The sequence below is a fragment of the Bufo bufo genome, chromosome 3, assembly GCF_905171765.1.
Source record: "Bufo bufo chromosome 3, aBufBuf1.1, whole genome shotgun sequence".
NCBI classification, from domain to species: domain Eukaryota; kingdom Metazoa; phylum Chordata; class Amphibia; order Anura; family Bufonidae; genus Bufo; species Bufo bufo.
The window spans coordinates 568,105,677-568,247,130 of NC_053391.1; the positions used below are offsets into that span (position 1 = coordinate 568,105,677).

The 141,454-nt window shown below is 45.5% G+C and overlaps 2 protein-coding genes across 51 annotated transcripts; both read right to left on the minus strand.

The window, feature by feature from the left end:
* Positions 1 to 27,357: 27,357 nt before the first annotated feature.
* NACA (nascent polypeptide associated complex subunit alpha) lies at positions 27,358 to 64,330 on the minus strand. Of its 50 annotated transcripts, XM_040425629.1 has the most exons (38): positions 64,240 to 64,330; positions 61,286 to 61,357; positions 60,390 to 60,536; positions 57,463 to 57,516; positions 56,276 to 56,317; positions 55,078 to 55,140; positions 53,431 to 53,496; positions 53,231 to 53,296; positions 53,028 to 53,084; positions 52,358 to 52,420; positions 51,814 to 51,879; positions 51,405 to 51,470; positions 50,996 to 51,058; positions 50,112 to 50,177; positions 49,735 to 49,800; positions 49,373 to 49,438; positions 49,055 to 49,120; positions 48,175 to 48,240; positions 46,973 to 47,038; positions 46,582 to 46,647; positions 46,184 to 46,249; positions 45,146 to 45,199; positions 44,920 to 44,976; positions 44,069 to 44,134; positions 42,952 to 43,017; positions 38,399 to 38,458; positions 37,073 to 37,138; positions 36,764 to 36,829; positions 36,320 to 36,385; positions 35,907 to 35,972; positions 35,391 to 35,447; positions 31,801 to 32,136; positions 30,008 to 30,087; positions 29,826 to 29,903; positions 29,088 to 29,234; positions 28,614 to 28,742; positions 28,344 to 28,466; positions 27,358 to 27,486 (listed from the first exon to the last, which is right to left on the minus strand). In XM_040425629.1, exons 2-38 carry the CDS (start codon positions 61,353 to 61,355, stop codon positions 27,472 to 27,474), a joined length of 2,883 nt encoding a protein of 960 aa, XP_040281563.1. In that variant the 5' UTR covers positions 61,356 to 61,357; positions 64,240 to 64,330; the 3' UTR covers positions 27,358 to 27,471. The 50 variants fall into 50 exon arrangements, with proteins under 50 accessions (XP_040281563.1, XP_040281565.1, XP_040281564.1 ...); XM_040425631.1 differs by lacking the exons at positions 51,814 to 51,879; positions 52,358 to 52,420 and having other exon boundaries at positions 53,028 to 53,081; XM_040425630.1 differs by lacking the exons at positions 51,814 to 51,879; positions 52,358 to 52,420.
* Positions 64,331 to 78,069: 13,739 nt separating this feature from the next.
* PRIM1 (DNA primase subunit 1) lies at positions 78,070 to 118,149 on the minus strand. The gene is made up of 13 exons (XM_040425681.1): positions 117,979 to 118,149; positions 114,520 to 114,677; positions 109,250 to 109,356; positions 99,142 to 99,215; positions 98,714 to 98,850; positions 97,029 to 97,087; positions 96,365 to 96,474; positions 92,083 to 92,171; positions 88,109 to 88,238; positions 87,091 to 87,160; positions 86,328 to 86,422; positions 79,271 to 79,369; positions 78,070 to 78,631 (listed from the first exon to the last, which is right to left on the minus strand). The coding sequence occupies exons 1-13, from the start codon at positions 118,085 to 118,087 to the stop codon at positions 78,612 to 78,614; spliced, it is 1,257 nt and encodes a 418-aa protein (XP_040281615.1). The 5' UTR covers positions 118,088 to 118,149; the 3' UTR covers positions 78,070 to 78,611.
* Between the last annotated feature and the right edge of the window lie 23,305 nt (positions 118,150 to 141,454).

Genomic DNA, 141,454 nt, shown 5'->3' on the forward strand with positions numbered 1-141,454 from the left:
GCCCGGAGATCACGGGCATCCAGTATGGTTTTACGGCCTTGACCCTTACGAACAGAGATTGTTCCAGATTCTCTGAATCTTCGGATGATGTTATGCACAGTTGATGATGATAGATGCAAAGTCTTTGCAATTTTTCGCTGGGTAACACCTTTCTGATATTGCTCCACTATCTTTCTGCGCAACATTGTGGGAATTGGTGATCCTCTACCCATCTTGGCTTCTGAGAGACACTGCCACTCTGAGAAGCTCTTTTTATACCCAATCATGTTGCCAATTGACCTAATTAGTGTTAATTGGTCTTCCAGCTCTTCATATGCTCAAATTTACTTTTTCCAGCCTCTTATTGCTACTTGTCCCAACTTTTTGGGGATTTGTTGACACCGTGAAAATTGGAATCAACGTATTTTTCCTTTAAAATGATACATTTACTCTGATTAAACGTTTGATCTGTCATCTACGTTCTATTACAAATAAAATATTGACATTTGCCATCTCCACATCATTGCATTCAGTTTTTATTCACAATTTGTTTAGTGTCCCAACTTTTTTGGAATCCGGTTTGTAAAAACGGTGCCAAATCACCCTTTTTTTGGCAAAATTTCCATTTGAATCCTTTTTTTCCAGTAATAAAGCAAGGGTTAACAGCCAAACAAAACTAAATATTTATTGCCCTGATTCTGTAGTTTGCAGAAACACCCCATATCTGGTCGTAAATGGCTATATAGCCACACGGCAGGGCATAGAACGAAGGGAACGCCATATGGTTTCTGGAAGGCAGATTTTGATGGACTGGTTTATTTACACCATGTCCCATTAGATGCCCCCCTGATGTAGCCTAGACTAGAAACTCCAAAAAAGTGACCCCATCTAAGAAACTACACCCCTCAAGGTATTCAAAAGTTACTTTACAAACTTTGTTAACCCTTTAGGTGTTCCACAAAACTTAATAGCGAATGTAGAAACAATTTTAGAATTGACATTTTTTGTTACCGTACCTCAAAAAAGTGTAATATAGAGCAACCAAAATTCATATTTATACTAAAATAGTCCCAAAACAACAACCACCTTATCCCGTAGTTTCGTAGATGGGTTCACTTTTATGGAGTTTCTACTCTAGGGGTGCATCAGGGGGGCTTGAAAGGGTACATGGTGTAAATAAACCAGTACAGCAAAATCTGCCTTCCAAAAACCATATGGTGTTCCCCTTCTTCTATGTCCTGCCGTTTAGCCAAATAGTAGTTTACAACCACATATGGGGTGTTTCTGCAAACTACAGAATCAGGGCAACCCATATTGAGTTTTGTTTTGCTGTTAACCCATTTTTTCAAGTAATAAAGTAAGGGTTAAAATGTAAAATGTTCCAAAAAATAGAAATTCTAAAATTGTTTCTCCATCTGCCATTAACTCTTGTGGAACCCTTAAAGGGTTAACAAAATTTGTAAACCCAGTTTTGAATACCTTGAGGGGTGTACTTTCTTAGATGGAGTCACTTTTTTGGAATTTCTATTCTAGGGGTGCAACAGGGGACTTGAAATGGGACATGGTATAAACAAAACCAGTCCTGCAAAATCTGCCTTTCAAAACCCATATGGCGTTCCCCTCCTTCTATGTCCTCCCGTTTGGCCAAACCGTAGTTTAAGACCACATATGGGGTGTTTCTGCAAACTACAGAATCAGGGCAACCCATATTGAGTTTTGTTTGGCTGTTAACCCTTACTTTATTTCTGGGAAAAATGGATTAAAATGGAAAATTTTCCCAAAAAATCGAAATTCTAAAATTGTTTCTCCATCTGCCATTAATTCTTGTGGAACATCTAAAGGGTTAACAAAGTTTGTAAACCCAGTTTTGAATACCTTGAGGGGTGTACTTTCTTAGATGGAGTCACCTTTTTGGAATTTCTATTCTAGGGGTTGAATCGGGGGGCTTGAAATGGGACATGGTATAAACAAAACCAGTCCTGCAAAATCTGCCTCGCAAAAACCATATGGCATTCCCCTCCTTCTATGTCCTCCTGTTTGGCCAAACAGTAGTTTAGGACCACATATGGGCTGTTTCTGCAAACTACAGAATCAGGGCAACCCATATTGAGCTTTGTTTGGCAGTTAACCCTTGCTTTGTTCCTGGAAAAAATGGATTATATTGGAAAATTTTCAAAAAAATCAAAATTCTTAAATTTTATGTCCATTTGCCATGAAGTCTTGTGGAAGACCTAAAGGGTTAACACAGTTTGTAAAATCAGTTTTGAATACCTTGAGGGGTGTAGTTTCTAAAATGGGGTCATTTTTGGGTGGTCTCTATTACGTAAGCCTCATAAAGTGACTTCAGACCTGGACTGGTCCGTAAAAAGTGTGATTTGGAAAATTTCACAAAAAATTCAAAATTTGCTTCTAAACTTCTAACCTATGTAACATCCCCAAAAAATAAAATGGCATTCCCAAAATGATACAAACATGAAGTAGACATATGGGGAATGTAAAGTCATCACAATTTTTGGGGGTATTACTATGTACTACAGAAGTAGAGAAACTGAAACTTTGAAATTTGCTAATTTTTCAAAATTTTTGGTAAATTTGGTGTTTTTTTATGCAAAAAAATTAACTTTTTGACCCAATTTTAGCAGTGTCATGAAGTACAATATGTGATGAAAAAACAATCTCAGAACGGCCTGGGTAAGTCAAAGCGTTTTAAAGTTATCAGCACTTAAAGTGACACTGGTTAGATTTGCAAAAAATGGCCAAGTCCTTAAGGTGAAATAGGGCTGAGTCCTTAACCCCTTAGGGACGCATGACGTACCGGTACGGCATGTTTCCCGAGTCCTTAAGGACCCATCACGTACCGGTACGTCATGAGTTTAAAATGAGATTGCGGCGCTGCGGGTGTTAATCCGAACAGGATGCCGGGTGAAATCATTCAGCCGGCATCCTGTCACAACGCTGTCATGTGACCCCCCCGTATCGGCCATCGCAGCAAACCGCAGGTTAATTCAGACCTGCGGTTTGCTGCGCTTTTTGCCGATTCTGATCCCCGCGGTCCCTGACCGCAGGGATCAAACTTTAAAATGCCCCATATAAAGTTTTTTAACCCCCCTGCACCCCTGAATGATATTATGGTGGGGGTGTTGCAGGAGGTGCGAAGCCTCCTCTTGAATAATCGTTGGTGTCCAGTGGTATACCAGAGTATGTGATGCGATGTCAGCCGTTTAACCCTTTCCATACCGCGGTCCGTATGGACCGCTGTATGGAAAAAGTTAACAGTAAGATGGGGCTCACTCCCTCTCCCATCGGGGGGCTGCTGTGCCTTTGCAGCCCCCCGACAGGATGGGGTGACAGAGGGAGGGAGCCCCCCTCTTTACCCTTCCCCATCTGCGCAGTTGTGGCCACAACTGAGCAGACGGGGAAGGTTCCCATGGCAATAGGACGCCTTCTCAGGCATCCTGCTATCCATGGTGCTGAACAGATCTGTGCTAAAGGCATAGATCTGTTCAGACAAAGTGTAAGTAAAATACAGTACAATACCCTATATAGTGTACTGTACTGTATTATACAGACATCATACCCACTGGATCTTCAAGAACCAAGTGGGTCTGGGTCAAAAAAAAGTTTAAAAAAAAGTTTAAAAAATTTAAATAAAAAAACAAAACATTTATCACTGAATAAAAATAACTAAAATAAAATACACAACACATATTAGGTATCGCCGCGTCCGTAACGACCTGATCTATAAAATGATCATGTTACTTTCCCCGCACGGTCAACGCCATAAAAATAAAAAAATAAAAACTATGAGGAAATTGAAATTTTGCCCACCTTACTCCCAAAAAAGGTAATAAAAGTGATCAAAAAAGTCGCATGTACGCCAAAATAGTACCAATCAAACCGTCATCTCATCCCGCAAAAATCATACCCTACCCAAGATAATCGCCCAAAAACTGAAAAAACTATGGCTCTTAGACTATGGAAACACTAAAACATGATTTTTTTTGTTTCAAAAATGAAATCATTGTGTAAAACTTACATAAATAAAAAAAAAGTATACATATTAGGTATCTCCGCGTCCGTATCGAACGGCTCTATAAAAATATTACATGAACTAACCCCTCAGGTGAACACCGTAAAAAATTAAAAATAAAAACGGTGTAAAAAAAGGCATTTTTTGTCATCTTACGTCACAAAAAGTGTAATAGCAAGCGATCAAAAAGTCATATGCACCCCAAAATAGTGCCAATCAAACCGTCATCTCATCCCACAAAAAAAGAGACCCTACCTAAGATAATCGCCCAAAAACTGAAAAAACTATGGCTCTCAGACTATGGAGACACTAAAACATGATTTTTTTTGTTTCAAAAATGAAATCATTGTGTAAAACTTACATAAATAAAAAAAAATGGTATACATATTAGGTATCGCCGCGTCCGTGACAACCTGCTCTATAAAAATACCACATGATCTAACCTGTCAGATGAATGTTGTAAATAACAAAAAAAAAAACGGTGCCAAAAAAGCTATTTCTTGTTACCTTGCCTCACAAAAAGTGTAATATAGAGCAACCAAAAATCATATGTACCCTAAACTAGTACTAACAAAACTTCCACCCTATCCTGTAGTTTCTAAAATGGGGTCACTTTTTTGGAGTTTCTACTCTAGGGGTGCATCAGGGGGGCTTCAAATGAGACATGGTGTCCAAAAAAACAGTCTAGCAAAATCTGCCTTCCAAAAACCGTATGGCATTCCTTTCCTTCTGCGCCCTGCCGTGTGCCCGTACAGCAATTTACGACCACATATGGGGTGTTTCTGTAAACTACAGAATCAGGACCATACATAATGAGTTTTGTTTGGCTGTTAACCCTTGCTTTGTAACTGGAAAAAAAATATTAAAATGGAAAACTCTTGTGCAACACCTAAAGGGTTGTTAAAGTTTGTAAAATCAGTTTTGAATACCTTGAGGGGTTTAGTTTCTATAATGGGGTCATTTTTGGGTGGTTTCTATTATGTAAGCCTCACAAAGTGACTTCAGAACTGAACTGGTCCGTAAAAAGTGGGTTTTTAAAAAATTCTGAAAAATTTCAAAATTTTCTTCTAAACTTCTAAGTCTTGTAACATCCCCCAAAAATAAAATATCATTCCCAAATTGATCCAAACATGAAGTAGACATATGGGGAATGTAAAGTAATAACTATTTTTGGAGGTATTACTATGTATTATAAAAGTAGAGAAATTGAAACTTGGAAATGTGCAATTTTTTTTACAAATATTTGGTAAATTTGGTATTTTTTTTAAAAATAAAAATGAATCTTTTTGACTTTATTTTACCAGTGTCATGAAGTACAATATGTGACGAAAAAACAGTCTCAGAATGGCCTAGATAAGTTAAAGCGTTTTAAAGATATCCGCACTTAAAGTGACACTGGTCAGATTTGCAAAAAATGGCCAAGTCCTTAAGGTGAAATAGGGCTGAGTCCTTAAGGGGTTAAGATCAGCTTAACACTAGACAGTCTGAGTGCAAATACAATAAGGTGTGTGTGTGCATCAGGTTGCAGTCTGTGTCAGTGATCATCTGTTGCCGTGATGGCCAGTATCACAAGAAGCAAAGCGAAGGAGATGTCCGAGGCTATGAGCGGTGGTGGGGAGGACGCAGTCCAGATAATGGGCCAAGAGGAGGTGGAAGGCAACTTTTTTCAAGGCAAGGGGGAGCACAGCCAAAGCTCCTCAAGGAGTCAGTTGCCGGCGGTGGGCCGCCCTCCACCTGCCCATTCCCCGAGCCAGGCAGGCTCATCTGCTCTCCCAAAAGCTGCAGTGGACTGTCTCCAGGCTGGAGACAAGACTGCCTCTGCCTATGAGACCCTCATGGCAGCTGCAGAACGTCGTAAACAAGCAGCAGTGTCGCAAGCACCAACTGCAAATCCTACAGCTCCAACTGCAGCAGCCCTCTTCAGATGTGAGTCTCCAGAGATCCGGATTCCAAAACTGCGGGCTGAGGACTTCCCCCTTCTGGACAAAGATGGGGACCTGGACACCTTTTTGTTGGCATTTGAGATGGTCTGCCATCAGTACCAGCTGCTGGAGGATTAGTGGGTCAGATTCCTAACGCCACGTCTCAGGGGAAAAGCCCTTGAAATCTTTGGGTACCTGCTTAGCGAGACCATCCTGAGCTATGAGGACATCAAGCAGGCTCTGGTCCGGCAGTACAACTTAACCCCTGAGACGTACCGGAAAATACTCCGGAGTTTGCAGCGGGGTTCTACCCAGAGCTGGGCCGATCAAATGCGGGTCTTGCTGACAGCGGTCGACCAATGGACCGCGGGATTGGATCTCACCACCGTCCAGCAGCTGAAGGAGCTCATCGCCACAGAGCTGTTTTTGTGGAATTGCCCGGAGGACCTCCAGCAGTACCTCCGTGACTGGAAGCCAAAGGGGGCCTCCGCAACAGCAGCCCTGGCCGATGAATACACCAACAGGACTTCAGAGGCACAGAAACCTGTCGGTTGGAGAAGGAGTAAGAAGCACCCCTGCTTCACTTTCCACGTCGTTGGGGGAACCCTGACTTTGCCACCTGTGTAAGCAGCCAGGACACTTCAAGGCTATGTGTCCCCAGCGCCCGAGGGACTCGTCCCACTCATCGAACCGGAAACCCTTCACTGTGTTGTGTGGGGGTGGTGGGAGGTCCCTTGACAATTTTCAACCGGTCACCGTAGACATGGGAATTAGAGACACCGGCGCTGAGATGACTCTGGTACGGCCTGAACTGGTGGCCCCACAAGATTTATTACCCGGGAGATCCCTTACTGTCTCCGGGATAGGAGTAGAACGGCGCTGCCCGGCGCCGGTCAAGGAGTAAGGGAGGTGGGGGTATCCTCAAATATCCCTGCCAGTGTTTTGCTGGGGGCGGCTTGTGTCTAAGTACGTGGCCGCTGACACCTCGAGGTCCGATCCCCCACAATGTGATACCATGTCCACCCCTGTTTATACTGTTAATGTACATAACATGCCTGTTGATAGGTATGTGGGGGTGGGGCATGTAATGTGTGCCTCTCCCCTCAGTGGGGAAGGGGTCATTAACGCTAGCTGTGCTGAGGCCCCAAGGTGTGGCCAGCAAGCATGCTGCTTGGACTCAGACCTCCAGAGGGCAGTCTGAGACCAAGGATGGTTGTGCCAGGAAACGGTCCTGCAGAGCTCACCGGAGATGTGGCCTAGGGACCGACAATTTGTGGTACCCTATCCGTTCAGGACAGAGTTTTTGTGGGTTGCGCATGAAATTCCGATGGCAGATACCCAGGAGCCGCTAAGACAGAGGCCTGGACGGGAGACGTAGCCACCCCTGGGGTGTCAGTCATCGAGTGTGTCATGCGCTTCCAGGAAAGGGTGCAGGCCTTGTTGCGGTTGGTGCACGACAGTAGGGGGTACGCCCAGAGGGCTTGTGAGAGGACCCAACCAGGTGGGTCAGCAAGCGTGGATACTGGTTCCCGTACCTCAGGACAAGCTTCAGGCAGCCTGGGAAGGCCCGTATCTCGCGCACCAGTGGCTCAATGCCAGGATGTACCTGGTGACCCTGGACCACGCCCGGGGAAGGCAGAAGGCCTTCACCGTGAACCTGATGCAGGCGCATCATGAGCGGGAGGCAGGTGCCCTCCCGGAATGCCGCCCCTTCTGGGAAATGTTCACCAAAAAGCCCGGAAGGACGGAATCCAACGAGATGCCGTTGGGTATGGAGTTTGCCCCTGCCACTTCTAAGCGGAGTCAAGCTGCTTAAGAGACTCGAAGGGTACACGGCCGCGTACCTGGAGGTCATTGCCGTCTTCGGTCCTACATGGGAGGATTCCCGAGAGCATCTGGCGCAGATGCTCAGGCAGGTCTGCCAGGCAGCCTTGACCTTTACGCCAGGAAATTGCCAGCTGGACATAAGCCAGGGGCCCCGGGCAGCCCGGGAAGCTTTGGAATTGGAGCCCGGGAGAGTGGATGCCAGCAAATCCTGGCTCACCCCCTGGGACAAGAACCAGGTGATGTCCTTCCTGGGCACCGCCAGGTACTATAGGGGGTTCGCGCCCAACTATGGTAGCCTGGCGAGGACCCTGACGGACCGCACCAGGAAGAAGCTGCCTTCCGCAGGCTGCGAGATGGCCTTCCAGGCGCTGAAGGATGCCCTTTCCAGCTTCCCGGTACCCCAGGCAGCCGACTGCACGCGGCAGTTTATAGTACCGACTGACGCCAGTAATTGTGACCTCGGTGTCATGCTCAGTCAGGGTGACTATTGGTCAGGAACGAATGGGAGGTGGGTATGCGGGAGCCTTGCGCTCCAGCCGTACCACTTTACCATTCGCCACCAGAGATGGTGCGGATAGGCGCACGGGGGAACACAGGAATGTACTGCCCCTAGCGCCCTCTAAAAGGGGGAGGTGTGAGGAATATGGATTATTATTTCATTCCTTCCATATGCTCCAGGAGTGGGCAGAGGAAACCAAACTCCACAGGGAGGCCCTGCTTCAAAGCGCAGCCAGATAGCAGAGGTCCTGGCCAAGCAGGCCACTTGCGTACAATTTCTCACCTCCAGCCAGCCAGGAACCCAGCTAATGGAACAGGAAAAACCTCTCTGCAGGGAGTCTAAGCCCTTCACAACTTCAATCGAAGCTATCAGACATATTGGAACCAGTGATTCATAAGGAATTATGAATCGCCCTTTCATCATATACATAAGTCAGTTAGAGATTTGCGATCCTGTGGCCAAGACGGTCAGGCTCCTGCTCTTGGTTTGGCAATAGGATGCCAGTGAGGGGAGATATACATATCTCCCCACAGAAGCAAAATATTTGCGATCCTGTGGCCAAGACGGTCAGGCTCCTGCTCTTGGTTTGGCAATAGGATGCCAGGGAGGGGAGATATACATATCTCCCCACAGAAGCAAAATAACGGTACCAGGTTTGGACATCGTGCCATGTGTTTAGAGGGACCTGCAAACTGCTGACATCACTGCCCCCCATGTGACTACAGCTAAGAACTCATCACAACCCAAATGACTCCATCTGGTAAACTGACTTTTTACTCTCTTTAATCCTGTGTGTACCATACTACCTGTATTTGCAACCTTAGTCCACTGTATATATTCTTTGTGTGTATAGTGTTATTTCTAGTGAGCCCTTAAGGCGATTAAATATAAAATTTAATCTTGTGCTGTCTTGTATCTCGATCACGAATCCCCACGTCTGTGTTTCGGCCTAGTTATACGCCACTGCGGGTTGGTTTCTCACCCTGTAGAATGCTGTTAGCGGACCGGGCTTATATCAAACGAGAAACTGGTGGCAGTATACCCGGGCTGAGAAAGCGCTGTTTCACTGGGGCAGTGAAAAGGCTCCCTCAGCTTGTTGCCTCTCTGTGCCCGTGTGGACAGGAGGAGTCTCTGAACACTGTACCAAGATAACCTGACCTGCTCCTCAGGGACGGCGTAACGTCACACCTTGGTAACCAGTGACTATACTGTATCTCGCTGGCTCTACGTATTTGACGTCCGGCGGCAGCGAGGTGCGGTATTCGTCACAGGGCACTAGGGTTTCAACGATTATTCAACATTATCGATAATATTTGATATCGGGATACGTTGTCGACGATTCCCGGTATCGAACAATCGGCCGATTTGTTGCTATGCGGGCGGCAGCGTGTAAAACTTACTAGTACACTTCGTAGCAGGCAGGAGGCCGGGTAGGAGGCAGCGTAACTCACTACATCACGTGCCTGCTCCTCCTACTTTATGAATGCAGGCGCATGACGTAGTGAGTTACGCTGCTGCCGCCGCCCGTCCAAATGCCCGGCCTCCTGCGATAGTTTAATACTAGTAAGTTAGGGTCTGGAGTGATTTTGCACTATAAGTAGTTTAACATCCCCTACTTGATAGATATGATTAGGTGAGCGAGGCTGGTGTAATAGAATACAGTGACTGCACCGGGCCCCGCTGCTATTACAAAACCGAAATGCCAGCCCCCACCCCTGTATTGGGGGTCATTCACAATCACTACACAGGGACACTGTTATGGGGGGATCTGTGGATGACACATATGTATCATCCACAGATCCCCCCATAACAGTGCCAGCCATCCAAAGATCCCCCCCATAACAGTGCCAGCCATCCAAAGATATCCCCCATAACAGTGCCTGCCATCCACAGATGCCCCCATAACAGTGCCATGATTGCCATCCACAGATCCCCCACATACCAGTGCCATAACTCAGCCAGGTAATCAGGATAATAGTAGTAGGGATGAGTACGAGTCTTGGAGATTGAATGTGCAATAAATTATAAGCTGTACATCCACACCGTCTGAATGTCTCTTCTCTGCAACAGGTAACATAGCGTGTAATAAGAGAGCTAGCCTAAGCCCTGACCATGTGGACATGTTGTCTTTTTTACATTGTAATGCAAAATTTTTATAATTATGTAAGTCCTAAAATTGTTTTAATATGGCCTTTGAACATACTTTTTCAAGTAAAATCATATAGACCCCTTTTTTTGTCATTTTGGTGTTTTTTCCCGATTAATCGATTAAATTATCGACAACTAATCGATTATTCAAATAATCGTTAGCTGCAGCCCTACAGGGCACATAACGTTGCATTTAAGGACTCATGCACACGACTGTTGTCGGACAGTGCACGTATTGCAAACAGCAAGTACGCAATATACGGGCATCGGTCGTTTGTGCACCTCATCACTGATTCGGATCCGTTTACTTGAATGAGCCTGCAATCTGGAAGGTGCAGTGTGGAATGGAGGCACTGAACCCTATGGAAGCACTGTGGAGTGCTTCCTTGGGGTTTTCTGTCCATGCCTGTGAAAAAAATAATGCATGCATTACTATTTCGTGTTGCGGATGGTTGCATGCAGATCGTGGACGCCATTCAAGTGAATGGTCGGTGTCTGTGTATTGCGTATAAGCCTTAAAACAGGTGAATGACAGCCTTTACTACCATCTTAAAATCACTCCTACACTAACTCACCGGCTGCTGCTGTGTGGAGTGGGAGAAGGAATGCAGGGAGAGAGTGACGGGGGGGGGGGGGGGGGGGGGGGGTCACATTGAAGAGGGGCAAGCTCTGTGCTCACTGGAAAGGAGTTTGTTCAGCTGAATGCAGGGCAGGACTGCTGTGTATCCATCTACTCCCCGCAAGTTTCAGCTCAGAGGCGGGCAGCAAGTCACACAGGCTGCTACATTTCTTCTGCTTCCTCAGAGTCAGGCCAACGCTGGTGCCACTGGCGTGTGAGGTTATTGGTGGAGCCGCATTCCCTGCTGCTCCACCAATAAGCTTAAAACTTCGCATCTAGTTCATTGGTGAGGGAGGAGAACAGCGCTTCTCTCCTTCCTCTTCTTTGTGGATGTGCGTTTCACAGTACACACTTCAAGCTGCTGCTGGTTCCTTGTACTGTTCCCCTGAAACCCCCCCCCCCTTTCCCCTGCAACCTGGCAGAGCAGAAGGAGGGAATGTAAAAACAAAAAAATTACTGGCTCTCTGGCACCGCCCCTGTAGGCACTGGCCCTCCTGTGCCTAATTGAAGATATGGCCCTGATCCAACCCATATTCTCACTCCCAACCAGGAAGCTTATAGGACCTTGTTGGTACGCCACACCTCTAGTGGGCCATTCAGACAATATAGTCCAGCCCATCTTCTTACTCCCCACCAGGAACATTATAGGGCTTTGCTGGTGCGCTATACTTTCTGTACGCCATTAAACTTAAAATAGTTGTCAACCAGGTATAGCCACAAAATTAGTTCACCTTGCATGCATAGCCACCAACGTAGACTGCCACCTAGACATAGCGGCACCTCAGGCACAGCAGCTCACGTAGACACCCACTCAGCTACTGCACCTCAAGTGCAGTCATCCAAACACGGCCGCCAGCCATGCAGACACGGCTAACTAGGCTGCCAACCATCCAGACACGGCTGCACAAGCAGCCTGCCATCCAAACAGAGAGTACAAGTAGATAGTTAATCCAAACACAGCTGCACATGTAGTCAGCCATCCAGACACAACCACACTAGTAGACAACCACACAAGCCCCACGGCAGAAGCAGACAGCTACAAATGCATATAAACAGGTAGAGAGGATTGTCCGAAAATATTGGCATTTTTTATTGGGTCCTTTTCTATCAGGATTTCCACGAATAACGTATACCAAAGCCAACAATTTGGCTTCAAAAGTTGCCCCTACTACCAAACAACAACAGATTACAACGGGCTCCTTATGGATTAAACCAAAGGGGTTCTTTAGGTGTGGTAGATGCCTAAACTGCAAGAACACGTCCTTCCCTGAAAAAAACATGAAGGTAAAATCCACGCAGAATGACTTTGAGATTGAGATCAGGGAAACATTAACATGTGACTCCCAAAATGTCATTTACCTCCTTGAATGTCCATGCCGTAAACAGTATGTAGGTAGAACCAAAAGGCCTTTGAAAAAGAGAGTGATGGGACACATTTTGAAAATTAAAAAGGGAGATGAATTGCACTCACTTTCCAAACATTATAAAATATTTCATAATTGTGATCCATCCTCCCTTCGTTTTACAGCTATGGAAAAAGTACATCAACCAAAAAGAGGAGGAAATCAAATTATCCGCATATCCAGACAGGAATCCCGTAGGATATTTGAGTTTGACACGTTGGCTCCAAGGGGGCTAAATGCGGAGATGGAGTTGTTTGGTTTTTTGTGAGTCACACGGGGGGTTGTCTGGGGAGGACATGGGATACAAGTCAGGCTGTTGTTTCCAGCACTTGGATCCCCTCTCCCTGCCGGACCACCCCTCACACGTTCATCTCCATCTTGGTATTCATCTCACTAGTAACATTCCTATGTTTTTGAGGTCTCCAATATACATTTCTGAATGTTTTCTAATGTTGTTCAGGCCAGTTAGAGTGAAGATCTGTGCTCTAGCATGATGGCCCCAACAAACGCACCTGCACCGCAAAAAACGCACCTATACCGCAAGTGCGTTTTTTGACCACAAAGGAGCGCGCGTATACCGCACGGGCATCCTGGGATGCAGTTGTGTGGGTCACACAGGTGGTCTAGATCTGGGGCCAATTATGCTACCGTATGTTATGCTGTTATTTTATCCAGCAATTAGTGCGTGCATAATGCATATGTATTTACAAAAAATGGACATAATGTCAAATGCACCAATACCGCATGTGCAGTTGTGAAAGACAAAAATATTGTCCCAACAAATGTTCCACATCAGGATTTCCACTCCACTGAGTTCCCAGAATCCCCCACTAAAAGAATGGAGGGTATAAAAGGTGTATTTAATCTAGATGCTGTCATTACCGCTGAGGAAAGGGTGTGATCCCTGAAACGCGTCCAGTTTGAGACAGCAAAGTTCTTTGTTCAAGTTCCTGAGGTGCCGACACTCTAAGACAGCCCCTTGGACCCTTACTGTTTGGAGCTGTGGAATATTGCACGGTCTGGAGTTTAGGACCCAACATACCATCAGTCGATCTGTACCCCAACGAGCCGCGTGTATCACGTGGTGTGCCGCCGGGTCATGTGGGATGCTGCGTATCAGACCTAAAGACCACACGGGACGCCGAAGTGAGTCCGGGCGGCGAAGCAAGGACTTCTCTCCACCTCCACCCAGCATAAGAAGAGGGGTAACGTACTTTGCCCCACGGGGCTATATTCATCGATACACAATTACTATGTTTTGCATGGTAGTGCAGTCTAGCTCATAGACCAACATCATTCTAGATTCCCATAGGACATTACACTTGGACTTGGATTGCCCACCTAGGATCAAGTCCACATTTCACATCAGCGGCTATCATACCGCTTGTTTTGTGCCGTTCAGGCCTTTTATGTCCAAGTGGGCACATTTGCATTGTTATATTATATGTATGTATATTTTTATGCCAATTTTTATATTAAATGTGGTCATTGTCACCTGATATTGGTGGTCCCAGATAATTGAGTGCCCTCCTATTGTTTACATTTTAGACAGCTACAAATGCATACCTGTAGGAGCCATCATTCAAGCAGGTATAAACACAGAAGCAATCAGCTACACAGGTATAAGAGCACATGCAATTAGTCACCCTGGCATAGCCCCTCATAGGTAACGGCCACTAAGTCAGCCTAGCAGGCGTGGGCTCTCATGTAACCATCCAGAAGTGGGCTCTCAGGCAGCCAGACAGACGTGGGCTCAAAGGCTCTCAGCCAGACAGGTGTGGGCTCAAAGGCTCTCAGCCAGAGAGACGTGGGCTCAAAGGCTCTTAGCCAGACAGGCGTGGGCTCAAAGGGACTCAGCCAGACCGGCGTAGATGCAAAGACACTCAGCCAGACAGGCATAGACGAAAGGCGCATCCATGTGTTTGTCCCACAAGTTATAAAACATGTCCTATTCTTATCTGTTTTGCGAACAAGAATAGGCATTTCTATTGGAGCTGCAAAAAAGCTAGATTTTTGTACTTAACAGTAAAATCTTTTTCTCTTACGGTCATTGAGAGGGGGGGGGGGGTATAGCTGCTGCCACGGGTATAGCTGCTGCCACTAGAAGGCGGACACTAAGCACAAAACTGTGAGCTCCTCCTACCAGCTCTACTCTTCCTACAGGGACTAAACTAAAACAGGGCAAAAGCAGTTGGAGAAGCAGACAAAAACAAAGCAAAACCATGTGGAAATGTAGGCCACAATGAAGGCCAAGGAAACAAGAAAACTGGTCGGAGCTGCGTCCCCCAATGAATGGAAGATAAAAAGATTTACAAAAATCTAGTTGTTTTCTCATTTGTGTCATTGGGGGAAACAGACTTGACTATGGGATGTTCCAGAGCAGTCCCAAGGGTGGGTCAAAATACCAGGAAGAACGGTCTGCAGTACTTTGCGCTCAAGTGAGGCGTCTGAGGATGCAAAAGTGTGCACCCTTTAAAACCGGAAGAAGGTATGTAAAAATGACCAGGTAGCCGACTTACATCTGAAGGGCCGAAACCCCATGATGCACAACCCAGCAGGCCCCTATCCTTCCGCGTGGAATGAGCAGTACCATGGAAGGGCGGTTCCTGGTGTTTAGTACGGTACGCTTCCACAATAGCCAAACAAATCCATAGAGAAATGGAGGATTTGAATGCCACCCAGGATGACGAAAAGGGAATGTGACAGATAAATGCGAGTAGCCCGAACCAGATCCAGAGTGTGGAGAGAGCGCTCTCGGGAGTGGGAAGAAGAGGTGCAAAAGGAGGGCAACATTTCTGCACCTCTTCATTGAGATGGAACATGGATACCACCTTGGGAAGGAAAGCCCGAACAGGATGGAGGACCACCTTCACCTGATGGAGCACCAGGAAAGGAGAGTGTCAAGAGAGTGCCTCAAGTTGCGATACCCGCCGAATAGAGGCGATGAACACCAGAGAGGCCACCTTATAGAATAGAAAACAGAGAGAAATCTGCTGCAAAGGCTCAAACGGCGATAACTGGAGGGCGTCAAGGACAAGATTAAGATCCTGTGGGCACAGTGGCTGGCGGTAGGGAGGTACTGAATGAGAAACCCCTGCAAGAAGGTTTGAAGTGCTGAAATAAAATAGAAAGGACCAAAACTGCATGCTGCAGTTTTCTCTCTAGCAGAAAATCCTGAACACTTGCCGGAATGCCGGATCCGGCATTAATTTACATTGAAGTGTATTAGTGCCGGATCCGGCATTAAGTGTTCCGGCAAAACGGATCCGGCTTTCCGGTCTGCGCATGTGCAGACCTTTAAAAATGCAAAAAAATTAATACCGGATCCGTTTTTCCAGATGACACTGGAGAGATGGATCCGGTATTTCAATGCATTTGTCAGACGGATCCGCATCCGGATCCGTCTGACAAATGCTATCAGTTTGCGTCCGTATTGCCGGCGACGGAACTGCCTGCCTGAATCCTCTGCCGCAAGTGTGAAAGTACCCCAAGTCCCTTGTCGAAACCTTCTTGCAGAAAATCGAGAATATTCTGAATAGGAGAAGAGCCCTGTTGAAGAGAGTCATACCAAGAACAAAACTTTTTTTCAAGGCTTACCATATATGGCCGTAGTTACTTTTTTGTGACTTTGTTGCATGTTATAGACTACTTGGTCTGAAAACCCACTGGCTTTTAGCATTTGTTCCTCAGAAGCCATGCTGTTAATTTCAGTCTGTACACTTGAGGATGCCTTAGAGGGCCCTACATCAGCAGATCTTCTTCTGGAGGGAGAAAAAATGGCTCCTCCAGAGCTAGTTTTTTCAACCCTGGAAACCATGATTGTTTTAGCCAAAAAAGAACTATCAATATTAAGGTTACTGGTTCTGATTTGAGCTTCATTAAGACCAGAAAAGGTGGAAATGCAAAGGCCAGCTCCATATCCCAGTTCTGGGAGAGCACATCCACTGCTACTGGATTGTCCCGTGGATTTAGAGAAAAGACGCAGTTGTGCATTTTTTCTTGTGGCAAACAAGTCCATCTGGGGAGTTTCCCACTTCTTGCACAGAAGATGGAAGATGTCCTTCTTGAGACACCATTCCCCTGGACTGATAGAAAATTTTCCTTTTAAATGGAAGGCTGAAATTGCCTGCCAGGAACTGAAGAGGTAGAAATTTTGAACCCCCGTCTTAGTAGTGAGACAGTTGTCATATTGTCTGACAATACTCGAAGGTGCTGACCTTTCAAGATGTATTCTGCTTTCAGGAAGGTCTCTAGGACTGCCTTCAACTCCCTGTAGGTTGAAGACCGTAGAGATGGGTCCTGACCCTGGAAGTAAGTATTGTGAGCCTGTGTGCCCCAACCTGTCTTGCTGGCATCTGTTGATATCAAGATTTGTGGCTGCAAAGACCATGGGACTCCCTTTGACAAATTTATTGAGGCTGTCCACCATGCTAGACTGTGAATCACTCTGTCTGGTAGACGAATCTTCAGGTTCAAAGTTTTTGGATCTCTGTTCCACCTTGTCAGAATTGTCTTCTGAAGAAGCCTTGAATGAAATTGACACCACGGAACAGTTGGTATGCATGATGTCATCACAACCAGTATTCTCATGGCTTTTCTTAGTAGACTTTTTTCTTTTGCAGGATGGAGATCTCCTGGCGAATTGAAGCTCGTTTCTCTGGTAGAAAATATCTCTGGATGTTGGAATCTGTTGTTGTTTCTGGTAGTAAATCCGACTTCTCTATATTGATTATCCAACCTAATCGAAAAGAGGGAATTTGAGGTGAAGATGGAGCTGTTAAGAGGAAGTCATCTAGATATGGTATGATCAGAATTCCCTTTTCTCTCCGTAACCAGGAAACTACTTCTACTATTATTTTTCTGAATATTCTTGGTGCAGAAGGCAGGCCAAATGTTAGAAACTGAAACTGGTAGTGTAGAATTGAGGATCCTCTTTGAACTTCAAATCTTAGAAATTTTTGATCCTCTGGACATATTGGCACATGATAATACGCATTCTTCAAGTCCAGCGTACACATCACTGCCCCCGGACAGATGAGTTGAATTGTCCTTTTTACGAATTCCATCCTGAATTTTCGGTATTCCACCCACTGATTCAGGAATTTCAGATTTAGAATAGACCGAAATGTGCCATTGGGTTTCGTTACCAGGAATATGCTTGAATAGTGACCTGTAAAACATTCTTCTGGAGGTACTGGCCTGATGTAATGGCAGCTTGTTGAGATCATTCCTGATAGCTAAATTTTGTTCTGATTAGCTGAAACTAGTCAAGGTGAATATTTTTGAAGGAGTGGCTGAAAATTGCATCTTGTAACCTTTCTGTATTATCCTTAGGATCCAATCATTGTCTGTGATCTTTTCCCACTATGGGAAAAAGAATTTTTCATCCCACAGGAAGACCATCATTGTTTATTCTGGGATGAACTGCCATTATGGAGAAAGTCTCTGCCTCTTCCTCCTTCGGGGAAACTCCACCCCCTTGTCTTGCCTTTTCCTCTATATGTCTGTGACTAATAACGAGACCTTGGTTTCTGAAAGGACTGTGTCTTCTTGGATCTCTCTTCTGGCAACCCCTTCTTTTTATCCATAGGTTTTTCCAAGATGGTGTCGAGGACAGATCCAAATGCATAAGATCCAGAGAAGGTAATGGTACACAATTTGTTTTTAGAAGGGATAACACCAGACCAGGTTTTTAGCCATAAAGCCTGTCTAGTGGAGTTAGACAGAGCACGTCTTATTGCTGCAAATCTGTAGCCATTTTTAGAAGCGGGATGGACTCCAAAATTTCCTCTTTAGAGGTCTTCATTTTTAGATGCTACTCTAATTGGGATAACCATTAAAATAAAGATCTGGCCACCGACGTGGCTGTAATATTAGCATTGATAAGGGCTGAAGATGTTTCCCAAGATCTTTTTAAGAGGCTGTCCATCTTTCAGTCCATGACATTCTTGAGGTGTGAAGAGTCCTCGAACAGTAAAGTAGTCTTCTTTATTACTTTAGCAATAGGAATGTCAATTTTGGGGGTCTCGACCAATAGTTTAGTGTCCTCTGGATTAAACTCCAGACGACTCTTAAATTCTCGGGAGATGTGGAGTCTTGTTTCTGCATCTTCCCACTCTTCCATAATGAGACACCTAAGATTCACATTTACTGGAAAGAGACGTTTCCTTTTAGCCTTCAAACTGCCAAACATTTCATCCTGTATTGAGCGGGGTTGTGAAACCTCTTCTACTTCCATGGTTTGGTGAACCGCAGAAATAAGAGAGTCCAGGTCTTCCTCATCTAATTCCACCTCGGACCTTAGCTGATATGAAGTTTTCTAATCCGAGTCAGAATCCATATCTGCTCTTGGTCTTTTTTGCTGACCGTGATAGAGGGATGGATGAGAATTCACATATAGTGGGTAGCTTATGATAAAACGTAACATTTAATGTTTACATATAAAATAGGCCCAAAAAGTTTTGAAAAAAGTGTTGCATTGAATACAACTAAAAAGCTGCAGATGAATGTTTAATTGCAATACAGCTATAGGTGAGGAAGGGACCCGATGGAGGGACAGAAATATAGATAGAGTGAGAGGAAAAACAGACGGAAGGACACAGTGCTGGGTCTCAAGCCCTAGGTGTCCCTAAGTCTGTCTCTGTCCCCACTCTAACTTACAGACCCTAGAGTCTCCCTTCCTAGTTTTAGACTGCCCAGCTTCGCCTAGCAGGTGTGAACAGGTCCGATCACTCCTGACACTACTGGTAGTCCAAAAGACAACTAGCAAAAGTGTAGTATAATTTGGCTATACAGTGTTCCTGCCTGACTAGGTCAAGGCTTGATGATGCAACACTGATATAGCTCAATAAACAAAGGGACCTAGTTTTATCCCTTTTGATGGTAATAAAATATTTACCGACGCGTTTCTTTGGTTACTACCAATTCCTCAGGGAACTAAATTGTATTATACATGAATGACCACAGTATGACAGGTCAAAAAAAGAAGAAAATCCAGTGTCTTCAATCGACACATATAGATTGTCGTCCAGGATGAATTAATCAGCCCAGATCCACTTTCCTTATGACCACAAGATATCTAATTACATATTTAGTGTGTCAAGAAAGCACAGTGCAGTTAGAATCCGAGCCAGTATAGTCTAATCAGCCCGAATACACCTTAGTTCAATGCACAAATAAATCATCTGGTACACTCCCCAACATTGAATCAGACAATATGGTCAAGTTATGCCAATAAAATATTCCTGCTGTTCAGAGGTGTGCCCCAAGCGCTTGGCAGCGACAAGTCAGAGGCACTGAGTCACCAATAGTTTAACTTATCCTTTCCACGTTGGATGGTCATGGTAAACAGAAGAGATGCGGATATCCTCACCGGCGTTCCTCGGTGTGTTGCCCCTTTGGGCAGGGTAGCTTCATCAGCAATAGGGGGGACATCTTATAGAAGAGACTAAGGTGACCCTGACGACATTCCTTGTCTTCTGGAGGTAGAGAATGAACAGTGGACTTGGACACCCAACTGGTCTCCCCCTTCATGGGGTGAAAAAACAAGATCTCCAGCAGATCTGCATAGCAGTGATGTCTGCCTCCTTTGGACACTAAGCTAAAACGGTTTTAGTTTAGTCCCTGTAGGAAGGATATAGCTGGAGGGAGAAGTTCACACTTTTGTGCTTAGTGTACGCCTCCTAGTGGCAGCAGCTATACCCATGGCCAAGCCTGCATCCCCCAATGACACAGGTGAGAAATAGTAGTATGCACATGGCTGGTATCTGTATTTTGAGGATCTGCAGACCACAAATTACATACGGGCGTGTGCATGAGGCCCTATACTGAATCTGTGAAGGTTCTTATTCTTACAGGTCACTGTATATCAGCAGATCTAAGAGCAACTGGACTGTATTTTCTGTTGAAGTTATTTTGCTAGTTATCCAACTGGCTTAGAGTGAGAGAAATGTCTTTAAGAGAAAATACAAGTCCAGTTCCATTTTTTTCTACAATACTATATGATTAATCTACTCAGTTCATCCTGTTCTGTAACATATTGCTGCTCAGCACCATGTACAGTCGTGGCCAAAAGTTTTGAGAATTACATAAATATTGGAAATTGGAAAAGTTGCTGCTTAAGTTTTTATAATAGCAATTTGCATATACTCCAGAATGTTATGAAGAGTGATCAGATGAATTGCATAGTCCGTCTTTGCCATGAAAATTAACTTAATCCCAAAAAAACCTTTCCACTGCATTTCATTGCTGTCATTAAAGGACCTGCTGAGATCATTTCAGTAATCGTCTTCTTAACTCAGGTGAGAATGTTGACGAGCACAAGGCTGGAGATCATTATGTCAGGCTGATTGGGTTAAAATGGCAGACTTGACATGTTAAAAGGAGGGTGATGCTTGAAATCATTGTTCTTCCATTGTTAACCATGGTGACCTGCAAAGAAACGCGTGCAGCCATCATTGCGTTGCATAAAAATGGCTTCACAGGCAAGGATATTGTGGCTACTAAGGCTGCACCTCAATCAACAATATATAGGATCATCACGAACTCCAAGGAAAGAGGTTCAATTCTTGGTAAGAAGGCTTCAGGGCGTCCAAGAAAGTCCATCAAGCGCCAGGATCGTCTCCTAAAGAGGATTCAGCTGCGGGATCATAGTGCCACCAGTGAAGAGCTTGCTCAAGAATGGGAGCAGGCAGGTGTGAGCGCATCTGCACGCACAGTAAGGCGAAGACTTTTGGAAGATGGCCTGGTGTCAAGAAGGGCAGCAAAGAAGCCACTTCTCTCAAAAAAAAAAAACCATCAGGGACAGATTGATCTTCTGCAGAAAGTATGGTGAATGGACTGCTGAGGACTGGGGCAAAGTCATATTCTCCGATGAAGCGTCTTTCCGATTGTTTGGGGCATCTGTAAAAAGGCTTGTCCGGAGAAGAAAAGGTGAGCCCTACCATCAGTCCTGTGTCATGCCAACAGTAAAGCATCCTAAGACCATTCATGTGTGGGATTGCTTCTCATCCAAGGGAGTGGGCTCACTCACAATTTTGCCCAAAAACACAACCATGAATAAAGAATGGTACCAAAACACCCTCCAACACCAACTTCTTCCAACAATCCAACAACAGTTTGGTGAAGAACAATGCATTTTCCAGCACGATGGAGCACCGTGCCATAAGGCAAAAGTGATAACTAAGTGGCTCGGGGACCAAAACGTTGACATTTTGGGTCCATGGCCTGGAAACTCCCCAGATCTTAATCCCATTGAGAACTTGTGGTCAATCCTCAAGAGGCGGGTGGACAAACAAAAACCCACTAATTCTGACAAACTCCAAGAAGTGAATATGAAAGAATGGGTTGCTATCAGTCAGGAATTGGCCCAGAAGTTGATTGAGAGCATGCCCAGTCGAATTGCAGAGGTCCTGAAAAAGAAAGAACACTGCAAATACTGACTGTTTGCATAAATGTCATGTAATTGTCGATAAAAGCTTTTGAAACGTATGAAGTGCGTGTAATTATATTTCACTACATCACAGAAACAACTGAAACAAAGATCTAAAGGCAGTTTAGCAGCAAACTTTGTGAAAACTAATATTTGTGTCATTCTCAAAACTTTTGGCCACGACTGTAGTGTTACAGGTTCCCTTTCATAACTACTTCTGGGTGCGATGACAGAATTCCATCCCAGATCATAAATTCTATATAAACAGCTTTCACTGATATGCTATTTACTGTCCTGAGAAAGGATTCAGAGCAGTGCAGTATGATACTATGCAAAGGCATGACGGTATATGCAGGTTGCATTAGGAGAAGAGAAAAAGGAAGCAAGATAGCAGAAAACTCGCATCAAACACATGTGTTCCAGCCAATAACTGGCCTAAGCAGTTGTGTCCCCCACACGCAACACACTGGGGAACCCTCATTGCTATGGCGGCATGTGACCCTCATCAAACCAGATGCTGACAAGTGGGACCAACGCAGCAGTAGACCTAAGAAGCAGGAACCCTGCTGTGAGATGGTAAGTGCGAATCAGTGAAAGGCCCCAAAAGGTGGAACTTGCACTAAATGATCCCCCGTCCTGCTCCTGACACGTCAGGAAACAGCTGTAAATGCTGCTTAGCCAATCAATGGCTGCCTCATCTACTGATTGGCTGAAACAGCAATTTCCTGCTGTTTCAAGAATAGGAGGTGAAGGACATCAGGGACCCTGCCTCCTTTGAAAACAGTGACAGATGATTAGTGAGTTAACTTCTGTATAGCATGTGGACAACTTTTCTTCTTGCACTGAGATGCCCCTTTATGCCATTAAGGAAATTCTCTCCTAAAACATATGGAATAAAGTGACTACAGGTAGAACTACACATGCATTATTTCAAAACTGGTTCCTATTGCGTTGTTGTAAGATTTGTATAATCATGATTGCGTTGTTGTAAGATTTGTATAATCATGAAAGTTACCTTATAAGGTACCCTATTTTCTTGGACTAGAAGATGCAATTTTTAGCAAGAAAAAAAAAAAAACTTCTAGTCCAAAGTCAGTGTGACCTAGCAGCTCTGGCTTCCTTTATAAGCGTTCTGCAAGACCATTCAGTCCTGATCAAACGTTTAAGAAAAATGGCAAAAAAAAATCATATTTTACATTGTTGGATCTTAACAAGGTTCCAAGTAGAGCTTCAACATGCAACAAGAAGAAATAAGAGTGAGACAAAACATTTTTTGAGCATTCAATTAATTAAAAATAATGATTAAACTGAAACAGGCTGTTTTTCAGCTGATCCAAATTTTAGGACCACATGCCTTTAAAAGGCCAAATCTGTGCAAAGATGTGCATTCATTGTAATTTTCTGTCAGGTAGTCACACGTTGTAATGGCAAAGGCAAAAAAACTTCCTATTTGAACGTGGTCGGGTTGTTGAACTGCAATGGGTCCGTGGAAAAAAATCGGAAAATGCAGTTTTGCAGCCGCATCCGTGTTTCCTGTCGGTCAAAAAAAATAAGACCTGTCCTATTTTTTGGACGGAGAACGGTTCACGGACCCATTTAAGTCAATGGGTCCGTGAAAGAACACAGATGCACACAAGATTGGCATCCGCGTCCGTGATCCGTAGGTTACTTTCATACAGACGGATCCGAAGATCCGTCTGCATAAAAGCTTTTACTTCGTGAAAACTCATATCCGACAGTATATTCTAACACAGAGGCGTTCCCATAGTGATGGGGACACTTCTAGTTAGAATATACTACGAACTGTGTACATGACTGTCCCCCGCTGCCTGGCAGCACCCGATCTCTTACAGGGGGCTGTGATCCGCACAATTAACCCCTCAGGTGCTGCACCTGAGGGGTTAATTGTGCATATCATAGCCCCCTATAAGAGATCAGGGGCTGCCAGGCATCAGGGGGCAGACCCCCTCCCTCCCCAGTTTGAATATCATCGGTGGCCAGTGTGCTGCCAGGCATCACTGCCCCCTATTGTAATATCATTGGTGGCCAGTGTGCGGTCCCCCCCCCTCCCATTGTATTAATATCATTGGTGGCCAGTGTGCGGCCTCCCCCTATTGTAATATCATTGGTGGCCAGTGTGCGGACCCCCCCCTATTGTATTAATATCATTGGTGGCCAGTGTGCGGCCTCTTCCCCCCCCCCCCCGATCATTGGTGGCAGCGGAGATTCCGATCTGAGTCCCAGTTTAATCGCTCTGGGGCTCCGATCGGTAACCATGGCAACCAGGACGCTACTGCAGGCCTGGTTGCCATGGTTACTTAGCAATATTACAAGCATCATACTTACCTGCTGCGCTGTCTGTGTCCGGCCGGGAGCTCCTCCTACTGGTAAGTGACAGATCATTAAGCAATGCACCGCACAGACCTGTCACTTACCAGTAGGAGGAGCTCCCGGCCGGACACAGACAGCGCAGCAGGTAAGTATGATGCTTGTAATATTGCTAAGTAACCATGGCAACCAGGCCTGCAGTAGTGTCCTGGTTGCCATGGTTACCGATCGGAGCTCCAGAGCGATTAAACTGGGACTCCGATCGGAATCTCCGTTGCCACCAATGATCGGGCAGGGGGAGAGGGGAGGCCGCACACTGGCCACCAATGATATTACAATAGAGGGGGGCCGACGGAGGCCGCACACTGGCCACCAATGATATTACAATAGACGGGGGCCGCACACTGGCCACCAATGATATTAATACAATAGATGAAGGGAGGGGGGGTGCACACTGGCCACCAATGATATTCAAACTGGGGAGGGAGGGGGGTCTGCCCCCTGCTGCCTGGCAGCCCCTGATCTCTTACAGGGGGCTATGATACGCACAATTAACCCCTTCAGGTGCGGCACCTGAAGGGTTTTGCTGATCACAGCCCCCTGTAAAAGATCGGGTGCTGCCAGGCAGCAGTCATGTACACAGTTCGTAGTATATTCTAACTAGAAGCGTCCCCATCACTATGGGAACGCCTGTGTTAGAATATACTGTCGGATCTGAGTTTCACGATGTAACTCAAATCAGATGGTATATTCTAACAGAGGCGTTCCCATGGTGATGGGGACGCTTCAAATTAAAATATACCATCGGATTGGAGAAAACTCTGATCCTATGGTATATTAACTCCTGACTTTACATTGAAAGTCAATGGGGGACGGATCCGTTTGAAATGGCACCATATTGTGCCAACGTCAAACGGATCCGTCCCCATTGACTTGCATTGTAATTCAGGACGGATAAATTTGGCTCCGCACGGCCAGGCGGACACCAAAACGACTTTTTTTTCATGTCCGTGGATCCTCCAAAAATCAAGGAAGACCCACGGACGAAAAAACGGTCACGGATCACGGAAAAACGGAACCCGTTTTTGCGGACCACAAAAAAAAAACAACGGTCGTGTGCATGAGGCCTAAGACAGTCATCTGGAATTTCTTAAATGATCCTGAGGGTTGTGGAGCAAAAAAGTCAAGTGGAAGACCCAAAAAAATTTCATCAGCACTTAGCCGGAGAATCCAATTGGCTGTCCGTCAAGACACTGGACGATCCTCAACCCAAATTAAGGCCCTTACTGGTGCTGTCTGCAGCCCCATAACCATCAGACAGCATCTGAGACTGAAGGGCTTCAAAAACCAAAAACATCTTCAAAGACCTCGTCTCCTTGAACGCCACAGAACTGCTAGTTTGGACTTTGCAAGAGCAAACATGGGACATTCAAAAAGGTATAAGAAAGTTTTATTCTCTGATGAGAATTTTTTTTAACCTTGATGGTTTCCAATGTTACTGGCATGACAAGCAGATCCCACCTGAGATGTTTTCTACGCGCCACAGTGGAGGGGGTGCCATAATGGTCTGGGGTGCTTTTTCCTTCAGTGGAACAATGGAGCTTCAGGAAGTGCAGGGGCGTCAAACGTCCGCTGGCTATGTCCAGATGTTGCAAAGAGCATTCTTAATGACTGAGGGCCCTTGTCTGTGTGGTAACGAGTGGGTTTTTCAACAGGACAACGCTACAGTACACAATGCCCACAGGACAATGGACTTCTTCCAGGAGAATAACATCACTCTTTTGGCCCATCCTGCATGTTCCCCTGATCTAAATCCAATTGAGAACCTTTAGGGATGGATGGCAAGGGAAGTTTACAAAAAATGGACAACAGTTCCAGACAGTAGATGGCCTTCGTGAGGCCGTCTTCCCCACTTGCAGAAATGTTCCCACTCACCTCATGGAAACGCTTGCATCAAGTAGCCGAAACGAATTTTGGAAGTTATCAACAATAACGGCGGAGCTACTCATTACTGAGTTCATGTTTGGAAGTTGGATTTTTTTGGAGGTGTGGTCCTAAACTTTTGATCAGCTGAAAAACAGCCTGTTTCAGTTTATTCATTGCTTTCATTAAATTAAAATGCTCAAAAAATGTTTTGTCTCACTCCCATTTCTCCTTGTTGCATGTTGAAGCTCTACTTGGAACCTTGTTAAGATCCAGCCATGCTAAATAGGATTTTTTTTTGCAATTTTTCAAGTGGTCTTAAACTTTTGATCAGGACTGTATAACATTCTTCCAGATCATTGATTTCTGCTTCTCATGGCAGCCCCCCTACCTCTGCTATACTGACTGCACTGTGCACGGCCCCCTTTGCCTTTCCCGCGCTGCACTCAGCTATACCTGCCTTGTATTTAACTGCTGTGCCCTTTGTTCCAGCTGCCCTAACAGATATTAAAAAGATTTTCCCAAGACTTTTCTTTTACTTATCCTCTGTATTGGTCATCAGGATGTGATCGGTGGGGTTCCGACACTCAGGACCCACATCGAACAACTGTGAGAAGGCCCTGGTGCAGTGTCAGTTCACTAAGCACAGTTCCGTCCATTTGATAGCAGCTGTGCTTGGTATAACAGCTCAGCCCCATTCACTTATCAATGTGGCTGAGCTGTGTCTAGGCCATGTGACATCAATAAAATTCTGTGCGAGATGTCTGCGGTGTTGGTGACAGGATGATTCATAGTAAAAGGGAGCTACAAGGAAAGCATGTAAATCCACAGATCTCATAAAGAGACCCTCCTTCTGACTTGCTCACAGGTGTCAGAGTACAGCCCAGTCAAGACAAGGTCTCACAGTACAGCCCAGCAGCATTGTTTTCACTGTGCTATGAATAAGGAACTCTTCCAAAACACACAAGTAGATTTTGCGCTTCCCGATGAGCAGATGCACCATATTTATCTTATTGAATTAACGCTTGGATTTTATCTTATTTTCTGATACTTCTGGTGCTGGACTTAAATTTTTTTCACGTGCAACATTTCTTCTAACTGGATGTTTGCCCATGCAGTGTTCCTTAAAAGTTGGCAAGCAGAATCCATTTTCTACTTTCATGTTGCGTTGTCAAGTTGTCTGATAAAGATTTTGTACATATGTAAGAATTGAATAGAAAGGGGGGGGGGGAGAAAAACACTTTAAGTAGTAAGTCACCAACAATAAGCCACAACTTTATTAAATCAATAGAAATAGTATAAATCTCAATTTCAGCTGCACCGACCCACGAGCAAGACCAAATGTGTTCAGTCTGAGCGACGCTCACATCGTCAACTCCTACAGGGAGAGAAGGAAAAAAAATAAATGAACTCGAGTAGATGAAAAGGTTATGGACTCTTAACTAGGCAAATGGCATCAGCTGTTATATCTGAGCTGGTACACACCGAACAGCCACATACTATTGGCATTACAACCAAAAAGCCAATAGTAGATCAACTTTAGCAAGTCCTAGTTATCTGTGCACAACTAGACAAACCCTGCTCAAAAGCAAGCCAAGCCAGCAATAAAAGTCTCTATATACATTAGTGTATGGTCAGCCAAACCCACTGAAAATGGCGGGTTCAGATGAATTTAATGTGTATGGGGAGCTCTTGATTGATGCCAAGGGAGAGAATAGGGCAAAATTAATTTTTTCATCCAATTCTTTTATTCTCCCAGGAAATAGGACACCACCAGAAGTGCCTAGTAGTGGCTTTCACCTCATTGATGATACATACAGGCTTAGCCAAACCGAGCATGTATGCAAGTCAGGAGAGATGCCGGCGGCTGAGCCAACAGCTATTAAAGCAGCTTTACATACGATTGTGGATCTGTGGGCTGTCAAGACTTTTCTGTGCAAGGAAATGCACTCGTTTTTCCACCCTCCCTTCTAATGGCCATATGAGGGTTTGTTTTTTGTGGGGGAGGAAGCAATCCCGCCAAGGTTTTTTGGGTTTCATTTTACTGCTATCTAAAAATGACATGGCGACCCTATTCTGGTCAGTACGATTACTAGGATACCAAAGTTATATAGTTTTAATTGTGTTTTACTACTTGTCATCTGCTCCAGTAAGAGGTGTAACCACTATGAAGTAACAGCCAAGCAAACAGAATACCTACTGAAAACACGTCCATAGCTGTGTGCAGAGACTTACCATGATGGCGTTTACAATGTCGTTGCTGTTGTTCTTTAGAGCACGTACAGCCTTCGCCCTGGACACGTTTGCTTGTGACATTACAAGTTCAATGTCCTTCACTTCTACGCCAGTCTCATCAACCTGAGGAGATTTAAATTTTAGCATTTTACCCCATAGTTTGTCTTTTAGAGGATGAGATTACTTTCATAACCGTTTCCCACTTCACTTCTGACTTTGCTTTCTGTTCCTATGCATGCAATGCTTACTAAGAAACATCAATGCTCTTACCTCTTCCTCTTCGCTCTCCTCCTGTACTGTAGGAGTTTGTGTGTTTTCCTGTATGTTTGAGACGCCTTCTCCCTGTACCTTGAATTTTTCGGCAGCAGCCAGCTGGGCTTGTTGTGAGAGATCTTCAATCTATAATGTACAAAATATCTTTAGTATGTGTTGCTGGTTTAAAGTAAAGCTACTTTCACACCTGCAGCCGGGTTTTCGGGCCAGACAAAAACAGCTGCGTGCAGTGGTTTTTGTCCAGCTGATTCTTGGCATATTTGCTGGGTAGCAGTCAGAACTCTGCTGAATCCATTATAATCAATGGGGTCTGGCGGGAAAGCAGCAGTATTCAGCAATGCCGAACTAGAAAACTCAGCCAGGCTGTTCTCTACCAGATGAGCCTTTCCAGAGTTCCCTACAGCAAGTGTGAAACTAGACTACAAAAAAAAAAAGAAAAAGTCTTGAGCCTCACAGGCTGCTGGAACACACCTTTGCTTCTCCAAAGACTATGTAGGTGTCGGATGCTGGGCTCTTGTATACGTCTGGCTTGGTTATAACAAACAAAATGTTCTTGGATTTTCGGATTGTGACTCTTGTAACTCCGGTGACCTGGCGAAGCCCCAACTTTGACATAGCCTGGTTTAAAAAACAAAAAGATGATTTACATACACCAAATTTGTATAAAATATGAAAGCTTTTAAACATTCATATTCTATATTTTTAAAGTTACAACCAATAAGATGTTCTACTCAAAGCAATCTTTGCAGGAAATCTACCCACTTGTGTCATTGTGTACAGCAGCCATGATTAATTGTATTTGCGAAAATTATAGTCTTATGTATTGCCATAAATGGAAACCAATAACTGAAGCCACTTTTACAAGTCCTTTGAATGTAATAAATTAAAGAAATTACTGACTCCATTACCTATGTAATAAAGGGGTGCACCAGTTACTTTTTGTAGGATCATGGCAAGTGAAGTGGTTCTCTAAAGGCAACACTTTAAAGCTGGCTTCACACACAAGATTATTATATATTTTGTTTTTAAATCAAAAACACTGCAGCCAGTTTGTACATGACCTTAAAAAGCCTTGAACAAAATAAATTCAAATAAAATGCCTAAAAAATAAATAAAATAAAAAAGGCGTGTGGAAAAAGCTCCAAGATTTCATAAAGGTGGAACTGCACATAAAGCAGTAATCGCTTCGGATGATAAAGGATGCAATACCTTTCGTGCCTTCTTTTCGCTCCTGCTCTGTTTTGCTTTGCTGACAGGTTCCTCGTCTATTTCTGCCGCTGCTGCCAACTGAATCAGACATGGTGTTAGCACAAAGAAAACATTGTGCACAAGAAGCATTCACAGAGATATCAGGTAGATAGCAAAATAAATGTACAGCACTCTATGCTTACCTGGGCCTGCTGCGTAGATGTCTGTGTGTCCTGTTCCAGCTCTGGAGGAGAATCATCACTGTCGGAATCTGTCCCTGACCCTATAAAAAATAAATAAAAAAATATAAAACATTTAGGTTTATGGCAATACCAGGAATTGACTATGGAAGCCAGGTGTCTGTCCTGTAAAAACAAAACAAAAAAAAAAACCTGCATATCAAGGGAAAGGTCAGGTAAGTCAACATTTAGTATCAACAGTGTGAACTACATGCAGTTTTTATACAAACCAATACAGGGCACATTTGAACGGCATGGTTAAGAACACTCTCACACTCTACACCAGTGTTCCTCAACACCAGTCCCCAAGACCCACCTGCCGGTCAGGATTTGAGAATATCCCACAGAATGAATACCTGTGTTAAGTCCTGATGCACTGACACTAATTATATCACCTACTCAATAACTAAAAGGTGGATTTAGATGGGCAGATTATCGAGAACGGTTGTTCCAGACAATCTGACCCTCTAAATGTGCAGCATATCACCTGATGAACGAGCGTTTCACAGACACCTAAATAATCGTTTCTGGGCAGCAAATCGTGCTGTCTAAACAGCGATCTGCTGCTCAGAAACTATGCAGCTCTATGAGGATGAGCAATCGTCCTCATACTGTGGAGGTGATCAAAGCATGTAAATCCAGCGCTTCACCTCTACTGAACGAGCAGCCGACTGTCAGGAAGGAGCACTTCCTGACAATCTACTGCTCGTCTTCCCGTCTAAATCCACATTAAGAAAATCGTGAAAAAATGACCAGCAGGTGGGCCCTGAGGACTGTAGCTGGGGAACACTGCACTACACGACGAAAACACTCGACTTACTCAATACAATTTTGTAGGGTTCAGAGGCAATGTTGCCCTGTACCAATAATGTCTCTTTCCATCTACGGTCACCTCTTATAAAATTTGGACAGCAGAGGGGAAACACTGCTGCATCCACAAAGTTCACAATATGGCTAGCCTTGGACTACTTAGTAACTCAAACCTTTCATAAATACAGCTTAAAGGACATCTACACCATTGCAACCAGATTTATTAATACAGTAAAAAATTTAACACAAGACGATTTTTACTTAAATGTTTCTTACTGTATAGGGTGTACAGCCTAAACCCCTTTCACCATCACACTGGCTGCAGCATTCAAGTGGTCAGGTTTATGGAAACCAGCTTCGCTCGCTGTGCTACACTCTGTTTCCCTAACTAGCATAGAAGTGAATGAGAGTTAAAGAAACACACAACAAGCTTGGCTATTTCCATAAAAGCGGCAACCTCTCACAACCAATAGGATGGTGTGAGGTGGGAAGGAAGTCTGTGGAGATGAGAATAAACTGTTGACCAATACTGTGAATTAGGAACGAATAACACCCTACATCGATGGAACAGACTCAAGCACTCAAGATCTCCAATTTAATAGAGTTAGACGTCTAGGTTAGCATCTCAATCTTACAAAACAAGTTGTTTTCCTTCCAGTAAAGATAAGGCTTATGGAGAGCACAAGTTGAAGGTCACAATTCTACTGTCGCAAACCTAAAAATCTGCCCTCTGTTGCCATGAGAGTCGTATGGTCTATATGTAATCTACTACATCTAAATTTGACCACCACAAAGCATGTGGCGTACTAAAAGGAAAGAAAACTAACCACATGTCTACACACAATCACACCATCTTATCAGCGTTTTCAACTTAAGGTTAGTTGTGTTAAGGTCAAACTCTATGGTGAACGACATGCACTACAAAGTGACGTTAAACACAAAGATACCCTTGTCGTTCTTCAGAATGGGCTCCTTCACTGGAGCGGCTACAGGTGGTTTCGGGGGAACAAGGTCCACTGTGACCGGTTGAAGAAACACTGCTTCCTTATCAGGAACCTCTGGAGGGATCAGAGGTGGCATTTCTTCCTCTTCAACAGCAACAGGGGCAGGTGCAGTGGGTATGGCAGATGTTTTGGAGACGAGAGGCAGAGAAACAGAAGAAATAGGTATAGAAGGCACAGATGCCACGGAAGGCAAAGCAGGAGGAAGAGTTAGCTCTTTTGCAGGACTTGGAATATCTAGCTCTGGAGCAGAAACCATAGAAACTTTCTCAACTTTATTTGCTAGAAGAACAGGAGAAGAACAGAGATTAGGAGCAGCAGAGAATGAAGGGTCTGTAGAAAGCAAGTTGTTGCTGTTATCTGGGGTAGCAGAAGCAGACATAAGTAGGGACGTGGCACAAATCATTGTAAGCGGGTCAGGGTGGGCAGATTGAAACTCAACACTAGCAGGCATAGAGAGCAGAGCACCAACACGCTTCGGCTCACTGGAAGTACTGGCAAGAGATTTACCACTTTCAGGGTCATCCATGAGAGGAACATACAGACTTGGCTTGGCATCAACTCCATGTTCAAAGTGCTTCTGCACAGAGGAAGCAGAAAAGGATTCATCTGAATCCTTCTGCCTTTGAGGCAATGTCACTTTAGAGACTAAATTTATATCCATTTTTTGTTCCTCAGAAGATCCCAAAGTTTTATGACCAGATTCAATATGAGGCTTTATCATATCTAATGCATCACCAAAAGCCATTTCCGTGATCGATCTCTCAGTACTGTGCACCGACTGTGAACAAAGAAGCAAGTTCTCAGGCATGGCAGCCAGGGCCTCGGTCTCCCCAGCAGGTGCATCCTCATAGACTACTGCAATAATTACAGAAGTCACATCGCCCAACAGAGGGGCGTTTTCAAAAACTGCAGCATCATCTTTTGTTTGAAGAACCTTAAGTTGACATGACTGGCCACCGCTTTCAAAGGGAACAGCTTGGGATACATCATCTAATGGGTGAGAAACCAAGGCCTCCTCGGAGACGGCGGCAGGGGCCGGCGCCTCCTCGGAGACGGCGGCAGGGGCCGGCGCCTCCTCGGAGACGGCGGCAGGGGCCGGCGCCTCCTCGGAGACGGCGGCAGGGGCAGGCGCCTCCTCGGAGACGGCGGCAGGGGCAGGCGCCTCCTCGGAGACGGCGGCAGGCGCCTCCTCGGAGACGGCGGCAGGCGCCTCCTCGGAGACGGCGGCAGGCGCCTCCTCGGAGACGGCGGCAGGCGCCTCCTCGGAGACGGCGGCAGGCGCCTCCTCGGAGACGGCGGCAGGCGCCTCCTCGGAGACGGCGGCAGGCGCCTCCTCGGAGACGGCGGCAGGCGCCTCCTCGGAGACGGCGGCAGGGGCCGGCGCCTCCTCGGAGACGGCGGCAGGCGCCTCCTCGGAGACGGCGGCAGGCGCCGGCGCCTCCTCGGAGACTACCTCAGTATCTATATCCTCAGGAAAAGCATCAGTAGAAATTTCATAAGTACTCAGCAATAATTTTTCAGGTATGGCATCTACTGTTCCCTTTGGTGTCCAGTCATTTGGGGAAGCCAAGCCATGGGATCTCAAAACCTGAAGTGAACTCCCTCCACTCATACTAACAAGTGGAGCATCCACTACATCTGCAGCATAAATCTTATCAGGTACTACATAGCTCAAGTCAGGAGCAAGCACTGTGGGGGAACGTTCCACATCAGGCTGGCTTATAGCTCTATCAACTACAGCATCAGCTTTTAAAACTAGCGAATGAGAAAAGCAAGCTAAAGAGTGAACAGATCATATCCACAAGTGGGGAGAAATGGGAAAGGAAACATTATATACACGTGCAAATATGGCAAGACAAGATCAACATTACAAATGTATTACACAATCTCTACACCTAGAGTGCAAGTTGTTCATAAAGAGCCAGCAGTTTAATGGCAGCATATTAGAAATGCAAACATACAGCTGTGTAAATACTAATTACTCATAATGCTCACCTACATATTGAACTTCTACAGATTAGGCCTCATCTGCAGTCCAATATGGGACCTGCAGACAGCTTCACTACTACTTCACAACAACAAAAAAATGCATGTATTTACATGTGGTACTGCCAAAGCTCATGGTACCAACTGCTCCATTAAGAATGCACTAATTTATTTGCTTATCAGTGATAAGCGCTGGTTGATGGGGGAGAATTTAAAATCTTGGGACCACCCCTTAAAAGGAATTTCATTTTTTGTGTTGCCCCAATGCCAACTAAATAAATATTAGCAAGTAGTATGGTGAATGATGACAGGTGAATGGAAGTACCTGACTGCAGGATCAGACTACACAGAACGTGCTTGTAGTCTGTAACCATGGAGACAGTTTACTGAACACACAGAGTACTAAAGAAATAATTAAGTTGCACGGCTAAACATTTAGGCTACCTGGGGGTTTCAAAACAGAAATTCCACACAGATTTATCAGTTTTTCTGCACCAGATCAGCACCAAAATCTGCATATGGTACTTCTGGATTTGGCAGCGCTTTTGCCCTGATCAGCCCCTTTACATTGCAAAGGCTGGTATTAGGGCTGCAGCTATCGATTATTTTAATTATAAAGTATTCTATCGATTAATCCAACGATTAATCGAGTACTCTAAGAAAAAGCTAATTAAAAGAATGTTGTTTTCTATAAAAACTCATCAGCTCCCCCTCCAATGCCACCAGCTCCCCTTCCAATGCCACCATGTCATCAGTTGGTCCCCCTCCAATGCCGCCAGCTCCCCCCCCCCCCCCCCCAATGCCACCAGTTCCCCCACTGCCCCTCCTAGCTATCAGTGCCCAGCCACAATGCCAGTGAACTAAAATACTTACCTTACCTGTAAGGGCAGTGGCGACACTGCCGAGATCTTCCATCCTCTTCTTCACGCGCTGCGGGTGACCACGGAGCGTGAGTAATAGCAAGCTCTTCCCTCACACTCCATGGTCACATGGCACAAACAAATCATTGATGCAAAAATTTAGCATCAAGGATTTTTTGTGTCAGGTTAATCCATTATTACGAGATATCGTTTCAGCCCTAGCTAGTATCAATGCTAAAAACCCTGCAAATGCTGCACATTTTAAAATTTTAATGGCAGGTCAATATCCAGCCAGGAAAAAAAAAAAAAGCAGTTTGGATTTCTGCTGCAGATTTGCAGTTGTATATGCAACAAACTGGCTGAGACCTATTCATGTAACGTGTGCAGATCAGCTGAGCATAATAGACATCTTTCGCAGCAGTTATGCTACAACAAGTATATTGAAGTTCAAAGTGATCTATGGCTAATTTTACCCCTTACTAATACTCTGTTCATGTGCTTAGAGCGACACAATGAAGCATGTAGCTGTGATAGACAGCTATTGCAGAAGAGTCAGTGCCCATAGGTGCACAGTGAGCTTCATGACTTTCATGTACAAGTTTAGGTGCAATCATCAAGGCAAGCTACTAAGAAGTCATCGGACTGAACGGCGCACATTATTTTCCCACAGTGCTCGGCACACAATACCTGAGGTTTTGGCATTCACAACAGGCACTGCAGGACTTCCAGAAGCAGTCTTGTTTTCTGGAGCGAAGGTGAGAAATATTGTCAGTGAAAGACCAATAAAGCCCAGGCTATGAAAACGTTCTACTTCTATGTCTTTTAATCCGACCATTCCCCCGATTTCCACCTAAACATGCATGCCTTCTAGTATAAAGGGGACGTAGTATAAAGGGGACGTAGTATAAAGGGGACGTGCTACTGTCAGAACAAATCAGATCTGTCCTTCCTGCATTCAGTTACATGCATTGAGCTGACAGTCCATAGTAGCACACCCTATAGTTAAAATAATGGTAATACCTGGTTAACACAATGCAGAATTCCAAGTCAAGGTGTTCCAGCATTGTTATGTCTGTAGTAAATACCCCATGAAATGTCAGGAGAGCAGACATTGGGTTTGTCCAGCTAATAGATGCCAGGTTTTAGTATAATACACTGGGGAGGTTAGTCAGCACTGCAAACCATGTAGACAAGCAATAATACCTGGAGCCTTAGTAACAGCAGGGGGCTCTACTGGAGCCACAGGGGTGGGCAGCTCTGTTTTTGGAACTAAACAGGAAAAATTCATGATTATAGATTGTAAAACTAAAAAAGTAATGCATATAATAAGTAGATTGACTTTGGGGAGTAAGATTTGTAATTCTAGCCGGGAAGGTTTTGGGTCTCCAGCAATCTGTAAATCTCAGATATTTGTACGGACCCAGTACACTACTCATGGGTGACATCCTCTAAGAAGACATGCCACCCCACCAAAACGGAGGAATGGGGCAGCCATTCTCAGGATTGGTAAGAGTCTGTGGATTGGGTTTGCCCGGCTACTGGATAACAGCCTTTATTACAATACACTGGGGATAATGGTAGTCAGCACTGCAAACCGTGTAGACAAGCAATAATACCTGGGGCCTTAGTATCAGCAGGGGGCTCTACAGGAGCCACAGGGGCGGGCAGCTCTGTTTTTGGAACTAAACAAGAAAGATTCATGATTATAGACTGTGTAAAAGTAGAATACTGAATATAACAAGTAGATTGACTTTGGGAAACAAGATTTGTAAATTCCAGCAGGCAACGTTTTGTGTCTGCAGTAATCTGAGACATTTGTACGGACCCAGTACACCACTCACTGGTGACAACCTCTTTAAGAATACCTGCCACCACACCAAAACGGAGGAATAGGACCTCCATTCTCAGGATTGGTTGGAGTCTCTGTGGATTGGGTTTGCCCGGCTACTGGATAACAGCTTTTATTACAATACACTGGGGATAACACCTTTTATTACTATACACTGGAGATAATGTTAATGTTAGTCAGCACTGCAAACCGTGTAGGCAAGCAATAATACCTGGAGCCTTAGTATCAGCAGGGGGCTCTACAGGAGCCACAGGGACGGGCAGCTCTGTTTTTGGAACTAAATAGAAAAATTCATGATTATAGACTGTAAAACTATAAAAAAAATACTGCATATAACAAGTAGATTGGCTTTGGGAAGCAAGATTTGTAATTCCAGCAGGGAAGGTTTTGGGTCTCCAGCAATCTCAGACATTTCAAGAAGACCTGCCACACCACCAAAATGGAAGAATGGGGCCTCTGGATTGGGTTTGCCCGGCTACCGGAAAACAGCACTGCAAACCGTGTAGACAAGCAATAATACCTGGAGCCTTAGTATCAGCAGGGGGCTCTACTGGAGCCACAGGGGCGGGCAGCTCTGTTTTTTGAACTAAACAAGAAAGATTCATGATTATAGACTGTGTAAAACTATAAAAACTCTGCATATAACAAGTAGATTCCCTCTGGGAAGCAAAATCAGTAAAGTCATAGGGAAAGGTTTTGGGGCTCCAATCTTATGCCACATACAGACCCAGTACACTCCCTAGTGCCCAATTGTCATATTGTTGTTTGACCGTGACGTGGTTGCCATGCAGACTGGTTGCCGGTGGAAACGTGTTGTTGGCAGTTTGCATGTGCACTTCCCCTTTAAGGTTTGCCTCCCTGCTGTTTGGTGAGCAAGGGGTTAATCTTCTTGCTAGTGGGAATTAAGGTGTTTCCTGGGGGTGGCCGCGGGCTTGATATATACCTGTGGCTTGCGGGCTGGGTGCAGTGTTACTACAGCCTTGCTTGGTGTTGGAGCTTTGCTCCTTGCCTGGGTGTTTCTGCCCAGTCCTTAAGGGCCACCTTATGGAACATAAATTGTCCTCCCTATGTACCTTTACCCTCACTTGTATGTGTGGTGTGGGTTTATGTTCTGGGTGTGTGTAGCGTTTTGTTGGTTGTTACATGTCTGGGCTGTTGGTCCCTGCATGTATGCTATTCGTCACCCGGTATGTTGATGCCTCCGGAAGGGGGCTGGTTTCCCGGAGGGGTGAACTATAGGTCTGGATGCAGTGCTGCCTGGGGCTGCCGTGCACCTTTCTGTATGGGGCCCAGGCAGTATCAGGTGTGCTAGATTCCGGTGTGTGGTGTTTGTACGGTGTCCTATTTGGTGTGTGGGCACCTGTACTTATGAACGGGTTCCAGTCATGGTGGCTGCGGCAGGTAAGTATTTCTGGTGTTCTTACCTGCCGACTTTGTTGCTATATTCAGTCGTCCACTTTTCTCTGCAGCTAGGCCTGTGGAGACTCTGGTTCATCCGTGTCTTGGATTTAGGGATGCTATAGGAGGTGACCATCTCCATTTTCTTGGCAGCCTGATCTAGCTACTACCCCTATCCCTTTTACATTGTACTCTTTAAAAAGTGATATTATAGTACTTGATATATCGTGTTCTCCAGGATAATTGTGGCCACAAGCTGCTAGATTCTGGACCTCAATCATTAGATTGGATATAATGAGAATGCATTTGTTTTTATTGAGGACTCATCCTTTGCCAAAATTATTAATCCACTTTGATGCAGTTTAATCTGAAGACCAATTCTTGCATGTAGGATACTCCATACACATGTACCCAACGCTGGTGGTTCTAGTAGGCACAACACCAATACCTGATTCTTTGTCACTGGCCACAGAAGGGGCGGCAGTCTGAGGAGGCTGAGTCTTTGAAGCTAAACCAATAAAAAAAAAATAAATTAAAAAAAAAAAATGCTGTGACTGCTGGGAAGTGAGATGGGCGTCACAACAAAGCTATGTTAACGTGTAACCTAAACGTGATCTGCGGGTGGAGGATTCTTGTGCAGGAGAACAGCCGTGTTGTACAGTACCAGCAAAGTGAATGAGATTTTAAGAAATCTCATCCCTACGATGCATAAGAAAGAATACATTTATAGTAGATTTTAACCTCCGCAATGGAGGTAAAACAGACATGCAGTAAAAAAAAAAAAGCATTTTCAGTCATGTGTGAACAAAGCCTAAGGCTGGTGCAACACAATCTGTGACAAGCAACTGTTGAAGAATTTTTCAAAGTCTGTAGGATTACACTGAAAGTGACCGTACACCTTAGAGTTTGCTAGAGCATGCATGTGTTAATAGGGAATGCTGACTGACGCTGACCATATATCTGAGGTAATGATCCACAGCAGTTGTCCATGGGAACGCTCATACAAACAATTTTTTATTTTAATTTTTAAACTGGGCCCCTGGTCCTTGAGCACAATGGCAAGTGATTGGCTGAATTCAGCTGATCGTACCATAGATGTGCAATTTTGGCCGATAACAGGCTAAACAGAGTAGAGTCTGCCATCTAATGATTGTTCGCGCTAATGTCTCAAACGAGTCGACCGAAATCAGCCATTCTGCCAACTTGTGTGTAAAAAAATCCCCAAAGGATTGGGTCAAACTACAAGACCTTCCTTATACATGCTCTGCTGGGAGAACCCCTTACACATTAGATGGTCGGCTGGTGCGGTAAAACTGGGTACGGCCAACATTCACTTAAAGTGTATGGCTGCCCGTAGCTGGGTGACTTTCATGCACAAAGTCATGGGACATCCATGTCAGCTTCTGCACTGTGCACTATACCTGGGGTTTTAGCATCCGCAGCAGGACTTTGAGAGGCAGATTTTTTTGCACTCCGTGAAAGGCTGATCAGCCCCAGGTTATGAAATCCTCTAGTGGCTGTAGTTTTCGCCCTTAAGGACTCATGCACACGCAAGACACGGATATCAGCCGTGTGCATTCCGCATTCTGCGTAACGGAATGCTCTGCCCTCTATAGAATGTCCCTGACGAAGAAGCCCGTAGGCTTTGAAACGCGTTGGATCGTTTTTGGTCTTTGGATTACTCCGTAGGTCAGTCGTGACGTCACGCCGCCTGTTCCGGAACCCTGTACCAACACCGCTCCCTCGCGCGCACGCCAGCCACCGGCCGGGGCGGCATACGCGCTGAGAGGTAGAGCAAGAAGTAACAGCAAACAAGAAGTACCGCAGAATCATTCCATCCCACTGCCTGACCGGACAGTCGGTGTTTTACTCCTTTCGATTATACCCCAGGTCCCGCCAGGACAAGGTAACCCGCCAGGATAAGGTAACCACCATACTTATCTATCCCATCACAACCCCAGCGCTGGTACCGAACATTAGTTTGTTCAATTTCTTTGCTTTATTTACCACTTTGGATCGGAGCAGCCGTAATCCATTTAGGTACCAAGCAGCGGCTCTGTCTGCCTGAGTGCATATAGAGAAAATTTAATAGCGGTAGCGCAGGCACTATTATATTATATATAATGTCCTATCCTTGTCCGTAAAACAGACAAGAATGGGGCATGTTCTATTTTTCTTTGCAGGGCCGTGGAACAGACATACAGCCCCACTTAAGTGAATGGGTCCGCAGCCGTCCCGCACAAAATTGCAAATCGGATGTTTGTGTGCATTAGCTCTTATTCTGTTTTCATCTATTACATAATTAGAAACTTCCAAAAGTATTTCAGCTGAACATTCACGCAGGATACAATCTCCTAAACTCTGGACAATGTATGCTTTCTAGTATAGGTGCTTATTCATACCGCTGCGATGCAACACAGAATTTCTAATGCAGACTGGTGTCCGTGTAGGACATTGATCTGGCGATTGCAGGTGACCTCTCCAATGGTCTCCAAGTCTGTGTTCTCTGAGACATTGACCAAGAAAAGTCCTGCTCAGACTGCACTGTAAAACAGTGGTTAGAACTGCACAAATTTGTCCTGTTGGTCAATGTACTGTCCACTGCGCACACCGACAAAAGATATGGTCGCGTGAATAGACCCTAAGGAAATACGATCTGTTTGAGAGCATGATTTCTTGGACTGGACACTTCCATCAGTTATAACGCTGTGCGTCTCTGCCCAACCTCCACTGTAATTATTTGTACCCACATAATACGATCAGCACAAACCGTTACAACAGAAGTCGGGCAGAGAGACAGCATTATAAGGCTAAATTGCACACGATCAGGATTGTGTGTGGATTTTCTGCGCGGATTTGAGTGTGGAAAATCTGCACCGTAGGTCATGTACATTGTATTTTATGAGAATTTGAAATTCTCATGAACACGATGCTGATTTTAAAATCCGCAGCATGTCAAATTTATTTTATTTTTCCAGGATTTTATCCATTCACTTCAATGTGGACAGTAAAATCCCCATGCGGAAAATCCAAACCAATTGAGGCGGATTGAAAGTGCAGATTTCCCTGCGAACATCTGCAGATTTCAGTGCGGATTGTCCGCACATAAATCCTGAACGTGTGCATGTACCCTAAATCATTAGAATGCTGTGCAGTTTTGTCACATGAATAGTTCACTAGGGGAAATAACGCTCCCACATGGAGCAGCTTTCATCCACTGAACACGCTCATCTGAAATTAGCCTTCAGATGCGAACCCATTCTTTTCAATAGGGCTGCAAAAGATGCGGACAGAACATGTCTGCATGTGTAGTTCCGTTCCACGGCCGGGCCAAAAAGATAGAGCATGTCCTATTTAGGGTTGTTGCGGGTATCGAAATTTCGATACCCAATCGATACTTTTGTCCCGGTATCGATACGATACCGGGATTTCCGTTTTTTCGATACTGGGCTGCGCTTCTGCGCAGTCTAGTATCTCTGAACATGAGCGCGCTGCTATCGGCGCGCTCATGTTCTCTCTCAGCAGCACGGGGAGAAGGAAGCAGTCCTCCCTCCCCCTGTGCTGCTGCCGCTGCCACCAATGAGAAGAGAGGGGCGGAGGAGGGGCGGCAATGAGAAGAGAGGGGCGGCAATGAGAAGAGAGGGGCGGAGGAGGGGCGGCAATGAGAAGAGAGGGGCGGAGGAGGGGCGGGCGCACTGCGCCACCAATGATAGGATTACTATCGGAGCGATGGGAGGAGACATCAGCTTCACTAGTGGGCGTTCCTTTTCCCTGCGCTGCGATTGGACAGCGCTACAGCCAGGGAGAAGGAACGCCCACTAGTGAAGCTGATGTCTCCTCCCATCGCTCCGATAGTAATCAGCAGCATGTGGAGCAGGAGAGGAGACAGTAATGGGGCACTGCGGGCGAACGGAGCGGCGCCCAGGACTAAATGGTGAGTGCTGAGACATCGCTGGGCGCCGCTCTGTGTGGCCTAATAGTGAAAGTCTGGACTCATATACAGTAGTCAGTCTTTAACACATACAGGAGGCGGGTGCCGGCAGCAGAATCGCATTGCCGGCACCCTGCCCCTGACAGGGAGCTGCGATCAGCGGCAGTTAACTGCCGCTGATCTGCTAGTACCCGCCTCCTGTATAAAGGGGTAAAATCATTGGTGGTGCAGTGTGCCCCCCCCCCTCAATCCCCCCATCCCATTAAAATCATTGGTGGCACAGTGCGCCGGCCCCTCTCAACCCTCCAGTATTAAAATCATTGGTGGCAGTGGCCACAGGGACCTCTCCACTCCCCCTCATTGGTGGTGCAGTGGCAGCTTCTGATCGGAGCCCCAGCTGTGTAAGCCTGGGGCTCCGATCGGTTACCATGGCAGCCAGGACGCTACAGAAGCCCTGGTTGCCATGGTAACATCCCTGATGCTGTGTGCACAAAGCACAGAGCAGCAGGGACAGTGTGGAGTCCTATTCACCCTGATAGAGATCTATCAGGGTGAATAGGAAAAGGGATGAAAGATCCCAGGTTCTAGCCCCTAAGGGGGGAAATAGTTATTAAATAAAAAGTGAAAAAAAAAAAAACACTAAAATATGAAGGATAAATCACCCCCCTTTTCCTAATTTCACATATAAAATATATAAATAAACATATTACATCGCCACGTCAGAAAAGTCCAAACTATTAAAATATAAAAAAAAAATCTAGGTGGTGAATGCCGGAACAGAAAAAATAAAACAAAACTGCGCGATTCGCCATTTTTAAAAATGAGGAATGCACGTGGCTTTTTTTGTTTATTTTTTTCGCGTGGTATCGAATGGTATCGAGTATCGCAATACTTTTTCATGGTATCGAAACCGAATCAAAAATTTGGTATCGCAACAACTCTAGTCCTATTCTTGTTCGCAGTTGCACATGGGCCACTATCCATGTTTTGCGAATCCACAAAACACTACGGTCATCTGAATGAGCCCTAAGCGTTAGTCCGCACTGCAAACTGTAGATCTGCAATAATACCTGGAGCCTTAGTATCAGCAGGGGGCTCTACTGGAGCCACAGGGGCGGGCAGCTCTGTTTTTGGAACTAAACAGGAAAAATTCATGATTATCAACAGTGTAAAACTATAAAAAATACTGCATATAATAAGGAGATGCATCTAACAAGGAAAATTAGTAATGTCAGCAGGGAAGGTTTTGGGGCTCCAACCTCCAATAATCGCAGGGCGTACAGGGGCATATTTTATTTTGGTAGCTAAAGGAAAAATAATGTCTTTACTCAGTGAACACAAGACTGATCAATCCACAGTTATGGAACCTTCTAGCAACCGCAGCGCTAAACATGATTGAGGCTCCATTCACACGTCAGTAGAATGGGTCCGCATCCGTTCTGCAATTTTGCGAAACGGGTGCAGACCCATTCATTCTCTATGGGGCCCAGGAGAGATGCGGACAGCACATATTGTGCTGTCTGCATCCGCATTTCCGGAGCGCACCCCTGATCTTCCGGTCCGCAGCTCCGGAAAAAAACAGAGCATGTCCTATTCTTGTCCGCAATTGCGGACAAGAATAGGCATTTCTATGGGGGTGCCGGCCAGATGTATTGCGGATCCGCAATGCACTACGGACCTCTGAATGGAGCCTAACACGACTAAAGTCTCCTGACTGCCCTATAAACATTTAAGCTTGGATTGGCCAAACATGCACGCTCTCTGGCATGGAGAGGGGGGTGTGCTGCATCTCTGGTACTATCGGCACTTCTCTTCAGATTTGTCCTACATGAATTTGGAGTCTGCTCAACCCCCCAATGTGTTACGTGCATGGAGCTTAAAGTCTCCAGGGACACACAGGATTGGTAATGGTAATACCCAGTTATCTTATTTATACATATCCCAGAACAGAGGAATGACCATGTCAACGCAGCTCCGTTTCGCTCTGTTGTGGTGCTGAAAACAAATGGCTGAATACAACTAATGTATGTCCATTCAGTCTAAGTAAAGAGGTTTCGTCAATTTTTATTCTAGTAAACTTTTGTATTCCCCGTGAAATGTCATGAGAGACAGAGGACAGGTCCTCTTTAATTAGGAGGTAACAGATTATTACAATACACTGGGGATAATGTAGACAAGCAATAATACCTGGAGCCTTAGTATCAGCAGGGGGCTTTGCTGGAGCCACAGGGGCGGGCAGCTCTGTTTTTGGAACTAAGCAAAAAAGATTCATGATTATTGACAGTGTAACCTATAAAACATATGAACAAGCGTGCTTTAGATGTCCGTCAGGTAATGATCACAGACTGACCATACAGCATCTTGACTGGTGCTTGTTTATTTTGTGGGGTTATCCTATGAAAATGTTCACCTATCCCCAGGATAGGTAACATATTGGGGACTGACTGCTGGGACCCCGAGTTCCCCTTCTGAATGGAGCGGCAGTGAGCATGGAGGTCCACAGCTGCATCACTTTAACGGGGCTGACAAGGCTCTCTATGCTTCAGCCAAGTCAATGGAGCAATGGAAAAAAGGTAGATAATGGCCCGAACGAGCGGCTGCCTGACCGATCGCCTACTACGTACAGCTAGTGCAGCTGTTAGTTTCCATCATACCATGCTCCCATATGCTGCTAATAAACTATAGCTTTTGCAGCTGCAACAAAAACGCGGTCACCCGATAATGACCGGAGGACCTATTACAGAAGGCAACGATCGGAAACAACACTCCTACGAATGTTCAACTGACCATCAGTCCAAGAAGATAAAAACATTGAAGGGTCCAGAGTAAAGGGGTCGTGCCCAGAGATAGCCAAGCACTGTACTCTGCTACCTCCAGCATCACATACAGAATGAATGGAACGGCTGGGCATATGTTAGATTAAAGCAGTTTAACCTGGAGGACACTTCTCATAGGTCAGCTACGTCTTGATCTCAGCTCCTAATTTCTGCAGACATGCTACCGTACACAATTACCTAATGTAGGCACAATACCAATACCTGATTCTTGGGCACCAGCCACAGGCACTGGAGGGGTGGCAGTCTGATTCTTTGAAGCTAAACCAAAAAAAGAAATGCTGTGGTGACTGCTGGGAAGTGAGGTGGGTGTCACTAGAAGGATGGTGCCACATTACATTGTGAGACTTTCATGCACAAGTCATGGGTCAATTCTTTCACGACATACGGTGTAAAACATGCCATGCATGTTATTCCACCCACACTATACCTGGGGTTTTGGCATCCACAGCAGGACTTTCAGAAGCAGATTTTTTTTCTGGAGCTAAAGCAAAAATAAATGTCCTCATTCAGTGAAGCAGCGCTCATATGCTCAGGACACAAGAGATCAGATCTGACCTTCAGGCATTTGATGGGTGGCTGCTGCCTCCACCCCGGTGTATACAGCCAACAGTCTGCAGATATGCACCCCATTGTTTATGGGCACACAGCGTGGCCATGGGATGACAACCATGGAAGAAGCAGCAGCAGCAGCAGTATTCAATTAACTCCTTACAATTGTCATTGGCTGCGCAGCAAGGGTGCTGCTACACAGCGCAGTTACAGAACCTACCTCATTTAGTGGCCTAATTAACCACCGGCGTTCTGCACAGCAGAAATCCTGTACATGATTTCATTGTAGCTGGCCAAGTTCTTTAACTGTGTTGTGAATGCAGGTTTCTAGTTGCAGTAACGGGATCTCATCAGCGCTGTGTGGCAGCACCCTTACTGCGCAGCCAATGACCATGCACAATCAATCAATGAGTTAATTGAACACTGCATGGCCATCCTCTGGCCATACCTAATGTCTAGTTGGTAATGTATTCAGACAAGTCCAAGAGGAACAACATAATGAATTCCAAGAAAAGATGTCTCAGCATCATCTGCTGTAATAAATTACTGGATTCCCCATGAAATGTCCTTTTAAAAGAGGTTTTCAGGGAGTTAAAAATTGCTAATGGTCATCAATACCTAATCAGTGGGGCTCAGAGGAATGCTGCAGCCTTTTCCTAGGCATGTGACATGTCTATAGGCCACATTGTCTTTCTGTAGCGGAGTCCTGAGCTGCAATACCAAGCACAGCCACTATACAACGTCCGGCACTGCTCGGTCATGCAATGGTTGGACCCCCACTAATCCGATATTTATGACCTGTCCAATGGGGTATCAATATTTAACTCCCATAAAACCCCTTTAACTAGGATTGGGTTTGTCCAGCTTTATTACAATACACTGGGGATAATGTAGATGTGTAGACAAGCAATAATACCTGGAGCCTTAGTAACAGCAGGGGGCTCTACTGGAGCCACAGGGGCGGGCAGCTCTGTTTTTGGAACTAAACAGGAAAAGTTCATGATTATCGAGTGTAAAACTATAATTCTGAACATAACAAGTAGATTGACTTTGGAAAACAAGATATGTAATTCCAGTAGGGAAGGTTGTGGGTCTCCAGTAATCTGTAATCTCAGACATTTGTACGGACCCAGTACACTACTCACTGGTGACATTGCCTTTCAGAAGACCAGTCACCCCACAAAACGGAGGAATGGGACCTCCAGTCTCAGGATTGGTGGGAGTCTCTGTAGATTGGGTTTGCTCGGCTACTGGGAAACAGCTTTTCTTACAATACACTGGGGATAATGTCTACACGTCTACAAGCAATAATACCTGGAGCCTTAGTATCAGCAGGGGGCTCTACAGGAGCCACAGGGGCGGGCAGCTCTGTTTTTGGACCTAAACAGAAAAATTCATGATCATCAAGTGTAAAACTAACTAAATAAAAATAAGCGTATTAACTCTAGTAAGCAAAACTAGTAACTCTAGGAGGGAAGGTGTCCAGCATCCGGAGCAGTCATCGCAGGACTTTCAGGGAAGATCGCTTTACTGGCGCTAGAGCAAAAATGTAAGTCCTCACAATGCAACAAAGGCCGATCGATCCCAGGCTATGGACTCCCGAATCTCCTGACTTGCTCAGACACATACAAGCTAGGCTGACTGGACATGCACGATTTCTACACTATGGTTAGTCAGCACTGCAAACTGTTCCAAAAATGAATACCTGGAGCCTTAGTAACAGCAGGGGGCTCTGCAGGAGCCACAGGGGCGGGCAGCTCTGTTTTTGGAACTAAACAGGAAAGATTCATGACTATAGACAGTAAAACACTGCATACAACAAGTAGATAGACAAGCAACATGAGTAATGGCAGCAGTCTAATCATTTACTAATCCTAAAGATGGTGTAGGCCTAGGGAAGGTTCACATCTCTGCTAAAGGTAACCTGGTAGTCTGTTCCAGATCCTCATCAACTATAATGAGATCTGACGGCATAAATGCTGGCCTTCTGCTGGACAAATGGCACTGCATGCTTGGGCCCCAGAGTCCCCCATCTGAATGCAGAGGTAGTGTGCATGTCTGTTCATTGCTGCATGCACGGCTTCTATGGGGCTGAATGGAGTTGTGGGCACACAGGCAGATAACGGCCCAAACAAAAGGCTGAATGAAAGATTGCTTACTACTTAGGGTACTTTCACGCTTGCGGCAGAGTGATCCGGCAAGCAGTTACGTCACTGGAACTGCCTGCCGGATTCGGCAATCTTCATGCAAACGGAAAGCATTTGTAGACAGATTCGGATGCGGATCCATCTTACAAATGCATTGCAAGAACGGATACGTCTCTCCGTATGTCATCTGGAGAAACGGATCTGTTAAATTTTTTTTCACATTTTTACTGGTCTGCGCATGCGCAGACCAAAAAGACGGATCCGGCATTGCGGTATTTTGAATGCCGGATCCGGCACTAATACATTCCTATGGAAAAAAAATGCCAGATCCGGCATTCAGACAAGTGTTCAGTTTTTTTGGGCGGAGATTAAACCGTAGCATGCTGCGGTATTATCTCCTTCCTGATCAGTCAAAAAGACTGAACTGAAGACATCCTGAACGGATTGCTCTCCATTGAGAATGCATGAGGATAAAACTGATCAGTTATTTTCCGGTATAGAGCCCCTAGGACGGAACTCTATGCCGGAAAAGAAATTTATCCCCATTCACAGGACAGCTGAATGCTATCAATGATAGTCCCATAGAGAATGGATGGAGTGGCAGCGTGCATGCTTGACCTGCTGCAACCCCAAGACGGGGGAATGGGACCTCTATTCTCCGGATGGATTTGGTTGGCCCGGCTACTGGAAAGCAGATATTACAATACATTGGGGATAATGATAGTCCGCACTGCAAACCGTGTAGACAAGCAATAATAACCTGGAGCCTTAGTAACAGCAGGGGGCTCTACTGGAGCCACAGGGGCGGGCAGCTCTGTTTTTGGAACTAAACAGGAAAGATTCCTGATTATCGAGTGAAACTATAATATATGCATTTTAGGCTACTTTCACACTAGCGTTCGGGTGTCCGCTCCGTTTGAAGGGGCTCACGAGCAGCCCCGAACGCATCCGTCTGGCCCCAATGCATTCTCAGTGGAGGCGGATCCACTGAGAATGCATCCACCTGCCAGCGCTCAGCCTCCGCTCAGTGAGCGGACACCTGAACGCTGCTTGCAGCGTTCGGGTGTCCGCCTGGCCGTGCGGAGGTGAGCGGATCCGTCCAGACTTACAATGTAAGTCAATGGGGACGGATCCGCTTGAAGATGACACCATATGGCTCAATCTTCAAGCGGATCCGTTCCCCATTGACTTACAATGTAAAGTCTGAACGGATCCGCTCAGGCTACTTTCATACTCAGAAAATTTTCTAAGTTTTAATGCAGACGGATCCGTTCTGAACGGATGCGAACGTCTGCATTATCGGAGCGGATCCGTCTGATGAAACATCAGACGGATCCGCTCCGAACGCTAGTGTGAAAGTAGCCTAACATATACAAATAAACGTGGGGTGTAAAAGGTCATATAGGACTGAATAATGCACGTGATTTTCCCCACACTGCACACAATACAGGGGTGTTAGGCATCCAGAGCAGTCACTGCAGGACTTTCAGGGGCAGAAGCAAAAATCAAAGTCCTCACAGTAAAACAAAGGCCAATCAATCCCAGGTTATGGACACCCGAATCTCCCGACTTCCTCAGACACATACAAGCTAGGCTCGACTGGTTAGTCAGCACTGCAAACTAGTCCAAAAAATGAATACCTGGAGCCTTAGTATCAACAGGGGGCTCTACAGGAGCCACAGGGGCGGGCAGCTCTGTTTTTGGAACTAAACAGGAAAGATTCATGATTACAGATGGTAAAACTATAAAAAAACACTGCATACAACAAATAGACAGACAAGCAAAATTAGTAATGACAGCAGGAAAGGCTCCAATCTCCGTCAGTCTAATAATTTACTAATCCTAAAGATGACGTAGGCCTGGGTGGGTTCACATCTCTGCTAAAGGTAAAGGTTCCGGCAGAGGAGGAAAACCACTTCTTACAATACACTGGGGATAATGTAGACAAGCCATAATACCTGGAGCCTTAGTATCAGCAGGGGGCTCTACTGGAGCCACAGGGGCGGGCAGCTCTGATTTGGGAACTAAACAAGAAAGATTTGTGATTATAGACTGTAATTCTATTAAAAAATACTGCATATAACTAGATTTACTTTGGGAAGTAAGATTTGTAATTCCAGCAGGGAAGGTTTTGGGTCTCCAGCAATTTGTAATCTCAGACATTTTAAGAAGACCTGCCACCCCACCAAAACAGGGGAATGGGGCCTCCGTTCTCAGGATTGGTGGGGGTCTCTGTGGATTGGGTTTGCCCGGTTACTGGAAAACACCTATTACTACAGTACACTAGGGATAATGTAGATGTGTAGACAAGCAATAATACCTGGAGCCTTAGTGTCAGCAGGGGGCTCTACTGGAGCCACAGGGACGGGCAGCTCTGTTTTTGGAACCAAATAGGAAAAATTCATGATTATAGACTGTAAAACTATAAAAATAAAAAAAAATACTGCATATAACAAGTAGATTTGGGAAGCTAGATTTTCAATTCCAACAGGGAAGGTTTTGGGTCTCCAGCAATCTCAGACATTTTAAGAAGACCTGCCACACCACCAAAATGGAAGAATGGGGCCTCCATTCTCAGGATTGGTGGGGGTCTCTGGATTGGGTTTGCCCGGCTAACGGAAAACAACTTATTACTATACACTGGGGATAATGTTAATGTTAGTCAGCACTGCAAACCGTGTAGACAAGCAATAATACCTGGAGCCTTAGTATCAGCAGGGGGCTCTACAGGAGCCACAGGGGTGGGCAGCTCTGTTTTTGTAGCTAAACAGGAAAAGTTCATGATTATCAAGTGTAAAACTATAATACCGAATATAACAAGTAGATTGACTGACATGCAAAATTAGTAATTCCAGCAGCGAAGATTTGGGGCTCCAGTCGCCAGCAATCTGTAAGCCCAGACCCAGTATTTTACTCCCTGGTGACTTATCCTCTGTAAAAGGGGATCTGTCACCAGTTTAATACACAGTTACGTAATGAAGGCGGTTCTAGTAGGCACAATACAAATACCGGATTCTTGGTCACCCGCCACAGGCACTGGAGGGGGGGGGGGGGGGGCAGCAATCTGAGGAGGCTGAGTCTTTGAAGCGAAAAAAAAATTAAAAAGAAAAGCTACTGTGACTACTGGGAAGCGAGGCGGGTGTCACTGTAAGGCTGGTGCTACACGCAAGCTGTGACGAGCAGTCTGTGTCCATAGGATTACACTGACATGACCATACACCTTGGCCAGCTGCAGCAGAAAGCTTGCTGGCTCAGAGGCATTCCTCCTGACCGGTCAGCATGGAGACTAGAGAACACCTCCCTGCCAGACACCAGTGGCCGAGGCTTTTCCTGTAAAGAGGTTCGAGCATGTTAAAATTTAAGATGCCGATCCTCCTTCCGCCACCTTATGCCATCAGCAGGACAGTCAGGACACCACTATATACATCGTTGGCTAGAACGGTCAAAATTGGTAAGTTTTATCATTGTGCATGACCACCCTGAGTTATGCGACCTTCATGCACAAGTCGCAGAGAAAACGTGTCAGATGCAATGTTAAGTCATGCATGTTCCTTTTACTTGGCCCACACTGCACACAGTACCTGGAGCTTCGGCATCCGCAGCAGGCTCTGCAGGACCTACAGAGGCAGATTTGTTTTCTGGAGCTAAAGCAAAAATAAATGTCCTCATTCAGTGAAAATAAGATTTGGCTGGAAACACCCTAATGGACCTTCAATGCCAACAATGCAATCAAACGTCTAATGGGAACAGTAGAAGAGAAGAACAGATGCCTCAGAATTACTGCTAGAGAACACTCAAGTCAAGAGAGGTGATGGGTCCTTTAAGTAAAGATGCTCCAGCTCATTTCTGCTTTTACTCCCCACGAAATGTCCAGAAAGCGGAGGGGTCCTATTTAATTAGGATTGGGTAACAGATCCCAGACTTTATTACAATACACTGGGGATAAGGTTAGTCCTCAGCACTGCAAACCGTGTAGACAATCAATAATACCTGGAGCCTTAGTATCAGCAGGGGGCTCTACAGGAGCCACAGGGGCGGGCAGCTCTGTTTTTGGAACTAAACAAGAAAGATTCACGATTATAGACTGTGTAAGAGTAGAATACTGAATATAACAAGTAGATTGACTTTGGGAAACAAGATTTGTAAATTCCAGCAGGCAACGTTTTGGGTCTCCAGTAATCTGAGACATTTGTACGGACCCAGTACACCACTCACTGGTGACAACCTCTTTAAGAATACCTGCCACCCCACCAAAACGGAGGGATAGGACCTCCATTCTCAGGATTAGTGGGGGTCTCTGTGGATTGGGTTTGCCCGGCTACTGGATAACAGCTTTTATTACAATACACTGGGGATAATGGTAGTCAGCACTGCAAACCGTGTAGGCAAGCAATAATACCTGGGGCCTTAGTATCAGCAGGGGGCTCTACAGGAGCCACAGGGGCGGGCAGCTTGGTTTTTGTAGCTAAACAAGAAACAGTTATGATTACCAACCGTGTAAAACTATATAAAAAAATAATGCATATAAGAATTGGCAAAATGACTAATGCTAGTGATGAAGATTTTGGCCCAGTACATTACACACTGGTGGCTCCTCCTCGTCATTATATATGACATTTTTCACTAGCATTCCCCGAGTTGTCATTTTCCCCTGAGCTAGTGTGTGGAGTCTAGCTGCCACGAGGCCTCACATACACCGTACGTATAGCGGAGATCATACACCACACCTCTCTTACAAAAACGGAGAAGCCCCGTGCCTATAAAAAGGTAATATGTTCTAACACTTTCCATAAGTAATCGGGTTGGGAGACTAACATGTATGACCACCTTGAATTGTGATGCTCTCGTGCACAAGTCATATGTACAAAATTATTATGACAATGTAAAAAAAAAAAAAAAAAAAAAAAAAAAAATCTTGTCGGGTTATTCTCCCCACACTATACCTGAGGTTTTGGCATCCACAACAGACACTGCAGGTTTTTCTGAGGCAGACGTGTTTTCTGGAGCTAAAGTAATATATATCAGTATTAGGCCTCATGCACACGACTGTTGTGTGTTTTGCAGTCCGCAAACCGCGGATGGCGTCCATGTGCGTTCCGCAATTTTGCGGAACGGCACGGACAGCCTTTAATATTACTGCCTACTCTTGGCCGCAAAGCGCGGACAAGAATAGGACATGTCTTTTTTTTTGCAGACCACGGAACGGAGCAACGGATGCGGACAGCACACGGAGTGCTGTTCGCATCTTTTGCAGCCCCATTGAAGTGAACGGGTCCGCATGCGAGCCGCCAAAACTGCGGCTCGGGTGTGGACCAAAACAACGGCCGTGTGCATGAGGCCTGTGGAACCGCCGCGTAACTAAGGCCTCGTTCACATCTCCGTTAAGAGATCCAGCAGGCTGTTCTGGCACAGCGAAACCTGCCATATCCCCACTGACTGCAATAAGGACCAGCGGTGATCTGGCGGATTTCTGACATAAATGCTGGGTTTTTAAGCCAGACAAAAAACGCTGCCTGCAGTGCCTTCCTCACATCTCCAAAACGGAGGTGCGAACATAGGCTTAGTCTGTTAACAAATGTGCCATCTATGGAAGAGATCAACACTGTTGAGTACCTGGGGCTTTCGATACAGCAACGGACTCCGCAGGGACCACAGTAGGAGGGGTCTTTACTTTAGGAGTTAAACAAACAAGTTTAGAGTGCAGAATACATGAAGCTAAACTACTGACAAATAGGTGTTCAGTTGTCCAGACACACAAGACAATTCCTGGAGGCTCAGACTGCCATGGCTAAACAAACATGTACACCCATATGTACCTGGTGCTTTCGATTCAGCAATGGTGTCAGCAGGGAGTGCGGTAGGGGGAGTCTCTAATTTAGGAGCTAAAGAAACCAACATATTTAGAGTGCAGAAGATAAGAAGCAAAACTACTGACAAATAGGAGTGCGGTGTCCAGACAAGACAATTCCTGGGGGCTCAGGCTGCCATCTCAACAAACACATACACCCATATGTACCTGGGGCTTTGGTTTCCACAGTGGAGTCTGCAGGGACCACAGCAGGAGGGGTCTCTAATTTTGGGGCTAAAGAAACAAGTATGTTCAAAGTAAGATTCAGACTGCCATTCATCTGAACATCCCCATAAACGTACACAAAATAACCCTGGGTGCATGCTGAGGGCAACGTCCGAACGAAGAGCAGAGGGAGAAATCCAAGAACCACCTTTCCCCTCACACGATTAGCTTGGGATGGCAAACAGCACAAAAGTCAGAATAATAAAGGCCGAGGCTACGCAAAAATTTAACTAAGGCCTCTTTCACACGGGCATTGCGGGAACATGCGCGATTTATCAGCGCGAGTGCAAAACATTGTAATGCGTTTTGCACTCACATGAGAAAAATCGCACAAAAAAAATCAGCATAGTACAATAGCGCTGGAGGGGTTAAAAAAAATTATTAAACTCACCTTAATCCACTTGCTCGCGCAGCCCGGCTTCTCTTCTGTCTCCTTCTTTGCTGTGTGCAGGAAAAGGACCTGTAGTGACGTCACTCCGGTCATCACATGATCTTTTACCATGGTGATGGATCATGTGATGACCGGAGTGACGTCACCACAGGTCCTATTCAGCAAAGGAGACAGAAGGAGATGCCGGCTGCGCGATCAAGTGGACTAAGGCGAGTTAAATTATTTTTTTTATTTTTTTGAACCCCTCCAGTACCATTTTACTATGCATTCTGTATTCAGAATGCTATTATTTTCCCTTATAACCATGTTATAAGGGGAAATAATAAAATGATCGGGTCCCCATCCCGATAGTCTCCTAGCAACCGTGCGTAAAAATCGCACCGCATCCGCACTTGTGATTTTCACGCAGCCCCATTCACTTCTATTGGGCCTGGGTTACGTGAAAAAAAAGAGGAGCATGCTGAGATTTTCACGCAACGCACAAGTGATGCGTGAAAATCACCGCTCGTGTGCACAGCCCCATATAAATGAATGGGTCAGGATTCAGTGCGGGTGCAATGCGTTCAACTCACGCATTGCATCCGCGCGGAATACTCGCCCGTGTGAAAGGGGCCTAAGGGTCCAGTCACACGTCCGTAGTGCGGATCCGCAATACACCCAGCACCCCCACAGAAATGCCTATTCTTGTCCGCAATTGTGGACAAGAATAGGACATGTTCTATTTTTCCCCCCCGAGCCGCAGACCGTAAGATCAGCGGCGCGCTCGGGAAATGCGGATGCGGAGAGCATAGTGTGCTCTCCGCATCCATTCCTTCCACCTAGAGAATAAATGGGTCTGCACCCGTTCCGCAATTTGCAGAACGGATGCGGACCCATTATTACGGATGTGTGAATGGAGCCTTACTGTGAGACAAAGATATGAAGACGCTGACAGTAGGAGGAGGCTACTGAAGCAGTCCTGCAACCGGAAGTCTTAATGCACCCCAACAAGAAGGTCAATGAGGCACCAAATAGTCTACCCACCCACTAAAATGCCACAGGGAACCTGCGGCTACAACATAAAGCCATTCTTCCATTACAGAGACATGCCAACTTCACATGCAGCACGGTCTACAATACAGCGCACCATTCTTTAGATTCAGGATCATTACTTATTTAGACCCCTGTACGAGGGACATGCAGTCATGCAGCCAAGATACCTGATGCTTTAGATTCAGCAACAGGAGCTTTAGAGGCACCAGACTTAGACTTTTTCTTTCGTGCTAAAACAAATAAATATGTTTTTACAGGAGCAATTTCTCAAGAATCAGTCACTAAATATTTGGCCTCAGCGCCATTTGGTTACTCAGTACTTTGAGCTCTGCAGTCAGCAGCAGGACCTGCTGGGGTCTGAGGCTTGGTTTTTAAGGGTAAATCAAACCGCACATGCCGACCGATTACTGGAATGAATGTCTTCTCTCTCCAAGAACTGCTACATGGAAGTGACTTCAAACAACATGCAAGCATAATATGGAGATTTAGGGACAGACCAGAAGTGGCGCGGTCTGTGGTATAAGACGCTGGCAGCGTCATCCAAAGCAACCAGCACTAAAGAAAACCCTCAGACCTGCCAACGGTCCGATCTTCCTGCTACATGCAGGTGTACAGCATGTGACTGCGGCAGCCAAATCAGTGGTTTTGTCAGGACTGAGCCCCTGACTGGGGAAAAGAGCGCATGTACAACTAATTAAAGGGGTCGTCTCACCTCAGCAAATAGCATTTATCACAGAGAAAGTTAATCCAGTGCAATCTGCAGGCACCATGTTCAAAAACAGATTGATATATAGTTTGGTGTGAAAAGTTTCAGGAAAACAGAATATCCAGATCTACTTATTTGATAAATCTCTTAGGGTACTTTCACACTAGCGTTTTTCTTTTCCGGTCATAGGGGCTCTATACCGGAAAAGAACTGATCAGTTTTATCCCCATGCATTATAAATAAAGATAAATCCGTTCAGGATGTCTTCAGTCACTGAACGGCGTTTTGGACTGAGGAAATACAGCTCTCCGCCCAAAATTCCGGATCAGTTGCCGGATCCGGCATTAATTTACATTGAAATGCATTAGTGCCGGAGACGGCATTAAAAATACCAGAATGTGCATGCGCAGACCGGAAAAAAATGTGAGAAAAATAAATATAGAAGGGGATCAGTTTGTCCATATGACAAACTGAGAGACGGATCAGCTCTTGCAATGCATTTGTAGACTGATCCGCATGCAGATTGCCAGATCCAGCGACGGAACTCTTGCTGGATGACTCTGCCGCAAGTGTGAAAGTAGCCTTACAAATCTACTAAAAAATGTTAGCAACACCGCAAACCGTTACAAAGTCACTCTGGCTTAGAGGAGCAAAAATACCTTGAGCCTTAGTATCAGCAGGGGGCCGTACAGGAGCCAGCACTGTTTTTGGAAATAAACAGAAAAATCTCATGAATATCAATGGTGTAAGTGCCATTAACATGGGCAGATCGTGCTGCCGACCTCCCGACAAAGGCTTGCTTGCTGGGCGATTATGTGCTGCTGATAGACAATGAAATTGTATGGGGCTAAACTACTAGATTCATTTCTATGGGGCCATGCACATATCTATTTTCATGGATCTGCGTGACTTCCCTTGTTCTGGTCCATATTGTAAACGAGAATAACTTTTTATTGATTGGAGAGAAAAACATGGGACGTACACAGAAGGGATCTGAATTGTATGGATACATTGCTTGTGGGTTGAAATACAGACAGCAGTGTGCATGAAGGCCAAAAGCTGGGGAATCATTTTATATTGAGAGATCTAGTCAAGGACAAACTGCCTGAACTTGATCGTCTGACAGTAATCTCCACAGCCAAAGCACTAGCACAAAGATGGCTGGGATACCTCAACTGCCAACAATCAACTGCCTTTTGTGTGACCCCCACTTCCTCATAGATTGTAAGCTCTTGCGAGAAGGGCCCTCACTCCTAGTTGTACATTAGCTGGTAACTTTGTGATCTCTTGTTGTGTACATAAACCGTACATAAACCCTCTGAACTGTAAAGTGTTGCTTTAGGCTCCATTCACACGTCCGTAATAATGGGTCCGCACCCGTTCTGCAAATTGCAGAACGGGTGCGGACCCATTCATTCTCTATGGGAACGGAATGGATGCAGAGAGCACAATATGTGTTCTCCGCATCTCCGGAGTGCGCCCCCGAACTTCCGGGCCACGGCTCCGGAAAAAAAATAGAAATGTCCTATTCTTGTCTGCAACTTGAACAAGAATAGGCATTTCTATGGGGGTGCCAGCCGGGTGTATTGCGTATCCGCAATACACTACGGACATGTGAATGGACCCTAATATGGTGGCACTATTTATATATACAGATTATTAGTATCCAGTCCTAGAGAACAAGTAAAGCCTGAAATTGCAGGAACAGGAGGCGCGCCCTATGACGACATACACATTACAACATTCAGTGCTGGCCAGCTCCACTAGAACAGGTATTTTGCAATGTTAGTTCCAGGCTGTACACAGCACACGGTTAGTGAACAGATCAGCAGCACTACCGTCATACCTGGAGTTTTGGTGGGTGTAGCAGTCCCAGAGGGAGGGGAGACGCCATCTGCGACTGAACAGATTGACAAAAGATAATGCAAAACTATCCTTAGGCTACCTGCACACGGCGGCAGGTTTACAAACAGAGAAAACACATCGATTTCCAAGCTTTTCTGAAATGTACTTCTTGACGTTTTTGGAGCGGATAAGATGCAGTTGTGCCGCAGATCTTACCCTTGCAATAAAGAGGGTGGCATCCACACAAAAGAACCGCACAACAAATTGGCATGCCGATTTAAAACCCGCACCAAATAAAAAAGCAGATTGTACATGAGCTTTGCAAAGTCTCACACACTGATGGTCCAGGATTACACTGCAGTTTTTACACACAAGAATTTGCAAGGAAAAACCGCACATGATCCGCAATGTGTGCAAGTAGCCTTACCTAGCCTAAAAGCGTACCTACAGTACCTCACCATGTTGCAGAAAGATGCCACCACTGTTCCCATCTCAGCTTTTCATGGTTGCAGTCATAGCTCCCATTCACTTCTTTGAGAGTTACAGAAATACACAGCCCTGGCAGCTGTTGACAAGGGCGATTCCGATCTCTGCCGTGAAAGGCTGACATGGGAATAACCCATGAACATTAAAGGGTTTCTGTCACCCCATTAAACAGTTTTTTTTTTTTTTCATTAATAATAATCCCTATAGTGCGATCTCTTGATACATAATAAAATTAATCATTTTGATTCAGTAGATTTAGCTAAAAAACGATTTTTAAAATATGCTAATTACCTTGCTACCAGCAAGTAGGGCGGCTACTTGCTGGTAGCTGCCGCATCCTCCGTTCGTAATAACGCCCCCTCGGCATGCTGATTGACAGGGCCAGGGAAGGGAATCCTTCTCTGCTGGCGCTGTTCGAATTCGAAATCTCGCGCCTGCGCCGTACCTGGCTTCAATCGGCGCAGGCGCACTGAGAGGCGGCCGCTCGCTCGACCGCTCCATCCTCAATGCGCCTGCGTCGATGACGTCATCGCATACACCCGGAAGAGAAGACGCCGGCGTCTTCTCTTCCGGGTGTATGCGATGACGTCATCGACGCAGGCGCATTGAGGATGGAGCGGTCGAGCGAGCGGCCGCCTCTCAGTGCGCCTGCGCCGATTGAAGCCAGGTACGGCGCAGGCGCGAGATTTCGAATTCGAACGGCGCCAGCAGAGAAGGATTCCCTTCCCTGGCCCTGTCAATCAGCATGCCGAGGGGGCGTTATTACGAACAGAGGATGCGGCAGCTACCAGCAAGTAGCCGCCCTACTTGCTGGTAGCAAGGTAATTAGCATATTTTAAAAATCGTTTTTTAGCTAAATCTACTGAATCAAAATGATTAATTTTATTATGTATCAAGAGATCACACTATAGGGATTATTATTAATGAAAAAAAAAAAAAAAAAACTGTTTAATGGGGTGACAGAAACCCTTTAAGCAGCAACTAAAGCTGCATTCATATCTTAGAAGATCCGACAGGCTGTCTAGCACAGAGCATCCGTCTGGATCCTCTAATTCACCGAATCTCCATCGACTGCAGTGAGGTCCGGATGATTTCCAGAATAAATACCGGGTTTGGGTCGGACCATAACCGTGGATAAAGGCTCTTGCACACGGCCTAAGGTAAATGGAGATGTGAACGCAGTCCAACTTGGTGGCAGGTAGGGTGCCTGACTATCCTACAACAATCCCAGGACCACCAAGGAAGATTACAGACACTGAAGGTTGCAACTGGGATTTCTGAAACCACAGCTAAAAATATATAAAACTATCAAACTTTCTTTAGGATTTAAAAAGGTTTTAATTTAAAAGATATGTCTCAAAATAGCAAATGACAACTATCAACTAAAACATTCAATACAACAAAGTACTGCAAAAACCACCCGCATCCCATGGAAATTCACAGCACCCAGGCCGGAAAGGGAAAACGGCGAACACGGTGTTATGCCAAAAACGACAAGAGGGCAGCAGACCGTATACTGAAGGAAATGCTTGAATTGATGTACTCAGTCAGCACATTCCCACAATGTAGAGAAGGGTGGAGTGGACTACACTGGATGGGGCAAACTCATTAAAAGACTTGGGTGAAAAATCCCCAATAGGAGGCCAGAATTAATTGAGGTTAATGCCACAACTACGGTCTCCTGAGATGAATGTTTTGAAGCCAGATGCATAAAATTGGTCTGCATGCCATTTTATAGATCAGTACTGCTGGTGGGATCCAGGGACATATGATTTGGCAGGTTACTGGAAAGAAGCAGACGTTCCCCGATCATCAGTGGCCGTGAGGGCTGCGTTTCCATGCAGTAATCACCTCTGCTGTATGAGGGACATGTCACCAATTGCTTGTTCTCATAGAAAGTCATTGTTCCTGCGCAGCAGACCGGTGTTTAGCAGCCCCTGCTGCACAGGAACAGTCATTTTCAGTGCCGGCAGAGCGACACTATCACCCGATGAACAAGTGATTGTCGGCGCCTTTTACACAGACCAATTATTGGGAATGAGCATTTACACCAAAACTCATCTCAGATAATCTGACAGAACACTGGTCTGTGTAAAAGGACCCTTAGGCCCGATTCAGACGGCCATAATACCTGGTCCAAGTGTGCAACAAACCGCAAAGATAGCACTCAGACCCGCAGAAGTAAATAGTGCAATTCACACACAGACCGAGGGTCTACTACTGAGGAGACCTCCGCCTCTGGCACTAGGTTTGTGTCCTACGCAGACATCCAGCTCCCACTGCATGTTAAAGGTTTGTAATACGGCAGTGTGAATGAGGCCTTATGTGAAGAAGCCAGATTTCTATGTATGTGATAGAGGCCTGTCTTCTTTGCCATTTACAGGAAACGTTACATAAGTGGACATTTGAGCAAACACGTCATACTCATCGAGAGATACCTACCTGACGGCTTTGGAGCGGCTTCAGCTTGTGCCGTCTGAGAAGCCTCACCAGTCACCTCGGGGTTCTGAGAGACGGGCTTTTTCTCCTCCGCTACTGCAGCCACTTCTGAGGGCACAGCAGCCTCACCAGTGGATGAGGGAGAAGGTACTGCAATATCAGCAGCGGGTGAACAAACAAGGATTCTACATCTACTGACCACACAGCCACATGCAGTTAGAGATAAAAACCAGGACGCAAGCTTCAAAGGGGTTCTGTAGTGGTTTAATAAACTGATGACTATGCTGGGGATAGGTCACCAATATCAGAATGGCAGGTGTCGGACTCTGTGCTCGTGGGTCACCTCCACAAAGCAGACTACATGCAGGTAATTCTGAAGCGGAAACATCGCTCACAAGTTGGACCACCACCAATCCGATATTGATGACCTACCTGAGGACATTGCAGAGCCCTTTTAAGTAGTGACATCAAGTCCTAAAGCCCCTTGAGCTGTAAAGCAGAATATTTCACTCCTGTATGACATGTACTGCAATCGGATCCAAGCACGCAGAACTAAGAAGCATGGCTAGACCTCAATCTTTTCCATTCAAATCAGGTAAACTACAAGACTATATAAAAGCAAGGTGAATTTTAGCCTCGTCTCAAAATACTTGGGAAGACGTGTAGAGAAAAATATATGATGCACATCAAATGTGCCCAGGGCCGATGTGCAGCGTAACCAGACTAGTGCGAGTGAAACGCAAGCAGTATTAGTAGGAGTACAGGAGCGAGGCCTCTACTCATCCACCATGAGCGCTTCATCTCCAATTGGCACGGCCCAGTTAAATGAACGTGACACACACTGACAGGTACGCAAGGACGCTGTGGGTGCGCAGCAGGTTTAGTGGTCATACACTTACCCGTCTCAGCTTGAGGCTGGTGGAGTTCTTGCTCCGCAACAGGGACGGTTTCTGTGGCTTCACCGGGCATTTCTGAAATCAACAAGATGGAAAGCCTTCAGTCTAGCGTTGGTGGTCATGTTGTGGTGCTTCTCTAGAATTCATTTATTAACATCCACTGGAGATGATGAGGACACCGGAGGCTGGGTTTACAGCTTCAGGATTTTGATGCAGTGTTTGAAGCCAAGGCCAGGAACAGATCAGGAAGGTCATACATATAAAAGAAAGGCTTCATCATCTTTTTTCAAATTGCTTTTCTGGTTTGGCTTCAAAGACTACATCAAAAAATCCTGAAGGTGTAACCTCACTATAAAAGGCTAGTTCACATGGCGTGCCGGTGGCCTGTTTCAGCTCGACAAAAAACAGCTGCACGCAGTGGTATCTGCCCGGCCACAACCCAGCATTTATGTTGGAAAACCACCAGATCCTATTATGGTCAATGGTGATCCGACCTCTGGCAGGCGGTTTCTCTGCTGGATATCCTATATGGCTGTGAACGTACCCCGAGGGGCAGTAACCTGTGAAACCCCACTGATCGGGGCTAATCAGCATGCAGACCCATGGCAGAAACCCGAGGCTCTGCGTTCTGCCACTGATTCCACAGGCAAAACATTGAACTTCGGGCTCTCACAAGCGGTCCAAAACAGATCAGTTTTGCCCTAATGCCTTATGAATGGAAAAGGATCCGCTCAGAATGCATCAGTTTGCCTCTGATCAGTCTCCATTCCGCTCTGGAGGCAGACACCAAAACCTGGTTGCAGCATTTTGGTGTCCGTCTGACGAAACTGAGCCAAACTGATCCGTCCTGGCACACAATGTAAGTCAATGGGGACAGATCCGTTTTCTCTGGCACAATAGAAAACGGATCTGTCCCCATAGACTTTCAATGGAGTTCATGACGGATCCGTCTTGGCTATGTTACAGATAAGGGCACTTTCACAATTGCGGCAGAGGATCCCGGCAGGCATCGCCGCCGGATCAGTAAAAACGCATGCAAACTGATGGTATTTGTCATTGAAATGCCGGATCCGTCTCTCCGGTGAGCATGTATGCAGACCGCAATGCCGGATCCATTTTGTCAGAACACGTGGGCTGGATCCGGCATTAATGCATGCCAATGGGAAAAAATGCTGGATCCCGCATTCCGGAAGTTTGGACAGAGATAAAACCTTAGCATGCTGCGGTATTATCTGTCATGAAAAGGCAAAGAGACTGAACTGAAGACATCCGGATCGGATTGCTCTCCATTCAGAATGCATGGGGCTATGCCTGATCAGTTCTTTTCCAGTATAGAGCCCCTGTGACGGAACTCTATGCCGGAAAAGAATAACGTTAGTGTGAAAGTACCCTAATAAAAACAGATCCGTTCATGACGGATGCAAGTGGCTGTATTATTGTAACGGATACGTTTTTTGCAGATCCATGATGGATCCGCCCAAAAAGCGAGTGTGAAAGTAGCCTTACCCTGAAGCTGACCACAGGCCTGAATATTCCACCACAATAACTATCCAGTGTCGTGAAGACTTCTCTTCTAACGTCAGCCAAACAAGCACTGGCTGGAACGAGACCAATCATTCATATGCAGGATCCAACCATCGGCACTCCAGCTGTTGTGAAACTACAACTCCCAGCATGCACACGTAATTAGCTGTTCTTGTAACTCCCATAGAAGTGAAAGGAGTTGTCGTTTCGGAACAGCTGGAGGTTGCTGATCCCTGCACTAGCCTAAACTCGCATGTCAAGGAGATACTTCTGTGTAGGACAGTCAGACAAAAAGGGTCAGCTGTCCAGATCACATTGGGTCTAGTTCTGAAACCCTCAGCGATCAGCTTCTGAAATACTTCGGCCAAATTTGCATCAGTGCTTTTCTTCATCTCCATTCAAGGAGCAGAATGGGGAGAGGGGGGGGGGGGGAGTGAAATAGGGTCTGACCCATTGCATGACAGACCCCAAAGAACATAACGGGGGCCATGAAGCATTATAGTCACCTGGCCCGGCATTTTCAGGACAAGATCGCCCTGCACTCTATACTATTTTGGCCTTCATTGTGATGCAGCCTCAAGGCAAATGTGAATGAGACCCGACAGGGAACATAGAGGCCACTGCAGTGGTTTCAGGATGAGCGGTCAACCACGTTTACAGAACTACTTTAACAAATGCCTTCTACGTTCAGATCATTAAAACCAGAGTGATCTAGGGCACGGACCCTGCCTGCGATAGGCACCCCAAGCTGGTGCTCCGCAGATCTTGTGAGGAGATCTCTTATATCCATTAGATCCTGGCGGATCCCACAGCTCAGCGGGTCCCTAACAACCCACTTACAAAGTAGAAATTGCCCCACCTGTTGCTCCCAGAGACGAGCAGCGCCAGACATGTTGGCTTAATGGGCGCCAGGAACCAGGCACTGCAGCCTTATACAGCTAGGGCAGGGGCTTCCAACCTGCAGCAGTCCAGCTGTTGTGCAACTACTAACATGTGCTACTCACTGCTATGGGAGCGGAGAGAGGAGCCCTGCAGGGGCGCACCCTAAGAGCTGAAGTTTCGGCCAGGAGGGCTGACCCACGAGTTCTGGTTCTTAGGTGGTTCAGGGCCAGTTTAGAAGGGCCCCTCAGACAGTCCACACCAGGCAGCCATGGCTTACAGGACATGTTAGACCGGGTCGGGCCCGAGGCAGCACGGAGAGTCCTCGCTGAGGCGTCTCTCCCCGAAGCAGCACGTCTGCCCCTCGCTCTCCATGTTACTTCCCCGGTACCGGCGCCTTCCTCGGCAGTTCTTAAGGTCAGGCCGAGCCCCCTCCGCCGCCATACACCCCGTACCAGTCACACGACACCCTCCCCTTACCCTGGACAGTTTCTGGGCGAGGATTTACTCACGAGAACGTTTGGGATGGAACTGGATGCAAAAGAAACACTTACTGTGTGAGGAGTTCAGTTCCAAGATGGCGGAAGAAAGAACGCCCAGAGCGAACTGCTTCCGGGATATCGCGGCCGAGGAGGGGTTGTACTTCCGGGGCGGCACCTGCTGCCAGCAGACATGTGGGAATGTGTAATGGCTGCAAGCGGCAGCTGCTTGTGCCTGTCACACCAGGCGGTGCTGTGTCAGTGGTGGGGGCTATATATAATAACCTCTAGATCTCCATGATTAGAGACAGTGGGTGTGAACCTGCCACTCAGTCCTCCGCAGTGTCAGCAGCTTGGTTTAACCCCTTCCTGCCGCAGCAATGTTCCTTTCTTTTTTTACTCTGCCGTCCCAGAGCCATAACCATTATTACACAAAGACATATGAGAGCTTGATTTATGCAGGACAAGTTGTACTTTCCATTTTATAACCCATGTAATTATAGGGAAGCTAGAAAAAAAAAATTCCAAATGGGATGGAATTGGGGGGAAAAAATGCAATTCCAACCATAGGTTTATGAGTTTCATTTTTATGGTGTTTCCGATGTGGTAAAAACAACATGTTAGCTTCATTCTGCGGATCACTACAAATACAGCCAGCCAGGGGCGTACATAGAAATCACTGGGCCCCATAGCAAGAATCTGAATTGGGCCCCCTAACCCCGCCCACCTATTGGCCCATCCCACCTCCTGTCTTGGCTCCACCCCCATTTGCCAATAAATAAATGTATACATACGTTTGTACGTATTCGTACTGACCCAGAGAATGAAGGGCACAGGTCGGTTTTGTGGCAAAGGGAATGCTGTAGGAACAAAACCCTGTGGTATCTGAATCTATGGGACTCCTGTGGATATTCCATAAAAGTTTTATCTGCAGCCCTATGTAACATTGCAAATAACACAGTGATAACTCTCTGAGTACAGATAATGTAGTAGATGTCACCTGTAGTCCTATGTAACACCACAGATAACACAGTGATAGCTCTCTGAATACAAATAACACAGTGATGGCTCTCTGATTACCAAAAATGTAGTAGTGTTACCTGCAGTCCTATGTAAAAGCACAGATAACACTAGTGCTGATAATGTGGTAGTGTTACCTGCAGTCCTATGTAAAACCACAGATAACACTAGTGCTGAAAATGTGGTAGTGTTACTTGCAGTCTTATGTAAAACCACAGATAACACTAGTACTGATAATGTGGTAGTGTTACCTGCAGTCCTATGTAAAACCACAGATAACACTAGTGCTGATAATGTGGTAGTGTTACTTGCAGTCTTATGTAAAACCACAGATAACACTAGTGTACATCATGTGGTAGTGTTACCTGTGTCCTTAGTGTGCCTCCCTGTGCCTCTACCACGGACTCCATGCTGGCGGTGCTGCCTCCTCTTCCTTCTTCTTTCTCTTGCTCCGCACAGAACGTCCTGATGCAGCTGCGTCAAGACATAAGAACACTGTGGGCATGGTGATGGTGACACAAACACAGGGACAGACACACACACACATACATACAATAAATATGATCACATCACACATCACTGCTCCTGCCTGTCTGATTTGGTAAAGCCGGGCATAGATGGGCTATGTCAGGCTTTAGCAGAATGGGCACAGGATAGTGGACACAGGGCGCAATATGTATGTGAGCACAGCTGAACGAGTGCAGGGCAGGGGCCCACATACACATCGCACCTCCTTCCTGTGTCCACTGTGCTAAAGCCAGACGTAGGCCATCCCCCACATCTTAACCCCTTTGCTACCAGTGCCATTTTGTATCACTTCTCTTACCCCAAACCCCTTTAACTCCTTGCTGCTGATGCTGAGTGTGCACATAGCCACCAATCATATCCCCACCCCCCAAAGGTGACTGATGTGTTGGGGGGTGGGGGGATTGGGGGAATATGATTGGTGGCTATGTGCACTGTCAGCATCAGCAGAAAGGAGTTAGAGGGGTTATCCAACCCCTAATGCCCCCCAAAATGCCGGGGGGGGGGGGGAGGAGTAGGAGAGCACACTGTCCACTATGAGCCCCCCAAACCCTTAATGCCCCCCAAAATGCTCAGGACAGTGTGCTTTCCTTCTACTCCTCTCCCACCTGGGCATTTTGGGGGACATTAGGGGTTGGGGGGCTCATAGAGGACTCGGGGGGGGGGGGAGACTCAGAGAGAACAGTGTGCTTGTCTCCTACTCCCCCCCCCCTGGGCATTTTGGGGTAATGGGGGCATTAGGGGGGCTCATAGAGGATTCAGGGGGGAGGATCATACAGGACAGAGTAGGAGGAAAGCAGACTGTCCTCTATGAGCCCCACAAACCCTTAATGACCTCCAAAATGCTTAGGACAGTGTGATTTCCTTCTACTCCTCTCCCCCCTGGGCATTTTGGGTGGCATTAAATGTTTGGGGGCTCATAGAGGACTCTGGGGGGGGGGGGGGGGGGCTCATAGAGGACAGTGTGCTTTCCTCCTACCCCTCCCCCCATGGACATTTTGTAGTAATGGGGACATTAGGGGTTAGGGGGCTCATAGAGGACTCGGGGGGGGGGGGAGGCTCATAGAGAACATTGTGCTTGCCTCCTACTCCCCCCCCCTGGGCATTTTGGGGTAATGGGGGCATTAGGGGGGCTCATAGAGGATTCAGGGGTGGAGGCTCATACAGGACAGAGTAGGAGGAAAGCAAACTGTCCTCTATGAGCCCCCCCTCCCTATGAGTTCTCTTGCTGCCTGGCAATCCCTTCCCATATACAACAAACCACAGTCCACAGGCACACCAACCAATCTATAGACCACCGTCCAGGACTCCGTGTCCGGCGGTCAGTCCTTCAGTCTGGGGCTGGGTGCAGGAGGGTGCGCAGCCTACTTCACTCGCTCAGGTCACGCTCTGTATGGGTATGTATGAGCGACGCCCGCTCCTGCTGCCTGCAAACACTGGCCAATCAGCAGCTGCCTCTTTGTGCTGCTGACTTGCGCTGATTGGCCAGTGTGAAGACTAGAACACACCCGCAGCCTGGCCGGGAGAATCAAGTTCCTGAAGTGACTAGTGAGGCTGGTGAATAGGAGGGGGGGGGGGGCGGGGGCGAGCGCGAGGCGGGGGGGGGGGGCCCACGTTCAAAGACAAGTGCCGCGGGCCCGCTGCGCCTGCGCCACAGTGTGTACTGGCTAAAATAAACTGAGGGGGCGGGGCCTTCCGTGCACTCCGGGCCCCCCTGCGCTCCGGGCCCCATAGCAACGGCGTGGGCTGCCTATATGGGCGGTACGCCACTGCAGCCAGCCATGTGTTGTGTTTTTTTTAAAATTGTTTTACAAGTTATACAGTTTTAGTTAGGTCCATAAATATTGGGACATCGACACAATTCTAACATTTTTGGCTCTATACATCTCCACAATGGATTTGAAATGAAACGGACAAGATGTGCTTTAACTGCAGACTGTCAGCTTTAGGCCTCTTTCACACAACCATATAGCTTTTTCAGTGTTTTTGCGGTCCGTTTTTCTCAGATCCGTTGCTCCGTATGGCGTATACAGTAATTACATAGAAAAAATTGGGCTGGGCATAACATTTTCAATAGATGGTTCCTCAAAAACCGGAACAGATACAGAAGACATACAGATGCATTTCCATATGTGTTCTGTTTTTTGGGGCGGAGCCATTGACTTGAATGGAGCCACGGAACGTGATTTGCGGGCAATAATAAGACATGTTCTATTTTTCAATGGAACAGAAATACGGAAACGGAATGTATACGGAGTACATCCTGTTTTTTTTGCGGAACCATTGAAATGAATGGTTCCGTATACGGAACGCAAAAAACAGCCCGTAAACAGAAAAACAAAACGGTCGTGTGAAAGAGGCCTTAATTTGAGGGTATTTACATCCAAATCAGGTGAACGGTGTAGGAATTACCACAGTTTGCATATGTGCCTCCCACTTGTTAAGGGACCAGAAGTAATGGGAGAGAATAATAATCATAAATCAAACTTTCACTTTTTAATACTTGGTTGCAAATCCTTTGCAGTCAATTACAGCCTGAAGTCTGGAACTCATAGACATCACCAGACGCTGGGTTTCATCCCTGGTGATGCTCTGCCAGGCCTCTACTGCAACTGTCTTCAGTTCCTGCTTGTTCTTGGGGCATTTTCCCTTCAGTTTTGTCTTCAGCAAGTGAAATGCATGCTCAATCGGATTCAGGTCAGGTGATTGACTTGGCCATTGCATAACATTCCACTTCTTTCCCTTAAAAAAACCTCTTTGGTTGCTTTTGCAGTATGCTTTGGGTCATTGTCCATCTGCATTGTGAAGCGCCATCCAATGAGTTCTGAAGCATTTGGCTGAATATGAGCAGATAATATTGCCCAAAACACTTCAGAATTCATCCTGCTGCTTTTGTCAGCAGTCACATCATCAATAAATACAAGAGAACCAGTTCCATTGGCAGCCATACATGCCCATGCCATGACACTACCACGATCATGCTTCACCGATGAGGTGATATGCTTAGGATCATGAGCAGTTCCTTTCCTTCTCCATACTCTTCTCTTCCCATCACTCTGGTACAAGATGATCTTGGTCTCCTCTGTGCATAGGATGTTTGTTCCAGAACTGTGAAGGCTTTTTTAGATGTCGTTTGGCAAACTCTAATCTGGCCTTCCTGTTTTTGAGGCTCACCAATGGTTTAAATCTTGTGGTGAACCCTCTGTATTCACTCAGGTGAAGTCTTCTCTTGATTGTTGACTTTGACACACATACACCTGCCTCCTGGAGAGTGTTCTTGATCTGGCCAACTGTTGTGAAGGGTGTTTTCTTCACCAGGGAAAGAATTCTTCGGTCATCCACCACAGTTGTTTTCCGTGGTCTTCCGGTGTTGCTGAGCTCCCCGATGCGTTCCTTCTTTTTAAAGGGAGTCTGTCACCAGCATTTCACTTTTTTAACCCTTCCCACAGCTCCCTAGCATGCTTACAGTTAATAAAAACATTACCTCTGGCATCAATCCTGGACTTATAGAACCCTCAAAAACGATCTTTATAAGATATGCAAATAAGGGCTCGCAAGTGCCCAGGGGCAGCGTTACTCTCTTAGGTGCCCTGCTTGCTCAGCCTTCTCATTGCGTCCCCCCGCCCCTTCCTACCCTCTGACCGCCTTTGTACTAACTGGTTATGCTGCCGAGATCCCGCGCCGGCGCATGCGCACTGCGATGCCCATTCCTTGTACGGCATCACAGTAACTATTGCACATGCGCCGGCTAACGACGTGAAAATACCTTATGATATGGTTCAGCACTGATTGGGTGATCTCCACACCAAAAACCACAGTATACTAGTTTTATTTTTTAATGGGGCACTGCAGATGAAGTCCAGGAGGCGGTCCTATCAGTGATTGACAGCCTTCCCTCTATGACTGTGTATACACAGACAGCTGTCAATCACTGATAGGACGTCTCCTGGACTTCATAGCCCAGAATGAGCAGGAATATAAATATATAAAATACAAGTTTTACTGAACATTTTCCCTGCTCAGCTCCTCCTGCTCTATAACATGCTGCCTGCAGATTACACTGCATTTTCATGACAGGTTCCATTTAAACTGAACAGAGCCATGTTTAAGTTCCCGCACAGTAGTTGTCCAAAACACTGTATAGTTGTAGGTACCTTTTTTTTCAGGATCATTGGGGGCCCAGAGGTCAGACACCAAATGATATAATGTTATGGAATATATTAGTAATATATAATATAAAACACGTGAGTAACCCTTTATTTCACAGCTAGCCATTTTACTTTGCAATTATGCTCCATCATTGTCCGCTGTCCTTTTTCAATATATGGTTCTGTATAGTGTTCCAGATTTTTTTTTTGTTTCAGAACCAGTCATCATTTAAATAGAAAAGGAAAATTACTTACGGGTAATTGGATTTTCCTGAACCAACGACAGCACCACAAGAGAGGATGGATCCGCCCCCAAAGACAGGAAACATGCGGCACAAAAAGGCAGAGACTCCTCTGTGCCTTCAGTATGACATTTCCACGGATTTGAGGAACTCCGCTGTATACATTAGTTTACTTTTCTATTTTCTTTTTTTTGCGACACCCGTGAAAACACTCCACCAGCCAAGGGAGGGAAAATATAAGGGTGCCGTCGTGGGTTCAGGAAAATCCAATTACGCGTAAGTAATTTTACTACAAAGAAAAAATGTGGGGGATTCAGTCAGCACAACCTTGTATGCAGGTGCACATCGCTATGGCGAAATACATATACAAAACGCAAAATACAAATGCAATAGCACTCTGGAACCAGCACTCTGCCCTGCCTCTATGCTGGATGTTGAATGAGGCATTGGTGTACATTTTGGCCAAAGCGTAATAAGCCACTCACCACATCAAGGTCGCCTCTATGAGTGGTCCCTAACACTAGTTCCCACCTGTTTATAGGCCATGATAGCCACACAAAGTCCAGGGAGCGCAGGTACAGCATGCACACCAGGCACACTCTGCTTTTAACCCCATCCGGTGCCGTGACAGCTTTCATCGGATCCAGGGATGCAAGTACCAACATGCATGCTGAGCCCACTATATACTTCTCCTGGAGCCAAATGGCCACTGGTAGGAACTATAAAAGTAGACTCAGTTTTATACTGACTTTAAAACCAGCCTCCAGGGCAGACTAACTGGTCAGGTGTGCATGACTGCATGGAGATCACCACACCTCCAATATATACTACAAAGAAAAAATTGTAACCAGTAGTGGTTAAAGAAGGTAGAAGACCAAACTGCCCCTTTACAGATGTCCTCGATAGAGACCGCAGCTTTTTCAGCCCATGACATAGATATAGCCCTTGTGGAGTGTGCCCGCAGAGCCTCAGGAGGTTCCTTCCCCGAGGAAGAGTATGCCAGAGTAATAGCTGACTTGATCCATCTTGCCAGAGTCTTATTTGATGTCCTTTGTTTTTTCCCTGAAAAAGAACAAAAAGCGAGGAAGATCTCCTCCACTCCCTAGTCTCATTCAGGTACTGAATGAGACATCTTCTGACATCCAGGCAATGGAAAACTTCCTCCCTTTCTGAAGCTGGATTGTCATAGAAGGAAGGCAGAATAATTTCTTGTTATCTATGAAATTTAGTAGCTACTTTAGGTAAAAAAAAAAAAAAAAAAAAAAAAAAAAAAGCCGCGTCAGGTTTTAAAATGACTCTGTCCTGAAGGATAGTTGTGTACGGGGGGATTTATTGAAATTGACATCTGCACATAGAGTCTCAGAGATCCAGGCAAGGCCACTACTAAACATAGTTTTAGAGAAAGTAGTTTTATATTAATTTGATGGATAGGCTCAAAAGGAGGGGCTGTAAGGGCCTGCAGAGCCAAATTTAGGTCCCAAGTAGCTATTCTCTGGGAGACATTAAGGGAAGACCTGGAAACGGCTTCAAAGAAACACATAACCCAAGGATTAGACGCTAAGTGTTCGTTAAAGAGGGCCGACAAGGCAGACAACTGAACTTTCAGAGTGCTTGGAGACACGTTTTTAGAGTTCCTTCAGAAGGGGCTAGAAATGAGCCTATTTAAGGGAGGAGAGCCCAGAAGATTTTTTTTAACTGAAGGCCTGCGAAAGAAAAATTTTCACCAGGTTCTGGCATAAATAAATAGTCATAGTTATTATTTTTCTGCTACCTAAAAGGGTGTGTTTGTTAGGTTCACAGAAAATCCCTTACTCCTTAACAACTGCCTCTCAAGTTCCATGCCGTCAGGTGGAGGTTGTCCACCTGCAGACGGAAAATCGGACCCTGAAAAAGATGATCCTGAGTTGCTGGGAGCACCCAAGGATCTGAGATCGAAAGCTCTCTCAGCCATGTAAACCATGGTCTCTTCGCCCAAAATGGGGCGATTAGAATTACCCTTGCCTGGTTTCCCCCCCCATTTTCCTCAGCACTCGGGGAATCAAAAGGGAAAGGAGGGAAGGCATAGGCCAGAGGAAAATCCCACCTGTGGAGGAAAGCATCCAGCCCACAGGGGGATCCTTCTGGAGACACGGAAAAAAACTTCTCCACCTTTTTGTTCTGGGCCGTGGCAAACAGGTCTATATGCGGGCGACCCCAGATTTTCGAGATCTGAGAGAACACGTTCTGGTCCAGACACCACTCAATCTGATGGAAACTCAGAAAGTCCGCCTGAATATTTTCCTTCCCCCTGATGTGGACTGCTGCGATAGACCAGCATTTGCCCTCTACCATCTGGAGGATGCAACTTAGAACGAGCATTAGGTCCTGACTACTGGTCCGCCCCTGCTTGTTTATGTAGGAGACAACTGTTGTATTGTTGGACATAATTCTTAGATCCTTGCCTACACAGAGTGGATGAGCCTCCCGAATTGCTTCCTTCACCGCCATGAGCTCCTTCATGTTAGAGGAAGCCTTCATTAGGCTTCCCTTCCAACGTCCCTGAAAGGAAAACTTCTGAATGTGGGCCCCCCAGACTTGCGTCAACTGTCAGACAAACAATGTTGTTAGTTAGCCAAGGAAGACCTTGATTTAAATTGTCTGTCTTGAGCCACCATCTTAGGTTGAGTAAGTCTCTAGAATCTCCCACTGCAGCTCTCTTGTACGGAACTGTGCCCAAGTGACAGCTGGGATGCAGGAAGTCAAGCTCCCGAAGATCGACATGCCTTTTCTTAGAGTAATCCGGGGATGATCTATTAAGTTTTGAATTGTCTGTCGTATACCGACTATCTTCTCTTCTGTCAAAAACACCTCTGGAGCCTGGAGTCAAAGATTAGGCCCAGGAACTGTTGACATTGAATAGGTGTTGGTTTTGACTTCCTGTTGTTGAGAATCCACCACAGCTTCCTCAAGATGCGGATTACTTCCAAGACCGCCAACTCGCAGGCTCTCTCTGTTTCTGCCACAATCAAAAAATCGTCGAGAGAAGGTATGAATAATATGTCCTTTTCCCGGATGTGAGCTGACATTTCTGCTATCACCTTGGTGAAGACCCTGGGGGACATTGCTAAGCCGAATGGGAGTGCCTGAGTTTTAATTCTCCTTCCATCTGGACCGCAAATATCAGGTATTTCTGATAGTCCTGATGAATCGGAACATGGAGATAGGCGTCCTTCAAGTCTAGAACCGCCATGAAGCATCCTGGGAAGAGTAGATTTATCGTTGAGTTGATAGAGAAAAAGTTCAGAATGGAGACTAAGAGAAAATGGTTTAGTCTCTTTAAATTGATTATGGTTCTGTAAAAACCATCAGGCTTTTTCACCAAAAATAGAGAGGAATAAAACCCCTCTCCTTCCTGATGCTTCGGGACTGCTACTAAGACCTTCTTTTCTGCTAAAGACTGCACTTCTGACGTGATTGCCCCTCCATCTTTTTGCGCTGCTTCCGTAATCACAAACCTTGAAGGAGGACTTAAACGGAATTCCATCTTTAACCCCTCTTTTAAAGTGCCCAGAATCCAAGGGCTGCTGGAAATAGGGGTCCATGCAAGTAGAAAGTGTTTTAACCTAACTCCTACATGACATGGTCCCTGGCGTCATTGCTGTTCAGACTCTCTCTCCTCTGGTCTGTTCGTTGACGAAATAACCTTTTGCTCCTTCTCTTCGGGATCTTGGTTTGTAAGACTTATCTTCCTTTGTATTTTCTCTGTTACTCCGAAAGGAACGGAAGGTGCGAAAGGATCGCTTGTAGGAAATTTTTTCTTCTTGTCAGCAGCCTTATCTAGCAGGTCATCCAGAGCTGATCCGAAGAGATACTCTCCCTCACAAGGTACTGCACATAGCCTTTTCTTAGGCTGTAAGTCTCCCTTCCAATTTTTAAGCCATAGAGCCCTGCGAGTGGAGTTAGCCAGTCCTGCCGCGCGGGAGGACAATCTAATAGGGTCCGCAGATGCGTCCGCTCAAAAAAATCTACTGCTTTTTTAATAGTAGAGAGACTAGCTAAAACGTCCTCTCTAGGGCTCTTGTTCTTTATTTGTACCTCTAGGTCAGACAACCACATAAGGTATCTGGCAGTACAGGTTGAAGCAATAGAAGGTCTGAATGAAGACATCGAGGCTTTTCAAGCTCCTTTCAAGAACCCCTCAGCTTTCTTATCTAAGGGGTCTCTTAAAAAGACCCCATGTCTTCGAACGGAAGAGCCGATTTCTTAGCTTCTTTAGAGATGGCCACATCAACCTTTGGTGCTTTATTCCAGACAGCGGCTACGTCCTCAGAAAAGGGATATTTCCTCTTTAAATTTTTTGAAATAAAAACTCTTGTTTGGTTTACGCCATTCCTCATTAATTAAGGCTGATACATTTTTATGCAAAGGGAAAGACCTAGACTGTTTTGTCTGCAGCCCCCTAAACATAACGTCCTGCACCGACCTAGTCTCCTTAACGTTTTCTATACCCATAGTTGCTTTGATTGCTTTCAAGAGTTTATCCACATCCTCCACGGGAAAGAAAGCTCTCTTAATTTCGTTATTATCAGAATCCGAGGAGAGGGATGAAGCGTCTGAGTCCAAACCAAAAGACTGGACCTCCTCCCCCTCATCCGACGAAACCACCTTAGACTCCTTTTGTTTCTTGATTTAGCCTCTCTGGAACTATCGGGCTTTTTGGAGGATAAAGAAGCATTAATCTCAGCTCTTACGAAATTCTGAAGACAGCTATAAAAAGATGGAGTCCCTCAGCCACTGTTTTATCTATACATTGCTGGCATAACCTCTTGCTATATTCAACAGCCAGTGAACATTTGCACAAGGCACATTCTTTGTGACGTCTTTTAGAAACCGCTTTTTTAGGTTTTTCCTGCAAGACACCTATACATTCATACATCAAAAGATGGTTATAAAATCAGTGGCTACACGAGCCTCTCACCCCTCCCTGGTACAGAGATCGGGTTGGCCGCCGGGTCCTCCATAGTTTCTTTCCTCTTCCATACTGCAGCTCTTGAGCCCAGACGCTGCCTCTGTAATCGCGACCGCCGGCAGCCATTTCCGGGTTCCAGTGGCGCTTTAAACCACACACCCTCCTGCACGTGATTCCAATCCGTGCGCTCCATGCCTCACTCTCAACCTGGAAGTGGCGGTCACGTGAGCGGAGCCTCTCCTAAGACTCCTCCCCCTGGCCGGATCTCCTGCGCCGACTGATGCTTACTGGTGCTTGTTATCTCACCGAAGCATCATGCCCCTCTAGCGCTCAGGAACGCCGAGCCATCACACCTCTGCTAGCCCCACTGCGCACAGCGTGCCACATAAAACGGGAGCCGCAGGTAACAGGGCAGCCTAGGGGGAAGAGGACGAACCATAGGCTTCCCCTCAGACAGGAAACCATACTGAGGGCAAAGAGGAGTCTCCACCTTTTTGTGCCACAGGTTTCTGGTCTTTGGGGGGCAGATCCATCCTCTCTCGTGGTGCTGTCGTGGGTGAGGAGTAAAATGGTGATTTCTAAATTACTTCATTTAAAAAAAATATGTCTCCATCCACCTGAAAAAAAAAAAAGCTGTAAAGTACTGGTCCCACGTCTACCTAACTTGCAGTCCACTGCCTGATGTCAGGTAAGATACGTCCCTAGTAAGACAGACACCGAAGACGGCACAGAGCAAGTGGGGGCGTATCAGAGCTAGCCGAGATCCTGATAAAAGAACTGCTTCTGAAGATTATAGGAGCCTCCTGTGTGTCTGTCTGAGGGCCCATGCATACGGCGGGTCCACAATACACAGGGGATGCAGTGTTCTATTTTTTTACGCTGCGGACGGATCACGGACCCATTCAAGTTGAATGGGTCTCAATACGTCCGGGCCGCCACACGGATGTTGTCCGCTAATTGGGGACCGCCGAACCCTAAGGCCTCTTTCACACGAGCGTGATGGATTCAGCCTGGATGCTTTCAGTTAAAAACGTGCGATTTTGCTCTCAAAGCAAGTCAGTTTTGTCTGCAATTGCGTTCAGTTTTTTTGTGCGGGCGAAATGTGCATTGATGCGTTTTTCATGCGCGTGATAAAAAAAAAACTGAAGGCTTACAAACATCTCTTAACCATCAGTGAAAAGCGCATCGCATCCGCACTTGCTTGCGGATGCGATGTGTTTTTCACGCAGCCCCATTCACTTCTATGGGGCCAGCGTTGCGTGAAAAACGCAGAATATAGAACATGCTGCGATTTTCACACAACGCAAAAGTGATGCGTGGAAAACAACGCTCATGTACACTAACCCCTTAAAATGAATGGGTCCGGATTCAGTGCGGGCGCAATGGGTTTGCATCACACATTGCACCCGCGCGGAAAACTTGCTCGTCTGAAAGGGGCCCAAGTGTGATTTCCACCTCCTTATCAGTTCTGTAAGCTCTGGAGCTGAAGGGAAGCAAATGACATCACAGCAGTACAGTGCTGGCAGATTCCACAGAAGGGAGACGCCCCCTACTTGTGAGAAATACATCTACCTGCGCAGCTGAAAAGGGAAGGCCAAAAGAGACCCGTTCCTTCACAGTTATGATTGTACAAAAAAGCACAGCCACTATGCAAACCTTTTTTTTTTTTTTAAAAGATACTATTTAAATGAGAAAACTTATGTACAAAATCAATTTTATCAGGATCCATTGATTTCTACTGTAAAAATCAGCACCAAATAGAGCATAGCACATTATATATTTTTTTATCTCAACACGGTGGCACAGGCAGCGTGTGGAGGGGGGAGACCTTCTATACAAACAATGGCACAGATCAGATATTAACAGCAGAATATACCTCCCTTCATTCTAAATGCTCAGGTTAACCTACAGCATGCACCACACTGAGCAATGTACTACACAATCTGTAGCTAAAGAGGCAGAATACACGGACAGATGTATCATGTGCAGATTATTTTCGCCTCAAATGGCATACTTCTACAACTAGACTACATTAAAAGCTACATTATGTTATAATTAGGTTCCCTGACTCCCCCATACACACACAAGCATGCTGGGCATAGGGAAATCGAATATGCCTAATCCTTCGTTCCCTTGACATCTGCTGTCTGCGTAGAGTCAGGGCATCTCCATACAAGAGCAAGATTGTTTATTTCACCTCTACAGTGGTGAAAAACCTCAGACAAGGCCTGCAACTGCTTAAAAAAAATAATCATGGGGACCCCCCATCACCAGCAGTGTTCTCTGTGGAGCTGGTCCAGCCCTGCCGCAGCCAACCACTGTCCTCTTTTATATTGCTCCTATAAAGTAGCCTAAACCAGACGTGTCGTGTGACACCTAGTCTCAGAAAAGACGAGACCAAAACATTTGTGTGACTTGTCTGCAACTTGGTAAATGCCACTGAGACTTTCCAGTCGCAAATGGCATTTTTACATCATGTCTCTTAAAACAGGCCGGCACATTCATCACTATTTAAAGAGGACCTTTCACCTATTATTACACTGTGAACTAAGTATACAGACATGTAGAGCGGCGCCCGGGGATCTCACTGCACTTACTATTATCCCCGGGCGCGGCTCCGTTCTCCCGTTATGCCCTCCGGTATCTTCGCTCAGTAAGTTATAGTAGGCAGAGATTTCAGTCACTAAGTTATGGTAGGCGGAGTCTGCCCTTGTTCTGCTCTAGCGCTGGCCAATCGCAGCGCAGAGCTCACAGCCTGGGAGGTTATTTTCTCCCAGGCTGTGAGCTCTGCAATGCGATTGGCCAGCGCTACAGCAGAACAAGGGCTGACTCCGCCTACCATAACTTAGTGACTGGAATCTCCGCCTACTATAACTTACTGAGCGAAGATACCGGAGGGCATAACGGGAGAACGGAGCCGCGCCCGGGGATAATAGTAAGTGCAGTGAGATCCCCGGGCGCCGCTCTCCATGTCTGTATACTTAGTTCACATTGTCATAATCGGTGAAAAGTCCTCTTTAAGCCAGAAATTGGGGTAAATAATGATTGAAATCTACGACAGCTCCGAGCTGCCAAATATTTCAGACTGGCACATGGACTGCCGGAGGAGGCATTTCATTTAGGACTAGGTCCGTGCCTGGTCATAAATGAAATGCTCGCTCGGGTGGCACAGGCCCTATCAAGACCAGCCTAACACACCCGGTCCTGATAAATCAGGGCCATGGTTTTATATTCTGAGAGAAAACATCTTAAAACATTACGTTATAGGAGCTTGCTGTACAATCGCGAGTGTTATTAAACTGAGCCTATTTTGTATACAACAGATGAATCTATACATTTGTTTGACGCAACCAACTCATGAGATCGAGAACAGATATTATACTAAACTATAATACAATTTATTTGATAAGTCCAGCCATTTCACTCAGGTCGAAATTGTTCAGTAAGAGGCTCTTCACAAACTGCCTCCAATGTCTGTAGTAATGGAGGGAAGCCAAAGTTCCATGACTCTGATTACAGCCATCAAGAAGCGTAAAGGCGCCAAGTAAAGTGAGGGTTTCGTGATCAAAACTCTTTCTTTAGATCTAAGGTGAAAACAAAATACAATAATTAATGAAATTCATTACCATCTAATGCGATATCAAAATTATCTGAAGCTTGATGTCTATGCATGTATCTAAGTGGCATCAGTCATGCATATGACTCTCCAACTAGCACAGGCCTTACACAAATTACAGAAGAATATTTAGCAATAATATTTTATGTCTGAAGTCTCAATGCTTAAAACTGAGTTTTAAACTATTTTTCATTAGTTTCACACTAGCGCTACACATCCGGCAGGGAAAAGCCTGGAGATCTCCGTCCAGTCCCATTAACGATAACGGGGACCACCAGAGATCCAGTCGCAACCCAGCAAATATGCTGAGAATGGGCGGGAAGAAAACCGTTGCATGCATATTTGCCGGAATGTGGCCACAACTCTGCCGATCCCCGTTATAGTTATTGGGGTCGGATGCACAGCACTAGTGTGAAACTAGCTTTTCTTCACAATTCAGCAGATATTGTTCTAATACCCTGGAAGTGCTTACAGAATTTTACTGTATTTTTGGATCACTGTTACTAGATGTGGCAAGCGTCGCTGCCGCTGTTCTCTAGATGTTCATTTACATGGTATCGTCTAGCAACTGGTGGTTGAAAAATGCTTCAATTAGGTTTCTACGTACCGCTCTTCAACAACATTTGTCCTTTCCGAGACTGGTCAAGTTTATCAAGAAACTGTTCAAATATTTTCACATATGGAGCCAAGCTGGTTCTTTTATAATCTGAAAGACACATGTACAACAATGATGAAAACTATTGAGATTTTAAAATGCTAAAAGAAACAAAACAAAGTGCAGATTTGTTAAAGCAGAGTTTTCTTTAACCACTTGCCATCTGGGCCATTTGCCCCCTTCCTGACCAGGCCAAATTTTGCAAAACTGACATATCTCACTTTATGTGGTAATAACTTTGGAACACCTTTATTTATCCAAGTCATTCAGAGATTGTTTTCTCGTGACACATTGTACTTCATGATAGTCATAAATTTGAGTCAAAATATTTCACCTTTATTTATGAAAAAATCCCAAATTTACCCAAAAATTTGAAAAATTCGCAATTTTCTAAATTTCAATTTCTCTGCTTTCAAAACAGAAAGTGATACCTCATAAAATAGTTATTATTTAACATTTCCCATATGTCTACTTTATGTTGGCATCATTTTGGAAACGTCATTTTATTTTTTTAGGACGTTAGAAGGCTTAGAAGTTTAGAAGCAATTCTTCAAATTTGTAAGAAAATTGCCAAAACCCACTTTATAAGGACCAGTTCAGGTCTGAAGTCACTTTGTGGGGCCTACATAGTGGATACCCCCATAAATGACCCCATTGTAGAAACTACACCCCTCAAGGTATTCAAAACAGATTTTACAAACTTTGTTACCCTTTAGGCGTTCCACAAGAATTAAAGGAAAATGGAGATCAAATTTTTAAATTTCACTTTTTTGGCAGATTTTCCATTTTAATAAATTTTTTTCTTTAACACATCGATGGTTAACAGCCAAACAAAACTCAATATTTATTACCCAGATTCTGCGGTTTACAGAAACACCCCACATGTGGTCGTAAACTGAGGTATGGGCACACGGCAGGGCGCAGAAGAAAAGGAACTCCACATGGTTTTTAGATGCCATGTCCCATTTGAAGCCCCCTGATGCACCCTTACAGTAGAAACTCCCAAGAAGTGACCCCATTTTGGAAACTAGGGGATAAGGTGCCAGTTTTATTAGTACTATTTTTGGGTACATATGATTTTTTGATCATTCATTATAACACTTTATTGGGCAAGGTGACCAAAAAATTGGTTGTTTTAGCACAGTTTCTATTTATTTATTTTTACAGCGTTCACCTGAGGGGTTCAGTCAAGTGACATTTTTATAGAGCAGATTGTTACGGACGTGGCGATACCTAATATGTATACTTTTTCTCATTTATTAAAGTTTTACACAATAATAGCATTTTTGAAACCAAAAAATTATGTTTTAATGTGTCCATGTTCTGAGAGCTATAGTTTTTTTATTTTTTGAGAGATTTTCTTATGTAGGGGCTCATTTTTTGCGGGATGAGGTGACGGTTTTATTGGAACTATTTTGTGGGACATACGCGTTTTTGATCACTTGGTGTTGCACCTTTTGTGATGCAAGGTGACAAAAATTGCTTGTTTTGACAGTTTTTTTTATTTATTTTTTACGGTGTTCACCCGAGGGGTTAGGTCATGTGATATTTTTATAGAGCTGGTTTTTACGGACGCGGCAATACTAAATATGTCTATTTTATTTTATTTTTTCTTTTTTTTTTTTTTTTTTATTCCTTACTTGGGATTTTTTTTTTTTTTTTACATGTGAACCTTTTTTTTATTTTATTTTTTCAACACTTTATTTTATTTTTATTTTATTTTACACTTTTCGTCCCCCATAAGGTCATACAAGACCTCTGGGGGACATTTACTTCACTTTTTTTTTTTTTTTTTCACTGTTGATTTCTCCTGTAACTGGGGCTGACATAGTAGCCCCAGTTACAGTGGAAATGCACCCCTATAGAGGCTGTACAGCAGCAATCCTGCGCTGTACAGCCTCACAGCAGGGCTGATCGAGGTCTCTGAGAGACCTCACACAGCCCCTGCACTCTCCGGTCCCGGCGGTCACATGACCGCCGGGCCGGAACAGGAAGCGCACAGCGCTTCCTGCTCTGCAGACACAGCGCTCGGTGAGCGCTGTGTCTGCAGCGATCGTGAAGGCAGGGACACCTGGGCACTGTCCCTGCCTTATCTCTGGGTTGCCCTGCTGTCACTGACAGCGGGCAACCCGATCAGCAGCTGCACGATTAGCGTGCAGCTGCTATTTCTGACAGGACGTTTTAAAACGTGCTGTCAGAAATAGACGTCCACCCATAGGACGTTTATATCCTATGGGCGGACGTGAGGCGGTTAATTTGAATGTGATGCCCTAAATGTTTTCCCCATCAAGATATAGACAAGACTGGAGGCAGCCCCAGCAATATACAATGCATTTGGAAAATCTTCAGATCTGTTAACTTTTTTCATATTTTGTTATGTTGTGGTCTTTTCTAAAAAAAAAAAAAAAAATTCAACGAAATAAAGTTTTCACCAGAATTCTGCACTCAATACCCCATTAATGAGAACGTGAAAACAGAATTTTAGAAATGTTTGCAAATTTATTGAAAATGAAAAACTAAAATTTTGCTTGGACATAAGCATTCAGACCCTTTGCAATAACACTTGAAATTTAGTTCTGGGGGCCTCCCACTTCTTTTGATCATCTTTGAGATGTTTCGAAACGTTGATTGGAGTCCACTTGTGGTAAAGTCAGTTGATTGGACACTATTTGGAAAGACACAGCTCTGTCTATATAAGGTCTCACAGCTGACAATGAATATGAGAGCAAAACCCAAGCCATGAGGAGGAAAGAACTGCCTGTAGAGCTCAGGCCTCATGCCGACCGTTGTGTGTTTTGCGGTCCGCAAATTGCGGATCTGCAAAAGACGGATGGCATGGACAGCCATTGATATAACTGCCTATTCATGTCCGCAAAATGGACAAATAGGACAGGTTATATTTTCTTTGCGGACCACGGAATGGAGCAACGGATGCGGACAGCACACAGAGTGCTGTCCGCATCTTTTGCGGCCCCATTGAAGGGTAATGGGTCCGCATCCAAGCCGCAAAAACTGTGGCTCGGATGCGGACCAAAACAACGGTCGTGTGCATGAGGCCTCAGAGACAGGATTTTGGAGGCACAGATATGGAGAATGGTACAAAAATTTCTTCTGCACTGAAAGTTCCCAAAAGCACAAGGGCCTCCATAATCCGTGGGCCACCTGCACACGGGTGCGGGTGAACGCACATGAGATCTGCATGAATTGCAGCATATCCGCACCAAAATCCGCAATTTGTAACAGTGGATTTTGCTGTGGATTAAATAAGGTTTTGCCGCAGATCTCACGCTTCCATTAAAGAGTGAAATCCGCAGCTAAAACCGCAAACATAACAGACATAGAAAAAATCCATAAAGTGTACATGAGATTTGTGTAATCTCATACACTTTGCTGGTACTGTAATGTACTAATATAACAAAATAATAGCAAAGACAGGTGCACTCTGCGGTCTTACTATACCCGCAAACGGATTTAAAAATTGAGAGATTAGTTGTTTGTGTCGGCCTCATGCTCCTGTAATTTGCCCACTGGCTCCTGGTAGTGCCCATATGGCCCAGGTAGGTGAGTGTTAGGTCTCGAGCTACTTGAGAAACCTTGGCGCGGTGCTCGGGCTCAGACATGTCCTACACCGTCGGATATGTTGGCTAATCTCTCAATTTTAAAATCAGTTTGAGGGTATAGTAAGACCGCAGAGTGCACCTGTCTTTGCTATTATTTTGTTATATTGATTATCACATCCACATAATTGCTATCTTGTGTAGGATGTCTATTGTGGTACTTGTGGTTCTCTGCGGGCATCCTCCACTGTATGCATTTTTGCTGGGGATCGTCATTAGCAACAGGCCACAAGTGCAGGATCTGCTCCCCGGTATATATATGCACAACTGCATGTGGGTTTGAGCACTTCCTGCTTGTTAATTACCACGGCATGCTTTTCAGTTTGTATATACTGTAATGTACTGTGGTTTTTCCACACGGGAATCAGTGTGGAAAAAAATGCATGTATTCCGCAACGTGTGCAGGTGGCATTGAATGGAAGAAGTTTGAAACAACTAGGATTGTTCTTAGAACTGGCTGCCACAACCCCCTAAACTAAGTAATTGAAGGAGAAAGATCTTGGAAAGAGGTGACCAAGAACCCAGTGGTTATTCTGGCTGAGCTCCAAACATCCTGTGTGCAGATGGGAGAAACTTCCAGAAGGTCAGTCACTACTGCAGTAGTCCTCCAATCTGGCGTTAATAGCAGAGTATTTACCACATGTGGACTGAGTATATTTAAAATATAACTTTTACTCTAATATCACTAAAAGCATTGGTGCTGCCGCCGCCAATGAGAAGAGACGGGAGGAGGAGGGGAGGGGCTGTGGCCACTGAGCCACCAATGAAGATAACTGACCTTTATGACAGGGAGCTGCGATCCGCTGCAGTAAACCCCTCAGGTACCGCACCTGAAGGGTTAACTGCGGCTGATTGCAGCTCCCTGTCATAGAGGTCGGGTGCCAGCTATTTGATTCCGGCACCCGCCTCCTGTATTTGTATTAACAAGTGAGTTATCTTCAGGGCACCCCCCCCCCAGTACTTAAACATTGGTGCGCAGTGCGCCCCCCCCAGTACTTAAACATTGGTGCGCAGTGCGCCCCCCCACCACTATAATAAACATTGGTGCGCAGTGCGCCCCCCACCACTATAATAAACATTGGTGCGCAGTGCGCCCCCCCACCACTATAATAAACATTGGTGCGCAGTGCGCCCCCCCACCACTATAATAAACATTGGTGCGCAGTGCGCCCCCCCACCACTATAATAAACATTGGTGCGCAGTGCACGCCCCCCCCACCACTATAATAAACATTGGTGCGCAGTGCCAATGAGGGTTAAAAAAAATAACTCACCTCCTCCAATTGATCGCGTAGCTGTCGGTCTCCTGTTCTTTCTTCAGGACCTGTCAAAAGACCTGTGGTGACGTCACTGAGCTAATCACATGGTCCATTACCATGGTGATGGATCATGTGATGAGCACAGTGATGTCACCACAGGTCCTGAAGAAAGAACAGGAGACCGCCAGCTACGTGATCAATTAGAGGAGGAGAGTTAATTTTTTTTTATTTTTTAACCCTCAATTGACCTTCTACTAAGCATTCTGTATTAAAGAATGCTATTATTTCCCCTTATAACCACAGTTTGCTCTCCGGTATGAGAACGGAATGCATTGTTACGTTTTGTCCCCATTGACAACGTATGGGGAAAAAACGGAAGCGTTTTTTTCCGGTATTGAGACCCTATGATGTGAAAGTACAGGGTGGGCCATTTATATGGATACACCTTAATAAAATGGGAATGGTTGGTGATATTAACTTCCTGTTTGTGGCACATTAGTATATGTGAGGGGGGAAACTTTTCAAGATGGGTGGTGACCATGGCGGCCATTTTGAAGTCGGCCATTTTGAATCCAACTTTAGTTTTTTCAATAGGAAGAGAATCATTTGACACATCAAACTTATTGGGAATTTCACAAGAAAAACAATGGTGTGCTTGGTTTTAACGTAACTATTATTTCATGAGTTATTTACACGTTTCTGACCACTTACAAAATGTGTTCAATGTGCTGCCCATTGTGTTGGATTGTCAATGCAACCCTCTTCTCCCACTCTTCACACACTGATAGCAACACCGCAGGAGAAATGCTAGCATAGGCTTCCAGTATCCGTAGTTTCAGGTGCTGCACATCTTGTATCATCTGAAGGCAATTGTCTATGCTGTGAAGATACGAGATGTGCAGCACCTGAAACTACGGATACTGGAAGCCTATGCTAGCATTTCTCCTGCGGTGTCGCTATCAGTGTGTGAAGAGTGGGAGAAGAGGGTTGCATTGACAATCCAACACAATGGGCAGCACATTGAACACATTTTGTAAGTGGTCAGAAACTTGTAAATAACTCATGAAAGAATAAAGTTACGTTAAAACCAAGCACAACATTGTTTTTCTTGTGAAATTTCCAATAAGTTTGATGTGTCACATGACCCTCTTCCTATTGAAAAAACAAAAGTTGGATTCAAAATGGCCGACTTCAAAATGGCCGCCATGGTCACCACCCATCTTAAAAAGTTTCCCCCCTTACATATACTAATATGCCACAAACAGGAAGTTAATATCACCAACCATTCCCATTTTATTAAGGTGTATCCATATAAATGGCCCACCCTGTAGTGTGAAAGTAGCCTCACAAGGAAATTCTGCTGCTATAATTTTATTTTTTATCAAAATATTTACACACAATTGATTATCCCAGCTCAGTCAGGGATTGTCCAGAAGGATATTGTGTGTACTTAGTCAGCCCCAGCAGGTGGGCACCTACCATTCAGACACTTATCTCCTATCCTTTAGATAAGTGTTGTCATTCTGAGGCAACCTGTTTTAAAGGGATTTCTGGAATTTTAATAGTGAAACTATTTACAGGAGAAGTCAAATTTGAGATAGGAAGGGGGGGGGGGGGGGGGGGAGTTTTGACTACTGACAACTTCCGACCCATCAGCTGTTTAAAGTAGTAGAGGCGCTCAGTTAGGTGCCCCAGCCTCTTCCATCATATCCATCGGTCACATGGCCTTCCTGCAGCTCAATCCCATACACGGGAATGGGACCGAGCTGTGATACCAAGCACTATACTATGTACAGCGCTGTGCTTGGCATACTAGTGGCAGCAGCGGTCAGAAAATGCAGTGACCTTTTCAAACAGCTGATCAGTGCAGGCGCTGGGAATCTAACCCCAACTAACCAGATATTGATAACCTATGCCTAGGATAGATAATCAATTTGTAACTGCCAGAAAACCCTTAAAATTCAACATTATATTACAGTCTTATACTGTAAAGACGCGAACTGAAAAATCTCATGGTCATACTGAAGTGGCTACTTCTTTTCATTTGATATTGCCGTTAAAATACAGAAGAATACTGTGACAGTCTACCAGATACATTTTTTACAGACCACATAACACTGACATATTAATCACCTCTAGTTCGTCGCTTAGCGTCTGCCTCGCCCTCATTGGGGCTATCTTGGTCCTCCTCCTGTGTGCTTACATTGTCCAGCTCACTACAGATCATGCTTTATTGAACAAAAACACAGTTTAAAATGTCAAATTATGAAGTAAATGGAATTCATATTGCTGAAGACAATGTCACATGCACATGTAGCTTACTACTTGCAGATTATCCCACACAGATTTAAAGACAGAATCCCCACAGAATAATACAATACCAACAAAGCAGAGGACATTTTAACAAATGTCATCTCTATTCGGCAGGAATTGTCCACACACAAAAGCAGATTTCTCTTCTTTCAGAGTGGTGCATCCATGTGCTCGGTAAACCTGTACCACTTTGTGGTTACGCGAGGCCCTTTTGCACAGGCCGATGATCAAGGCAATTACAGGGAACTAGCAATCCTAGAAGTGTTCTTTCCCGATAATTGCCCTGCGTAGCGTTCATTGGGTGCTTGTATCTTTGCTGCAGCGTATTATCACATTGTTTGCTGGCAAACAATAATTCTCTAAGGGGACGAGAGGGGATGACTACTGCACGTAAATGCAGCCATCACCTCTGCTCAACCATCAGGACCAAATGATTCATTCCGAATCATTGCCAATGCATTGACTGGTGTAAGGAGGGCAAGCAACTACAATTTACAACAGTTTTTATTTTACATTTTCAAGACAGCGTTTTCTCATTTTGTCTTTGTGAGTAGCCACCAAGGATATTGCTGTCGGAGGTTACCTTATGGTTGGGACTGCAAATGGATCAAAACTGTCCAACTTCTTTACATCAATTGGAACTGAAATTCTACCTACAAGAAGACACAGTATAGATTACCTTCAAGTTAAGGCACATGCACACGACCGTATGCCCTCCGAGACATACAGTCCATGAGCGGGCCATATGTCCCGGAGTGGCATACATCGTGCGCACGGGAGCGCACAGCATCATAGGTTACAATGATGCTGTGCGCATTGGGCCGCCCGCGGGACTATTGTCCCGCACTCATATGATCTTATGAGTGCAGGACAATAGCCCCGCGGGCGACCCAATACACACAGCATCATAGTAACCTATGATGCTGTGTGCTCCCGATGTATGCACTCCGGGACATATGGCCCGCTCATGGACTGTATGTCTCGAAGGGCATACGGTCGCGTGCATGAGCCCTTATATGTGTGTGCAACCCTTAAGCTGGCCATATACCCCGATAGCGGTCAGACAAACAGCTTCTCCTCCTGACACCATTCATGTACGCGAGGAGTAAGCTATTGCCAGACTCCTCTGGTAGCAGCTTATCTACCCTAAGAACAAAAGGATCAGGTATACTAAAATCCAACAGGTCACGTCCACAGTCAGTGGAGAGTCAGGAAGTCCTCAAACACATTAGATGGTTGGTTAGCTTCACACAAAATGATGTGCATGTCCACCCTAAGACTGGATTCATCATGTTCATAGCACTATTTTTAGGCTATATCATGTTTTTATGAAAAAAGAAAAGTATGCATCATAAGGCAGTAAACCAGTGAGCCTAATGCATGCCAAAACAGTGAGCGCTGGACACAGATTCCCTTTTTCTGTACAGAAAAGTATAGCTAGCTGCACTATTCTGCCTTATGGAAGAAAAAGGAGCTATAACTACTGTATGCCACAACCCAGCCCGACCTTATCAACGTATCGCTGCAAGATAAGCAAACAAATTCTAACTTGCAATCTTAAACAGCACAACCGCATGCACGTGGGAACTCTCTGGACCTACCTGTTTTAGGGTGGACACTGAAGGGACTTTTTAACAAGTGATTCACCCCTTTGCTGACATTAATATCCAAGCGGGGATAGCAATATTGTAACATAATTTCCTCCGCTGAATGTGCACCTTTTTTAAGATCCTAAAACAGGAATACAACACACATAAATGAATCCACAAATCATATCTGTCATATAGAATATATAAAAAAGAGATAGTACTATATTATACATCCTGATCGTACGACACACGATACAGAACAAAGAACTAAAAGCACATTTCCACAAGCAAATCATTATGAGGAAGAGACAGTTTCTTCCCAATAACTGCCTGCTCGTCAGTGGAGGTGAAGAGCTGCATTTACATGCAGCAGTATGGGAAGAAGCGAAGGCTGCTACAAATACATTACTTCTGGGCGGCAGACCAAGCTATTACCCAAAAACTGTAATTAAGGTTGTTGTGCCTTTTCATAGGTAAATACATTCATATCCAATTCATTATTGTCAAGATGGATCTTCATTGCCTTTAAGAGCCATGCTCGACTATAGTTGCAATTTTGTATGTCTTGAGTAGGCCAAATTAAGGTCACACAAAGTTTGTGTTATTTTTTTTTCTCATGAATGTACCAGTCTGAGAAGATGCCTCCTTGTCTACTTTTAAATTTATGACGGGAGATAAAGATGAGCTCTATGTAGCTGGTGATAATTACCTATACAATTAGGCATTTATTAATGAAGCAAAATATATAATATGTATGTATTCATTTAATGAGCCTTAATTAGTCCTTAGCATAAGACAATCAGTAGGATATATATATTTGTTTATATTATATTGTTATATGTTACGAAGACAACATGTATCCAATATATTATATATATTTCTCATTAGAAGAGTGTCTGTGAAGATGTGTGTTTTGTAACAATGAATCACATCTTTGGTATGACAGAGGAGGTACTGATATCTCTGAGAAAACAAGGCTATTTACGATCCATAAATTAGCAGTGTGAGAAACGTTTAAAGAGACGCCTAGAGGTCTGTCTCTAATTGCTACAAGTGTCCGAATTAATCCCTATAGCTTTGAATTAAAGCTTCTAAGGTCAAAATGTATATTCAGACATATAAGTTAACCCTTTATACTATGATGCAAATAGCTTACACAGCAGTGCCACCTATGTATCAGTAGGTGACATTACAACAGTAGCAAAAGTGCATTCTGGGTAAGGTTATGATGTCACATTTTTTATCAATGGTCACGCCCATCCGACAATGATTGGAAAGTTCCAAACTAGGAAGGTGTGTCTAACTGATAAGTTTGGGATCATAAGCCATACACAGGAGGTAGGAAAGGGAGAGAAAAAAAAGGAAGGAGAGGAGAAGTTGAGGTCTATCAAGATGAAAGCCATAATGAGATGCGCTATGATGGACCACCCAGCTTTCCTAGGAGCAGAAGTGAGTTTCCTACTAGGACTTGGTAAGAGACACAGAAAATGATATTTCAATTTATTAAGACTAATTTGATAGTGTGGGTGAAATTATACCATCTAGATTGGCGAATAAATAAATAAATAATTAAATTAACTGATCATCTCCATATTGAGATGTAGTCTTAGGATATTGTGAGGCTTCATTCTACCTGCAGAAGAATCTAGACTCATAATCTAGCAAAGCATTAAATAATTGCTATATATATATATATATATATATATATATATATATATATATATATATATATATATATATATATATATATATATATATATATATATAGATATTAAAAGAACATTCTTCGCCAAGCTAAGTGATGGCTTCCCACAGGAAGGACTTATTTCAAGTCCTTCCCATTTAAGATATGGTCTAGCAAGATCCTAGATCCCTGTTATTTGTCTTAATAGTCTTACCAAAGTTATGTATGTGAAAATAGTCCAGGATGGGGCGGAAGGATACAGTTGTCTCTTCTAAGTTATATCCTTGCATGGATTTGCCCATCTTGAAGTCATGTGTTGTGTAGTTGGTTAGGGGGGGCAGAATGTATTTATCATTCTATATTGATGTCTAGGATTAGACATGCCCATCCTGATATCATGAGGTTTTCTCTGAACAGAAGTAATGTATATAACTTATGTTCATATTTTGATATCCTAACCTAATAACAGCTTTGTTATAATGTGACAAGTTATTTCCACTCACATGTATTGTTAAGCTTGTAATGCTTTATATTAACGCTATATATTCATTTGTATGTATCATTGTGTTTATTTACTTAGATGTTTATAACCTTGTAACCAATAAATCTGCATATTTTTATAATACCTGTGTATTATTGTATAATGCAGAACTACATTTTATCATTAACATCATCTCATGTCAAAAAGAACTTATTTATCTGAGGAAATAGTGCGACTCTGATGTGAATTGTATCAATTAGATTGTCTACAATTCACCAGGTCATGATTTTAAGAATTTATGACAAATTTTATAAATTTTAATTTTTTATGGTCAATTATTTTTATGACCATAATTAATAATTCTTAATTGAATTATTACCCACCGACAAGGTGTCCGCATGAAAGATGAATTCACCAGATGGAATGAGTTTTTGTTGGTTCTTCGGGCGATCTACAGCACCTTTACATAGGTAGATTATAGGGAACGAGTGTTTGTCCCTGCTAATCAGCCCGAAAATCAGGCTGTGTAAGTCAGCCAACAACAAAGTTAAAGGGTAACTGTAAGTCAACAAGCTTTGAAATAAACGTAATGAATAATACAGAGACTACGTAATATATCTTATCAGAGAAAGAAAAAAAGAAAAAAAAAAAGTGTCCCCCTCTTCCCAAGGTAACATCTTCTGCTGAATCCATCTGGAGAGACCGTACAGACTGCCAGCTCACTGAAGGATCCGACTACATGCTTCTCATAGAAATCTATGGAGGGAAAGAGGGAGGAGAAAGTGCAGGGATATAGACATATTGCCCATAAAAGTCAATAGAGAAGATGGATGAAGAGGAGGGAGCTGCTAGTGGGAGAAAAATACATATTTCTCAAGATATATTACAAAGTTTCTTATTTTCACCATATATCAGATATACATTTCTTATATTGACCATCTAAATTGGTTATTTTGCTTTTATTTTCCAGAAACAAATGACACTAATAGGGCTTAAGTACAAGACCGTGCACAGACAAGGAAACATGGCCCATGTAATGGCTGCATCAACCCGACTGACTGCAGCTCATCTGACCTGAACTCACTGCATCATAGTGATTTATGATTGCGTTAGTTCCTATCAGGCCACAGGTCTATTGTACTGTACTCACATGATGATGTGAATACAGTAAAATAGACTCAGATGGTGATTTATGATGCAGTGAGTTTAGGTCAGACGAAATGCCGTGGGTCTGGGAGATGCAGCCTACACACGGGCCATATTTCCTGCACTGCACAAGGTCGTGTGCATGAGCCCTTACTGGCATTTTAGCTCAGAATCAGTCACTTGACGCAACCCTGTGATTTCTGGAAAGGAAAATAAAAAATAAAAAAAATAAACATGCCTCTAATCAGAATAAAAAGATAAAAATACAGGAGTAAAGGTCCTTTTACATGGTCCGGTGCAATTATTGGAACAAACCAAATATTCCCAATAATTACCTGATCATGAGCGGAGAGAATTGCTGAATTTGCATATAGCAATGATCCCCTCTGTATGGGAAAAAGCCATCATTCATTGCTTTCCAGCAGTACATCTCTCTTTACACAGGATGATGTGCTGCAGACAAATTATTATTTTATGTGCCACTAAAAAGATGCGATTACCCAATGTAAAACCAGTCCTTTTTTTGGGTGATTGGTGGCACATTTACTAGGAACTAACATTCATATGAACTCGAATCCCCAATATGTTACCCAATCCTTGGCCCATGTAGAAGAGCCTTTAAGATCAAAAGCATAAACCCCAAGCTGTCACAGAGAGCCATGAAGATTTACACACCAGATTAAACAAACTTTTCTTTAGCCTCTCCCAGCGATCTACAGAAGATCGTGCTTTCTGGAAGTCATGCAGCAGAGTCTCTCGCGCTGGTGGTTACGGACATTAAGGAAACAACAGTTGTGTCTAGAGCTGCAGTAAACAAATATTTTAGTAATCGAGTATTCTATTATTTTTTGCGATTAATCGAGTAATCTAATAACAAAAACCTTCTTAAAATAACGTATTCCTTTATAAAAACAATATTTTTATTTATTACAGTGGTATAGCAAATAATTGCGCACACAAGGCTTCTTTCACAGCTGCAATATACAGGTCCTTCTCAAAAAATGAGCATATTGTGATAAAGTTCATTATTTTCTGTAATGTACTGATAAACATTAGACTTTCATATATTTTAGATTCATTACACACAACTGAAGTAGTTCAAGCCTTTTCTTGTTTTAATATTGATGATTTTGGCATACAGCTCATGAAAACCCAAAATTCCTATCTCCAAAAATTAGCATATCATGAAAAAGGTTCTCTAAACGAGCTATTAACCTAATCATCTGAATCAACTAATTAACTCTAAACACCTGCAAAAGATTCCTGAGGCTTTTAAAAACTCCCAGCCTGGTTCATTACTCAAAACCACAATCATGGGTAAGACTGCCGACCTGACTGCTGTCCAGAAGGCCATCATTGACACCCTCAAGCAAGAGGGTAAGACACAGAAAGAAATTTCTGAACGAATAGGCTGTTCCCAGAGTGCTGTATCAAGGCACCTCAGTGGGAAGTCTGTGGAAAGGAAAAAGTGTGGCAGAAAACGCTGCACAACGAGAAGACGTGACCGGACCCTGAGGAAGATTGTGGAGAAGGACCGATTCCAGACATTGGGGGACCTGCGGAAGCAGTGGACTGAGTCTGGAGGGAGACTGGGGAGAGGGAAATGCCAAAATGCCTGAAGTCCAGTGTCAAGTACCCACAGTCAGTGATGGTCTGGGGTGCCATGTCAGCTGCTGGTGTTGGTCCACTGTGTTTTAGCAAGGGCAGGGTCAATGCAGCTAGCTATCAGGAGATTTTGGAGCACTTCATGCTTCCATCTGCTGAAAAGCTTTATGGAGATGAAGATTTCATTTTTCAGCACGACCTGGCACCTGCTCACAGTGCCAAAACCACTGGTAAATGGTTTACTGACCATGGTATTACTGTGCTCAATTGGCCTGCCAACTCTCCTGACCTGAACCCCATAGAGAATCTGTGGGATATTGGGAAGAGAAAGTTGAGAGACGCAAGACCCAATACTCTGGATGAGCTTAAGGCCGCTATCGAAGCATCCTGGTCCTCCATAACACCTCAAGCAGTGCCACAGGCTGATTGCCTCCATGCCACACCACATTGAAGCAGTCATTTCTGCAAAAGGATTCCCGACCAAGTATTGAGTGCATAACTGAACTTAATTATTTGAAGGTTGACATTTTTTTGTATTACAAAAGGTTGTTAGTAGCTCCTTACCCCCCTGAAGAAGCCGCATCTCGCGGTGAAACATGTCGGGGGAGCTGCACTATTAGTTTTTAAGGATTATGGTAGGGCAAAGGAATGAATAATTGGACAGCGATCTGCAGACGCCGCTTATAGACATATAGTATAGGGGCAGAAATTAGGCAAAATGCGGGCGGTAAGAGCCGCTATGAGTACTTGTTAAAAGACACCCTACCTGAATACATACAGCACTGTAGTTTGGGCAATAATACCAAGAGTTTTAGCTGCAAGGTGTCTGATGTCGGCTGACATTACAGACACGCACTCTATAATAATTTGCAAAAGATAAATAGAGATCTTAGCTCACCTACAGATAAGCAGAGGATGCTAAGCCTATAGCCCCCGAATAGCATTGCCCTCCATATGTTGTTTTAAATTTATATGTTTTTTGTGGCTATATCGTTTATTAAAGGAGAAATAAAGGTTATATTTTAACAATTAGAGAAAAGGCCAGAAACAGGAATTATAGTCCTTGACTATTGGAACTGAAATATTTGACCTCCTGGGTCCAGTGGATCACTTGTAAATATTAACATTGAAGATATGACACTGATACAATGTAAAGTAGTCAGTGTACAGCTTGTATAACAGTGTAAATTTGATGTGCCCTCAAAATAACACAGCCATTAATGTTTAAACAGCTGCCATCAAAAGTGAGTACACCCTTAAGTGAAAATTGACAAATTGTGTCAAAACTTTGTGTGGCCACACACCGTTTCCAGCACTGCCTTAACTCTCTTAGACAAGGAGTTCACTAGAGCTTCACAGGTTGCCACTGGAATCCTCTTCCAGTTACAGACCTTGCGCTCCTCCACCTTCCATTTGAGGATGCCCCACAGATGCTCAATAGGGTTTAGGTCTGGAGACATGCTTGGCCAGTCCAGCACCTTTAGGCTAGGTCTACACGACGACATTTGTCACGCGACAATAAGTTGTGCGACAGATAGGGCACAACTACACTGCAACATTGGTCGCGCAACATTTTGTTGCACCAATGTCGCGCGACAATTTTTATAATGGCAGTCTATGGTGTCGCACTGCAACATGCGACATGCTGCAACTGTCGTAGAAAAAGCCATCTGGAATGGATTTTCTGCAACTGTTGCGTCGCAGCATGTCGCATGTTACAGTGCAACACCATAGACTTCCATTATAAAAATTGTCGCGCGACATTGGTGCAACAAAATGTCGCCATGTAGACCTAGCCTAACCCTCGGTTTCTTTAGCAAGGCAGCGGTTGTCTTAGAGGTGTGATTGTGGCCATTATGTTGGTATACTGCCCTGTGGCCCAGTTTCCGGAGGGGATGTCACAGTGCATGTTGACATTTATGGTTCCCTCAATGAACTGTAGCTCCCCACAGCCAGCAGAACCTATGAAGCCCCAAACCATGACACTCTCACCACCATGCTTGACTGTAGGCAAGACACACTTGTCTTTGTACTCCTCACCTGCTTGCCGCCACACACGCTTGACACCATCTGAACCAAATAAGTTTATCTTGGTCTCATCAGACCACAGGACATGGTGCCAGTAATCCATGTCCTTAGTCTGCTTGTCTTCAGCAAACTGTTTGCAGGCTTTCTTGTGCATCATCTTTAGAAGAGGCTTCCTTCTAGGACAACTAATTTGATGCAGTGTGCGGCGTATGGTCCGAGCACTGACAGGCTGACCCCCCACCCCTTTAACCTCTGCAGCAATGCTGGCAGCAGTCATATGTCTATTTTGACAAGACAACCTCCAGATATGATGCTGAGCACGTGCACTCAACTTTTGGTCGACCATGGCGAGGCCTGTTCTGAGTGGAACCTGTCTTGTTAAACCGCTGTATGGTCTTGGCCACCGTGCTGCAGCTCAGTTTCAGGGTGTTGACAATCTTCTCATAGCCTAGGAGACCATTCTTTTTTTCAGATCCTCAGAGTTCTTGGCCATGAGGTTCCATGTTGAACTTCCAGTGACCAGTATGAGGGGGATAACACGCCTGTTCCCCATTCACACCTGAGACCCTGTAACACCAACGAGTCACATGACACTGGGAAGGGAAAATGTCTAATTGGGCACAATTTGACCATTTTCACTTAGGGGTGTACTCACTTTTGTTGCCAATGGTTTAGACCGTTGGTCAAGCAACCTCTGGAACTCCAGCTGTTCAGAAACTATAACTCCCAGAATGCTTCATTCACTTTTGCTGTTCTTCTAACCCCCACAGAGCATGTTTGCATGCTGGGAGTTGTAATTTCACAGCAGCCGTAGGTTGTTGATCCCTGGTTTAGACATTAATGGCTATTTGGAATGAGCGAATCAACTTCGGATGAAATATCCAAAGTCGATTTGCCTAAAACTTTGTTTCAATACTGTACGGAGCGCTCGCTCCGTACAGTATTGAAACAAAGTTTTAGGCGAATCGACTTCGGATATTTAATCCGAAGTCGATTTGCTAATCCCTAATGGCTATGTGTTGATTTATTTTGAGAGCACACCAAATTATTTTCAGGGTTGTCCCAAGAAAAGATATAACTAAATATTTACAAAAATGTGAGGGGGTGTACTCCCTTTTGTGAAATACTGTAAGTAGTAAAAATTGGGTACGTGATTCTGGATCACTTTTTCCAAGTCCTATTGCCACTTTGTTCCAGTGATCGCTGAGGACCCATTGGCAATGATACCATTGTCTGTAATAAGACAACCCCTTTACAAGAAACAAAGTTCTAGTGCTAAAAATATAAGTCACTTCATATATTAGTTAAATAAGAAAAAGGATATCTTCTGGAGTAAGTGACAAGACTTTGTCCCAGCTCTGCTTACTGTCCAGGATGTCCTGACCCACCAATGCATATGGTTCAAAGTATCGCTCAATAACCTTAATGGATTTCCTGTGACATAAAGAACATGTTATAAAGTGACAAATCATGCACTAAATATCTAAAGAATCCAGAATATAAAGCTAGATTTAATTTTTGTAAAGCATCTTTAAGCAGGAAACTAAAGCTGGCCATACACAAGATAGTCATCAGCCGAATGCTCGCTTGGCTGCCAACCATCTCTCCCGATCCTGCCATACATGTGCATGCTTGCTCACTCGAGCATGCATAAGTAGTGAATGGGGAGAGGAAAGAAAGTGGCTGCCAGGCAGCGGTTTATCTCCTTAGAACAAACGGATCGGGCAAGATGAAATTCAATATGCACAATCCTCATCTCCCTCAACATCAGTCGTCAGGGGACAGTTGGGAGGCCACCACTGAACCAAGTGAAATCTGCTGGTTCAGCCAATCCACATCTAAAGTGTATGGCCAGCTTTGCACATTTTAAGCTCTACTAGTCATACCAAAAGATAATGATATAAATCCCCTCCCAAAAATAAATGAACAACTGACAACACTTGATCACCAGTGAAGAAGGCAATAGCACTGGAGACTGATGCACATACCTTAATAACGGATGAATTGGATCAGAGAGATGTACTTTCTTTATGGTTTCTTCTCCTCCCTGCAAGAGAACATTATTACTACACTTATTGGAAACCTCATGGCAAGCGAATTTACCAGAACAAAATTTTTTTATTTTTTTTTTAACAGAAACCAGAATAAATATAAATGTACGTGATGGTTCAGTCAACAGCTGCATGATTAGGTCTCATGACTTCATGGACCTGTGGTCAGAAAGATGGCCCGAGTGGTTTTTCAGAAACGGTTTAGAGAATAGCGGGAAAAATAGAGACCTGAATATGTTATTACTATGAACACTCAGATCTATGTGATTCGTGGCCCGTATAAAAGGGCCCTTAAGACCACAGCCGTTAATTTGCGCAGGCTTTAGCTTAATCTCCAGGCGACTCCGGGTGCTCCTTGTGGGAAGACTATTTTATCATTAGATGTTGCTAAAGCATTTGATAGTGTGGAGTGGGAGTACCTGTGGGCTGTCCTGGAGAAATTGGGATTTGGCTCCTCCTCTGTTAATTTAGTGAAACTTTAATATGTTGCCCCCTGGGGCTAGAATTAGAGTGAATAATGCTTTGTCACCTTCATTTTCATTGGGGTACGCGTCAAGATTGCCCTCTTCTCACCACTGCTATTTGCCTTGGTGGCCCTATTACAGTCCTCTACAGATATAACAAGGTTTGAATATGGGACTAGAGAGGAACGGGTATCCCTCTACTCAGACGACCTTTTGCTGTTCGTGGATGATCTTCCTCGTTCACTTTCTAACATAATGGATATCAGAGGGATTTGGTAGGTACTCAGGCCAAACTAATTGGTGAAAATCAGCATTGTTGCCATTACAACCAGCACTCCCTACTTTAAATGTATCCACCCAGAGGATCACAGTATAATACCTAGGTATTTGGATTACCTCTAATATATTTCAGATTATGTCCAATTTAATCTATTACCTCTATTTGACAATCTGCGGTCTAAATATGATGCATGGATCAACCTTCCTCCATCAGTTATGAGCCGTGCTAATTTAATTAAAATGATCTGGATGCCGCAGTTACTCTATATTCTACATATCGCTCCCCTCTTGCTTCCTCTGTACCCTATTTTGGTGTATTGATGGTATCTTTACAGATCTCTGAAACAGCACCCCTAGAATCAAACTGGGCAAATTATAACTGGCTAAAGAAAAGGGAGGCACTGCCTCATCCTTGGACATACTTTCGGGCATAACAACTGCAACATTACCAGTTGACAGAGACTCCAGGCAATGGACATTGCGGCAAATTCTGAATACAAATGATTTGACGAGTTCATGAGGATGAAAGTTGATCTCTATGCAGCACATTCATCTTTCCAGCGAAATGCAACAGGAAAGAACAAAAAAAAACACCACACTATCTATAATGTCCCCATTCTGTGACACATATGGAATATTACTTCCGTAAAGGGGTTGTCTAGGATTAGAAAAACTTAGCTTCTTCTGGAAACAGCCCCACACTGGTCCAAAGGTTGCGTGTGGTATTGCATCTCAGCTCCATTGAAGTGAGTGGGGCTGAGCTGCAATATCAGATACAACTTATGGACAGGTGTGGAGCAGTTTCTGGAAGAAAGCAGCCAAGTTTTTCCAATCCTGGACAACCCCTTTAATACAGAAAACTATAAGACATCACTGTACCTTTACTACAGTTAAATATTCTGCCACCGCTGATCTTTCCGCCTGAGAGAGTTTCCTTGCCGACTCATCACACACCCAGCAGTGAACTCCTCTCCTACCGGAGTAAACCCATAGTCGGTACTTAAAGCCAAAGTCCTCTGAGAAAGAAAGATGGGATACAATGACTTGAGGTGTAGAATGCTCGAGAGTGTTAATAAGAGGGGTCGCTTTTTAAAATTATTTAGGAATGATTTATGGAAAACTACATAGGAAATCATCAGGGAAACTGCTGACAGATCTGGGCCATAATGGTAATGGGAAGCAGTCAAAAGATCGACAGACCGCAGAACCCAAATATCAGCATCAGACGTCTTCCCCCGTGATGAACACTCATCAGGGAAATGAGGCATGCACAGCATATCAAGTCGTTTTTAGAATAAAGTGCCTACCAAGGAGGGCTCGATCCAGGATTCGGATGGCAATGGTCATCAAGGTCCAGCATTTATTGCAAATATCTGCAGAACTAGACACCACATATTTATTAGATAAGTAAAAAATGCAGAATAGAAGACAAAATGACACTTTCCAAAGTATTCCTTAACCCCTTCAGGACTGCCATTTTTCACCTTAAGGACCAGGCCATTTTTTGCATATCTGGCCAGTGGCACTTTATGTGGTGATAACTAACGCTTTTACTTATCCAGGCCATTCTGAGATTGTTTTCCCGTCACATATTGTACTTCATGACAGTGGTAACTGAGTCAAAATATTTAATTTTTATTTAAAATAAATAAAAAATACCAAATTTAACAAAAATTTCAATTTATCAGCTTTTAAAACAGATAGTGATACCTCCTAAAATAGTTATTACTTTACATTCCCCATATGTCTACTTCATGTTTGGATAATTTGGTAAATGACATTTAATTTTTCGGGGACGTTACAAGGCTTAGAAATTTAGAAGCAAATCTTGACATTTTTAAGAAAATTTCCAAAACCCAATTTTTAAGGACTAGTTCAGGTCTGGAGTCACTTTGTGAAGCTTACATAATAGAAACCACCCAAAAATGACTTTTACAAACTTTAACCCTTTAGGTGTTCCACAAGAATTAAAAAAAAAAAAGGAAAATGTTTTTCAGTTGTAGCTGTTTTGGTACCGGTTTTATTATTTTTTTTACAATGTTCATCTGACAGGCTAGATCATGTGGTATTTTCCCAGAGCAGGTTGTTACGGACAAGACATTACCAAATAGGACTACTTTTTTTGGCTGTTTATTTCAGTTTTACATAAAGCATTTTTGAAAAAAAAAAATGATTTTTTAGTGTCTCCATATTCTGAAAGCCATCTTTTTAAAAAAATTTTAGGGGCTCATTTTGCTCGGTAAGAGACAACAATTTGATTGGTACTATTTTAGGGTGCATGACTTTGATCGCTTGGTATTACACTTTGTGATATAAAGGTGACAAAAATTGCTTTTGTGACAGTTTTTATTTTTTCTTCTTACGGTGTTCACCTGAGGGGTTAGGTCATGTGATATTTTTATAGAGCAGGTTGTTATGGATGTGGCAATACCTAATATGTCTACTTTTTTTTCATTTATTTAAGTTTTACACAATAAATGCATCTTTGAAACAAAAATTTTTTAGTGTCTCCATATTCTGAGTGCCATAGCTTTTTTATTTTTTTTGGGCAACTCTTATGAAGGGTCTCATTTTTTGCGGGATGAGATGACGGTTTGATTGGTACTATTTTAGAGTGCACATGACTTTTTGATCACTTGGTATTACACTTTTTGTGATTTAAAGTGACAAAAAAAAATGCTTTTTTGACTTTTTTTTAGTGTTCATCTGAGGGGTTAGGTCATGTGATATTTTAATAGACCTGGTTGTTACAGACACGGCAATACCTAATGTCTACTCTGGGACTTCAACTACTGGATCTGATCCCCTCTTCAATGCATTACAATACAACATGTATTGTAATGCATTGGCTGTCAGCTTTTATGCTGACAGCCTGCCTGTAAGACCCAGCCTAAGGACTGGATCTCACAGGCTTCCGTAGGAGGCAAGCCCCGATGCCTATGGAAGGCATCAGTCTTGCCTTCTCTGCCATCGTGTCCCTGCACCCTCCGCGGTCAGCTTTGACCATGGCATAAGAGGGGTTAATACGTAGTCATCTGTCTCTTCACCGATCGGGCGTATGCAGCAGGGACCCGGCTGTCAGTGACTGCCAGTTCCGTGCCGCTGATCGGGCGGTTGGTCACTTTCTGGCTACTGTTGAGCAATGTGCATGTAAGAGGACTACATGGTGCCTTTTCTATATTTCATAAGGTATGCCCCCTGGTTTGCCAAGTCTTTTCTGCTGTCCGCACAGAATGTGGTCCTGTGAAATAAGTGTCCTTTATAGGGAAATCATCCTCCCACGCAGAACGCGTTTTCCATACTGGACATACTCGTCTGAAAGAGGCCTTGTTGTGGCTATTTTGGCCACACAAGGAAGAGCCCTATTGAATATTTAAGAGTAACTAAACTTTGAATTCACTTTTTGGTAAAATGTCTTTAATACTTTCTGTAATGTACTTTATTATTGCACTTTTAATTTATAATAGCGATATCCCCCCCTAAGGCTACTTTCACACTCGCGTTTGGTGCGGATCCATCATGGATCTGCACAGATAGATCCGTTTAGATAATACAACCGTCTGCATCCGTTCAGAACGGATCAGTTTGTATTATCTTTAACATAGCCAAAACGGATCAGTCTTGAACACCATTAAAAGTTAATGGAGGACGGATCAGTTTTCTATTGTGCCAGACTGTCATAGAAAACTGATCCGTCCCCATTGACTTACATTGTGTGTCAGAACAGATCCGTTTGGCTCAGTTTCGTCAGACGGACACCAAAGCGGACAGTAGACAGAACGGAGGCAAATTGCTGCATTCTGAGCGGATCCTTTTCCATTCAGAATGCATTAGGGCAAAACTGATCTGTTTTGGACCGCTTGTGAGAGCCCTGAACGGATCTCACAAACGGAAAGCCAAAACACCAGTGTGAAAGTAGCCTAAAGCGCACCTTTCCCTGTGTGCTTAAAATCCACTTTTCTGTACACTGCTGACTTGTCAGCGGTGTACGGAGTACAGGTACAGAGAAAGGTGCGCTTTGGTGGGATATCTATTAAAAATTAAAAGTGCAATAATAAAAAGGAGATTTTTTTTGTGAAACTCACCTGTAAAATCTTTTTTACGTCTTTTCCATTGGGGGACACAGACCATGGGTATAGCCTAGGTCATTACTAGGAGGAGACACTATGCAAATAAAAAAAGAAAAGCTCCTCCTCCCTGGGCTATACCCCCATGTTCCACCGGGAGGAGCCCAGTGCGTGCAAAAGCAGTAGGAGAAAGAGACCAAAGCCATAGAGACCAGAACAGAATACCGCCATCGGACCGAAAACCTTCAGGACCTGAAGAACTAAACCAACCCTTCCTACAACAGGTAAGAATGGGAGGGGAGCTGTGTCCCCCAATGGAAAAGACGAGAAAAAGATTTTACAGGCGAGTTTTAACAAAAAATCTCCTTTTCTCGCACATTCCATCGGGGGACACAGATCATGGGACGTCCTAGAGCAGTCCATGGGGTGGGGAAAAAACAGCACCTCCAGGAGAAAACGCCCAGTGGTCAAACAGGAACCACCGCCTGCAATACCTTGCGCCCAAGGACAGCATCAGCCGATGCCAAAGAGTGCAACTGGTAAAACTTTGTAAAAAGGTATGCAAGGAAGACCAGGTGGCCGCCTTACAAAGTTGAGATGCCGAGGCGCGATTACGCCTAGCCCAGGAGGCCCCCCCCGCCCTGGTGGAGTGCGCGGTAACCCCAGCTGGGGGAACCCTGCTACGGGCACGATAAGCCGTGGCAATAGCCGACCGAATCCATCGGGCTACCGAGACCTTGGAAGCCGCCAGACCTTTACGAGGTCCGTCCGGAATCACGAAAAGGCAATCCGTACGGCGGAAAGAGGCAGTAACCGACAGGTACACACGCAGAGCCCGGACAACGTCCAGGGAATGGAGAGCGTGCTCCTTGCGGTTTGCCGGAGATGGACAAAAAGAGGGCAGGACTATATCTTCATTAAAAGGTGGAAGGCGGAGACCACCTTGGGCAAAAATGAAGGGACCGGACGCAGCACCGCCTTATCCTGATGGAAGACCAAAAAGGGCTCCCTACAGGAAAGCGTGGCCAGCTCAGATACCCTCCTGATCGAGGTGATCGCCACCAAAAACACCACCTTCCAGGTGAGAAAATTCAAAGAAACCTCCTTCAAAGGGAGCCGCCTGGAGGGAAGACAGAACCAAGTTCAAGTCCCAGGGGGGGGCAGGGGAGGAACATACGGAGGGAGCGAATGCGCCACCCCTTGTAGGAAGGTCCTCACTGGACCGAGCAGAGCCAGGGATCGCTGAAAGAAAATGGCCAGAGCAGAGACCTGACCCTTTAGAGAGCTCAACGACATCCCCATCTCAAGAACCGACTGGAGAAAGTAGAGGACCACCGGAACCGAGAAAGGAAGGGGAAAAACACCCAGACAAGAAAGGCCTTCCAGGTACGATAGTATATACGGGATGAAACTGGTTTTCTGGCCTTGATCATGGTCTTCACCAGAGTCCGAGAAGCCCCTCTTCTTCAGGATGGCGGTCTCAACAGCCACGCCCGGGGGCGATGAGAATGGTCGGAATCCCTTCCAACGTGATCTTGCGAAGGACCTTCGGTAGCAGAGGCAGATGTGGAAAGACATAAAGGAGAGGGAAGCCTCGCCACGGAGACACCAACGCATCCACTCCGTACGCCTCCGGGTCGCGAGCACAGGCCAGAAACGTGGGAACCTTGTTGTTGAGCCTGGACGCCATCAGGTCGACACCCGGGCGCCCCCACCTGCGACAGATGTACTCGAAAACTTCCGGATTTAAGGACCACTCTCCTGGATCCACCGTGTTGCGTCTGAAAAAGTCCACCTTCCAATTGTCAATCCCCGGGATGTACACTGCCGACAGTACTGGAACATGGGTCTCCGCCCACTGGAGGATCCTCTCCGCCTCCTGCATCACCGTCCGGCTGCGGGTCCTACCCTGGTGGTTGACGTAAGCCACGGCTGTGGCATTGTCCGACTGGACCCTTACCGGGAGACCTGCCAGGAGATGAGTCCAGTGAGAAAGGGAGAGGAAAATTGCTCTGAGCTCCAGCACGTTGATCGGAAGGCGGACCAAAGCCCTTGCACCGTCCGGGTCTGTAGAACAGTACCCCAACCTAGGAGGCTGGCGTCGGTGGTGACGACTGTCCAGGAGATCGGAAGAAAGGACCTCCCTGAGATCAAGTTTTGGGGGGACAGCCACCACAAGAGGTCCGCCCGAACCAGAGGATGCAGACTGACTCGAGATGTCAGACCGCGCGACGTCCTGTCCCAAAAGGACAGAATCGCCCGCTGTAGAGGCAGAGTGTGAAACTGGGCAAAGGGGACGACCTCGAAGGAGGCCACCATCAGCCCCAGAACCCTCATGCACTCCCGGATGGAGAGTCGTCGGGAGCGCAGTAGGAGAGATACCGATTCCTGAATTCGAGAGGACTTGGAACTCGGAAGGAATACCCGAGCTGCCGTGTTGTCCAGAACCATCCCTAGGAAGGTCAACCTCTGTGAGGGGAGAAGAGATGACTTCTGGGCATTGATCAGCCAGCTGAACTGCTCCAGAGTCTGAACCGTGATCCGGACACTGTCCCTGGCCTGGGGAAGGGAGGAAGCCTTTATCAGCATGTCGTCCAGATAGGGCAACAGAGATATGCCCCTGGTACGGAGAAGCGCCAAGATCTCCGTAAATACCCGAGGGGCCGTAGCCAGTCCAAAGGGCAGGGCGACAAACTGGTAATGCTGCCCGCCGACAACGAAGCGCAGAAACCTGTGGTGAGATTCTGCTATAGGGACATGCAAATAGGCGATTTGTATGTCCACCGACGCGAGGAATTCCCCTGGAAAAGGAGAAGCAATAACGAATCAGAGGGACTCCATCCGGAACCTCCGGATCCGCAGAGACCTGTTAGACAGCTTCAGATCTAGAACAGGACGCACCGATCCCTCCTTCTTTGGCACCACGAATAGGTTGGAGTAGAAACCTGCGCCTTGCTCCTCCAAGGAGACTGGAACAATCACACTCCCCTGTCCAAAAGGGAAGAGACCGCCTGCAAAAGAGCCGAGGCCCGGACTGGATCCCCTGGAACCCGAGAAGAGAAGAAACGCTCCGGAGACCTGGAAGCGAATTCTATTTTGTAACCAGATGTTACAATTTCCAGGGCCCAGACATCCTGGATATGATCTCTCCAGACCTGTTGAAAGGAGAGCAATCGCCCCCCCACTGTAAGAGGTGGGGGCACCCCTTTAGGCGGAAGACTGCTTGGGAGCAGCAGGGCGGGCTGACTGTGGCAGCCAGGAAGGCTGGGGCTTAAAGGCAGGTTTCTTACAGGAGTCTTGAGAGACACCCTGGAAGGGGGCCGCCGATCTGGAAGAGGAGAAGCGACAAAAGGACTGGTTCCTAGAACCGGAGGACCGACCTCCAAAAGGTGCGCTTGGATCTAGATTGGGGCAGGTTGGTACTCTTGACCCCCATCGCGTCCGAGATGATCTCGTTCAGCTTAGCACCAAAAAGCCGGGAACCCGAAAAGGGGAGGTTAGTGAGGGAACGCTTAGAGGAAGCGTCAGCGTCCCAAACCTTCAACCAGACTTCTCTACGCTGTGTGACCGAAAGGGCGGAGATACGCGTAAAAAGAATGCGAACATCAAAGGAAGCTTCGCAGAGAAACTGTCGCCTGAGACATCTGGAGAACAAAATTAAGGGTACTTTTCCACTTGCGGCAGGACGGATCCGACAGGCTGTTCACCATGTCGGATCCGTCCTGCGGCTATTTCGCCGTGCCGCCGCTCCGTCCCCATTGACTATAATGGGGACGGGGGCGGAGCTCCGGCGCAGCACGGTGAAAGCCACCGGACTAAAAAGCCTGACATGCAGTAATTTTAGTCCGGCGGCCTTTTGCCGTGCACCGCCGGAGCGCCGCCCCCATTATAGTCAATGGGGACAGAGCGGCGGTGCGGCTAAATAGCTGCAGGACGGATCCGACATGGTGAACAGCCTGTCGGATCCGTCCTGCCGCAAGTGTGAAAGTAGCCTTAAGGTGTCCGCAGAGGTATCATGCTCCACCAGGTCCTGATGGTGGCGCTGCAACCATACGGAAAGCGCTCTGGATACCCAGGCCGAGGCAAAAGCGCCTGCCAGAGTGAAGATGGCTTTTGACAGAGAATCCAAACACCTGTCAACTGCATCCCGTAGGAACGAACCATCCAAGACCGGAATGGCCGGGAATTCCTGGCTACCAGCGGAAGGAGATTCCCCCTGGATATCAAACGTATCCCGAACCGCCACCACCAAGTCTGCAGCCATAGTGGACAGTTTGGGCGAGGGCTCCAGCTCTGTGTCCTCGTCAGAACTGGATCTTTCCCCTTCCGATCTATGTTCCCTGCGAGGCGGGGAAGTGTCTGAACGGGCCTCTAGGCGAGGAGGGGAAGCAGAATCATCCGAGGAAGGATGCTGCTGTGTACGCTGCCTCTTAGTGGTTGAGCGTCCTCTGGGGGAACCACTGGGAAGCGGTATGGTGTTAGCCGCAGGATCCGTAGACGCCATGCGCTCCATGAAGGCTAGGTGGCTCGAGAGACTTGGGCTAAGTCAGCAGCCGCCCTAGAAATGGCAGAGGCCCAGGAGGGTTCCGCGGGCTCCGACAGGGTGAAGGGAGGACTGGGCTGAGGGGGAGGAGGGACGAGAGGATGATCCTGTCCAGAGGCAAGGCAAGAGTCACAGGATCCAGAGACCGAAAGTGGTAAGCAGCAAACCTTACATAGCCCCAGAGGGGCCGACTTGGATTTCTGTGAGGCCCCAGGTTTTGGCATGATGGCGGTAATCCAGCAATGGAAGGGGCCAGGGTCTCCTACCGTACCTGCAGCACGCAACCAGGAAGAGTGGAGCCGGAGCAGCCGAGAGCGCTGAGCCGGAAGTAGCAGAAGACAGAGCGCCACCCACAAATCGCGCCAGAAGGCGCGAAACCCGCGCGGGATATATGAAAATAATAAGACGCGGCTGACCGGAAGGGTAGGAGTCCGACCCCTAGACACCGCCGAGGGAAGCCGTGAAGTAGCCGCTCATGTAGCGATGCCCCAGACAGGTATCCTCTCCCCCCTCAAACCCCCCCACCAAGCAGTCCTAGCGTCACACCGGGAGACAGGGGAGGCAGTGTACTTATCTGCGTCCTGTAGTCTTCGCCCTCAAATCCACACCAGCGGAGGTCACCTCTCAGTCAGCTGGCACAAAGAGTGGCAGTGAACTGGAGGAGGGCAGGAAGGTGACCCCGAATCTGGTAGGCCGCCGGAGCTGCAGATCGAGCCCGGTTCCACTTAACTTCTGGGGGAGGGTGGGAGGTAGCCGTGGACGTCAATTCGACCCCGGCGCTTGCTCCACCAAGAGACCAGGGAAGCAGAATTGCGACCCTGCGTCCACAGCAAAAAAATAAACAGGAGTAGAAAGAATGTCATCCTCCTTATCCGACACTAAGCAAGAACTGGGGTCCTCCCGGTGGAACATGGGGGTATAGCCCAGGGAGGAGGAGCTTTCTTTTTTTATTTGCATAGTGTCTCCTCCTAGTAATGACCTAGGCTATACCCATGGTCTGTGTCCCCCAATGGAATGTGCGAGAAAGTACATTACATAAAGTATTATTAGAGCATTAGGGATATTTTACCAAAAAGTTAATTTAAAGTTTAGTCACTCTTTAATTCTGAATGTTTATCTGCAAAAGGCTCAGATGTGTATCTGCAGTAGAAATCCGATGGTCAAATGTGGATTTTTCTGACAAAATCTGCCATGCAAACATGCTCTTAAAATGGGTTGTCATCAGGATAGGTCATCAATATCAGATCAGCTGGGGTCCAGCAACGGGCACCCCCACTATTCTGCTGTTTGAAGAGACTGCTTTCCATGTAAGCGCCTGTTCACTACACTGCACATCGTCTCGAAGTGCAGTGTTAGGGTCCATTCGCACGTCTGCAATTTCGTTCCGCATTTTGCGCAACGGAATTGCGGACCCATTCATTTCTATGGGGCAGCACGATGTTCTGCCTGGATACGGAATTGCGGACCCACACTTCTGGGTCCGCAATTCCATTCCCGAAAAAATATAGAACATGTCCTATTCTTGTCCGCAATTGCGGACAAGATTAGCCATTTTCTATTAAGTGCTGGCGATGTGCGGTCCGCAAAACACACACGGACGTGTGAATGGACCCCTAGGCCTCATGCACACGACCATAGTTATGGTCCGCATCCGAGCCGCAGTTTTTGCGACTCGGATGCGGACCCATTAACTTCAATGGGGCCGCAAAAGATGCAGACAGCACTCCGTGTGCTGTCCACATCCGTTGCTCTGCTCTGAGGCCCCGCAAAAAAAAATATAGCATGTCCTATTCTTATCCGTTTTGTGGACAAGAATAGGCATGTCTATAATGGGCCACCCGTTCCGCAAATTGCGGAAGGCACACAGGTGGCTTCCATTTTTTGTGGATGCGCGGTTTGCGGACTGCAAAAAACAGCACGGTCGTGTGCATGAGGCCTAATGGTGAGTACGCTCTCCAGTCAGTCAAATGGAGCAAATACTTGTAATTACACTTCGCTGCCGCTCTACAGGAGATGACTGGCAGTGTAAAGACCAGGAGAAGGCGCTCGCATGGAGCACCGCCTCCTCGTCAAATAGATTGGCGGGATCCTGGATGTCAGACCCCTGCCGATCAGATATTAATGACCTTTCCTAACGATAGGTCATCATTAAATATGGCAGGACAACCCCTTTAACAGCTTGCCCTGCTCTCAGCTGAGAAGTGGATACAACTGTATTCAGTCCAGGTAATCCTGTTAGCTAAAGCCACCAGTACTCCAGCCTGATACACTTACTGATATTTGTGTGGCTGCTGCTGCGTTTATCACAGTGTATTGTAAAGACACATGGGGTTGTATGCTGGTCTTTGAAATATCCAGCGCTGCCGGACAATGTGACTAACCTTTGACGAGGTGCAGGCCTCTTTGTAAATTAGGCACATCCTCCAGCTGTCCATGCGCCGGAGTGAAATCTACAGAAGCCCGGATAATTGTGACGGTGGCATTTAAAAAAAATTGCATGCATGAGGGTTGCACTTTTTTTTTTTTTATATACCAAAATAGAGGCGCAGGGAGATAAATCTCCCCTATAGTTTCAATGGGCTTCACTGGTGCAATCTTAGAGGGAAGGAAAACGCATTTGAGTACTGCAGCAAACTACTTCGCAGGGAAGATTTATGAAAACTGGAGTAAAGTAAAGTTGGCTTACTTGCCCACAGCAACCAATGCAGTTCTACTTTACACCAGTTTGACAAATCTCCCCCAACATCTCTAAAAACTGTAAAAATGCCCTTCAGAATGAGAATCTATCCATAAAATAATGTTTACCTGCAGCATCTCCGAACATCGTCATAATCGGTCATATCGATATCAAACACCAGTTCCTTTTCCTGAGCTTGAAAGGTTCCTGACTTCACAGAGTTGTGCATGCTGGGCTGCAAGAATACTACATCATTAGAGTCTTATCGACTGACAATAGTAACAAAACAAAACAAAAAAAAAGCACATAATCCACTGCCCAATAGTCCAACCATTTAAGGGAATCGGTCACCCTCCCTTTGGCCTATTATCTACAGTAATATACGAGTAGTTCTGCCGGTAAGGAGTCCAGATGATTATTTTTATTTTATTTTCCTAGTGCCCCCTGTATTGCGATACTCGAAAACCATGCGAAAAAATAAACCAAAAAAGCCACGTGCATTCCGCATTTTAAAAAATGGCGAATCGCGCTGTTTTTATTTTTCTGTTCGTGATTTTTTTTTTATATTTTAATAGTTTGGACTTTTCTGACGTGGCGATATGTTTATTTATTGTTTATATATTTTATATGTGAAATTGGGAAAGGGGGGATTTATACTTAATATTTTGGTGTTTTTTTTTTTACACTTTATTTAATAACCATTTCCCCCCTTAGGGACTAGAACCTGGATCTTTTCATCCCTTTTCCTATTTACCCTAATAGAGCTCTATCAGGGTGAATAGGACCTCACACTCTCCCTGCTGCCCTGTGCACACAGCAGCAGGGAGGTTACCATGGCAGCCAGGGCTTCAAGTAGCATCCTGGATGCCATGGAAACCGATCAAAGCCCCAGGATTACACTGCTGGGGCTCCAATCAGAAGCTGCCACTGCCACCAATGAGGAGGAGGGGACCCTGTGGCCACTGCCAGCAATGTTTTTAATACTGGGGGGTTGAGAGGGGCAGACGCACTGTGCCACCAATGATGATTTTAATGGGGTGGGAAGGTTGAGGGCGCACTGTGCCACCAATGATAATTACCCCTTAATACAGGTGGCAGCTACTGGCAGCAGATCAGCGGGAGTTAACCCCTCAGGTTAACCTGTAGCGCCCAGTGATGTCCCTGCACTTACTATTTTTCCTGGGCGCTGCTCCGTTGTGCCCCATTACTGTCTCCTGCTCCATATGCTAATTACTATCAGAGCAATGGGGAGGAGACCTCAGCTTCTCTAGTGGGCGTTCCTTCTCCCTGGCTGTAGCGCTGTCCAATTGCAGGACAGCAAGAAGGAACGCCCAGGAGAGAAGCTGAGGTCTCCTCCCCATTGCTCCGATAGTAATTAGCATATGGAGCAGGAGAGGAGACAGTAATGGGGCACAGCGGGCGAATGGAGCGGTGCCAAGGAATATTAGTAAGTGCAGGGACATCTCTGGGTGCCGCTCTGTGTAGTGTTGTGCATTTTCATAAGTGTACAATGTATCTGATGATACTATATTCAATATGGATGATCATTGCCTTTAACAACATGCGATCAGCATGAACCTGGAAAAAACCAAGATGGGTTCATAGCAAGTTCAATGTGTTAAAAGTGAATATATAGAGAAGACTATACTTTTATTATTGTTTAGAGACATGGATTTATCTATACTGGTTTCTCTAAACTTGTCTGAGGAACAATGGGTGTTTCATGGCTAAACCATGATCTGATAAGAGACGTCCATAAAACACATCTGGTGTGGAACAGATATCTATTCATATATTCACATATAGATATATATATATATATATTCCTGTGTGCATTTATTTAGCGTTTGAACTAGTTAATGATTCATATATACTATGCAATATTGATGTATTATAACCAAATATTATTAATGTATCTTTATATGTCTGTATCTCACTGAGAGGATATATTCTAGGGGGATATAGAATTGTATTTAAGTGGAAATTTCTTAAATAGGGTCTATTTTAGAGGAGCTGATGTTATTTCAAACATCATCACTTAATCGCTGAGACAGTTAAGATACACAAACCAGAAGAACCCTTATCTGCCCCATAAATTCAGGGATTAGGGAAACTTCTGATAAGGCCAGTCAGTCTGAGCAAAGTGTCAGAAAGAGTCCCTCCTAATTGATTTAAGGTGTGAAAGGGCAAAGTTTAAGTGGTAATAAAACAAGCAATATAATATGTTAATTCTTAAAATATTCAAAATTGTTAGGTGATACAACAGTGCCATCAAGTGGTAGATGGGCAGAAGTTTCTTAGGAATGTCAATTAGATGACATCATCCCCATGTTTAACATACGTCACACCCACCTTATCTAATTGGTAATCCCTAATCAAAGAGGGGATGGGCATAGATAAGGATTGGGATATCTGATCCAGTTTTGGGAGATCAGGACACTTCACAAACTTCACAAAAAGAAAAACTTCACAAGGACTTCTTCACAAGGAACATTTCACAAAGATTCATTCATCAGCATCACTTCACACGTCAGGAACGTACTGCAGGACGGGACATATCTAAATTTTGGAAAGCTGGGTCCATTCTAAAAGTTCTTTATCCCAAAGCCAGGGGTAATGTATAATCTATTTCATTTGCAGTAATTATAAATCGCTCCAATTGGCATATAGTTGAGACCCCATTATTAGTGGGTCAATAATGTTAAAACAATAATTTTATGGGAAATTCTAATGGACGTGCACATCATTAGAATTCCTGTAATATTGATATCAGAGTGGAATCTCTGATCGGATATTATTATCCGTAGTTAGGCCAACGGGCGTATTTATAAGGTGTCTCTTACTGCCATATTCTTTGATTGAGCATAAGGGATTTTCCACAGATTCATTTCTATTGTTTTGTTGTTATTGTTACATTATAATATTTTAATAATCTGTAATAATTTGATAATTTGAATAACATTGTATTGTACTTGGTGTACTAAATTAAGTGAGCCCGGCGTAAACGGCGGAGCATCATCTTGTGGTCAATTTTGATATTATCCTTGTATGCATTTGTATACCATTTTTACTGCATGTATTTATTTGTAATAAATTATATTTTATATAATTAATTGCACCCTGTTTCATTATCTGCACAAATTAACTTTAGATCTCGTCAATAAAAGAACTGGCGTTTATATGTCCGCCAATTAAATTTTTAATTTTTCATATTTCATAAAAAATATGAAATCATAATTTTTATGATTTCATATCTTATATGAAATAAATACCCGACCAGTAGCCTAATACTTAGTCTGGACCCAGGAAAAGTCCTATCATTGGTGGCGCAGTGCGCCCGCCTCTCCTCCGCCCCTCTCTCCTCATTGGTGGCAGCAGCAGCACAGGGGGAGAGGGAGAGACTGCTTCCTTCTTCCCTGTGCTGCTGAGGGAACCAGCACGCTCATGTTCAGAGATACTAGACTGCGCAGCCCAGTTATTGAAAAAATGGAAATCCCGGTATCGTATTGATACCGGGACAAAAGTATCGATTGGGTATCGAAATTTCGATACCTGCAACAACCCTACGGGGGAAAGTAGGAAAATTAAAAAAATAAATAGTGATCTGGACTCATTATCTGTAGTACTACTCATGTATTAATGTAGATATTGGGGTGACATTCCTTTTAAATGTATGAAAAGGAATCATGTGGATAGTGTAAGCCTCTCCTGTGTGGTATGATGATCAAGCTGTGGAGGAAAAATGGGGGAGATTTACTAAGCTAAATGCTGAAGAAGGCTAGAATTGCCAAAGGTTGAGCCAGCCAGGGTGTTTAACACCTCACTAGTCAAGGGGTCATGGCTTAGATTGTAGCACAGAGTCAGGCTGGGTTCACACCTGAGCGTATTCGATAAGCGCTTTTTACAGCCGTTTTTATCGGGCAAAAAAAAGCAAACGCCCATTTAGGCGCGTTCCCGCTGAAGTCTACTATGGGCGGGAACGCGTGACAATACGCCCCCAAAGAAGCTCCTGTACTTCTTGGGGCGTTTTACAGCGCGTTCCTGCCCATAGGGAAACATTGGTTTTTGCCTGTTGAGCATTTTACAGCGTTTAGGAACGCACTGGGAGTTCACATCACTGTTATTTTTCCATTCTTCTGCTCAGGGAAAGAAAAAAAAAAAAAAAGGATCCCGTAAAAAACTGATAGACGGAAATGGCTCAAATGGATGTGCACAAGACTGGATTCACAGCACATTATCATTTTCCGTTCTGCTGATCTATCTAAAGAACAGAAAAAACACATCCTGTATTTTATGCATCCATTATGCCCAGCTACGCACATTTTGCATCCGTTTGAGCCATTTCAATCTGAGATCTATTTTTTTTTTTTACACAGAAGAAAAAAGTCCTGCATGCAGTTGGTTATGGGCAGCTAAGCCAGATTTCCTCCCACCGGATTCCTACCAAACGGATAAGGAACTCCCCTCGATATCAAGACATATTAGTATGAGGAAGATTGCAGGGAAGCAAAATCAATAGATAATATTGGACCCCCATTTACTGGATACTTGGAGAAACAATGTATGGCATATGCATGTAGTACTGCACATAGATTTGTCTATTCCGAGCAGTGGTTGATGTGCCAATTTTTGGGCCTATAGTTAAAGAGCATCTGTCACCGATCAACCCTATTAAACAAGTATCATGGTGTATTAAATGACCCAGTCTTCTCCTCCCGGATAAGGCTGACATCATCAGTGCGTGCGCAGTGCAGATCTCAGAGCAGGGAGAAGTTCCCGAGATCAACTGCGCATACGCCGACTAAAGTCTCACTGGCACAAGTGCAAGATTTCAGGGTCAGGCATCCTAACAGTGCGGATGCCTAGTACGGTCAATCAGGCCATGATTTTAAGTGGCTATGAGGAAGAGGAGGAGAAGCGGTGCTCCAAGGAGCTAGGTCAGCCCCTCGGTGCTCTGATCGCCTCATTTCGTAAGTATAAGGCTCTGTTCACACGTCCGCAAGTGTGGTCCGAAATTGTGCGGAACGGGTGCGGACCCATTAATTCTCTATGGGCTGGAAGAAATACGGACAGCACACCGCAGCTCCGGTAAAAAATAAAGCAAGTCCTATTCTTGTCTGCAATTGCGGACAAGAATAGGCATTTCTATGGGGGTGCTGGCCGGGTGTGTTGCGGATCCACAATGCACTACGGACCTCTGAATGGAGCCTAAGGGATAATTATGCTGCAAGGCAGCAATAGAGGGCTCCTTTAATTCACCATGATCAACCCTAGCAGGCAGCATGCCGGGATTCAAAGGGCTGATCATGGTGACAGATGCTCTATAATTCGGACCACGGGTCTTTGGAATCTCTCTCTACATTGAAACTTGTGCTTGTAATGAAATTATAATAATGACCTTGTGCGAATACACTGCGCCTATGTCTATTTTGTAGGGATTCATCTTCTGCATCTCCTTCTCAAGCTCATTCATGTTATTGAAGGACTGATATCGCACGTATATGTCATCCTTCAAGGTGAAGCTGAACTCCCTGTTTGGGAAGTAGTTCTTCACGACTGCAATACAGACAAAAGCAGATTACAAAATGAGGATGAATCCCACCTTCAGTAACCACGCAGACAACTCTCAGCCTCCATTCCAGTATTTTTATTCATTTAAAAAAACATGAAAATATAAAGATAAAATACACTGAAAAGAGCAGAATGTGACATCCTACTACAGCTACCCGTCAGAATATACAGTATTAGATATCTAGATATTGGATGCCAGAGTTTTTTTTAGGGGATGGAAAACTAAATACATATATAAAGCCCAACTTAAAAGCAGACGACATATGCAACAGCACACTAGAAACATGGATATGGGCTCGTGGACAAACGTATTTTCTTTCCGTGTTTTTTTTTTCGCGGCCCGTATGCAGAACCATTCAATTCAATGGGTCCGCAAAAAAAAAAAAAACCTGACCATGGCAGCCAGCCTATCATGTGCCCTCCAGCCTCTCATCAGCCCCCCCCCCCAGCCCCTCCCTCCACCTCTGGTAACAAACCCACCCCCCTCCCTCCCCAGTATTAATCATTGGTGGCAGTGGCCACAGGGTCCCCCTTTGTCCTCTCCCCCCCCCCCCCCCCCATCATTGGTGGCAGTGGGCAGTTCCGATCGGTTACCATGGCAGCCAGGACGCTACTGAAGTCCTGGCTGCGATGGTATGTTAGTGAGCAGCATTATACTCACATGCGCCACGATCGCCGGGAGCTCCTTCTTCTCATAGGTCTGAGCGCTGCACAGACAGAAGGAGCGCCCGGCGGCCACGGCGCACGTGAGTATAATGCTGCTCACTAACATACCATGGCAGCCAGGACTTCAGTAGCGGGACTCCTGGCTGCCATGGTAACCGATCGGAGCCCGAGCATTACACTGCTGGGACTCCGATCGGAACTGCCCACTGCCACCAATGCAGACAAACATTCCCGGCACCCGACCTCTGACAGGACGTTGTGATCCGCGCGGATCACATCATGCAGTCATAGGGGACGGGATATGGCAGGCACATTGGTATTCAGGCATTCATTGGTGGCGCAGTGGGGAGGGAGGGACTCCTCTCCTTCTCCACTGTGCCGGCTCAGGAAACCATGGTGCGCGCCGAGAGCGCATCTTTGAAAACCGGCTGACAAATACCCAAGCGCCAGGACCAAATACCTGGTCGCCATGGCGACCTGGGATTTGTCGAGCCCTGCTGTAATATACCGTAATACTGTCCAGTGCTAGGCAGCAATACTGTAATATACCGTAATACTGTCATGTACTAGGTAGTAATGCTAGCAAGTAAATAGCCAGTTGTTGAAATTGACATTTTGGAAGAAATATAAGCAAGCATAGGGTTAAAGCTTGATGTGACGCCAGCCATAGGTGTATGGGCACCTTGGAGGCCCCCATACATATTAGTCTATTGCGTATCTATTGCTATGAATTACGCCTGATCCTTCCGTTCTGGGAGATAAGCCGTCAGCAGCTTTCTTCTCTCTCAGGAGATAGAACCGCCACCCGACAGCTACAGAAGGTGTATGTGTACAGTGGTTGCCGAACTATAAAAAGCTCATTTAAGGCCTCTTCCACACGAGCCTGACGGATTGGTTCCGGATGTGTTCAGTGAAACTCGCACCATTTTGATTTTGCACGCAAGTTCAGTCAGATTTGTCTGCGATTGCGTTCAGTTTTTTTTCATGCAGGTGCAATGGGCTTTGATGCGTTTTTCACGCGTGATAAAAAAACTGAAGGTTTACAAATAACATCTCTTAGCAACCATCAGTGAATAATGCATCGCATCCGCACTTGCTTCCGGACGTAATGCGTTTACTAAAGCCCCATTCACTTATATGGGGTCAGGGCTGCGTGAAAAACACAGAATATAAAACATTGTGTTTTTCACGAAACGCAAAAATGATGCGTGGAAAAAAAACGTACACAGACTCATTGACATGAATGGGCCAGGATTCAGTACGGGTGTGGGGGGGAAGTCACTCGTGAGAAAGGGGCCTTAGTTCTGGCTGGAAAAGTGTCTAACATAAAAAATAAAAAAAACACCTATTCGCTGCTCCGTTCCTGAGTCTTCTGGTCCTCAGGCCCGTCAGTGGTCACGTGCTGCCAGGGGACATGACACGGATGGGAAGTCACACTTCCGGTCAGCAGCGGTCTGGTGGAAGGTGCAGGGATGACGGCCTCAGCGATGAACGGGTGTCTTTTTTCTTCTTCTTTATGTTAACACTTTCCTGGCCATAACTTAAAGGGGTTGTCTCATCATAGACAATAGGGGCATATTGCCAGGATACACTGGGACCCGCACCTATATAGAGACTGGAGCCCCGCAAGGTGGCGGCTGGAGGACTCCGGTCCGGCCACCACCAAGCAGGCTCCCCATAGAAGAGAATAGGAGTGTACCGTGCATGCGCGGCCCCCGCTCCCATTCATTTCTATGGGGCCGATGGAAATAGCCGAGCCAGCGCTGGGCTATTTTTACCCGTCTCATAGAAAATGAATAGTGGGCGGCTGCGCATGCGCGGTGCGCACTCCTTCACTTACGGGGCTCCATTCTCGATATAGGTGCAGGTCCCAGCTGTGGGACCCGCACCTCTAAGACAATGCGGGCATATCCTAGCAATATGCCCCCATAGTCCATGATGAGACAACTCCTTTAAATTGGTTTTTGTGGTCAGACAACCCCTTTAAGGCTGTGTCCACATTTTCACTGGAAACTCGGTTAAAGGGGTTGTGAGAAAGAAACCGACAACACAGGGATAGCGGCTGTGATCACTACTTACCCGGCAGATGCCCCAGTAGCAGTATGACATCATCTGATGTGACGTCAGCGGTGCCGCAGGATCTGTCAGGTAAGGGTATGTTCAGACCAGCTTTAAGTAATCCGGCAAAGCCAGAAAAAGCTGCGACACACCGGATCCCCAAGGACTACAGCGAGATCCGATCGGTCTCCTGCAGAAAAGCCAGGTCTATGCCGGACAATGAGTCCTACACGCACAACTTCTCCTCCAACTGAAACCAGCCAGATCCCAGTGCAGTCAGCGGGGACCCGGCGGTCCACAGCATCAGTATACACGGTTCTGGATCCGGCAAAGCACTGAGGTCTGTCAGGGGTGCACCTAGCCTGAAACCTAGCCCCTTTGCCACAATGAAAGCGCTCATTGCCCTTCTGCTGCCCCCTCTTGCCACTACCTAGTGCTGCCTGAGGCGATCATGGGTGGTGCACCCCTGGTCTCTGTGGGAACACAGACCGGGTAAAGGAGCAGGCATTCAGGAAGACTAGGCGGGCGCTGCAATATGGGGATACTAGTGATGTCCTCTCACCGCCCCCGTAGTTGAGCCATCTGTAGTACTGGTAGTAGGGGAAGAGCTTCTTGTAGTAGAGCTTCAGCAGGTCCGGCAGGCTGGCCGGGTCATACACCGAGATGTCCATGCGGCAGCACCACAATCACCCAGACTCTGACAGCAGCAGCAGCAGCACAAACTGCGCGGGAAACACCAGATCACGCCCACCGGGACCAAAACCTTTACGTCACTTCCCGTTCCCACCAGAAGCATCATGGGAGATGTAGTCTTTCTTTCTAAATATAGTCAGAACGCGGCCCGAGAGGAATGGAATACAAGGCGTTGTTCAGAAGAAACAACCCTTCATCCTGGAGCTACAGGCGGCTGATATAAGACAGAGAGACCCTGGCCAATGCTGGACCAGTATGACACGTAGCCGCTAGATGGCGATGTATTTCTACCATCAGTCTGACCCCTCGATACCAGCGGTTTATTTACATCAGAACCGCTCGTCCTCCAGACAGCTGTGAGGTCAATGTCTCTAAAGCATACAATGGAATGGAAAAATTATGAAAAATACAGGGACAGACTTCAAAACGCAGAGAAAAGTGTGAGTGAATGGCTGATATTCACACTGCATTGCGGTCATATAGTTCATGTTTGGTTCCGTTTTAGTGAAAGCTATAGTCAACTATAAGGCCTCTTTCACACTTGCGTCAGAGGATTCCGGCAGGCAGACGCGGATCCGTCTGACAAATGCATTAAAATACCGGATCCGTCTCTCCGGTGTCATCCAGAAAAATTGATCCGGTATTTATTTGTTTCACAGATTTAAAGGTCTGCGCGTGCGCGGACCGGAAGAATGGATCCGTCAATGCGGCAATTTTAATGAATTACCACTAATACATTTCAATGGAAATGAATGCCGAATCCGGCAAGTGTTCAGGATTTTTAGCCGGAGAGAAAAAAAAATTGTGGGCCAAAAAACGTGGGACTGAACTGATGTATCCTGAACGGATTGCTCTCCATTCAGAATGCATTAGGATAAAACTCAGTTTTTTTCCGGTATTGAGCCCCTAGGATGGAACTCTATACCGGAAAAGAAAAACGCTAATGTGAAAGTACCCTAATATACACTGCTCAAAAAAATAAAGGGAACACAAAAATAACACATCCTAGATCTGAATTAATTAAATATTCTTCTGAAATACTTTGTTGTTTACATAGTTGAATGTGCTGACAACAAAATCACACAAAAATAAAAAAATGGAAATCAAATTTTTCAACCCATGGAGGTCTGGATTTGGAGTCACACTCAAAATTAAAGTGGAAAAACACACTACAGGCTGATCCAACTTTGATGTAATGTCCTTAAAACAAGTCAAAATGAGGCTCAGTAGTGTGTGTGGCCTCCAAATGCCTGTATGACCTCCCTACAACGCCTGTGCATGCTCCTGATGAGGTGGCGGACGGTCTCCTGATGGATCTCCTCCCAGACCTGGACTAAAGCATCTGCCAACTCCTGGACAGTCTGTGGTGCAACGTGACGTTGGTGGATAGAGCGAGACATGATGTCCCAGATGTGCTCAATTGGATTCAGGTCTGGGGAACGGGCGGGCCAGTCCATAGCATCAATGCCTTGGTCTTGCAGGAACTGCTGACACACTCTAGCCACATGAGGTCTAGTAAAAAGAGATACTTAATCACCAATCCGCAAAAGATCTGCTGCAGGTCCGAGGAGTGTTGTGGGGTCGATCACACTTTCATAAAATGTACATAAAGGGTTCGGACCGCACGTGTCGTAAATAGACGGTATAAAACAGTTTTTTTTTCCTGCAACTTATAAAAGAATACAATAGTGTAAATCCGTATGGTTGTGCTGCCCTGTAATGCACAGATTGTACTTACACGGCACTCCACCAACAACAGGCGTATCAAAGATATCCTCCGCAGCTTGTTTAATCCTTCGCGGCGAAGGTCCACATTCACACGCCAGTAGACAGGGCTCAAACACGGACTTAATTACAGCACACACCAAGTGAGTCTGCTAGTGCTCCCAACTTCTTTTGATTCAGAAATTTCTGTGGATACAAGTGACTCCCACCATAGTGAAGCTCCGATAACTATTTAAAAGGTTTATTCAGTACATACTTACAAACATGCACTTAAAAATCCCAGCGTCTTTTGCCTTGCCCGACCCAGGTTTCGCTCCTTGAGCTTCGTCAGGGGCACACATCATCTCTCCCTCCCCCTTCTCTTTTATTTAGTGGATTAGCGTTAATCAAGCACCTGATGTGCTGCTCAAAACGCCTCCTCTTTTTTTCTTTCACTTGACCCTACAATTGTATCTCTTAATTCTCAATGGGAAAAACCGCAGATCTCTCGGCCCTAATTCACAAGGGAGTAGTTGTTCTACCAACTTCTGTAGCTATTTTAAAACTGCTTGCAGATCAAAATCTACATTAAGACCCCCCCGGTTGTAGCGTACTAAGTTCATATATCCACCTGCTTTCTTTTTTGTTAACTTTATCTAAAAAACTACCTCCCCTCCAATGGTTTTGTACTAATTCTACCCCCATGAATTTTAATCCCTCTGGATTTTTTTGGTGATATCTTTGATACGCCTGTTGTTGGTGGAGTGCCGTGTAAGTACAATCTGTGCATTACAGGGCAGCACAACCATACGGATTTACACTATTGTATTCTTTTATAAGTTGCAGGATATCCATAAATAGGACATCTGCAGACCTCGGTACCTTTTTGAAGGGAGAAAGAGAAAAAAAAACTGTTTTATACCGTCTATTTACGACACGCGCGGTCCAAACCCTTTATGTACATCACATGTGATCTAGCATTGTCTTGTATTAGGAGGAACCCAGGGCCAACCGCACCAGCATATGGTCTCACAAGGGGTCTGAGGATCTCATCTCGGTACCTAATGGCAGTCAGGCTACCTCTGGCGAGCACATGGAGGGCTGTGCGGCCCTCCAAAGAAATGCCACCCCACACCATTACTGACCAATGCCAAACCGGTCATGCTGGAGGATGTTGCAGGCAGCAGAACGTTCTCCACGGCGTCTCAAGGCTCTGTCACGTCTGTCACATGTGCTCAGCGTGAACCTGCTTTCATCTGTGAAGAGCACAGGGCGCCAGTGGCGAATTTGCCAATCTTGGTGTTCTCTGGCAAATGCCAAACGTCCTGCACGGTGTTGGGCTGTAAGCACAACCCCCACCTGTGGATGTCGGGCCCTCATATCACCCTCATGGAGTCTGTTTCTGACCGTTTGAGCAGACACATGCACATTTGTGGCCTGCTGGAGGTCATTTTGCAGGGCTCTGGCAGTGCTCCTCCTGTTCCTCCTTGCACAAAGGCGGAGGTAGCGGTCCTGCTGCTGGGTTGTTGCCCTCCTACGGCCTCCTCCACGTCTCCTGATGTACTGGCCTGTCTCCTGGTAGCGTCTCCATGCTCTGGACACTACGCTGACAGACACAGCAAACCTTCTTGCCACAGCTCGCATTGATGTGCCATCCTGGATAAGCTGCACTACCTGAGCCACTTGTGTGGGTTGTAGACTCCGTCTCATGCTACCACTAGAGTGAAAGCACCGCCAGCATTCAAAAGTGACCAAAACATCAGCCAGAAAGCATAGGAACTGAGAAATGGTCTGTGGTCACCACCTGCAGAACCACTTCTTTATTGGGGTGTCTTGCTAATTGCCTATAATTTCCACCTGTTGTCTATCCCATTTGCACAACAGCATGTAAAATTGATTGTCACTCAGTGTTGCTTCCTAAGTGGACAGTTTGATTTCACAGAAGTGTGATTGACTTGGAGTTACATTGTGTTGTTTAAGTGTTCCCTTTATTTTTTTGAGCAGTGTATATATATAGTGCCCTGTAGCAAGGGTTCATTGGACTATGGACATTTGTGGATATTTGCCCTTATTGCTACTATGCAAAGCCATCACCCCCCCCCCCCTACTTTATTGCATTTGAAGGGTTAACATGCACTGTGAATCACCTGGGGAGGCAGATCATGGGATATGTTTATAGAGCTGGTCGTTCCGGATGTGGCGATATCTAACATGTCTAATTTTTTTAAATTTATTTCAGTTTTGCACAATAAAAGCATTTTTGGAAAAGAAAATCATGTTTTTGTGTCTCCATTTTCTGAAAGCTGTATTTTTTTTTTCCCAGCGATTGTCTTATGTAGGGGCTCAATTTTTGCAGGATGAGGTGACGGTTTGATTAGTAGTATTTTGGAGTGGGGTACATATGGCTTTTTGATCGCTTGGCATTACACTTTTTATGAATTAAGGTGACAAAAAATGGCTTTTTTGGCACAGTTTTTATTAAGGCCTCATGCACACGACAGTTGTTTTTTTGCATCCGCAAATTGTGCGTCCACAAAAAAAAAATCTGTTTTTTTTGGAGGATCCGTTTTTTCAAACAGATCCCTTGTAATAAATGCCTATCCTTGTCCGCAAATGTGAAAAAAGTAGGGCATGCACAATTTTTTTTGCTGAAGGGAAACACGGACAACAGACGCGGAACACAAACGGATGAACTATCAGCATTTTTTTGCTGACCCATTGAAATGAATCGGTCCCCATCCTATCTGCAAAAAAAAACGGAACGGAGGCCTAACTGTGTATGAGGCCTAAATGTGAGCGGGTGAATTATGCCATATTTTTACAACTTTATACGTGTTTATTATGGGAAAGGGTAATTATTATTTTTTTCTTGAAACTTTAAACTTTTCTTGAAACTTAAACTTTTTATTTTTGTCCCACCATTGGACTTCAACTTTTGGGGGTCTGATCCCCTCAACAATGCATTACATAGTAACATAGTTTATAAGGCTAAAAAAAGACATCTGTTCATCCAGTTCTGCCTGTGAGGCCCCTTTCACACGGGCGAGTAATCCACGCGGGGGCAACGCGTGAGGTGAACGTATTGCACACGCACTGAATCCTGACCCATTCATTTCAATGGGGCTGTGTACATGAGGGATGTTTTTCACGCGTGCGTTGTGCGTTGCGTGAAAATCACAGCATGTTCTATATTCTGCGTTTTTCACACAACGCAGGTCCCATAGAAATTAATGGGGCTGCGTGAAAATCACATGGCATCTGCAAGCAAGTGCAGATGCAGTGCGATTTTCACGCATGGTTCTCCCCGCTCCACCATTCAGCCTGCAGAGACAGATCGCGCTGCCGGCCTGTGAGGGAGGAGCCTGCAGCCCGGAAATCTGCATAAGCTCCGCCCACACAGTGCTGCAGAGCGATCTGTGTATGTAGGGGAGAGAGGACTGTGAGCTTCAGGAACGGGACAAGGTGAGTAGGTATTGTGTTTTTTTATTTTTACCATGGTGGGGGAACAGAGGGCAGAATTACTACAAAGGGGGCACAAAGGGCATTACTACTACAAAGGAGGCACAGAAGGCATTATTACTACTACAAAGGGGGCACAGAGTTCATTATTACTACAAAAGGGGCACAGAGGGCATTACTACTACAAAGGGGACACAGAGAGCATTACTACTACAAAGGGGGCACAGAGGGCAATTCTACTACAAAGGGCATTACTAGTATTAGGGGGGCACAATGGGCATTCCTGCTATGGGGGGGGGGGTACAATGGGCATTGCTACTGTGAAGGAGGCACAGTGAGCATTATTACTATGAAGGGGGCACCATGGGCATTACTACTATGAAGAGAGCACAGATTGCATTACTACTGTGAAAGGGGCACAGAGAGCATTACTCTTGTAAAGTGGGTGGGCATAACTGTTATGGGGCACTGAGTGGGCATTATTACTATGAAGGGGCACAGAGGGCGTTATTACTGGTATGGGGGCACAGTGAGGGCATTACTAATTTGAAATGGGCACAGAGAGGGCATAACTAGTGTGAGGGAGGCACAAAGAGAGCATTACAACTGTGAAAGGGGCACAATGAAGGGATAAGTACTTTAAAGGGGCACAATGTGGCCATAACTATTGTGAAAGTTGTACAGTGAAGGCATAACTACCTTGAAGGGGCACAATATTGGCATAACTACCACGAGAGGGTACATATCTGGACAAAACTACTGTTAAGGTTGTTTAATGAGTGCAATACTACTGTAAGGGGGTGCAATTTTTTTAAAGTATTGGTGGGGGGTGCCAGAGAAAGGACCCGCCCCAGGTGCCAAATATCCTAGGCACGCCACTGGAAGGCACTGACAGCATTGTACTCATTTTGAGTTAAAAATCTTTTTTTCAATTGGTCTTTATTAAAAATATTGAACCATTTTCCTTGCACAGCTTTGAGTTCATCTAGTAACTGGTTTGGAATTTTCTCTATGCTCCGTCAGACAATGTTTCTGTTTAGGCTGTGCTTCTCCACTCCACCCTCCTACTAGAAGGTTCTAGTTCAGCTAGAAACTGTATATAAGGAGAGCAGTCAGAGCCCGTAGTTATCTGCAGATAGGAACCAGGGCTTAGTAGAAGAGACTCTGCCAGACTGCATGAGTGACCAGAAAAAGATGCTGAGATGGGGATGCTGACCTACAGACCCCGGGTCACCAGCCCTGTGACCAGGGAGCCGGCTGGACGAATGAGGGATAGCCCCTGGGCCACCAGCCGTCTGAGACAGAGAGGGACAGCAAGCTCAGGCCTTTCTTCAGCATAAAACCTTCTTCTGCTAGGAAGGAGATTGGAGAAGCCAGACCAGTGTCTTGCCTGTGTTGTTTTTCACTTGAGTTCCTCCAGTAAAGAAGCACACTGGTTTACAGCATATGCAATATGCCCTCCCCAGGGCCGATCGTGTCCCAGGTTTTTAGGGAATGCAGAGTGGTGATGTGGCCTCAATAGCTTGTGTGTCACGGTGCTCCTACCTGGATACCATCATTCCCCAAGGTTAGGCTCCGTAGTATTTAAAATAGCTGTAGTTGGAGGAATAAGTTGAGTCTTTGATGAACTTGTATCCAGACAATACTTGATCTTTCTCTTGGCTCCAGCAGGTATTAGAGGTAAACTGGCAGGTGAACTTGAATACTTTGCTTTCTCTGCTATGTTAATCTCTGGCTTCAGTCTGATTACTGGACTTTCTGGAAGTTCTAGTACCTTTGAGCGGGGTGCCTTTGGCCATTGACCCCCCTCATAATACTCCGTCTATGATCTGTCTGGTGCCAGGGAAGCTTCCCCTGGAAGGCTCCTGTTGAAGGAGGGGGAGGGGAAAGGGTGCTCCCTTCACTGCGCCATGTCTGCTCTCCTTACAACTCTCAACTTACTATAGCTTCCTGCAACCCTTCCCTTGGTAGGAACCATTGCTAGCCCATTTCTGCTCAAAGCGGGGGAGGGGGGGGGGTAATGGCAAGTTCCATTCTATCTATAGATATCTCTCTGCCAGATACACTGCCACCTGCTGGACACCCAGGCACAATGCATGAAATACAATATATAACTGTTACATAGCAATATTATTAAGGGACAGTATCAGAGTACCTGGAATTAAATACACAGATGACATTATTTGCTAGACATAAGAGACAGTAGTTTGGTGTAAGAATGGTAGTGTCCGCTCTGGGGTACTACATATATAATGCTGTAAAAGGGATCTGGCCGGTTTCTGGCTTTTTTAAAAATAATGTAGGTACCCTGCTCCTGGAAGTCCCATAGAAGTAAATGGAGCAGTTTACATACACCCAGCCCAAAGGCTGAGACCCCTGTGTTGCACAGCACGTCATCCCCTGATGGATGCCAGCAGAAATTTTGTGGTGATTGACCTACTGGCAGGCACAACTAAAACTGCCTTACCGTATCTATTATTACCCTGAAACAAATACGAACAATTGGTTGGGTGCTTAGTACGGGCTGGCCTGCGGTGCAACACAACAGTTCACAATCTTACCATGCTCTATATTATTCCCCCTCCCATAACTAGTAGTACGTGCCTGATTATTTCTCCTGAGCAAAACGCTGAACTGGATAGAGTTCGTGGGGGTGTTTATCAGCTCCCAAATGTGCAATGTCCCTTTTAGTAATGGAGTCCTTTTATTAACAGTAGCAACACTTGTGGCCTGACACAAACAGAGACGTTAACTAACTAACTAACTACAGGCCTGGTCTCAGTCTCTAGGCGCCAAACTGCAGTGAGATCAGAACTGCATGCACGATCTTACCGACCCGGGTCTGCTCTTTATCCACTGATGTCTCTGAACCGACCAACCATTCTCTCCAGCAAACATGCAGTACCACAGGGTATGCAGCTTGTTCCTTAGCTCTTGTCAGCCTTCCTGGAAACAATTCTCCTTTCCCTGGACAGGATCTGTGTCTTGTACAACAATCAGCCTCACTCAGCTGCAGCTGTGGTCACTGAGGGGGTGTCACGGTCTCGTTGTTCGCCGTGACATATTAGCCGTGCATTCTGGTTGCCAGGGGCAACGTGTTGTGTTGCAGCATGTGTGTATTCTGCCCCTTATTCCCTGGTTCCTTCCCTGTCTGGTGCTTGTGGGGTTAACTATCTGGCTGGGTGTGGTCACTAGGTGTTTATATTGCCTGTGGCTTGTAGGCTGGCGTTAGTTGTCCTCCAGCCTCTGTTGGTGCTGGAGCTATGCTCCTGTCCTGGGTGTTCCATCTGCCCAGTCATTGAGGCCACACCCAGAACACACCTAGCCAGGGAGTTAACCCCTCCAGCACCAGACAGAGAAGGAACCAGGATATAAGGGGCTGTGCACACACACATGCTGAATAAATGACACGTTGCCCCTGGCAACCAGCATGCATGGCTAACGTGTCACGGCGAACAACACAGAGACCATGACACATGTAGACTTCCGTCAGTGTACAGCAGGAACGGGGTGTCGAACCGTGCATAAGTCAGAATCGGGGCAGTGGTCAGTGCCTCTTTCACTGCTTCAAAGGCCTCTTGTTGCCGGGGTCCCCATTTGATGGGACGATTCTTTGGGCCCCCCGCAGTGCCCCTTAATAACTCTTTGAACGGGCCCACCAAATGAGCGAATTTCGGTATAAACCTCCTGTAGTAGCCGCCAAATCCCACACACATACATATATATATATATATATACACTATATTACAATTTCTTGACACAGAGGTGGCGATTCAGGGTGACACTCTGATCACTGACCATTATGTGAAGCCTACAGACAAAAATACTCTTGTCAGATATGAGAGCCACCACCCAGGCCGATGATTGAATCCCTCCCCCTGAGCCAGATGTTGCGTGTGGCCAGGATAGTTGGTGAGGGCCCAGTGAGGGATCAGCGATTATCAGAAATGGCTAGTAAATTTAGGGCCAGAGGTTACCCTAATAAACTTGTCACTGAAAGCATTCAGAAAAACAGAGTTAGGCTGAGAGATGGTGACCAGATGAGATCGAGAGAGTCTATACAAAGGATCCCATTGGTGTCTGATTATTGTATTAGTAGCCCCCAAGTCTCCTCTATTGTCAGGAAACACTGGCCAATTTTGGCTAGTGGCTTTGACAATATAGAAGAATTCAAAGTTCCCCCTTTATGCTCCTTTCGGAGAGGTCGTAATTTGGGAGACAAATTAGTTAGATCTGATGTTGGGTCTGCTAGGATTGATTGTGGCACGTATTTCGGCTCCACTCGTAGGGGCTGCTATCCATGCCACAGTTGTGTTAATTGTCCCCACATGCTGAAGGGTGATTCATTTGTAAATCCAGCCTCTGGGAAGACAGTTCGTATCAAACAGTATTTGACTTGTGATTCAACATATGCAATTTATCTTCTATCGTGTCCTTGTGGACTATGGTATGTTGGGGAAACAACCCGGGATGTCAAAACCAGACTAAATCAGCACAGTTATACATTAGAAAAAAGAGGCTGGATTTACCTGTACCTAAGCATTTTACTGAAGCAGGCCATGTAGAGCGTGATTTAAAATTTAGGATACTTGAACAAGTGCCCTTACCCAGACGGGGTGGGACAGGATGATACTTCTTAAAAGAAGAGAGCTCTATTGGATTTTTGAGCTTATGACTCTGAAACCAAGGGGGCTCAATGTAGATTTCAGGGTAGTCTGACTCTCTTTGTCTTGTCTTTTATGTATTCCTCTCCTTTTTGTATGTTTGTTGTTAGTGTTGGTGACCCTCTGTTACCCTGTTTTGTGAATTTTATGTGGGGTTCTGTTAAATTCTCCTCATCCTACGTGTACGGCTGTCTATAAGTGCATCTGTTTTGATAGTAAACTGCTGGACCCCCCTTTTTTGTATTTTATGACATTGCTGTTTGTGATCATTGATCGCTGTGAGCCCACTACGTGCTGTTTATGTGTGCATCATGTGACTGATCACATGGTTGTCAGATCTGCCGACTGTGTCCACCCATGTACGGGAATGAGCTTGCGCAGTGTGCTTCTGCTGCCTGGCGGCCATCTAGATTGCGGGCCACCGATCCTTGCCTTGCATAGATAATATCGCGGTACGAGAGATGTCCCGCGCATGCGCTGTATCAAGTTCCGGACGCCAAGGGAATCCTGCTGTCTGCCCCAGTATTTGAGATCTCCATTAGATTTTTTTAATATATACACAATTATAGGCACCTGTTTGTATTTACTGTTAATCATGTTCACAAATTTGGATTAATTTATCTATGGATTTTATATTGTGTATATAAACACCACAAATGGAACACTGATATGAATTATGTACAATGATTGATCACAGATCTATGTCATGAATTTGGATTATGTATTTTTCACTTTGTTATAAAAATTTCTTGTATAATCATGTCAATTATATTGTAATTTGGCATGCTTTATAAACACCTGTGTGTGCACTGACTGTTATGGCTTGACAAAGGCTCCATAGAGAGAGCTGAAACGTTGCTGTCTTCACATGGGGGAATAAACACCCTGTTTTTCACGGATTATTGTGTGCTGCCTTGGATTTTTTCTATACATATTTGAATTGGATCCAGTCTGTGGTCTGCCCTAAGGAATTGCACCATCGTAGTGTGTGCTGCTCATCTACTTTTTTTTATATATATATATATATATATATATATATATATATATATATATATATATTTATTTAAAATTATATATACAGTTGCAAGCAAAAGTATGTGAACCCTTTGGAATGATATGGATTTCTGCACAAATTGGTCATAAAATGTGATCTGATCTTCATCTAAGTCACAACAATAGACAATCACAGTCTGCTTAAACTAATAACACACAAAGTTACTGAATTAAATGTTACCATGTTTTTATTGAGCACACCATGTAAGTATTCACAGTGCAGGTGGAAAAAGTACGTGAACCCTTGGATTTAATAACTGGTTGAACCTCCTTTGGCAGCAATAACTTCAACCAAATGTTTCCTGTAGTTGCAGATCAGACGTGCACAACGGTCAGGAGTAATTATTGACCATTCCTCTTTACAGAACTGTTTCAGTTCAGCAATATTCTTGGGATGTCTGGTGTGAATCGCTTTCTTGAGGTCATGCCACAGCATCTCAATCGGGTGGAGGTTAGGACTCTGACTGGGCCACTCCAGAAGGCGTATTTTCTTCTGTTTAAGCCATTCTGTTGTTGATTTACTTCTATGCTTTGGGTCGTTGTCTTGTTGCAACAAACATCTTCTGTTGAGCTTCAACTGGTGGACAGATGGCCTTAAGTTCTCCTGCAAAATGTCTTGACAAACTTGGGAATTAATTTTTCCTTCGATGATAGCAATCCGTCCAGGCCCTGACGCAGCAAAGCAGCCCCAAACCATGATGCCCTCACCACCATACTTCACAGTTGGGATGAGGTTTTGATGTTGGTGTGCTGTGCCTCTTTTTCTCCACACATAGTGTTGTGTGTTTCTTCCAAACAACTCAATTTTGGTTTCATCTGTCCACAGAATATTTTGCCAGTACTGCTGTGGAACATCCAGGTGCTCTTGTGCAAACTGTAAACGTGCAGCAATGTTTTTTATGGACAGCAGTGGCTTCCTCTGTGGTATCCTCCCATGAAACCCATTCTTGTTTAGTGTTTTACGTATCGTAGATTCGCTAACAGGGATGTTAGCATATGCCAGAGACTTTTGTAAGTCTTTAGCTGACACTCTGGGATTCTTCTTCACCTCATTGAGCAGTCTGCGCTGTGCTCTTGCAGTCATCTTTACAGGACGGCCACTCCTAGGGAGAGTAGCAGCAGTGCTGAACTTTCTCCATTTATAGACAATTTGTCTTACCGTGGACTGATGAACAGCAAGGCTTTTGGAGATACTTTTATAACCCTTTCCAGCTTTATGCAAGTCAACAATTCTTAATCGTAGGTCTTCTGAGAGCTCTTTTGTGGGAGGCATCATTCACATCAGGCAATGCTTCTTGTGAAAAGCAAACCCAGAACTGGTGTGTGTTTTTATAGGGCAGGGCAGCTGTAACCAACACCTCCAATCTCATCTCATTGATAGGACTCCAGTTGGCTGACACCTCACTCCAATTAGCTCTTGGAGATGTCATTAGTCTAGGGGTTCACATACTTTTTCCACCTGCACTGTGAATGTTTACATGGTGTGTTCAATAAAAACATGGTAACATTTAATTCTTTGTGTGTTATTAGTTTAAGCAGACTGTGATTGTCTATTGTTGTGACTTAGATAAAGATCAGATCACATTTTATGACTAATTTGTGCAGAAATCCATATTATTCCAAAGGGTTCACATACTTTTTCTTGCAACTGTATATATATATATATATATATATATATATACACATACGTCAGTGCCCATGCTTTGCGGACTGCAATGTACACTGCCTGTCCAAAAAAAATAAAAGTCGCCACCAAAAAAAAAGCCTTTAGCTTTGATTACGGCACGCATTTGCTGTGGCATTGTTTCGATAAGCTTCTGCATTGTCACAAGAATTATTTACATCCAGTGTTGCATTCATTTATCACCAAGATCTTGCATTGATGATGGTAGAGTCTGACTGCTGCGCAAAGCCTTCTCCAGCACATACCAAAGATTCTCAATGGGGTTAAGGTCTGGACACTGTGGTGGCCAATCCATGTGTGAAAATGATGTCTCATGCTCCCTGAACCACTCTTTCACAATTTGAGCCCGATGAATCCTGGCATTGTCATCTTGGAATATGCCCTTGCCATCAGGGAAGAAAAAATCCATTGATGCAATAACCTGGTCATTCAGTATGTTCAGGTAGTCGCTGACCTCATTCTTGGAGCACATACTGTTGCTGAACCTAGACCCGATCAACTGCAGCAACCCCAGATCATAGCACTGCCTCCACAGGCTTGTACAGTAGGCACTAGGCATGATGGGTGCATCACTTGATCTGCCTCTCTTCTTACCCTGATGCGCCCATTACTCTGGAACAGGGTAAATCTGGACTCATCAGACCACATGACCTTCTTCCATTGCTTCAGAGTCCAATCTTTATGCTCCCTAGCAAATTGAAGCCTTTTTTTCTGGTTTGCCTCACTGATTAGTGGTTTTCTTACAGGTACACAGCTGTTAAGTCCCAATCCCTTGAGTTCCCTTAGCATTGTGCGTGTGGAAATGCTCTTACTTTCACTATTAAACACAGCCCTGAGTTCTACTGTTGTTTTTCTTCGATTTGATTTCACCAAACGTTTAAGTGATCCCGATCATTCAGGATTTTTTCCCCGCCACATTTCTTCCTCGAATACGATGGGTCCCCACTATCCTTCCAGTGTCACGATGGGGAGTGGGGAAAAACCCCCACTGTACAATGTCAGGAAAAGGGGAAGCAGCTAGGCCAGGACGCCAAAATCAGGGAGCAGGTCACCTCCTAAAGCGTCCCTAATCCTCACCCTAACTCCTTACCGTATGAGCGGGCCTGGATGGTAGGACGGCTTATACCAGGATACCTTTGGCCCTGAGTCGCCCTGATAATCCCTCACATGGGGAGAGGCGACCTGTTCTTCCCAGACACGGATGAACAGGAGTCTCACATGGCCTAGCAGCAGGGAAAGGAAAAGACCATATGCAGCAACAGAGTTGGCAGGAACCCCTACACTGACAAGGAACTGGATACAGCTAGGACCACCTAAGCAAGTTCAAAAGATTGGAGCGCTCCAAATCTCTTCAGCCCGTGAGTAAAACCTTACCTACGAATTGGATTAAGAGACAAAACCTCGCGATATCTCTGGGATAGTCACGTAAGACGCACCAGAGAGCGAGGACGCCGAGGGAGCAGGTATAGCCGTGCGGTGGTGAGTAGACAGCTGAAAAACGGGACGGCCGATTACCATCATATACCGGTAAGCTGTACACTCTTTTATCATCTACCACCACATGCTATTGCCCATAACAACACTGGGCATATTATAATCTTTACCACGGCGGTTTTGTTCCCTGTCGGATTGAATCACAATACATTGAGTGTGGACATTACACTCTAGGGAGAAAGACTTTCTGGAGCTGGACTGCCTCAGCATATGCTCCATGTGAAATTCAAACGGACAGTGCTATATGGACAGTTTCATTGTCAAGGAGAAACTTATTGCTACACAGTAGTAGGTTGGTGACACAACTGGTATTTGGGCAATACAATACGCAATAGCGCAGCGTTTGAAGGAATTTTCTCCACAGGGCCCTATTCTATATGTAGAGGACTGCTGCTAGTAGATTGCGTTTTCTATATTTTTTTATATTTTATATTTTAGGGTGTAATTTGAATATGATATTTTTACTGCATGCGATCCACATATATTTTGCTATCCGGAGCTGTGTTTTTTTTTAAATATTGTAAATTGTACATTTTTTCTGCTTTATTAAATTGTGCTACTATATTAAATTATGCGGATGTGACCCACATAGTGAGTGCCAGTCTTATATTTTTTCCTTATAACACCACACACAGGTATCCAGCACTCCTGATACTGCCTGGGCCCCATACAGCAAGGTGCACTGCAGCCCCAGGCAGCACTGCATACAGACTTATGGTTCACCCCTCTGGGAAACCAGCCCCCTTCCGGAGGTACAACACACACAGGGAAACGTCTTGCAAATATGCAGGGACAAACATCAACAACATCCCAGACATGTAACAACAAACAAGACGTACAACAAACCCTGAACATAAACCCACACCAAACATACAAGTGAGGTTGGGTACATAGAGGATACAAGGGAGACAAAGGAATGACATCACAGATGACATCGATGTCCTACAAGGTGGCCCTCAAGGACTGGGCAGATAGCACACCCTGGACTGGAGCAGAGCTCCAGCACCAACAACAGCTGAAGTACAACTGACTCCAGCCAGGAAGCCACAGGAGATAAAACCCTAGTGACCACACCCAGTCAGGGAGTTAACCCTTCCAGCGCCAAAATGTAGGTTCGTCCTATAAGACGCACCTAGGTTTTAAAGGAGGATAATAGGAAACAATATTTTTCATTCCACCTCAGGTCAGACCAGCCATCAGACCCCAGCTCACAAGCACAGCCCCAATGCCTCAGATCAGACCCCCATGTCAGCCATCAGCCCTCCATGTCATATTTCTCCCCGTCCATGGCACAGACAGACTACAGTCATTGTGTCCGGCCCATCATGTAACCCCATCCTCACCCATGTCACATTTCTCCCCCTCCATTTGATTGCTCTAACACCTAAAGAAATTTTTTTTTTTTTTTAAAACCTGATGTTTCTCCAGATAATCTTATGCTAAAAGTCATGGTAATAGAGTCTCAAAGGTCTATAGAAGCAGGTACACTATTTTTACAAACCTTTGAGACTCTATTAACACTACTATCAACATCAGGTCATTTAGAGAAACAGCAGTTTTTTTTAATTATGTTTTTCCTTTAGGTGTTAAAACATAACTTTCATTTGATTGCTGTACCACCTAAAGGAAAAATCTTTTTAAAAACCTGCTGTGTCTCTAGATGACCTTATGTTGATAGTAGTGTTAATAGAGCCTCAAAGGTCTGTAAAAATAGGGAAAACTGCTTCTATAGACCTTTGAGACTCTATTACCACTGCTATCAACATAAGGTCATCTTGAGAAACAGCAGGTTTTTAATTTGTTTTCCTTTAGGTGTTCAAGCAATCAAATAAGTTATGTTTTAACACCTAAATGGAAAAAAGAATTTAAAAAACTTGCTCTTTCTCTAGGTGACCTTATGTTTATAGTAGTGTTAATAGAGTCTCAAGGGTCTATAAAAGCAGTTACCCTATTTTTACAGACCTTTGAGACTCTATTAACACTACTATCAGCATAAGGTCATCTTCTAGAGAAACAGCAGGCTTTAAAAAAAAATCCCTTTAGGTGTTAGAGTAAATTGCAATCAAATGAACGTTATGTGTTAAAATTAGGGTCAGAAGCAGACAAGCAGGGTTTTATTTAGCCTCTTGGGTATTAGTTTTTACATTCATAAAGCTCCACATTGAGCTTCCAGCAGCAGACAGATGCCAGGGCACTTCTGTGGTCACCTCACCTGGGCACATGGTCTTTGCTCAGCAGAGTCCTGCCATACATGCTGGGTAGATGCTAGAATGGATTAGTTAGAAGGAGGTCTGTGACGTCACTGGTCACATGCTCCTTCATGGTCACATGATCCACTGTGAGAACGCAGGCTTCCTGTCTTCAAAGTTCACACCCTCCTGTTGTGTTCAGCTCCAGAGAGAAGGGGGTGTGAAAGGATGGACCAATGGCAGGGCAGCTAGCTGATACTGGCCAATCAGCAGCCTCCTGCTCCTATCTACAAGCGCAGCTTAGAGTGAACACTGGCTGGGGAGGGGAGGGGAGGGCGCCCGGCAGCAAGTAAGTGATAAAAATAAAAAAAAAGAGGTTTGTTTTTCCGCCCACCCCAGGCTGCACCCTGAGGCTGGAGCCTCCCCAGCCTCTGTGTCGGCCCGGCCCTGCACACAAGCATAAAAAGCAACCCGTTGCCGCAGGCAACAGCTTGCGTGGCAACCATGTCACGACGCACACAACAAAGGCCGTGACACTGCCCCTGCATGCTATGACAGCAACACGTTGCCAAGGGCAACTGCAAGCGTGGCAAAAGTGTCACGGCGCACACCAAAGGCCGTGACCTCCAGTTTTTAATAATATGTTGGACAGTTCTTAACCCAATTTTAGTAGTTTCTGCACTCTCCTTAGATATTTTCTCTGCTTGATGCATGCCAATGATTTGACCCTTCTAAAACAGACTAACATCGATCACGAGATGTGTCTTTCATGTTTTTTTAAGAAATGAGAAGCAACTCATTGCACCAGTTGGGGTTAAATAACTTATTGCCATCTGAAAGATAATCGCCCACGCAGTAATTATGTAATAGCAGGCTCATAACTGTTAAATCCAGGTGGCGACTTTTTTTTTTTTGACAGGCAGTGTATATACACATATAAATATATGAACCCCTTCCTAACCTTTGACGTACTGTTACGTCATGGGAACCACTGAGTTCCCGCAATTTGACATAACAGTACGTCATAGTGATCGGGCGGGCACCACAGCGGTACGCGCACGATCACTGCAGGGGCCCAGCAGACCGTGGTAGCCTGTAAAAGCCAATGCCGGCGGATTAACCCCTTCTATGCCGCGGCCCGCGCTGACCGCGACATAGAAGAGGTTTGTGTCCGGTGAGGGAGAGCATCGAGTCCCCACGCTGCTGTGGCGGGGACCCGATGCGACACAAGGCAGCCCGATGCCGGGCAGAGGCTGCCCAATGCCTTGCACGGCATCGGGAACTACCTATTACGGGAGCCGAGGAGATCCAGCCTCAGGCTGGGTCTCCTAGGCAACCTGTTAGTGTATGACTCGGTGTCATACACTAACAGGTAGAGTTGAGCGAACACCTGGATGTTCGGGTTCGAGAAGTTCGGCCGAACTTCCCGGAAATGTTCAGGTTCGGGATCCGAACCCGACCCGAACTTCGTCCCGAACCCGAACCCCATTGAAGTCAATGGGGACCCGAACTTTTCGGCACTAAAAAGGCTGTAAAACAGCCCAGGAAAGAGCTAGAGGGCTGCATCTACATGTAGGTAAATCCCCTGCAAACAAATGTGGATAGGGAAATGAATTAAAATAAAAATAAAATAAATAAAAATTAACCAATATCAATTGGAGAGAGGTCCCATAGCAGAGAATCTGGCTTCACGTCAGCAGAGAATCAGTCTTCATGCCATAGCAGAGAATCTGGCTTCACGTCACCCACCACTGTAACAGTCCAATGTCATATATTTAGGCCCCGGCACCCAGGCAGAGGAGAGAGGTCCCGTAACAGAGAATCTGGCTTCATGTCAGCAGAGAATCAGTCTGCATGTCATAGCAGAGAATCAGGCTTCACGTCACCCACCACTGTAACAGTCCATTGTCATATATTTAGGCCCAGGCACCCAGGCAGAGGAGAGAGGTCCCGTAACAGAGAATCTGGCTTCATGTCAGCAGAGAATCAGTCTTCATGTCATAGCAGAGAATCAGGCTTCACGTCACCCACCACTGGAACAGGCCACTGTCAGATATTTTTAGGCCCCGGCACCCAGACAGAGGAGAGAGGTCCCATAACAGAGATTCAGGCTTCATGTCAGCAGAGAATCAGTCTTCATGTCATAGCAGAGAATCAGGCTTCACGTCACCCACCACTGGAACAGTCCATTGTCACATATTTAGGCCCAGGCACCCAGGCAGAGGAGAGAGGTCCCGTAACAGAGAATCTGGCTTCATGTCAGCAGAGAATCAGTCTTCATGTCATAGCAGAGAATGAGGCTTCACGTCACCCACCACTGGAACAGGCCACTGTCAGATATTTTTAGGCCCTGGCACCCAGACAGAGGAGAGAGGTCCCATAACAGAGATTCAGGCTTCATGTCAGCAGAGAATCAGTCTTCATGTCATAGCAGAGAATCAGGCTTCACGTCACCCACCACTGGAACAGTCCATTGTCACATATTTAGGCCCAGGCACCCAGGCAGAGGAGAGAGGTCCCGTAACAGAGAATCTGGCTTCATGTCAGCAGAGAATCAGTCTTCATGTCATAGCAGAGAATGAGGCTTCACGTCACCCACCACTGGAACAGGCCACTGTCAGATATTTTTAGGCCCCGGCACCCAGACAGAGGAGAGAGGTCCCATAACAGAGATTCAGGCTTCATGTCAGCAGAGAATCAGTCTTCATGTCATAGCAGAGAATTAGGCTTCACGTCACCCACCACTGGAACAGTCCATTGTCACATATTTAGGCCCAGGCACCCAGGCAGAGGAGAGAGGTCCCGTAACAGAGAATCTGGCTTCATCTCAGCAGAGAATCAGTCTTCATGTCATAGCAGAGAATGAGGCTTCACGTCACCCACCACTGGAACAGGCCACTGTCAGATATTTTTAGGCCCCGGCACCCAGACAGAGGAGGGAGGTCCCATAACAGAGATTCAGGCTTCATGTCAGCAGAGAATCAGTCTTCATGTCATAGCAGAGAATCAGGCTTCACGTCACCCACCACTGGAACAGGCCACTGTCAGATATTTTTAGGCCCCGGCACCCAGACAGAGAAGAGAGGTCCCATAACAGAGATTCAGGCTTCATGTCAGCAGAGAATCAGTCTTCATGTCATAGTAGAGAATCAGGCTTCACGTCACCCAACACTGGAACAGTCCATTGTCAGATATTTAGGCCCAGGCACCCAGGCAGAGGAGAGAGGTCCCGTAACAGAGATTCAGGCTTCATGTCAGCAGAGAATCAGTCTGCATGTCATAGCAGAGAATCAGGCTTCAAGTCACCCAACACTGGAACAGTCCATTGTCAGATATTTAGGCCCAGGCACCCAGGCAGAGGAGAGAGGTCCCGTAACAGAGAATCTGGCTTCATGTCAGCAGAGAATCAGTCTTCATATCATAGCAGAGAATCAGGCTTCACGTCACCCACCACTGGAACAGGCCACTGTCAGATATTTTTAGGCCCCGGCACCCAGACAGAGGAGAGAGGTCCCATAACAGAGATTCAGGCTTCATGTCAGCAGAGAATCAGTCTTCATGTCATAGCAGAGAATCAGGCTTCACGTCACCCACCACTGGAACAGTCCATTGTCACATATTTAGGCCCAGGCACCCAGGCAGAGGAGAGAGGTCCCGTAACAGAGAATCTGGCTTCATGTCAGCAGAGAATCAGTCTTCATGTCATAGCAGAGAATGAGGCTTCACGTCACCCACCACTGGAACAGGCCACTGTCAGATATTTTTAGGCCCCGGCACCCAGACAGAGGAGAGAGGTCCCATAACAGAGATTCAGGCTTCATGTCAGCAGAGAATCAGTCTTCATGTCATAGCAGAGAATCAGGCTTCACGTCACCCACCACTGGAACAGTCCATTGTCACATATTTAGGCCCAGGCACCCAGGCAGAGGAGAGAGGTCCCGTAACAGAGAATCTGGCTTCATGTCAGCAGAGAATCAGTCTTCATGTCATAGCAGAGAATCAGGCTTCACGTCACCCACCACTGGAACAGGCCACTGTCAGATATTTTTAGGCCCCGGCACCCAGACAGAGGAGAGAGGTCCCATAACAGAGATTCAGGCTTCATGTCAGCAGAGAATCAGTCTTCATGTCATAGCAGAGAATCAGGCTTCACGTCACCCACCACTGGAACAGGCCACTGTCAGATATTTTTAGGCCCCGGCACTCAGACAGAGAAGAGAGGTCCCATAACAGAGATTCAGGCTTCATGTCAGCAGAGAATCAGTCTTCATGTCATAGTAGAGAATCAGGCTTCACGTCACCCACCACTGGAACAGTCCATTGTCACATATTTAGGCCCAGGCACCCAGGCAGAGGAGAGAGGTCCCGTAACAGAGAATCTGGCTTCATGTCAGCAGAGAATTAGTCTTCATATCATAGCAGAGAATCAGGCTTCATGTCACCCACCACTGGAACAGGCCACTGTCAGATATTTTTAGGCCCCGGCACCCAGACAGAGGAGAGGTTCATTCAACTTTGGGTTGCCCCGCAATATAATGGTAAAATGAAAATAAAAATAGGATTGAATGAGGAAGTGCCCTGGAGTACAATAATATATTGTTAAGGGGAGGTAGTTAATGTCTAATCTGCACAAGGGATGGACAGGTCCTGTGGGATCCATGCCTGGTTCATTTTTATGAACGTCAGCTTGTCCACATTGGCTGTAGACAGGCGGCTGCGTTTGTCTGTAATGACGCCCCCTGCCGTGCTGAATTTACGTTCAGACAAAACGCTAGCCGCCGGGCAGGCCAGCACCTCCAAGGCATAAAAGGCTAGCTCTGGCCACGTGGACAATTTGGAGACCCAGAAGTTGAATGGGGCCGTACCATCAGTCAGTACGTGGAGGGGTGTGCACAGGTACTGTTCCACCATGTTATTGAAATGTTGCCTCCTGCTAACACGTTCCGTATCAGGTGGTGGTGCAGTTAGCTGTGGCGTGGTGACAAAACTTTTCCACATCTCTTCCATGCTAACCCTGCCTTCGCCTTGGGCTACCACTTGTTCCCCTGTGACATTTGGGAATGCTCTCAGTAGCGCGTCTACCAACGTGCGCTTGTACTCGCGCATCTTACTATCACGCTCCAGTGCATGAAGTAAGGTGGGCACATTGTCTTTGTACCGTGGATCCAGCAGGGTGGCAACCCAGTAGTCCGCACACGTTAAAATGTGGGCAACTCTGCTGTCGTTGCGCAGGCACTGCAGCATGTAGTCGCTCATGTGTGCCAGGCTGCCCAGAGGTAAGGACAAGCTGTCCTCTGTGGGAGGCGTATCGTCATCGTCCTGCGTTTCCCCCCAGCCACGCACCAGTGATGGGCCCGAGCTGCGTTGGGTGCCAGCCCGCTGTGAACCTGCTTCATCCTCATCCTCCTCCACCTCCTCATCATCCTTGTCCTCCTCGTCCTCCAGTAGTGGGCCCTGTCTGACCACATTTGTACCTGGCCTCTGCTGTTGCAAAAAACCTCCCTCTGAGTCACTTCGAAGAGACTGGCCTGAAAGTGCTAAAAATGACCCCTCTTCCTCCTCCTCCTCCTGGGCCACCTCCTCTTCCATCATTGCCCTAAGTGTTTTCTCAAGGAGACATAGAAGTGGTATTGTAACGCTGATAACGGCGTCATCGCCACTGGCCATGTTGGTGGAGTACTCGAAACAGCGCAACAGGGCACACAGGTCTCGCATGGAGGCCCAGTCATTGGTGGTGAAGTGGGGCTGATCCGCAGTGCGACTGACCCGTGCGTGCTGCAGCTGAAACTCCACTTTGGCCTGCTGCTGCTCGCACAGTCTGTCCAGCATGTGCAAGGTGGAGTTCCACCTGGTGGGCACGTCGCATATGAGGCGGTGAGCGGTAAGGCCGAAGTTACGCTTAGCGCAGACAGGCGAGCAGCGGCAGGATGTGAACGCCGGAAGCGCGAACAGACGGCCTGCACTTTATGCAGCAGCTCTGACATGTCGGGGTAGTTGTGAATGAACTTCTGCACCACCAAATTCAGCACATGCGCCAGGCAAGGGATGTGCGTCAAACCGGGTAGTCCCAGAGCTGCAACGAGATTTCGCCCATTATTGCACACCACCAGGCCAGGCTTGAGGCTCACCAGCAGCAACCATTCGTCGGTCTGTTGTTCTATACCCCTCCACAACTCCTGTGCGGTGTGGGGCCTGTCCCCCAAACATATGAGTTTCAGAATGGCCTGCTGACGTTTACCCCGGGCTGTGCTGAAGTTGGTGGTGAAGGTGTGTGGCTGACTGGATGAGCAGGTGGAAGAAGAGGAGGAGGAAGCTGAGTAGGAGGAGGAGGAGACAGGAGGCAAAGAATGTTGCCCTGCTATCCTTGGCGGCGGAAGGACGTGCGCCAAACAGCTCTCCGCCTGGGGCCCAGCCGCCACTACATTTACCCAGTGTGCAGTTAGGGAGATATAGCGTCCCTGGCCGTGCTTACTGGTCCACGTATCTGTGGTTAGGTGGACCTTTCCACAGATGGCGTTGCGCAGTGCACACTTGATTTTATCGGATACTTGGTTGTGCAGGGAAGGCACGGCTCTCTTGGAGAAGTAGTGCCGGCTGGGAACGACATACTGTGGGACAGCAAGCGACATGAGCTGTTTGAAGCTGTCTGTGTCCATCAGCCTAAATGACAGCATTTCATAGGCCAGTAGTTTAGAAATGCTGGCATTCAGGGCCAGGGATCGAGGGTGGCTAGGTGGGAATTTACGCTTTCTCTCAAATGTTTGTGAGATGGAGAGCTGACCGCTGCCGTGTGACATGGTTGAGATGCTTGGTGACGCAGGTGGTGGTGTTGGTGGTACATCCCATGTTTGCTGGGCGGCAGGTGCCAACGTTCCTCCAGAGGCGGAGGAAGAGGCCGAAGGCGGCGGCAGCAGCAGAAGAGGCCGAGGCGGCAGCAGCAGAAGAGGTAGCAGGGGGAGCCTGAGGGACTTCCTTGTTTTTAAGGTGTTTACTCCAGTGCAGTTCATGCTTTGCATGCAGGTGCCTGGTCATGCAGGTTGTGCTAAGGTTCAGAACGTTAATGCCTCGCTTCAGGCTCTGATGGCACAGCGTGCAAAC

Coding starts and splice junctions, on each gene's coding strand:
- NACA (XM_040425629.1), bottom strand. CDS start 61,355: ATGCCCGGTGAAGCCACAGAAACCGTCCCTGTTGCGGAGCAAGAACTC. Junction 51,059..51,404: donor TGCTGATACTAAGGCTCCAG/GTATTATTGATT, acceptor TTTTTGCTTTAG/CTCCAGAAAACAAATCTGCC. Junction 45,200..46,183: donor TGCTGTTACTAAGGCTCCAG/GTATTATTGCTT, acceptor TTTTTGCTTTAG/CTCCAGAAAAAAAATCTGCT.
- PRIM1 (XM_040425681.1), bottom strand. CDS start 118,087: ATGGACATCTCGGTGTATGACCCGGCCAGCCTGCCGGACCTGCTGAAG. Junction 99,216..109,249: donor GATGTTCGGAGATGCTGCAG/GTAAACATTATT, acceptor TGTGGTGTCTAG/TTCTGCAGATATTTGCAATA. Junction 96,475..97,028: donor CCAATTCATCCGTTATTAAG/GTATGTGCATCA, acceptor TTTATGTCACAG/GAAATCCATTAAGGTTATTG.